The 144,179-nt window shown below is 39.9% G+C and overlaps 3 protein-coding genes across 5 annotated transcripts in view; 1 reads left to right on the top strand and 2 right to left on the bottom strand.

The window, feature by feature from the left end:
- Positions 1–43,640, top strand: part of FBN1 (fibrillin 1) — a 157,504-nt gene extending 113,864 nt beyond the window's left edge. The window contains exons 32-65 of the mRNA XM_059823839.1: positions 1,994–2,116; positions 2,685–2,807; positions 4,623–4,748; positions 6,305–6,427; positions 7,025–7,147; positions 8,027–8,191; positions 8,586–8,654; positions 8,766–8,891; positions 10,237–10,359; positions 11,004–11,162; positions 12,068–12,139; positions 14,385–14,510; positions 15,586–15,708; positions 18,754–18,879; positions 19,674–19,790; positions 20,195–20,323; positions 20,595–20,714; positions 21,168–21,293; positions 23,291–23,440; positions 25,881–25,946; positions 26,684–26,800; positions 27,170–27,289; positions 28,936–29,058; positions 29,481–29,612; positions 30,230–30,355; positions 30,905–31,111; positions 31,696–31,821; positions 32,045–32,167; positions 33,121–33,237; positions 34,037–34,165; positions 35,016–35,135; positions 38,452–38,683; positions 39,713–39,887; positions 42,363–43,640. Coding sequence (XP_059679822.1) covers positions 1,994–2,116; positions 2,685–2,807; positions 4,623–4,748; positions 6,305–6,427; positions 7,025–7,147; positions 8,027–8,191; positions 8,586–8,654; positions 8,766–8,891; positions 10,237–10,359; positions 11,004–11,162; positions 12,068–12,139; positions 14,385–14,510; positions 15,586–15,708; positions 18,754–18,879; positions 19,674–19,790; positions 20,195–20,323; positions 20,595–20,714; positions 21,168–21,293; positions 23,291–23,440; positions 25,881–25,946; positions 26,684–26,800; positions 27,170–27,289; positions 28,936–29,058; positions 29,481–29,612; positions 30,230–30,355; positions 30,905–31,111; positions 31,696–31,821; positions 32,045–32,167; positions 33,121–33,237; positions 34,037–34,165; positions 35,016–35,135; positions 38,452–38,683; positions 39,713–39,887; positions 42,363–42,752 — 4,652 coding nt within the window. The 3' untranslated portion in view covers positions 42,753–43,640. The remainder of the gene's footprint in view (positions 1–1,993; positions 2,117–2,684; positions 2,808–4,622; positions 4,749–6,304; positions 6,428–7,024; positions 7,148–8,026; positions 8,192–8,585; positions 8,655–8,765; positions 8,892–10,236; positions 10,360–11,003; positions 11,163–12,067; positions 12,140–14,384; positions 14,511–15,585; positions 15,709–18,753; positions 18,880–19,673; positions 19,791–20,194; positions 20,324–20,594; positions 20,715–21,167; positions 21,294–23,290; positions 23,441–25,880; positions 25,947–26,683; positions 26,801–27,169; positions 27,290–28,935; positions 29,059–29,480; positions 29,613–30,229; positions 30,356–30,904; positions 31,112–31,695; positions 31,822–32,044; positions 32,168–33,120; positions 33,238–34,036; positions 34,166–35,015; positions 35,136–38,451; positions 38,684–39,712; positions 39,888–42,362) is intronic.
- Positions 43,641–69,879: 26,239 nt separating this feature from the next.
- Positions 69,880–82,897, bottom strand: DUT (deoxyuridine triphosphatase). Of its 2 annotated transcripts, none has more exons than XM_059824017.1 (7): positions 82,861–82,897; positions 82,178–82,340; positions 80,542–80,633; positions 79,375–79,419; positions 71,733–71,807; positions 70,683–70,753; positions 69,880–70,235 (listed from the first exon to the last, which is right to left on the bottom strand). In XM_059824017.1, exons 2-7 carry the CDS (start codon positions 82,336–82,338, stop codon positions 70,179–70,181), a joined length of 501 nt encoding a protein of 166 aa, XP_059680000.1. In that variant the 5' UTR covers positions 82,339–82,340; positions 82,861–82,897; the 3' UTR covers positions 69,880–70,178. The 2 variants fall into 2 exon arrangements, with proteins under 2 accessions (XP_059680000.1, XP_059680001.1); XM_059824018.1 differs by lacking the exon at positions 82,861–82,897 and adding an exon at positions 82,682–82,709.
- A 6,069-nt stretch (positions 82,898–88,966) lies between these two features.
- Positions 88,967–139,623, bottom strand: SLC12A1 (solute carrier family 12 member 1). 2 transcript variants are annotated; one of them, XM_059824190.1, is made up of 26 exons: positions 139,213–139,623; positions 133,634–133,768; positions 133,341–133,416; positions 128,691–128,786; positions 127,140–127,279; positions 126,576–126,686; positions 125,516–125,627; positions 124,901–125,028; positions 122,023–122,107; positions 120,150–120,301; positions 118,444–118,551; positions 117,531–117,654; positions 116,482–116,583; positions 114,474–114,629; positions 112,665–112,764; positions 112,467–112,578; positions 108,402–108,542; positions 106,434–106,540; positions 105,469–105,551; positions 102,691–102,834; positions 100,609–100,740; positions 100,265–100,376; positions 97,793–97,879; positions 93,147–93,282; positions 90,779–90,846; positions 88,967–89,102 (listed from the first exon to the last, which is right to left on the bottom strand). In XM_059824190.1, exons 1-26 carry the CDS (start codon positions 139,621–139,623, stop codon positions 88,967–88,969), a joined length of 3,294 nt encoding a protein of 1,097 aa, XP_059680173.1. The 2 variants fall into 2 exon arrangements, with proteins under 2 accessions (XP_059680173.1, XP_059680174.1); XM_059824191.1 differs by lacking the exon at positions 128,691–128,786 and adding an exon at positions 127,956–128,051.
- Positions 139,624–144,179: the final 4,556 nt, after the last annotated feature.

Raw genomic sequence — 144,179 nt, 5'->3', positions numbered from 1 at the left:
ATACTCATGTCTGGGGTTTTGGTTCAGAGCAATGCCTCATTTAGAAGGAAACCCAGAAAAGAAAGATTGGATGCAATTTCACTATACAGACTTAAAAAAAAAAAAAAAAAACACAACAAAAAAACAAACACAAAACCAACCAAACAAAAAACCCCAAACCAACAGTGGGTTTGGGTAATTTCCGGAATTGAATATTTAATTGTAGGATGACAGATGTGTGTTGTTTGCTTCTCAGAGTCACGTGAGGCCTTTGTGAAAAGACAAAATATGTGTACAGGGCATAGAGAAATGACACAGAGGCTTTTGTCTAAAGAAGGGTGGGCAGAAAAACCTAAGAAAGGGTTATGAAAGAAATGGTTAAGATGATACCTGGACACTTTCCCCAATGGCTTCACTCTCTTGCCCTCTTTAAAGAGCTAGTTGTTTTTAGGTACAATGGTAGGGAAACTGAAGTCTGTGGTCTTGGGGCTGAGAACCCCAAGGGTTGTTACATGGTTGATGGGTGATGCCTTTTCTTAATCATCTTCTTGAGAGGGGTCTGAGCTGGGATTTTGTGTGTGGAATCATGCAGAGTCTGTGAGCTTGTTTTCCCTTTCCATCAGCTATTGTACAGAATGAGATGATTCGGCTTACTGCAACAGCAAAGGCACCTGGGAGGGCTGAAAAATTTGATATAAATATTAAGTGGTTTGATGTGAATTCTAGATAATTTACATCCTGCATGGAAGTAAAGCACAGTTAGAGAGAGCTCAGTTACAGAAAACACTGTACAATCCGTAGCTCAGATGTGTAAGAAAATTCCTGCCAGTTTTGTTTTAGTTACCAGTAGTAATTTCTGAAAACTTTGCCTTTGAGTTTATACATTCTCCAAGTACTTATATGGGGTATTAATACTGTTTTGTGACAAGGAGGAATGGAGTTCAGTTTGGTTTTTTCTGTCTATACATTTTGACATTGCCAGAGAATGCCCAAGAATGAAAATAAGGTGAAAATAGCAAGTACTAAAATAGAATGTGCTGGCATGAATGCATATGTTGAAGATTGGATGACTTGCTGCCTGATGTCTCCAAGGATGCTGACTTTTTTCCACTGTGTTAGGTTTCCTGGGTTCTTAATAAACTGCATGCCTGATGAGCTTTGTGTCCATCAGCTGTCACGTTAAATACAGCCTGTCCTCCACCTTCCACACAGTCTCTGGCAAAGTAGAGCCTGGCTTCATTAACTGCCTAGGGATAATCCTAGGAGGAGTTTGCAGGTGGTGCCCAGCTGGTGTTCATCAGCATCCTTGCTTCATTCCAGGAGTTCTTGGGTAGCAGAGTTGCCTCTGAGACCTTTTAGCAAACTGTGCAATGTAGGGCCACCCAAGTCCCTCTCTGTGGACTTCAGGATGGGCAGTTGGGAAAGCTGTCGTCTTTCACTCAATCATGTTAAGGTATGGTCAAGATGCAAGCCAGTACATTGTAGTGGTATCTTTCTATTGTCAGGGGAGCACAGGTTTTCACACCAGCTTTTAGTCATCAAATTTGACCCACAACCTATTGCAAAGCTGCTTGACAAACATACATCCCGGAAAGCTGAACACCTGCAGTGGTAATTTTTATGGATGCTAGTCCTCTTCTTCCTGAAGGTTGTGGCCTTACATTCTTTCTGAGTGCACCAGTTAGAAAAAGAAGGAAAACCTGAGTTACTGTTTTCCTTCTTGAATATAAAAGTTACCAGGCTTTGGAGTGAACTGCAGAAATACTGCTTTATATGCCTATCAGAAAAATAGATAGTGTAGGCCAGCACATGTTTGAAATATGCTATGTGCTTCTTTGCTTTTCTTTGTTGTGATTTTATTTCTCTTCTGCTTCATTTTTAAATGTCATGTTGTAAAGAAATGCAGGCTTGCTTTCCTGTTCATATTGTCTTTCTTGAGAAATTTCAGTATCGGTTATCTGGAGATGAGAAAGTTTGATCCATGAGCTCTTCAAACATCTCTGTGTTTTTACAGATATCAATGAGTGTGAAATTGGAGCCCATAACTGCGATAGACACGCCATATGTACAAACACAGCAGGAAGTTTCAAATGTAGCTGCAGCCCTGGCTGGATTGGAAATGGTATCAAGTGCACAGGTGAGGGTCATGTGCATTTGTATTTATTCATAAGGTCAGACCAAAACTGGGTCCTAGCAGTTCTGAAAAAAACAATACCACACCCACAAATTGAGAAGAAAAATGGTTATGAAGCTTGTTAGGTCGATTTGACATGATCTGTCGGAGGACAAATTCTCTGCCATGGTAACTGTGAAATCAGCATTATCTCATGTCTGGCTTGTGAGATGGTGAAAACAGACTGGACCATGGAGAGAGACGCTGTGTCCTTCAGAGCAGCTGATGGGAGGCAGTGAGAGGTCTCCTGGTGCTCCCTGTGAAAACAAGATACAGGTCTCAGTTTTGAGAGTGCCCTGCAGTTTCCTCATTCGCAGTTACCTTGTCAGACTTCTTCGTTGGGCTGCAAATAAGCTGTGCCTGCTTTTCCACTCTGATGACCCCACATATGTGTGGGTTTTATTATGAAAAATTATTTAAAGTAGAGCTTCTGTGTGCCATACGCTATTTAAAATTTGAATTAATGGTGTGGTTTTTTAACTAATGTTGCTTTTTTCTTTTTTTTTTTTTTTCCTTTTTTGTTATTTTAAAGATCTGGATGAGTGCTCCAATGGAACCCACATGTGCAGCCCACATGCTGACTGCAAGAATACAATGGGCTCTTACCGCTGCCTGTGTAAAGAAGGTTATACTGGGGATGGCTTCACTTGTACAGGTGAGCTTTCTTAGGAAAGCACTGGATGACCCTCAGTGGTCCCTTGCAACCTAAGTTAGTCTATGATTCAATACACAAAAATAGCCTTGAAATATTGGAAATTATTCTCTAGTATGTCATCTTCCGTTGTCTTCTACTTCACCTAAGTTGCCGTAACTTGAAACAAATACTGTGTATTACACCTAGTCTAAAGCAGTCACTTTTTTCACTTGATAAAATGCAAGTTTTCATTGACCTTTTCTTGTTAGTTGCAGTGGGTGGAAAAATTATTAAAACAATGCTTGATCGTGTAATTTGGCTAGTTAGTAAACCAGTCCATTGGCTACCCCTCTTCATATTTAAATAATAGGGCACATGCATTAAAATTACTTCATATAATTGCCTAAAAATGTTTGTTCTTTCCACAAGTGAGTCTGTGCTGTCTGCCCTCTTTAGTGCATCATCCTGAGAGATGGTGTCAGGATGCAGTGCTGACATGTAGAATGATGGAAGTAGCTGCTTCTGAAACCTCATTTTATAAACTCTAAATGTGATTATAAAACGTTGCTAGAGAGATGTTTCCCACCCACACTTCAGTCTTCTGCTTTGAAGAACAGATTAGCTCATGTAAGCTTAGTCATCAGGAGCCTTGCTATTACACTAAGGATATTAGCGTTGCTGGTGATGCTATGTGCAGGGTGACCCTGTTTGGAATAAAGCCATGCAACTGAGTGCTGGTGGGCCAGGTTTTCAGCTGGTGCAAATCAGCAGCACTCTATCAACTACAGCAGGTTTTTATGGCATCTGAGAATCTGGCTCAACAGGTTTAAGGCTGAATTTGAATAATTCCAAATAATAAATGGACCCTGGGATTCTGTTTCATTTTCTCCATATAATTTACTCTTGAATCTGATTCAGTTACCTTAGTGGCCTTCATAACCCAGTACTTTTTGTTAATTTCCCATATGATGATTTCCAGGAGTCTCTAAACTACCTCTTTCAAATGGAGTGCTTACAGAGTTTCTGCATACAGTAGAATTTTTTTCTTTTTTTTTTAAATTGTATACTTTGTTATTCATGGATTCAAGAGGTGGCTGGGACTCAAACTAGGGCACGCAAGTGTTCTGTAAGCCCTCTGCCAAAGCATGCAGCATTCACCCTGGTAGGTACTACCTTTGATTTGCCAGCCATGGACTTCTACAAGCTCACACTGCTAGCCAGACTCTGTTGCAACAAGTAGGGTGTTTTTGTGATGTATAAAATTTCAGCTAGAGAGTAAGGGTCACAATCTATCTGAAGGGCAAGCGTAGTCCAGTAGCAAGGCTGGTTTTCTCATCAGCTGTTAACCTGCAGTTTAATTTTGATCAAGTTATTTTCACCTCAGTGCCACTTTTTGTCAGTGTTTTGTATGTTTGGCATGGAGACCGCCTAATGCCATATGTTTGCTCATTGCACGATAAACCTCTTTTTTCAATTGCTGCCTCTAGGCTTTGCTGTAATAGAAACAATAACTATAATAAAATTCACGTGCTCATTCTGAGTCTAAATTTGACCCTGTGTACTGCCTCCAATTGTTATTAACTGTAGCTACTTTAGGAGTCTGTGCCTCTCTCTGATTTTCCTTTTGATTAGAAGCTGTATTTTCAACATGTCAGAAATATACCAAAATGTTACATGTGATAGCCTCTGCACCTAACTAGATTGCAGTTTCTTCTGCAGGTGTTCATAGCTAATAGAATAATTAAAATCCTTGGAACACTGCATGCTTCAGCTGAAACAAATGTTGGTGAAAAAACCATGTTTACTGTAAACCTGCAATTTCTCTTCCTTTTACAGACCTCGATGAATGCTCAGAAAACTTGAATCTCTGTGAGAACGGGCAGTGCCTCAATGCCCCTGGAGGATATCGCTGTGAATGTGATATGGGATTTTTGCCAAGTCCAGATGGGAAAGCATGTGAAGGTAATGCTCTGTAAGCTTTAAACAACACTCAACAAATTCTGCCTTAATAATATTGTATGTTTGAAACATTTTACAATTGGTTGCAGTTGTGGTTGTATTGAGAACTGCATGAAAATTGTCAATAATAGTGACTTTTTTTTGGTTTATACATTTACTATCGGTGTTCATCTACCTATTGTATATAGAGAGAACAGCTTTTTGGAGCCTATCTTACAACATATTGTTTGTGAGTCCGATTGGTGATCCAAATGGTGCTGTCAGCTGCCATTTCATCTTGGTCATTTGTATGCAGTTCTTCATTTTATTCGTAACAGTTAAACAGAAAAAGTTGTTACTTTGCCTTGGTGTATATGAAGCTGAAAAACACTGATTTGGTAGCTGATACAGTGAACATGCTGTGACAGCTTCTGTGAGGTGCAGAATCAGAGTTTGAAGCCTTGAATAAAGTTTATATGACCACCAAAAAAAAAAAAAATCCCATGAGTATTTGTTCAGTTTTGAAAGTGAGTTGTCAGTTAACTTTGCAACTCGTTCGTAAGAGCTTTGCATATGCAAAAATTCACAAAAATCAAATAATAAACATGTTAACAACATGATTAAGGTCATATATTTGATTGTAACTTTTGAAATCCTCAGCTGATATACAGCTAATCAGTTAAGTCAGTCAAGAAGCAGCAGCCAAGTCATCTGACACAGTCGTAACTCATAGTAACTGGTATTTGATGGAGTTCATAAGGACATCACTATAAATAGGATTTTTTTCCCCTGAAGTGTTCTGTGTATTTTTTTTTAGTAATCTACCAAGAGAAATAATTTATGAGAATGTATTTTTGTGTAAACTAAAACAATATTAGGTTTCATAATATTTCATGAAACAATTTACTTTCAAACCTTTTAGCTAAATTTAAATTGCTTATATAGAGCCTAGCTCCTGTTGCTAAAACAGATTTTCCTTGATGTCTCAGATGTGTTACACTAAAGGCAGTATTTTAAGGTCCTTTGTAAATACGCACTTTTTTATTGTATCAAATTGGTTGTTCTTTTTGCAGTGCATACAGCATTCAGTAAATACTGAATCAGATGCAATGATTTGGACAAAAGGCACAAAAGTGATCTCTGCTTGCCAAACTTGAAATCTGTCAAATGCAGAAACCTGCACATGAGTGTCAAGTTCACCTTTGGGCACAAGCTTTTCCTTTGCTGATGTGCAGCTTTCTGCAGATGACTGCTGATTTAGAACAAATTTCATTTTTTAAAGTGTATCTCCTGCCATGTTTAATTTTGCTACTTGTCAGATTAGCCTACTAATAAGCTCAGATTGTTTCCAGTGTGGCTTCCAGAGACACTGGAAAGAGCCTTTTGCCCAAGAAAAGGTTATGGATTACGTTCCTTAGGCTCCAAACATAAATCTTGCATGTTATTTTTTCTGGTCTTACACAGTGTGTAGGAGCAGTTGGCTTCCAGATCCATGTTTTCTGAATCTTTTTGCAGTTCTCTGTCTATATCTCAAAAAGATAAGGAAACCTCATATTTTTCATCTCCTATTCCTCTATCAGATATTGATGAGTGCTCACTTCCTAACATCTGTGTCTACGGTACTTGTCATAACCTCCCTGGACTTTTCCGATGCGAGTGTGAAGTGGGCTACGAGTTGGACAGAAGTGGTGGTAACTGCACAGGTAAAGATAATTTTGAACAACATGCTTTTTAATTTTCTGTTAGTGTCATGGTCAGCACCTTAGGAAATTATTTTTAAAAACTGTACAAATCAGACTGGATATAGGAAAATATGGACTCCCCTATTGTGTAACACAGGATTCTCCTTCTCGCCTTTTCTACACTCCTGTTTCTCCTTCTTTGTCAACCTCTGATATCCCATTGGCTTAAGAGAAGAAGGGGGAAAACAGAGCAGAGATAACACCTCTGCCTGTCCACAGCTCCTAGGCAGAGATGTGTTGTGCCTTGTAGTTTCCATTCACAGTGTTGGATGGTAAGCTATGACCTTGTCGTGTATTTTTCCCTTAAGTATTTTTTAGTACTTTATGTAAATTTTAGTTCATAGATTGGTTTTCCGGGAAAACTTTTTTCCCCCCATGAAATGATGAATTCATCTCAGACTACTGTTCTTCTAAAATGTGCATGTATTTTTTAGAGGTTTCTGGAGATGAGTATCTCATAACTAATGGATTTGTGGTGGTCAGCATATGATACCTGATATATTCATGATTTGCACTGTCCTGGAGTATTTGCTTACCACGTGCTGTTTTTTCTTGCAGATGTTAATGAATGTGCAGATCCCACAACCTGCATTAGTGGCACATGTGTCAATACTGCTGGTAGTTACACCTGTGAGTGCCCTCCTGATTTTGAGCTGAATCCCACCCGAGTTGGATGTGTTGGTAAGGGACCACTCCTTATGTTATTTACAAATGAAGATGCACAGAGGGGCTGCAAGGCTAACTGCTTAGGAATAAAGTCCCAGGTCATTGAAAAGGGCTGGATCAGGCTCTCCAACGCTGACCCTGCTGCCCCTGGCTTAGAAGTTGTAATAGTACAGCAGGAGTATGTCCAGAGTGATGTAGCATGCCAGCAGTGCCCGGCTGCCAGAACCAACCCCTTGGGGCTTGTTATAGCTGTCCACGATTTACAGCAGGCATGAGATAATTTTAAATTTCAGTAAGCTTAAACCAACATCCAGCTGGCCCCAAGATGGCAGCTGAATGAAGTTGCGGCATAAAGCCACCCATGTTCTTGGAGCATTGAGTGCAGCTTGGCTAAGTGCAGCTTCATGACCGATGGAAATGCTCTTGTATTAGGCTCCAACTGCTTAGTAGTCCTCTGATATTTTTTGGCTTTTGTTTGTTTAAGAGGGTGTAGGGATGCTCCTCAAATTCAAATGTATTGGAAATTCCTGACATTTAGTAGATGCTTTCATGTTTCTTAACCTCAAGGAGAGGAGAAAGCAGTGAGTTTCTGGAACTGAAAGGACGTATACATGCGGATGAAAATGTGACTCAAAATGAGAAAAGGCCTGGCTGAACTGTCTTTGGTCATGCTGAATAAATTCTGTACTTTGTGGGAAGTCCAGCAAAGCCAAAGGATGGGGCACCACCGTCCTATCTAAGTGGGAAAAGCTGGGCCCTCCTCAACAACACAAGTTACTTACTTTGGCTGTCCTACAAAAAATGAGAGTCATCTGAAGGTATCCCTCATCCTGAGATGATGTGTTGTTTTCCTCTCTCATAAGACGTGTTTGTCGTTATGTGCATTCTGCATAGATACACGATCTGGTAACTGTTACCTGGACATTAAAACTCGTGGAGATAACGGTGGCACCTTCTGCAGCAATGAGATTGGAGTGGGTGTTTCCAAGGCCTCCTGTTGCTGCTCCCTGGGCAAAGCTTGGGGAGTTCCCTGTGAGCATTGCCCGCTTGTGAACACAAGTAAGTTAGCTTTCCTGGGTTAAACACAACAATGCAATGTGTTTGTTGGGTTTTTTTCTAATTTAGCCATGTAACTCAAATATCGGTGTAATCATTTATTGTGTACATGCAGAGGACAGGTTTCCACTGGTCTTAACCAAAAACTTTACTAGTTTTTCAAAAAAGGTTATTTAGTCAGAATATCATTATCCTTTCTGAGCAAGTTTGCTCTTACACAGAAAACTACATTATGAAATGGAATGGCAGTTGACGTTAGAGTAAAACCTAATGTTTATATACGGTTACTTTGTTACTTTACATTTAAATTATCTGTTATAATCTGATTAATTTTCAAAAATAATTGTGCTGAAAATATTTCTACTATTTTAAGTTCATAAATCTCTTTTGTTTTCAGCTGAATACAAGGTTCTTTGCCCTGGAGGGGAAGGATTTCGACCAAACCCTATTACAGTTATATTAGAGGGTAATGTTTACATTTTCCTATATTTACACGTCTAAAATTATGAAACTCTTCAGTGAGTGTTGTTTTTCATGGGAGAGCATGAATGAAATGTTTGTGGTTTTGTTTGAACAGATATTGATGAATGTCAAGAACTGCCTGGACTTTGCCAAGGAGGAAAATGTATTAATACATTTGGTAGCTTCCAGTGTCAGTGTCCATCAGGGTACTATTTGAATGAAGAGACTCGAGTGTGTGATGGTACGTAGCCTTCACCTAACTAGTCTTCTGCTTTTATTCTTAGAAAATGATCAATATACAGAAGAATTGATCTGTCCTTGAAAAGGAACATAACCAGACCAAGCAGTGTAAAGCTTAAGGGTGGGAAAATTGGAACAACTGGAAGTCTTGCAGTGAGAGAGAGAAAATTCCTTCTTGACCATGTTGAAATATATGCAAATTTTTGTTTAAAATGATCACATTTTCCTCAAAACTAGAAAACCCAACAATGTTTCTTTAAGTAAAACATAATTTACTAACCAGCTATAAAAACAGCTGTTTGGTAATGGATAATGAATAGGCAGTCAGATAAAGAGCAGACTTGCCCCACGAGTTGGCTGGGTTGGTTACAGTTTGTCCATGCCTTTTTTCCACTGCTTATTTTCTCTCCTGCTGATCTCAATATCCAATTGAAAATATTGGTTGTACTGCAAAACATTTTCCTACCCCTAGCACAGTCAGTAGTATATATTGATCACATTACATGCAACTGTCAGGTTACACTGGATACAAAACTTTAAGCAATCCATCAAGTCCTTAAATTTCCCATTGCCCAGGCTGTCTTGGATCTTCCAGACTGTTAATAATGTTAATATAGTGCCTATGATGTGCCAAGCATTGCAGAAATACAAAGGATTCAGGTCCTAAATTAAGGCTGAACCAAAGTGCTTCATCCATATTGTGCTTATGTAGCTCAGCAAATGTTAAAGAGGGAATCCACCTCTGTTTTCCCTCAGTGGTGTGCCAAGGATACTTTAAAATGGTAAGGCTATTGGAATACTTTTAAACCTTCAGGAGCTGTGGTGTTTTGGAGGAGGTGTTGTGTTTGGGTTTGGTTGGGTTTATTAAACAAAGGTTAAAGTCTCTTGATGAAGTAAACATGACCTTTTGTGCTGGGAAAGTTGCTCACTTTCCCCAGTCAGACCGACCTGAACCATCCATTCAGTCTGTTTTAGCATCATTACTTATTGAGATGGGCACTCCACAGGGAACAGCTTTGGTTCTTGTCCAGATCTGGGAATCCAGAATGGATGAGATCCTCAAATACTATTTTTGTGCAACAGGTGCAAAAAAAAAATTGCTGTCTCTGAGCTGCCTAGACATATCAGAGTTCCCATCTTCGCATCATAGACAGGCTTTCCACGGCCACCTGTGACACCGCTTCCTTCTCTGTGTGGGCTTTGCTACACCATGACCTTGCTCAGACCCCCTTCAGCTCTCCTTCACCAGTACCTTCCTACCTCAGGAGTTACTGAGACATTTTCATTCTCAGAAGCACAATGATAAAGCTTCTGTGGCCACTCACTGCCTTTTTGTTCTCTTCTAGATGTGAATGAGTGTGATACACCTGGCATTTGTGGACCTGGCACATGTTACAATACTGTCGGGAACTACACCTGCATCTGTCCTCCTGATTACATGCAAGTCAATGGAGGAAACAATTGCATGGGTATGGGTTCTGGGTTTTTTTAAAGCTTTATCTTAGTGCTTTAAGCCAAGGCTTTACCAGGCACAAATCAGAACTATTTCTCTGAATTTAGTTACACAAGAATTAACTAAATGAAAGATTCAGCTTCTTTCATTAATTTTATTAAATAAATCAAGGCAGATCACTTTTAATACAGATCTTTCAGTACCTCATCAGAATTTCTCCTTTAATTTGATATTTTCTATGTTCATCCCTTCCAAGTTTCACTTCAGCTTTAAAAGCTTCTACATGTGAAACACTACGAAAATTACTCCGACTTCACAGAATGGAGTCACAAGCTGTGTACAGTTCTTAAGGGGAACCATAAACAAACCGATGTTTTTCCGTGTTGGGCAAAAGGCCAATATTAAATCCTTTGATGAATCTGATCAGTGTTACAGCCGTGTTGGTTTCTCTTGAATATTTGTATTGCAAACACTTTTTCATACTTTTAGAGTAATCTTCTAGGGACAAGCTGTTCTGTAGTATTCTACAGTGCTTCAGCATCTACTTGACAGGGGTTTAAAAAGTACGTATTTGAAGGAGGTATCTCGTAAACCTTCAGGTACATATTCTTCCATAAGAGTTGCTAATGCATTGGCCTGGGTTTTTCTTCATTTTCACAGATATGAGAAGAAGTCTGTGTTACAGAAATTACTACGCTGACAATCAAACCTGTGATGGTGAGCTGCTCTTTAATATGACCAAGAAAATGTGTTGCTGTTCCTACAACATCGGACGTGCGTGGAATAAGCCTTGTGAACAGTGTCCTATCCCGAGTACTGGTATGTTTTTGCATTGCAAAGCTATTTGAAAGCCTTGTTAACATCATAGTTCCTATTAGTGGGTGTAACATTGTTAGAGATGCTATGTCTTTGTCTGCTTTTGTGTATCTAAAATGAAGGGATTAATTACTTTTTTGGCCTGGAGGTGATCAGCCCTAGTCACAATGAAGGCATATGTGGAGTGGTTTGTGTTCATGCTGCTGGGCCATGTCTCCTTTGTGACAGTTTCCCTGTCTGGGAGACTTCATGCTCTATATTCATTAATCTGTTTCTTTGCAAATGCTTGTTGATCCAGTGTTGAGGCACTGACCAAGGTTTTATTGGCATTGCTCCAACCAATATGGTGTCTGCTGTGCTGTGCCTTGATTGCTGATTGCCACAAAGGGCCTTTGTGGTAGCCATGGGTTTACAGAGGTACCTTGGTCTCCTCTGAGAATGATCTGTGTCAAGCAGCTAAATGTAAGATGTAGGAGTTTCTGGGCTAATTGTATGGACATACAAGACACCTCCACATTGGATAAGACTCTTCAGAGTTGATTGAGCCCAGGACATCCCACTCTGGTTCGAGGTGGTTTGCTTCAAGAACAAACTTCCTAGCTCAGGTTTTTAAAAGTCAGATCTGGACTGTAATGCACAGGCATGAGCATATGCAAAGCAAAATCAGCATGTGATCCTAAGCCCTCTACATCTTTTTATTTGCTAATTTCAATGGCCTTTGAATGAGAAACCAAGTGCATGCTAAGCACATCACATGGGGAGCCTCAGGGAAGGGTCTGCATACCTCTGTGTGTCCTGCAGGTGCTGAAAGAGTAGAAGAATAATTTTCTTGGGCAAAGGGTGTAATGAATTTTTGACTGTTGATTAATTCCAAATACTATAATCGCCGCTTTGTTTTCCTGTTGCAGATGAATTCTCCACACTCTGTGGAAGTCAAAGGCCTGGCTTCTTCATTGACATTTATACAGGATTACCAGTTGGTGAGTTGTAATTTCTGTTTTGAACTAAATTCCATGCTGCCTCTGCCCAGGGAAGAGGGGAGGTTTGTTTTCCCTATTAATTTTTTCATGGGAGGAATAACGACTAAACAGTGTAAAGGAATTCAACCCTCCATTTAAGTCTGAGCCTGCAAACTTTCTGCCTAGCTCCTCCTAGCTGGCAGCAATGATAATTGCTGCTTGTAATCAAGGCAACATAAAGCTCCAAAGAAACTGTAATTAGGCCTACATGAGCAGGGCACAGATACGGAGAATAAGAGGTCTGGGAGTAAGGCCAACCAGCATTTGGTCTGAGGAATTAGGAGTCTTTCCTTCAGACTAAAACAGAGATTTAATCTGACATTTCACATCAGTCCCCCTGTGTATTGGTTTGACACAAAAATCCTTTTTTCTGCTCAGCTGGAATATTTTTCACATGTGTTATTGTGTGTAACATTTGAAACGTGAGTAACAAATTGCAAAACAAGAAGAGGGAGAGAATGAGGAATTCTAAGACAAGGAGTTGAGTGAATCCCTAGTGGAACTCCCTTTTGTTTTTATTCACACAAAAATGCAAATAAGCAGCAGATAATGTGCCCTGTAACAAACAGAGGCAGCATATAGGCAGTAATCAGATGGTTTAGCATTAAGCTGTTGCTGTGATGCAGTGTGCAGCTAGTTAGATGGAAATATTTCTAGTAAAGTGGGGAATTAATTTTTAAAGAAGTTACAGAAATGTACAGTATTTATTATTTACCAGGTCGTTTGTTAGAAGCAAAGTTCCCCCTTCTAGCTATGAGCATTAGCCCAAATTGTTACCGAGTCTACTCAAGCTAATTGGGCCATTTGTCAGCATCAGCAAGGAGACCTTGAATCATGCTAACATGCATAGGTAAAAGCTGCATCTGTAGCAGTTGACGTGTGTGCCAGGAGTGTTGCAGTCTGCTCTGCCGCATCATAGAGCAATGCATGTTCAGGAGCCAACTGAAACAGAAGGGCTGTCCCACAGAGGCCACCAGTACATCCCAGTGCTTGCAGCACTGTGGTGAGACTGATGCACACACAGCTTTACACTGTGATTATCACAGGCTCTCCCTGCTGCTTTGGGATCTTGGCAGGTCTCACTAGGTTGTAGCACTCAACCTGCTGCTTTTGCACAGCAACTGCTCATGTCCTTTACATCTGTAGGTGCAAGGCATGGGAACAAGGTAGTGCCCACTCTGCAGTGGAGTGCTCTGTGTATCCTGTAATATTTGGTTACAGTCTTTACATGATGTTGCTCTTCTGTTTGGAATAAAGTTCTATATATTAACTCTAGGTAGTTGTTTCAGAGGCAGAAGTAGTTCTACTTTTACTCATCCCTTATATAATCAGAGGACTCAAAATTACAGAATCTAATATAGGAAATAAAGAGTTTGATCCAGCAGCAAAATAAAAAACCAAAACCATTATGTAATGGGAACTCAACATTTCAATGATAATTTCCCACCATATTCTTTGTCTTATGTACATCAGTGCATGCGGCAATTTTTGCTGAAGGGAGAGGCTTTGGGGGAATCTCTGAACTCTTTCATGTTGTCAGAGTATTAAAGATGTGTAACTTAAGGACCTAATAGACAAGACACATACAATTGTAATAGCAGCTGGGATTTTTTCTGCCAAAATCGGTTACTTAACCCAGGTCTATATAGAACATTGGCAAACCCTGGCTGCCTGGCTTAATCAATCTAATTAATAGCATGTTGGCAGCCAGATGTTACCTGGCATTGGCACTTTCAAACTCTTACATAAAACCATGAAAGTCTTTTGAGATTAACAAGGGTAAAACAGTGCAAAACTAATTCTGACAAGTGCTTGCCTTCAGTCATGCTCTCCTGTATTAAACCAAAGACAGTTACGTTCTCTCCGTTTGGCTCTTCCCAGTAACTCCACTGTAACACTCAAGAAGATGAGGAGGCTCACCAGGGCCGTGGGTGGGAGGCATGAGGATGGACCTGTGCTACCCTCTGCATTCCCCTGTGGCAGGATATATCTTGGCTACAGGGAAGAGTCAGAACCTGAGGAAATAGGAAATATCTACATTTGCACAGTTTGGAATGGCTCACTGTCTATTGGCGTTGGGAACATTGTGATACTCGCATTATATGTTTTATAATTCTCTTAAGGATAAATACATAAGGACATATTATGTAGCAGAAGATTTCATGAAGTGCTGTTTACAAGTATTTAAAAAAAATAATTCTTGCAGATATTGATGAATGCAGAGAGATTCCTGGAGTGTGTGAAAACGGGATCTGTATCAACATGGTTGGCAGCTTCCGATGCGAGTGTCCTGTGGGTTTCTTCTACAATGACAAGCTACTGATCTGTGAAGGTAGAGTGCTGATCTCATTCAGAGAAATGGGATTTCACCAGCTGGCAATTCAGACACTGGCAAATCTGATACACTTGCAAGTCATCCTTAATAAGGGGAAAATACTGGTATCAGTGTAGTAAGTCTATGTTAATTAAGACATTTTTAATTCTTTTGCATAGAAAATACCAGATTTTCCATCAGACATAAGGCCTTGAAGGAGTATGAGTCAGCAGTCATGGGAAGAAACATTGTTTTTCACATTTGACAGTAAAGCCAAGAAAAGAGTTGTAGTCTTGAGTCAGATCATGAGCACAAATTTCCAGATATTTTTTCTAATGGAACAAAGATTTCTGTAAATAATAATACACACAGTAATTTTTTTCCAATTTAAACATTTCCTAACATTGTATTAGTCAGTTTAGTGGAGAAACTGAAGACAGCAGTATGAGTTGCTGTCATTCTCTGGTGTGGTTTATGAGTGCTGACAATATGGGTACTCCAAGTAAGGCATAGAGAGCTTCAAGTAAAAGCATCTTCTGTATGCTGCTTCTAACTGAAACACAGTTACATTTCTAAGGAAATAAAGTTCTCTTTTTGCAGCAGCTTAAGTAAGGAAAACTGGTCAAAATTTTTTACCTAAAATTTTGTGTTGTTGTTTACATTGAAAGCTACTAATATCCATCAGGGATCTCGATGCTGTGTTATGATCAAGGGAGATCCTCATAGTCTCCAGTGGAGATCTGTGCAGACATAGCAACTTATTCTGATCACAGTCTTAAGACTGAAAACCACCCAAGTGAAGTGTTGCAAAAGGCCTTTCATGTGCCCTCCGACACCTTCAGAAAAATGTTATATAAATTCTTCAAATAGGAATAAATTTTACAAATGGAACATGTGGGTTTGGGATCATGTCAGGGAGATACCTAAATGTGACCAAATAATTACTTTCATCGAGAGATTTATTTTTTCAGGATTAGAAAGAAATTCCTATATTTAGGTAAGGTAATACTCTTTACACTAAAAACAAAGTGGTTTTGACATCTTTCTAGTGCCAGCTTACCATAACAATCAAATTCTTTTTTTGTATTGACAGATATTGATGAATGCCAAAACGGACCAGTGTGTCAGCAAAATGCAGAATGTGTCAACACAGCTGGTAGCTACCGTTGTGACTGTAAACCTGGCTACAGGTTCACATCAACTGGCCGCTGTACTGGTGAGTACTTCTGGCTTGTTTGTGAGGGTCTGCAAAAAGTAGTAGATTTTAAAAAAAGTCTAAAAAAGTGTATCTCCTCTTCAGAAAGACGGTATACCAGGAGATGATGTGAGCTCCAAGAACCCTACTCTTAAAGCCTTTTAGGGCATTGCATGAACATTCTGATAATTCCCAGAAGACTAATGGGCCCATTCCACAGAGGCATAAATGAGAGCTAATCACCTGAGTAGGCATTTGTTTTCCACTTTTTCCCACCAACCGCAAGGATTTTTCTTCAGCCCATGTCATGTCTAGGGAGGGAAGACCATTTGATTCAGTGCCTTTTGACTAACTATTTTCTGACACTAAAAATTCAGTTGCTGTCCTGACAGGGACCTTCCTCTGCATAAATTCTTTGATTTTCATTACAATTTGCTACATGCGTTTTAGTAATTTATTTGCTGCTTGTATTTTTACAAATAAATCACTGCTTGCTGGGGTCTCTGCTGATAAGGTGGACTTATCTGCTAGGCCATATGCAATAACTAACATAAAAAGATTATTGTTAAACTTCCTACCTTTTCTGTGGATTTAAACAGGCCCCTGAATGTTATTTTTAAATACTCACTGAGTAGGACTGCAGTTCTCTAATCTTTTTGCTCTTTCTTCTAATATTGTTAGTCCAGAGAGGCATTCGTGTTATCTTGATTACTTGAAGAATTGCAGAGATTTTAAAGACTGCTGTGAGTCAAGCAGCTGTAAATATTATATACATTTCTGAATAAAATAATAATTACAACGGAAACTGGTAACATTTTCCTTGGGTTTTTGCTTCTGAGTACCTGAGTTTTAGGAAGTGTACTTTTCCCTGCAGTGCAGTTTTTCATTGTTTCATGTGACCCTTAAGGGAAAAGGGTGTAGGAGCAACCAGAACACTACTATGAGAACTAAAACCTTGTTTTGTTAAGCTATACAGTGGTACATGTAAATATTCAATATGTTCCTAATGTAATTGTTGTTGTTACGGGTTTGTTACAGCAGTACAGGAAGAGCCAGGGAAGGTTCTGATATGGGTTACAATACCCAACATGAATTGGCACAAACAGTAATACTTCCCTGTATTTTACTCTTATATTATATTTAGTGAGAATAAAGTTACACAATTAGATTCAAAATAAAAGTGGTTGATAAAGTACTTGATCCAGCAAAGGAAGGAAATTCCCAACTGCTCTGCTGAGAGCAAAGAGTGCTAAACACCTTGCGGTATTGGATCAGTCATGCTGCTGCATGGAAAATGATCACATCCCAGTCGTTTATATGCTATTGAATCAAAACTCAGGTGCAACGGCCACTGGTACTGTAAGTACTGCATTTATCTTGCTATCAAAATAGCATTCTTCTCGTGCTACCTATTGTGGTATAATAAGTATTTTTTCATATAAACTCATTTTTGGCACTTAAGACGATTCTGCCTCCCAATTTTTTAAAAAGTTACAATGTTCTCTGTTTATCCCAAAAGAAGTGGCTTTTCCCTGGGACTTCAGTTCACTATTCATTTGCCCATAGAGCACCAAAGAGAGTCGCAGTTTTTCTTTTGTCTCTACTCTCCTGAGCTGAGAAAATGAGGAGTTCTTGAGGCAGAATGTTACCCAGCATTGGTTCCCTTTCTACCTCCTTAGACTCTGATTAGCAGCAGTGCCATTAATAGCAATGGTCCTCAGTGACCACCCATCCAAAGTTACTAATGGCCCCAGTTGATGTACGGTAATCCTGGGAACGGGGACTATTGGGATTGTCCATGTGCTAGGTAGAGTGTAGAGAAGAGGCAGTAGAGGCAGGAAAACAAGATTTAGTACATGAAGTTCCTTGCAATTAGGAACAACTTGACTCTTAGTTTTGCAATGAACTAGGGATGGTTTGGTAAGAAACGACATCTGCTTTGCTTAGATTGCACATAAAAGAAAATTATTCAACACTAAAATCTAATCGATGCTAATACAAACTTATGGGAGCACCTCAGATCTTGTATTTTGGAGCTGCAGCAGATAAAACACCAGGAAGCATATTGAATCAAACCAGCTCTTGTTAGTGATGAGGTCAACAGAGAGACCTCATTTGATTCATGTTTCTGATTTGTTATGGAAAAAAATGTGCTGGACAGCAAACACTTTGTTCTTTGACATTTTGTTTCACTTACTATTGATAAAATCCTGGATTCTGCCTGAAAGCATTCGTAACAAGAGTAGCAGGAAGCAGTCAGCCATTGAACTAGTGTAATAGGTGCCCTGCTATTGTAAGGCAGCGTACCACATGCTGTCAGGATAGCTTTCCTCATCTCTCTCTGCAGAATTATGCAGTTGAATGTTTGCTGCTGTTGGCAAAATATTTTCTGACTCCATACAGCAGTAACTCTTCTTGCTGTTTGAGCTTTGTCCTGTTTACAGGATTGTCACATTGCATGAGGCATGGATGCTACGACGTATATGTATACATGCACCCATTTTATCTCTGCACAATGAGTAGATAAATCTACAATGCATTTTATCTCTCTTTAAGCGTAGTGCGAAAAGTATGGGATTCATCTCCCTTTCTTTTTTCTATGATTTCTGTGAGTTAACCAGGCAATTTGTGCTATAATCAAATGTAGCTAAAAGCAAGTAGTTTCTTTCATGAGAAGGATACAAACTGTGATTTATATGTGGCTTTCATATCTGCTGCATAGTCAATGTAGAGCACTCAAAAATCTCCCCATAATATGTCATGTCATTAATTCTGCTTTTCGAAGCCACAGCGATATGCTTTCCCTCCAGCAACAATTTGTGTTGGGTAAATAAAATTTTTATGTTAAATTTTTTTCAGTTCCACAAATGTTGGAAAAGCTAATTTACAAGCAAATAGCCCCTTTTTTGAGATTTACTTAGTAATGCTTTTGTCATTAATAAACTAAAAATACTATTTTAAATTAGGGCTGCGCACTGGATTCTACCGATCATGGTTGCTGCTAATGCATCTTTCCAGCCCAGTAGTTTAGAGGCCTTAACTTTCACTGTGCCTCTTTGTTTTCAGATCGGAATGAATGTCAAGAAATTCCCAATATCTGCAGCCATGGGCAGTGTATTGACACTGTTGGAAGTTTCTACTGCATTTGTCACAACGGATTCAAGACCAATGATGACAGAACAATGTGTATAGGCAAGTATATAAAACAAAGCTGTACTTAGGCTTCCATTAAGATCGTTATTAACTCCATCCTCTCTGTCATAGGGAGTTGCATTATAAGAATTGAGATTGTGAGCCATTTACCACCAGGCAAAGGTGTAAAAACACCACAGCTGGCAATTAAGAAGCTGATAATGAATGAAGAACATCTCATTACAGTAGAGTGAACCTTTAAAAATACATATCCTGTCTAATGAACTGCTAATGCTTTCACTTTTCAGGAAAATGTTCCGTTCTTAGAATTTTATGAAGCATTTTGTCTCATTTGTTCCTTTAGGCAAGAAATTTAATAGATGAATATTGCAGTGCAGCAATTGTATACAGTCTACTTGTTAACAGAGTAAGTGAAGGGTAGATTTCTTGCCAGAAAAGTGCCCTTTTCAGAAACAGAGTCATCTTCATAAAGAAGGAAATTCTGTATTTAACCTGTTCACAGCTGTTAGTGTAGTGTCTGTTGTCTGAGCAAGATGAGGCCATTTCAGAATGCTTATGATTAAAGATAGCTTAGAATTCCTTTGGGAAGGGTGAGATAGGAGCCACAGTAAGATAAATAAATGATTGTTGGACCCTTGAGTATTTTTGTAGATGTTAGTATCAAGTGTAAAAAAACCTCTGTAAAATCTTCTTTTTGGGAGATATGACAATCTTTTTCCCTTCTATTCACTCTGTTGGCAGTGGATTATTTCTCTTGCCTGTGGTATAGCTACAGGCTTTCCTTTCCCCATCAGTGATTAAAATTCTTGCTGCTTGTTTCTTCTCCTTTGTAGATATTAACGAGTGTGAGAGAGACGCCTGCGGCAATGGAACCTGCAGAAACACCATTGGCTCTTTCAACTGTCGTTGCAATTTGGGGTTCATCCTCTCACACAACAATGACTGCATAGGTAAGGAGTGCTGAGACCAGTTACATGTTTCCAAGGCTTTCTACTTCTAATGAAAGTACCATTAGTACTATTGAGTTAGGATAGCACCTTGCATGGTCTGTGTGATTAAAGACAAAACCTGATTTCTTCAGTCTGAAAAGGCCTCTTTGATTATGTACGCCTCACTTTTCTATAGCCACTTAAATGTTTGCATGTGATATATGCCATTCCTTTTTTTTACTCTTGCTTTGACAATTTTACAACATAGACCAATATTGGTATTTTCCCCTCACTTGCTTTTGAAACAGGGGATTATTTATGTATTATCAGTTACTGTGATGATATAGTGGAAACAGAAATCTCATCTACCCAATTTCACTTGTTGCAGGTGTTTGTTATATATCTTTCAATGTTATTTTTCTTAGATGTGGACGAGTGTGCCAGCGGAAATGGAATGCTCTGCAGGAACGGACAGTGTGTGAATACGATCGGGTCCTTCCAGTGTCTTTGCAATGAAGGCTATGAGGTGGCTCTGGATGGAAGGACTTGTGTTGGTGAGTGCTTTCTTTTATGGTAGAAAAAAAGTGCAGCAATCCTTGGGGAGATATTCTTAGCAAAAGAGTAGAAGAGGTCAGAGAGAACTGTCACACTGTCATCATTGTACCTAGCAGAAGAAAACAATGACAAGAGGACAAGAAGAGGATTCTTCTGCTCCTGGGAAGCTCCGCCATCAGTTTCATGGAATCAAAATTAAAGCAGCCTCAGCCACGGATTTATTGAGATAACAGCAATTATCTCAAATAAATTGTCTTTCTTTTCTTTTAGATATCAATGAGTGTGCACTGGAGCCTGGAAAATGCTCACCAGGCACATGTCAGAACTTGGATGGGTCGTTCAGATGTATCTGTCCCCCTGGATATGTCCTGCAGAATGACAAATGTGAAGGTATGTATGGAACAATCCTTCTCCTGTCCTGTTTCCTAGCTACTCACAGTTGTTACCACTTCCTCTGCATCTCAACATGAGTAATGTTTAGTCTTTTGTGGCAGCGTACAGTTCTGAACTGTAGCCACTAGTAAGTCACTCGCTTCCCAGAAAAAGTTTAACCAACTTTTGTTTGAACCAGAACTACCTGATCAGATCCCAAGAAAAATCTAATCCCAGGCTGTTTGGTTGATGGTACATTGCTGAGGTTTGCCCACACATGAGGATTTGAAAACTAACCCTAGATTTTGCACCTGGATTTCTTGTTCCTCTTTCTGTCTGTTCCTTTTTATTTGACCTTTTTGTTTTTCAAATCTGTTAGATACCAGTGATGATGTAAGGTTACATTTTATGTAGTACAGCTGCCAGTGTAGACATTCTTGTTTCTCATCTCTTTAATTACTTTTTCTACAGACATTGATGAGTGTGTGGAACAGCCAGAAATTTGTGCCCTGGGCACATGCAGCAACACTCCAGGCAGTTTCAAATGTCTGTGTCCTGAAGGCTTTGTGTTGTCTTCCACAGGAAGGCGATGCCAAGGTAAGTTCATTCCTGTTTTCTGGCATTTCAGAATTTGTTTGCTGTTTTATAAAAGCCTTATTAGCTGCCTGTTTCTAATATAATGAGGAGGCTCTGGACTCAAACAGTGTTTTTCACAAGGAAAACATGATAATTCTGTAGTTGGGGCCAGGTTCTGTCTTGCCCTAACATCTGTTTGTCATTAAAGAGAACATTGCAATAAAAGGGGTGAAGATAATGTTAAATGCACCAGGTTAAGTGAGGAAATTATGTTGCCCTGCAGCCCTTTCTTGCACCTCTAGAAGAAATGTTGAGGCTACCTGGACTCTGTATAGACTGTGACATGTCTGACATGGAGATGGAGCATGAACACAGGCAGGAGACTACTGCAATGCACTGCTAAAAGCAGCATTTCCAGGCATAAGGCTGTTCTTAGCACTTATCAAATTCTCCGTAACACTTGTTATATGCTATTCCTCTCCACAGATGCATGGGTTGAAAAAAGTTTGATGGAAAAAAATTGCAAATAGTGTTGTGTGGACAATAAGTACCTATCTGCTTAGAAAAGTCTGAAGCATCTTTTGGCTTCTAGATTACTGCGTACACTGTTCAGAGCCTAAACAGGGACACTAAGACAGAGATCATATGCTAAAAGCTGAACATCTAGTAATGAGAAGCCACAGGTTAGTTTATTTTGTGGATAAAGAGCAAGCACAGCAAATTATGGAGTGAGTTATTTTAAAGACTTTGGAAATTATTAAATAGATACATCACTAAATGTCCTATACACAGTGTGCACAGTGGGAACCACTGACGAGTAAGACCTTTATAAGGACCTCTGTAGTTATGCTTGGCACAGAACGGTGATGCTTGTTGACACCATAGTGAGTTCTTCACTTCACAGTGGGCTAAACGAAACTGTGGTTTTGGTAAAAATGAATCCAACCTGCAGTAAACATTCATCCAAGTCTCCAAACCACCATGCAGTTTGGCACAGTTACTTCAGTCAACTTCAAGAAAGCAGCACGTCTGTTTTAGCTGTGCTTTTGTAGCTTATATAAATCAGGTTTCTTCAGTCTGAGGGTATTGTTCTCTTCAGGTAAGGAAAAAAAAAATCACAAAACCCCCCAAGCAAAATCATAAAAAAGAATGCGGCCTAATCTCCTTTACGAAAACAGACCACTGTTTCACACATAGTGTCAGAGGAAAATGCACGCTTGTGTGTGTGAACTTTGTGTGCTTCTCCCCATCCCCTGAAGAAGACTGGTTTTTTCCAAGTATCTCAGGCCAAACAAAGTTTTGTTTAAAACTTCCCATTACCTAGGACTTCTGTGAAATCTGGAAATTGCCCAACATTGATGCTGCAGCCGGAAAACTGGATGAGCAGCTGCTTCCACAACTGCCCTGTTGCTGTTCCCCTGCCAATGCAGGGAGCTGCCAGCTCTCTGCCTGCTGGATGCTTGTGGTCTGTGATCTCAGTTCTGCTCCAGCATCCCGGTTACCCAGCTTAAGGGAGTAAAATGTAGTGCCACTGGGCCAGTTTTCTTTGTGTGTACCTCAGGGAAGAATGACGAAGGAAAGCGCTATTGAAAATTGCCTCTCATTTTAACACTACACAGTATTATCATTGCAAGTTGATTAAAATCTCTTGACTCAAGTGATTCTTACTAATAATGGAATATAAATAAATTAAGCCAATATTCAGTTTTGACAAAGAGGAGTGAGGATAAGAGGGGAGTACAGCCCTTCCATCACTGCTGGACAAAAGAGAAAAAGCCCTCCTTTTCCGTGACTGAAGTAGGACACTATCCCGTAGCTTTCCTTTACTGGGGTAGAGAGCTCCCTTCCCTCTTCAGATCTTCCCCGGTCAGAGACAATAATGGCCCTTCTTGATAGACTCAGATGGAAGTTGGGTGTTTTGTTGGGGGGGGCGTCCTGTAATTTTGCAATTAACACCTCTAAGTGAAAACTGTGCCAAAGTAACCCTACCTGCTCATAACAAGTTTTTCTCTGTGCAGATCTGAGAGTAAGTTACTGCTTTACCAAATTTGAAGATGGAAAATGTTCTGTGCCAAAGTCCAGAAACCACTCCAAACAAGAGTGCTGCTGTGCCTTGAAGGGACAAGGATGGGGAGATCCCTGTGAACTCTGCCCAGAGGAAGCAGATGGTGCGTATTGACTAGGTTACCTTACTGTCATGATAGCCTCTCAGAACTGAAAGAAGATTGGGATTCTTATAGGAAGGAATTAGGAAAAATAATTTTCCAGAAGTGTTTAACCCTAACAGTTGTCATTGCTCTCTGTAAAGTAGATGCCATTGCACTCTCAAAAAACATATTCCTTGCATAGTCCAGTCTCAAGCATATTCCTTGTTTGCTTACACATTTGTTAGTATGATTAGGTGCTGAGTATTTTGCTCTGGAGGTGTCACATACTGAAAGCAGAGAGTAGTACGTCCTTGATAGGCTCTGAAGTGGAAATACTTGCAAGATACAAATGGGATTAATCTAATTGTAAATAAGTATAAGAAGGGGCGCCATAAATATGAAATCTAATTTTAAAAAAATCCCAAAACAGTCAAACTAGATCCACATCTGAATCACCCTGTTACTTTTTGTGACTACATTTTGTTATTAAAAAAATCTAAATCTGCAATCTTATCAATACGAATTACTTGCAAAAATAGCAGGGAATGACAAAACACAGGCCTTGATGAAAGAAAGCCTCCCTGGACTGTTGCTAAAGAAACACTTTCCTTTGTTAATATCTTTTGTAAGACTGAGTAACTAGGCATCAAGCAAGGCAACAGGCCTTTGTGCCATCATGGTGCAATTTGCTGAACGGCCTTTAATTCATGCTGACAAATGTGGTTAACAGAATTACTGGTTTCAGCAATACATTAATACAGTTCATTTCATTAATAAGTCATGTAGAAGTTTTGCAGACAATCCCCACAAAAGCCAAGGGAAGAAGAGAGAATCAGATGTGCCAGTTGCAGTATTCCTCTTAGGCTTATTGCCTGTACATGTTTCATTCCATTGCCCCGGAGCATTTGAATAAAAGTCAGTTGGAAAAGCATGGTATACTTCGCAGGATTTCCTTGAAGTGTCAGTGCATATATTTTTCACAGTCCAAACTGTTCTCAAAGGATGATATTAAGGCCATTTTTCTCATATTTTAAAAAAGAAATAGCTTAAGATATCTGAGTCTGGGAAATTTGTATCTTGTCGGACTTGATGATCTTACAGGTCTTTTTCAACCTTAGTGATTCTGTGATTCTGTCATGTCATGGACACTTTTTTAAAAAAAAATACTCGGTTGTCATCTCATGCATGTTCTCCATCATCTGCTATCTGAATGCAGGCTAGTAAGCTCAAGCACATCTGCCACCTGAGTCTCCTTCTGAAGGCTTGAGCAACAGGCAGGCTTTGTGCTGCCCAGCTGCACATGGCTGAGTTTCCAACTCAGAGCCTAGCAGTGTGCCAGACACTTCGTTGCTTCCAGTGCAGATGTGCATCTACATTTAGTTCTATTTTGTTCAACCTCAGCAAAGATCAGCTAATGTATTTCAACTAAGGAAAGCGTAACATTTGTTATGTCTGTGATTGTATTGTACTGCTGCACTGTAAACCTCTTTGCAGCGTACTGAATTTGCAAAAGAAAAAGTGAAATCTTGTCAAGGGTTCTGTGATGTTCTGAGCATGATTAGTAGAGAATATGCCCAGCAGCATCTTGAGATGGTTTGAATTACAGTACTGTGTCCATCCATCTGCTCAAGATACGGTTTAGGGGGGAGAGGTGGAAGCTTATTTTCAGTTCCAAGAGTTGTATTTTTTTGTGTGTGTGTCAGACCCAAAACTAGAGGAGTTTCTGAAGCTAGAGGGCCTTTATGATTACATGCATCCTCATTGCATTTTAGTCTACCAGAGTGGAAATTTATGATTTCTTGTTTATTCTAATGCCAAGAATATACCAGGTGGTTTGCACAGGTAAGGAAGTACATGCTTTCTGCAACAGAAAATAGGTAATACTTTTTCTCAAAAGACTTACATCATATTCAAATCTTCAAAAACCACACAGAAAACCTTGTGAATTTGAAAACTGAGTGGTGACTTCACTCTAAGCTGAAGCCAGAAATTTTACTCTCAGCCTACCTATAATAAAATTATTACTTACTCTAGAACTAGAGATTGGCATGCTTTAAGGAGCTACTAGCTGGTGACTACAGATTAAATTGTGTCTTCTTCAGAAAATGTAAGAAATCTTTCATTTACAACAGAAAAGAATGCGGTCACTAGTATTGATACTTTTAAAATGGAAATATTGCATTGGTTTGCTCCTTAAAGGAAGTTAAATAATGCTAATTATTCACAGGATTTTACATATATACATACAGGAGATCAGATGAAATGTAAAATGAGCATACAGTTTTTACATGAATGTAAGTTTAAATTGTAAGTTTGTACATTTACATACTATATTTCTGGATCTGAACATGAGGAGGATGAATTGGTATCAGTGGTTACTTGTGTAGCTCATTGGTAATGCTGATCACCAAGACAGAATTTAACATATGATTTGATTTTTTTTTTCTTCCCCCCCCCCCAGAGGCTTTCAGACAGATTTGTCCGTTTGGAATTGGCATCCTTGTTGGACCTGGTGACGCAAGACTGGGTAAGTGCCTGAACTGCATGATGCCATTGTTGCATCGGTATGCCATTTTCTACCCATAAGCCATTCTCCCTTTCAATTGAGAGTAACACCTCTGCAACTATTTCCAAAAGCCATGAATTGTGGAAACTTCTATACATTTTTTTTCACTTATTTATATCAATTTTAAATTCAAGCTTGAATATCTCATGTATCAGAAATTAAACTTCTTTTAGAGCAGCGTATTTGGCTTTTTAATTCATGCTGAGCAGACTTGCTAGGAAACTTATGTAGGATCTAGAGAATGGATCACATGACATACCTGTCTTTTCTTACACAATATATGTAGCCTGTTTACAGTAAATGTTTTTCGTCCTCCAGAAGCGCAAACCACAGTTTCCCAGATTCCTTCAGTACATTCTGTTCTCTCCCAAGACAAACAGGACTTCAGCCTTATTGGCAAAAGTTTTCATTTAAGGAGCGCTGGATGACTACTGCTTTTCATATCTACTCCTCTCCCTGTAGTCCCAGTTGGAGAGGGTTTTTATCTGACATTTAGAATCAGTTTCTTTTCTGCATTCTAAAAGCTGGCCTTCAAGACAAATTCTGTGCCCTCATCCTAATATATCAAAATTCAAATATGAGGGTTTTTTTGTGACCCCAGGAATATTTCTCAGCAGAACAACACTTGTTCTTTGAGAGAAGTCAAAAAGCAGATGAAGTCAATTGCACTTACTGTGTTATTTGTATTTCTGGTTAAGATGTGGATGAGTGCCTTGATCCAGATAACTGTAAATTTGGGCAGTGTATCAACACAGATGGGTCTTTCCGCTGTGAATGTCCATATGGTTACATCCTACAAGGAGCTCAATGTGTGGGTAAGTATAGCTGTTTCATCTTCCATTTTAAAGTATCTCCTGAATTGCTAAGTATGGCATTAAGGAGTAGTGAGGTTGTATTATTCTAGTGTTGTGGAGTCTCCATCCTCACTGGTGCTTAAAACCTGCCAGGGAAGGGCCTGAACAATCTGCTCCAAGTTGGGCCTGCTCTGGCTGAGTGTTTGACCCAGCTAACCTCTAGCGATCCCAAGTTATGCTAGAACTCTGTGACTCTAATTCAATAATTTAATTGAGTTCTTGGATCTTGTATTTTTGTATTTTTTTTGTCGTACATCAAACAATGTGGATTTTGTACCTTTTTTGGTTGAATATAACCATGTATTCTTGCCTTGATTTAACTGCTTGCAGATACTGATGAATGTGCTGTTGGAAACCCGTGTGGAAATGGAACTTGCAGGAATGTGGTGGGAGGTTTTGAATGCACCTGTGTTGAGGGATTTGAGCCTGGACCGATGATGACCTGTGAAGGTGAGACTCCCATGTGTTAAGGACTGTCATTGTAGTTGTGTGCCAAAACAGTTTCCTGGTTTTGGAAGCAGTTGAGGAGAGTAAAGCAGCTTAAAAAGAAAAATATGGACATTTGGAACAATGCATCTTTATCTGAAACAGAAAAATAAGTTCCTCCTTCCTGTATCCACCTTGAACTGTGGTACCTTTTCGTAACTGGAGGTTGGGCGAACAGGCTTTCAGGTAGTATCTGCTAAGGGACTATGCAGAGAGGAGCATATTGGGGTGCAGGCTCTCCAGAACGGTCCCCAGAAATGCTGCTTATTGTGTGCGTGGTTTTTACTTACCTCCTAGACAACCCTTGAGTGAAGACAGTTACTGTGGATGATGAAAATAGAAAATGGGCTGCTTGGGTTTGTTAGGGAAGAAACAGGGAACAAAACAGAAATACAAATACAGTACTAGACAATTACCATAGTACTCCTATGTTGAATATTTTTCATGCTTTGGTCTGTCATTTCAAAAACAAAAATTTGAAAATGCACAAAGAAGGGAGGAGTAAGGAAGATCAGAGTTATAGAAGGGACATGCAGAAAATTAATTAGACTAGAATTTTTCAGTGTGGAAAACGTGTTTGAAGAGATACATTATTTAAATTTACAAAGCCACAAGTGATAAAGGTACCAAAAATAGAGGGAGCATGTTAGACAAACCAAAGCAAACATTTTTATATGCATAGCACTTACTTAAGTTGTGGGACTCTTTGTTGCCGAATATTAGTGAGGCCACAAGTATAAATTGACCCAGAAAGGGATTGTACAAATTTATGTGGGAATCCATCAGTGGAAATTAAGCTTGCTAGTTTGGTTGTGGCTTTTGGCTGTGGAAGTTCTTAAACTGAGGGGCTATATCAGGGGAAAGATCTCTGCATACATGCTATGGGTTTTTTTAATACTCTCCTCCTCCTGTTACAACCAGAGAGAGGAGAATGTCCTAGGACATTCTGACACTCTCTTCTGACCTGACACAGCTGTTCTTAAATTATCTGCCACAGTCTATTTGTTTGCAAGCCCATACAAAAGAATGCTCCTATTGCATTGGGTTTATATACAGTCAGAGCTTCATTCGCTTCTCTGTGGAATTTTGGTGAAAGCTCAAATTGCAGAGGAGGAGTTAGCAGAGTGCATAAACATCATTATATAGCAGTAATTACTCAAGTAGGCCAGAGCGTATGTAAATGCACTTCAAAATAATGTTTCTAGTAAGGATATTGTTTTATGGAATTCAGTGTACAAAGAAGCTGAATTAGTGCATCTAGAATGTAAAAATAACCACTCATAAAAAGTAAGCTTAGATGTGGAAAAGATACAGTTTTAACTCAGACAGTATTTTGGCAGCGTGGATCTGGAAATTATTTCCATTGGCTGCTTGCCGTTGAAGATATTGAAACTTCAGGTAGCTGTGCAAACATCCTGGCAAGTCTGATGCCTGCTCCTGTACAAAAATCCATAATGAGTAGAACCATGGGTCCCCAACTAGTAAAATTTAGCCCTCAGTAAACTGGGATCTGTGGTATTGCCCGTATCTAAAACCTGTGCACTCAAGTCTGCCGAGTTTTACAAAAGCATGTTTCACTTCCCCCATGGTCTTTGTCGCTCCAAATCCAGATGTCAACGAGTGCATTCAGAACCCTCTGCTCTGTGCTTTCCGCTGCGTGAACACTTTTGGATCCTACGAATGCAAGTGCCCCACAGGGTATGTTCTGCGAGAGGACCGGAGAATGTGCAGAGGTAAAGCTCCTACCAGACTCTCACAGTTACGAGATAATGATTTCAAGTTCCTGCAGGGGTAGGGCTCTGACTCACTGCACTATTGGACCAGAGTTTTAATCCTGGGAAGTTACTGAGTCAGAATTTGGGATGAAATTCTATGGTTTGCATTACGCAGTTGATTGTATTAGCCCTGTCCTGCCCATAAACTTATACATCTGCACAAAGTGAGGTCATATCAGATGATACGGTTTTCTCTTGCCCTGAAAATGGGCATTTGGGAGAAATCAATTTGCTCTAGGCTAGTATATCTTACGGTTAGTTTAGCACAATAGAAGTATGTGTAGAGTTTGTTTGTGATTGAAATTTCAAAGTCAGATTTTACTGTTATGAATTTCCAGGATCATCTCTGTATATAACGACATCTAAACCTTGTGTTTTAGATCAGAATGAGTGTGAAGAGGGAATTCACGACTGTGACTCAAAACAGATGGAGTGCAAAAACCTAATTGGCACCTATATGTGTATCTGTGGACCAGGTTATCAGCGCAGACCGGATGGGGAAGGCTGTATAGGTAAGTGACGCTGAAGTGTTGAAGCTCTTGAAACACACAGTTCCTCAGCAGAGCTGAAAATTTTGGCTTTAATTAAGTGTTAAGGAACTCGGAGGAAGAATTACACAACTACCTGTGTAATAGATCTACCGGTGCTATACACACTTTGCTTCGCTGTTCAGGTATGCACACATGCGGGCAGCAAGTAGAAAATCTGGATGTGGCTGTCTTTGCAATCAGCTTGTACTGCTGCTGATGAATTGCTCTGAGTGAAGAAAGCGGAGAATTGGGCCCATTGCTGTAAGCTTTTTTATCTCTGTTAGCATGAATGAGAGTCGATCTACATTGTTTTTAAACTTTGGATGTCATTCGGAAGTGCAGCTGTAACTATGAAAAATTTTGAAAACCAGTGAGGTTTTATTGCAGAGAAAAGGTAGTAACAAAATATATAATACTGTGAGCTAGATGGTCACCTTTCCTCTGAAAATGGAATAAAAGAGACTTTTTATTAAAAAAAAAATAAGAATTCAAGTTTTACCAGGCAGAACGCACAGCTTAAGAACTCCATACAAACTTCTGTAACCTGTGTTAATCCACTTAATGGACTTGATCTTTGTCATACCATTTCAAAAACACAGATGAGAATGAATGTCAGACCAAACCTGGGATCTGTGAGAATGGCCGTTGTGTAAACACAGTGGGAAGTTACAGATGTGAATGCAACGAGGGATTCACTGTCAGCGATGCCCAGAATGAATGCCTTGGTAAGTCGCACATTAACACCCTAATGAACTATCACTTTGATAGCAGAAACTGTGGTTGAACTTAAACTTAGAAATCTATAGTGAGTAAACATGATCTTGAATTTACATGCCTTTGGGAAGGAGCCTTTGTAAGTAGGTGCCTTCCTGCAAGTTCATTCTTCCCATGCTAACCGTATGCCTGCTTCAGTCAGTTGGGTTGACTTGCTATGAAAGCTGACTCTTTGGTGGTTTCAGTCAGCTGGGAATTACTCTGCCTTTTCTTTGGTCCTGATTTTCATCCAGACCTTTTTCTCTGGGTTCAAACAGAAACATATATTTTTATAAGCATAATGTAACTTGTCTTCCACCTTTTGCTAAATTTCCTGTTGTCTTTGTTTCCCTTCGACATCATGCTCCCTTTCTAACTGCTGGTAGTCTTTCACTCTCAGTTCCACGTTCCCAGGGTGAAGTATGCCCTTTCTTGTATATTTCTGACTAAATTCCTAATATCTCATGACCCTCTGGAGGTCATCACCATTAGTATTCTCTGATGCATAATTTGTCTTCCAGACAACAGGGAGGGCTACTGCTTCACTGAAGTCTTACAAAGTATGTGTCAAATTGGATCAAGCAACAGGAACTCTGTCACGAAGTCTGAATGCTGCTGTGATGGTGGCCGAGGCTGGGGGCAAAACTGTGAGGTCTGCCCCTTCCCAGGTACCGTGGCCTTCAAGAAGCTTTGCCCTCATGGCCGAGGATACATGTCTAACGGAGCAGGTACTGACTTTTCTATTAAAGGCCCTCTTATAAAATTCAGTGCTAAATTATAAACTCTTTCTTTTTGCATATTTGAACACTGTGAGGCCCTAAATATTTTGGGTATCAGTCTAAATTTTCTGAGAGCTTTCATGTTGAGAGAGTACAGTCCTTTGGGAAGGAGGGTGCATAGCCAAAGGCATCCATCCCAACTTGGCACATGCTTATTTTGCGTGCTGGTTGACTGACATGCACTCAAATGGGAATTTGCACTCTCACATTTGAATGTGTTGTAGGTACAGATTAAGAGCTATTTGTGTACATGAAAGCAAAGTGATGTTTGATTATGGAGGCTAATATATGATCAGTTCCAGTTGTTCACTTCCACTTAAGGCTTGTTCATTGGATTTGAAAGTTAGATTAATGCTCCATTCTGTATTTTTCCACTTAGTATTTCTCCTTAATCTGTGTGATATTTCATTACTTTATGTAATTTTTTTATTTTATGTAGGGTGTGGGTTTTTTATGTCAAATCGCAAGACTCTGTTGACGCTGTATAAAATCAGTTCTTGTTCCATTGTGAACTAATCCTCATTTAATTGCAGATATTGATGAGTGCAAGGTTATTCATGATGTCTGCCGTAATGGGGAATGCATCAATGAGAGGGGATCTTATCGTTGTCATTGCAACCTTGGCTATACTACAGATATAACTGGCACTCTTTGCATAGGTAGGTCTTTCATTATGGTGTATGCATATAAAGTTTATTACTTTACTAAGAGATGACTTGAAGAAGGAAATACAAAGATTTTTGAAAAATGAGAAATTAAAATGTCATTCGTTAGAATGCTTTGGAGATTTTGAGTTCTTTCTGATGTCTCCTGAGCATTTTGAAAAACATTATCACAAATCTTGGTTATCAGCACTGAGGTGTCTCATTTTGCTTCTTTTAGATTTGAATGAATGTAATGAGTCCCCAAAACCTTGCAATTTCATCTGCAAAAACACAGAGGGGAGCTTCCAGTGTTCATGTCCGAAAGGGTACATCCTGCAAGAAGATGGGAGAAGCTGCAAAGGTAAAAATCAAGAAAAGAATTCACGGCAGAAACTCTGTGTTTCACAGGCAAATACCAGTCCAAGGACATTTAAATGATGTAAATCTGTCTCCTTGATTCATGTGAGTATTTCCACTGGAAATGGACAGTGGAAGTGGCCCGCACAGGGTGGACCTGGTGTTCCAGTTAGTTGTTTGATAAACTGGATGAACAGTAGATCCACAGGAATTTTTGCAGGCTGACAGCAGCTGATCTTAAAAGACTTTCTAACCAATAGTATATAGGATTGGTCTTATTTTGGTAAGCATGTCGGTTTAAGCCGTATTTTTCAGTGATAAATGTATCTTAGCGGATGCAAAGATGAGCATGGTTTGCAGCGCGTTGTCCAGCATCAACAGAGTTTTGACCCATGACCTCTGCAGCATGCTGAATAAGGAACAGCAGTGCAGGAGAGATTTTGAAATGTTCATTATAATTAATTTATTTATGTGTTTTAGTAGCAAAGATCTGGCTGAAACCGCACAAGTTAGAGCAGCAATTCTAAACTTGGCATGGGAAATGACAGTGTGCTTTGTCATTAGCATTTAAATATTTCTTTTGGAAAAGAAACTGCACCCTGCTTCAGTGCAATACTGTTTTGCAGTCTGCCACTGCTTCTCATGAAGATGGTGACTTCCCGTTTATTGACTGCAGCGAGAGCAGACATTTCTTATGTAAAACATCATTCTGACAGATGAGAGTGGTGTCTGTAATCCACCGTTAGCACGGGCACTAGTGTAGCTCCAAAGTCCCATTTGTTACATGTTGGGGCTTCATGGGAGGGGAACTGGAAGCCAGCGTGGAAAGTGAGATGTAGTTTCAAAAGGCTTTATTTGGTACATTATTTATTTGCAATCGGTTCTCTCTCAGTCCAGCTGAACTGTCAGATCCTCCACAGGGAATATAAGTGAAAGATGTTTTCTTGGTTTTTTTAGATCTTGATGAATGTGCAACAAAGCAGCACAACTGCCAGTTCCTTTGTGTCAACACTATTGGGGGTTTCACTTGTAAATGTCCTCCTGGATTCACTCAGCACCATACAGCTTGCATTGGTAAGTGACATAGGAATGTAGACACAGATTTGGAATTTATTACTGACTCTTATTCCAGAAGCAAAGTAGCAAGGAAGTGAAATCTGCTTCCTGAGAAACCAAATGGAAACATAGGCCAGGTTCTGATCCCAGTCCCACCAGAGCAGAAGATGCAAAGAGGTCCTCCCTGCTACCTTCCCTTGTTTTCATAATCTATGTCTTTGAATTTTGCACTTGCAAGAATCAGACAGTAAAACCACCAATTTGTAATTCTTGCCTTACTCTTTCTTACCCATTGAGCAAAAAAATAGTTGTATTTCTGTTCTTGTAGTTCATTGCAGGACTCACATTAGAGATCATGTCAAGGCTTCTTTAAACAATAAGCATGAAACATACATTTCTGCAGTTGTCCTTTAAGCGCATACCCATTATGTCTGTGGAAATGTTAAACAAAACTACTTCCTGCAAAACAGTCTTTCTGCTCTGCGAGTTGGATCCTGCCTGTGGCACTCTGATGATCCTGTGGTATTGGTGTGAGTTCGGGGATGTTTGAAGGCTAGAACATCAAACTCCGTATTCTTGGTGAAGAAAAAGAATGTTTCCCTTCCCATAGCTCTTGTTAGTGTTTTCAAATGAAAAAGAAGGTAATGTAGACTCTCCTTCTGTAGTGCAAAGTGAAAAAAATGGAGAGGCTAGTATGACTGCTACATTACTGATATTGCATTGCCTCTTGTCACAAACTGTTCATTGTCAGCATTGCTAAATGATCATCTTCACAACGAGGAATAAAAAGTAACACTCAGGCTTTGGTTTCCTTCAGATAATAATGAGTGTGCTACTGAAATCAATTTATGTGGGGCGAAGGGCATTTGCCAGAATACACCAGGAAGTTTTGTTTGTGAGTGTCAACGTGGCTTCTCACTTGATCAAACTGGGCTTAGCTGTGAAGGTAGGTACAACACACAGTGCATTTAACTTGGCCTTCTCTTGCTTTCCTTTGTCTTCTATCAGCCATAGTGTCATCCAAGGAGGGATCTATGGAGTAAGTACCAAAACCTATGGAGTAAGCCTGTGTAGACTGAAGGGGGGTGGGGTATGGAAATTTAGCAACAAGGCAGTATTTCTCTCTGTGGGCCTGAATAGATATATTGCAGGATGCTAAAGAGCTGGACAGATGTTTTCTGAGGAGACTTCAATTTAGCCTGGAATGTTTTAGTTTAAGCATCATGAGTTCAGCGAACTTCTGTTGAATCCTGTGTAGATTTCTGAGGGACTCACCAAGGACAGAAAGTCTTGCGTCTCCAAGGCGACCTGCTAAAGGAGAGTTCATGGGCTGCAGACTTTATTCCTCTGGGTCCCTAGAGCCTCTAGAGCCTTCTCCTGGGACAGAGTTTGGTTTGCTTTGAAAAGAGATATCCTGGGCTTCCTGGGTTGGATGCTTGGCTAAAAGCAAGGGACTGTCTACTGTGGAACTAGGACCCTTAGGAAAGCCTTGGGGGTCCCATATACAATTGGCTTTCTGCTCTCTGCTCCATAGCAGAATGCAAAAACTCTGAAAATTGTGGCTGAATTTGAGCTTTCAGTGGTTTTCAGCCCTAAGTTACTTGCTGTGGAGCCAGAAATCCAAACCTGAAAGGCCCAAAGTGGTCTCCCAGCACTGGTCAGGTTTTTGGAAGATACTGAAATATACCTCTCTATATATGATATATGAATATATATTATTATTTGTAACATACTTTTCAAATATAGCATAACTTGAGCTTCTCTCCTAAAACTCAGAATGTATCTCACCTTTTTAGATGTTGATGAATGTGATGGAAACCACCGGTGTCAGCATGGCTGCCAAAATATAATTGGAGGATACAGGTGTAGCTGCCCACAAGGATATCTCCAGCATTACCAATGGAACCAATGTGTTGGCAAGTCACTTTTTTAAATTCATACATTAAAATGCATGTTACCTTTGTTAGCAGCAAGAAGTGACGGGCAGTGCTGCAGTTTGCCATGTTTTCTTTTTCTGGTTATAATTTAATAAGTTCAGCAGAGTTTCATTACAAATGTGCACTCCTGTGAAAGGCGGAGTGGATATGAAGCATGCGGTAGCCTATGTCCTGATCTGACAAGAGTTTAAATGTAAAATTATCCTTAAGGGTGATAGAAGTTGTACTGACTTTGAGGGAACTTGTGTTACTCGTGAGTTTTGTGGTTTGAACAAAGGAAGTCTTACTCAGCTGTGCAACAGTGTCTGCTCAGACACAGGTCCTGTCTGAGAGCTGGTGGTGGGTTGAACCTGGCAGATTCAGGACCACAAGTTTGGATTGTTAAATTGTAAAATGAAACTTCTGGCCCAAAGCATCTGAAATTCTGTTAAAATCCTACTTGATCTGTGCTTTTATCATTCTTACAACACCTACAGGAAGGCTGCTGTGTTTAAGCCTCTTCTCTGTACAGAACTAACCATTTGTCATATTTGAGCAAAGCTGCTGCTATCTGTCTAAAGAGGTTTCCTTGCAGCTCTGGGATACAGTTTATAACAAGTGCTTACAGGACAATTCTGGTTATAAATAACAAATGCTACTGTTCTTTATTTATGTTAAGAAGTAAATACACTGGTGAATTAAAATGCTTATTTCTTCCTTGTCTAAACTTTGGTTCTATCCCAAGTCTCTGAGCCCTTGTAGATGGGGCTGCATTGAGCAGACAAAATATGACTTGAGCAGACAAAACTGGGTCCTCTGCAGAAGTCATGGGAAAAGTCCCAAATCTGTACGTTTCAGCAGTGTAACATGTAGCATATTCAAACAAGAGAAACATGAATCATTTTTCCTCTAGTGACAGTTATGTGTGTTTTTAGCTTGTATGAAGCCCATTAAATGTGACTAGTCTGGTGTGGATACCCAGAGATATGTTTGATGACCTCTTTGAGAACAAAGAGCTTCATAACTCTTTGTTTGGCTTTCTTTGCTTTCAGAAACATAAAAATGCCTTTGCTTGTTATCACGGTGGTGCTCTAGGGAAGTCTCTGCTTTTAATTATGCTTACCAACCTCCTGACGTTTTATGCAGTCCTTGCTGTGACGTTTGCTTGTGCTCCAGTACTCTATGCCTGTAACACACAAGAGAACAAGGAGGGAGCACAAACATGGTGGTTTTGAGTATTAATTAAACTAGCAGAGCTTAAGGTTAAATTAGAATTTAATCTGCAAGAGGGTAAAAAAACCCCAAAACCCAGCACTGCCACGTCTGGCTGCTGGAGGACGTTATAGAATCTGAAAAAGTGCAGCTCTTAGTTTTGCGAAAAGTCTTGGCTGTTTCCAAGTCTTCCTGGGTGATAGCATTTAACTAAGTGTATTTCAAAACCAGATGTACACTGTTATTCCAGCTTTTGAGCCCATTGACTACTGTTTAGGTTCGGTACAAGGAATATCAGTTTCAAAATGCATAAGCACTGGTATTTCCCTGCTGAAAGAAAGGCTTCAACCTTGGCACCACAAATACTGGTCACCAGGAACTTCACCAGGGAAAATGGCACTGAGAGCCACAACTGGGTAAAGACTCAGCTAACACTTCCACCTTCTTGGACATGGGGCAGTCCAGGCAGAAACCCAAAACTGCAGGGAAGGAGGCTTGGTTTCCTCCATCCTCATGGCATCTCTCTTTCCTGCTGAAGCTGAGCACGAGCACGAGGTCGTGTGGAGTCCGCGGCTCCGTAACTGATTTATTCACTTTTCTTCATATTTTTTCCTCCAACAATCACCCAAAATATGGGAACTAACCTCATTAGTGTCCACACTTTTGCTACTGTGGAGTGAGGCAAAGTAAGCCTATCTCCTCTTGGTGCAGCAACTTTCTGTGGCCCAGACGTGCATTTATGATGTTGACATAATTGCTGTGTTAGGTATGACAAATATTGAAACATCACTCTAAGTTAATGGCAAAACTCCTACAGGCTTCAGTGACACAGAATTCGGCCCCAGGTTTTAATACCTTGTGGTCTCCACATGTTCACATTCTAACATCTGTAACTGTATATGCTTAAGATACTTATCTACATCTCCTGGGTGTACCACAGGGGAAGAATCCATGTAATAGGTTTTTCTGTGACAATTCCTTCATATTCCTTGGCAATCCCAACTCTGCAAACAGTTTGTGTCTTTTTTAGCTTATTTAATGAAGTGTACAGGGACTTTTGATGTTGCTGCAACACATATTTAAATAATCACTAAAGAATGCTTTCGTTCCTCCCTTGTCTTGTGCTGTGTGTGTGTGTGTGTCCCCTGCCCAGGCAATTCCGTAGTGCACCATGCCATAAATCAGGCTGCAAGAAGCAAAGGCACTGCTTTTAAACAAAGAACAAACAGCCACATTTTTTGGAGTAAGACAATAATGCTCTGAATTAGTACTTATTCTCCTGTAACCTGGATGCTTAGGTCAGAGATGGTGCTCTGTGCTTCACATTTTATCCATCGGTGTCCAGATGACATTTATTATGCGTGTGCACATACACACAATACGCATGTGCAGTTGCTTTATCACAGAAAACGGGGAACAATAGCATTCAGAACGTTTCAAAGCAATTTGCAACATCGGACAAAAAAATTCAAACCAGCTACATGTGAAAAACCAGCCTTTTACAGTAAATAAGCCTGAACTGACCTCGAATTCCTACAGTGCAACACTTGGGAAGTTTGGAAAAGGGCTGGCTCAAAATGTGGCAGTCTTTTGTATCTACAGCTGCTTTTATTTTTACTTCACTGCTTGTTCCTGTACCCTACCTGTACCTCATATTTAAATGTGAGTGTGTAGGGAGGGATTTTCAGTGCCTGGAAAAGGTGTCAGAGCTTGATTCCTTACTCTTTTTCCTTTAATGTTTAATAGCATTATGAACATGGGATTACTGGACCAGATTGTTGGCTGTACAAAGTTTTATTCTTCTCAGTTGTTTCTGGAACAAAAAAAAAGTTGCCTCCTCTGCTTCTCTGCTCTCAAGAGCATGAGCTGACGTGGCATGAAACATCTTCTGTAGAGTAGCCCAAATGTTGCTCTGTTGTATGGTTGTAGTCATCTCCTAGCGACCGCTGCCCTAGCCAAGGGTGAGGCCAAGCCCTGTTCTCCATTTCTGTCTGTCTGATGTGGCAGCATGTTTAGCAACAGTCAAGCACGACCTTTCTGAAGGGGTAGGTTGGACTAGATCTGAGGGTAAAAGTTAACATGGTATGTTCTGCTTCTTTTCCAGATGAAAATGAATGTCTCAGTGCACACATTTGTGGAGGAGCATCTTGCCACAATACTTTGGGAAGCTATAAATGTATGTGCCCTACCGGATTTCAGTATGAACAGTTTAGTGGAGGTTGCCAAGATATCAATGAATGCGGTTCTGCACAAGCCCCATGCAGTTATGGTTGTTCAAATACTGAAGGTGGCTATGTCTGTGGATGTCCACCTGGTTACTTCAGAATAGGACAAGGGTAAGGGATTCTCATTTTAAACTAACAGACATAAAGGGGACATAATCCACTCCCTTCTCTGTAGTGTGGAGCAGCAGAACCAGGGGGATTGTCACCAATGAAAGAGGAATAGGATTGAGGAGGTGCTCAAGAGTTGGATGCACCTGATGATTTTGGAGATGAGGGAAGGGAAAGGTAATCAAGGGAAGGAAGCAGCATGGCTTTAACACTTAATGAAATTTGGCCAGGGCTACCAGGTTCAATCATCTCTTTTAAGCTACTGCTTTCATCTCTCTCCTGCACACCCCAGCAGCTAGCCAAGTTCTCTTAGCTTGCCACTTGGGAGCTCACACCCCTCACTGTGATTTGTGGTGTATCACTTGTCTCCTTTAAAAAAAAAATAACAACACCCCCTGCCAGCTCCAAAGACAAATGATATTATATAAGCGGCTTCACCCACTGGTTAGAATAACATTTCTGTATGCTCTTATGTTCTTCTATGTTCCATATTCTTCTGTTTTCCAAATGAATCATTTTTGAATAAATGTCTGCTTTATCAAGAAAAACAATTTTCACTTGCCCCAGTAGGAGTGTTAGGGCTGTGCCTCATGTAGGACCAAGCAACTCAAATGGAAAGCAGAAAGACTGTGGCTTAAATTTTAGAAGTGACTAAAAGCTTTGGGATACATTATGAAAGACCTTACTTTCCAGATTTTTCAGCAGTTTCTGAAAATTGGTCTCTTTTAATGTGTTCTAGGTTGGATGACAGAAATTACTAACAACTTCTCAGGGCTTAAGCCTGTGTTTTTAAAACTGTTAAATATTGGCAGGTCTCTCTTAGGCAAAGCCTCATGGAGCCAGGTTCTTGAAATCAGAGGTAGCTGCATTGTGATTCAGTGAGAATTTTGCCTGTTGACTTCAGCAGAAATTTTTCCTAGGAAATGAGTGCAACAAAGTTGCCTTATTATTTGTATTCACAGTCCCCCAAATACAGCTTTTGGTAAGATCTGTGTCTCACTGGAATTAATTTTTAATTTCTTCCTTCCTCAGACACTGTGTTTCTGGAGTGGGGCTAGGCAAAGGTCAAGGACAAGAGCTTTCACTCAGTGGAGAAGTAGATGATAACTCCCTCTCTCCAGAAGCTTGTTATGAATGTAAAATCAATGGCTATCCCAAGAGAGGAAGGAAGCGCAGAAGCACTAATGAAACTGCAAATGAAGCAGAGGTAATTGACTCTTTTTGGGTTAAAGGGTTTGTGGTTGTCTTGTGAAAGCCAGTCTCAGAAGGAGGTGTGCCAAGAGACAATCCCACAGGAAAAATGTACACCCCAAACAAAGTAGACCAAAGAGCTGGTTTTGGATGTCAAGTACTCTGTGTGGGGGCTTTCTGAAGTTGTTCACTGTCATTAGGCAAAGGTCATCCTCTGAAGTCCCTGCATACCTAACATCTATGTCGCATCAAACACTAAAATAAATGCCCATCCAGCTGTCTAGAGGGCAGTCCACTCACCAGCAAAGCAGGCTCTTGATGCCAGAGGGTGGTGGATATGTAAAATTTGTGTGGCCTTGTGGCCAGGAAGGCAGGACACATTGGTCAGGGTGGATGTGGACCCTGCCAAGCAGTGCCGTATTGTATGTCTGGGGCTGGAGCCGTCTCCAAAGCAAACACAGAGCTCTGGACACAAACACCTCACCCAGGGCTGCAGCCCTTCCTGCGGCTTGTCCAGACCCTTGCAGTCAGTCACCCAGGTTGCTGTCCTGGGGCCGAGGCTGCCAGCAAGGCTGCATATAGTGCTCACCACTGGCCCAGGCAGCAGAACAGGAGGCAGAGCTTCATTTGTCATTGCTAGAAGGTTGCTGGGGACAGAGGCAGGTTTCCATTTGCCTCTGAGTGGGCTAATTGTGTCAGTGAAATGCTTATCATCTATTGCGATGGTCACACAATTCCACTTCTTCCTAGCTGTTGTCATTGGCTTTTTTTAATTAACCAAATATTGATAAGTGGTTTCAGCACTTATATTTACATTAAAACTAGTCTACTGTGTGACAAGTTTTGCCTTTATGCAAAGGATAGACATCCCTTTTCACTCATCCTTGGGGGAGGTATTTTTCTTTAGTTCTTAGCAAACCTTTCTCAAAAAAGCATTAAAGTAAATCCTTCATCAAACTCCCCTTGCTGGGGTTTGTTCTGAATTGATCACAACAGTGAGACACAATGCGATGGAGGTGGTTGTAATTCTGTTTGTTGGTCAGCTGGGCTTCCAGCACCACACCTCCCGGTATGAGTGCAGAAGTCATGATAGAAGCATGATTTTGTAATGTGTAATGTTACTGTAGTCCCTCTTGTGCAAAATTCAAACTCCTTGCATTACTCGGAGAGTCCCACATTGGCTTATTTCAACTGCTTGTAATATAAAGTCAGAATTGCCCAGTTTGGTCATCCAATCCAATGTCCAGCACGTCACCAGTCCAATGTTAAGCACAAGTGGATTTGAACCTTATTGTTCACGTTAATTATATGCAGACTTCAGCAAACTGTGTACACCTTGTAGGAGAAGTGTCACCAAGTCCACAGTCATTTGAATTTTCACTTCTTCATCCAGTCTAAGATGACAGTGATGTTACAGCTGAAGGGATCTGCCCTGACCTGGCCAGAGAAGCAGCAGGTCATGGCAGGTCTCTAGACTGTGAAGGTGTTTCTTTTTCAGCTGAAAGTATGTATCTGGGTATGCAAATGTGCGTGTTGCATTCTAAATATAACCAAGAGACCCTGAATACTCTCGTAGAATGTTGCCACACCATCACTACCCTGAGCTAAATGCCACCTGTTCTCTCTGCTCATGTATATGTGCTGAAGAGCTTGCTTTTCCACACACAAATACAGGGCATTCGGGAGCCTGTTAGCTGTTTCTGTTAGGAGCTCAGTGTGTGGCACTCTGCTAATATGGGAAGACAGGAGAGTGCTTTTGCACAGAAGAGTGTGGACATTCGATTTTGGGCAGAGTGGGGTCGTAAACTGTGTTTCTTCAGTATGTTTTAGTACTCTGTGATTAGTGCTGGATTTGTCTCAGAGATGATGCAGAGCTTCCCTTGCTTTCCAAATGAAAATGTTACGGCTGATGTGCTGTCTGAAATGTTATCATTCTGTGCTGCAGTGTGACTCATGCACAGGGGACTCAGCAGAAGCCCAGTTACCATCACTCAGAGGTGAGGGGCAATGCTGCTTTTCCAGCACCACGCTGCACCCGTGGGCCACCGCGGCTCCACACCTAAACAAGGCGAATCTTGCAAAGCAGAAACCCCCCCACCTAAATGATGTGCCTCCCCCACAGACCCTGCTCTCTTCTGCACATCATTGTTCACATCAGCTTGTGGTTCCCCTGACAGAGAGGAGGAGTGTGCCTTTGCTGCTCTCTTTGTAGGAGACTGGTCGCGGTCTCCAAGCACAGAGAGGCTGTGTTTGTCAGGCAGCGGCACCCACACACAGAAACTTTCAGTGTCTGTCTCGGGCTTCGGTTACCCACGCAGGGACAGTGACAAGTCCTAGGACCATAATAGTGGATTTGACAGATGATATTACAGAACCTCCTTTTAAAAATTATTTAATTAATAATGAATGAGCTGGGTAAGAAATACACACACATAGGCACATGTGAAATGCTCTCTGGCAAACCCGACTGACATCGTTTGTTCTTGTGCAGGATCAGCAAGAGCTGGAGCCGCCAATCAGTCTCGCCAGCTGGGATGTTGAGAAAGCAGCAGTCTTCTCCATCAACATCTCAGATCTCAGTAACAAAGATCGCATCCTGGAACTGCTTCCTGCCCTCACAACACTGACAAACCATAACCGATATTTAATTGACTCCGGAAATGAAGATGGTTTCTTTAGAATCAATAAGAAGGACGGGATAAGTTACCTTCATTTCACAAAGAAGAAGCCAGTGCCTGGAAACTATTCATTACAAATCAGTAGTATTCCACTCTATAAAAAGAAGGAACTTAACCAGCTTGAAGAGAAACATGACAAAGACTACCTCAGTGGTGAGCTGGGAGATAACCTGAAAATGAAAATTCAGATATTGCTTCATTAATTCATCAACCAAAGACCAAATAATTAAACCAAAGATAGATAGGTAGGACTGAATATTCCTCCCAATCAGATTCTCCATATCATAGGTACAATCTTACATGAGTACATCTGTATGAACGAGCACTATTATATTATTACATAAACAAGGTACAGGATGAATACCCTAGCTCAAAACAACCACTTTCTCAGGCTTTTAAGTGTAGCTGAGCTACCTTGATATGTTGAATCTTGAAAACTGGGACTTTTCTCATTGGAAGTTGGCCACTGATGCTGAGACACGTCATCATTTCAGCAGAGGTACAAGAATGTGCTTTCAACTGATGGACAGCTCTATTTTTGTAATTCTTAAACTTCGCTTCTCCAACTACAACTTACTAGGTCAGCCATTTATGATATCCATTTGGTGCTAGTGAATTTTCAACCTAGATTTATAAATGCACTGTAATATTTACACAACTTAGAAGCCAAAATTGCCATTATTCAGTCTAAATACTTCAATCAACCAAAGTTAGCTCAGTAGTTTATCTCAGTTATGCCTATAATACATTACATGTAAATTAAGTGTGTGTATACTGTAATCATGCTATTTTTATCAATGAAGCATTTGTAAACTAGATTAATAATACCCTTAATGTGAGGGTTTGTAATGGTGCTTATAAGACCAACTACTTGTTAACTGTATACACAAACCTGATGATAAAGTTTCTGTGACTTGCCAAAATGCACTGAGGTCAGTAGGGACCATTAAACATTCTCAAAAGTCAGATGACAATCAGTGCCATCCTACACCATGACATTATGTAATGTGTCAAGAGTACCCATAGTCATTCATATCAACAAGGGTTCAATGTCATAAATGTCACAATAAAACAGTTTTTTTTTTAGTTTATTCTGTGGCCTTGTGTTCTTGCTAAAAGTGTGATAAACTGCATTCTTACATTTCAGGCATTGTCGGTAGGGTTGACTGTGTATCTGTGTGCACAGGTGATTTCTTCTTGAAGGTGTGCTGCTGCCATTTGTTCATTCTTCATGCAAAGGAAGAACGGAAGAAATACAGAAACCTTCACAAATCTAAACAGCAGTGGACCTCTGTCAAATTATTGTATGGCTCCAGAAAGCAAGTTAGAACATTTCCAATGACTTGACCTGAATAATCCTGTCAATAAGTAACTTTGATAGCCAAAACATGCAGAAGTGGATGTTAAAACATTATACAGAAAACACATTTAATTAATTTGAAAAGTCTTGTTTGCTAAAACTGCCTTAAGATATTCCATTCTTTTACCCCGAACAGCTATTGTCAAATAATCTAAGACTGATAACAAAGGGATAATCCAATACCAAAAGCCATTACGAGTTGTAGCTGTGTTTTAATATCAAATTAATTATTCAACGATGCGGGTGTTCTTGTATACGCAACTGCCGTGGTGTATTTTTTAGCAGCAGCAGAACATTTTACTGAGACTTGATGCTATAAAATCTGGAAGGAAAAATGAAGCAAGTGGTGTCGCTGAAACTGCTGATTGGACAGCACTGTAGTTGATAGAGGGAATGTATATTGAGCTATAATAGCTTTGGAAGGGAAATGTACTGTAATAATTCACCCCAAATTGTATTATTATCTGTAATTAGATTTCAACTCTCTTTGATTTCTTCTACATAACAAATATAACTCTATAAAAAGGAGTTGTGCACAGGGTTACTTTGATATTTTTAATAGACCATGTCTGGATTTCATTTATCAGTGTGCCAAAACGTTGAACAGTGTATTTTTTCCACGTGTTGCGTAACTATGGCGAAATATAATCAGAGCTTTACAGTTGTAAACAGCACTCTTATTTCAGCAGGTTGGGAGTGATTTTTAATGCCAGTGGCAGTGTGCAAGATCGTATGATTTATAGTTAAGTGTACAGTTTATTTTCTCTGTGGCCCTTAAACACTGAGAGGAACTGAGAAGAATGGTTTTAGAAAGAGCTGTCAGGACTGTCAGTAGAGCTGGTTTAGCATTTAAGCTGCTGTATAACACCTTATCATGCCAAAGGTTCCTTGATTGTTTTCCAGCAGCCCCAGTGTTGCCTGCAGAGTTCTGCAAATCACCTTTGTTATGCTGCAGAAACAAGAAATCTTGACAGCATCTCTTTTAGTGATTTAAAAATGGAAAGCCCAGTCTTGCTGTACTGATCTGCACATAAAACTCCATTTTCTTGTGCAATTACTCATCTGTCTCTTTGCAGCAGTGCCCTTTAACTGGTATGTCATTTTTGCCTGTCAGTTTTAGTTGCTGTATGTGTACAATTACTTACATTAGTTTGAATTTCTGCAGTTTCCTTAGAGTCTCAGTGAAGCACAAAGGTTGCATAAAAACATTGCGTGAGACCTGCAATTAAAAAGTGGTTTGTAACCTACAGTGTGATTTAAAATAATTTCCTGTGTTCGATTTGATGGTGGAATCCCAGATTGACTCTAAGCACTAGACAGACTGAAGAAGAGGTCTTTCTGAATGTGTATCCTTTTGCAATTAAAGGATATTTTTCAAATGCAAGGAAATGGTGAAATCTTTAATTATTTGAAATAACAGCGTGGCTTCCCTCCGTTGCGATTGTGCATGATTCTGCATAGATGCATGCATGGATAATAAATACAATTTTTGGTTAACAGAGTTTAACAAAGATGGCTTGTTAGTGTACATACCCAATCATTCTCGTGTTGTGTGTTGTAACAGCATCTTGTAAACTTGACAGCTGATGTGTATTTTGGCAGAACATGACTGTTTCCACAGTCTCCCTTTTAAGCTGACTTTCAAAGGACCCGAAGTGTTTGCTTTCTTATGGCAGGTCCCAAAGGGTCACACTCAGGTTTTCTCTAAGATAAATATTCTACTCTGTGATTCAAGTTCAGCTTTGTGCTTTGGAAAAGCTAATCTGGTCAAGGCTTCTCAGCACAGACAGGCCTGAGCTGTTTGGAGAGCAAGACGCCATGGCTGTTGCCTAACAGCTGCCTACGCCTTCCTGGGACCAAGTTTGGGCACCACCAGTCTCTGCCGACAGCACCATGACAGGTAAGTGCAGTGCAAGGCAGCCTGCATCAAACCCACTGCTCTAGGCCAAGCTGCGTTGCTGGCGTTACAAAAGCCTTCTCATCGCTTTTGAAAATTGACATCTGCTGTGAAGGAATTTTTTTAGGATTTTTTAGGATTCCCGCTTTAAACTGATGCCTTACTTGAACCATTAAAGCCTCACAGTACTCTTGTGGATCTGATGGCTTCTGCCAAAATGAGCAAGGTTAACAAAGTTAACAAGGTTAACAAGGTTAAAGTCTGTTGCACTGCAGTGCTGCTGCTTTCTGAGTAGGCACCAGATGAGGAGGAGACAGCTGCTCTTCTTTCAGCTTCGTTGCTGTGACAAGAAAATCCTGTATTTTGAGTTACAGAGGGGAAGCCAGGGTTCAGCAGCTGACAAGGCCAGGGCTGCCTGTGGAGCTGCAGAAGCTGCGTACCCCTCTCAGTGCCCCCCAGCTGCCCCACACCAGGTGGGACAGGAGCTAACGGGACCCACCAGCTTCCCAAAGCTGGGACATTTGGGCTCAGGATCCTGCCTACTTCAAGTCTTTAAGCTTTTCTGCTTTTGTTGGCTTTGCACTTGCAGGAGTGGCCAGCAGTTAAGGCCAAGATATGATGTACAGCAGGTTAATCCAGTAAATCCAGGTTGGCAGTGTCCTACCAGAGTATTCGCCCAGAGTAAGCCCTCATGTTATCACAATCTTGGCCGAATAACACTCAGCTAAAACTCTTGTGTTCAGAAAACCCCAGAGCTTCTAGTTGTTGCCTGTGGCTCGAGCGTGCTGGAAGCCTGCAGAAACCTGTGCAGCCCCTGTGTGAGCTCCTGTGGTTACACATCTGCACGGAGGGGCTCTATGTGCAAACTGTGCATCAGCAGCGCAGCTCCGGGGCGTCACATTAACCTGCGGGATCATGCTGGTTCTGGATGCTGCGAAAACTTAAGACAGGAGGAGCAGGCAGCTGTAATTTGGGGCAAAATATGCCATAGTTTACACTAATGAAAATGTAAATGATTGCAGAGGCTGCAGTAGTAGCAAGAGGGAAAGAAAAGGGGAGGGGGAAGAATGCTGCAGTCGTTCAGTGGCCCAAAACACCCCAACACACATGGTTTCTGCTTCACTCGCAGATAGCGGTCCTGCACCAGCCCTGGTGCCTTGCACTCCTCCTGGGCTGTCACTCGCAGGTCCCCATGCAGTTGCTGCAGCAGCCAGCAGCCCTCCCTGCAGAGGGATGCACCACCGCTGCTTTCAGAGCAGGCAGAGGCACTGCTGGTGCCGGCAAGGTGGAGGTGGTCAGCGGCAGGATTCTGTGGTGCTGCCGCATTCAGTGCGCACTTTGCCAAGGTCCTTGGCGCCCTCGGAGAGACTTTGAGGGCAACGCCTGGTCCCTTTGGAGTGGGCCATGTGCTTTGGTTCACCTGAAGATAAGACCATCTTTCTGTGCAGCAAAATCCTTGAAGATGCCAATGACTTCAGCTCTGACAAATTCCAACAATTTACTTCTGCTGTCCTTAAAACTTGCCAAATATTTCACACCCTCCTAACAAATGCTTTTGAGGAATATCATGCCCAAGCCAACTCCTCAGTTATGAGCATCCCACTGAGTTCAGGGGAGGAACCTTGAGGTCAGAGAGGTCACCAGTGTGTTTGGTTTTGTATTTCAGGCTCTCCTTTCTATTCCTACCACGCCCCTGCGTGGCGCAGCAATGGCAGGAAGCGGCCGTGGAGGCCCCGGGCTGCCTGGACAGCAGGAGCACTCTGGCAAAGCCGGGCTGCAGCCCCGTGCTGGTGCCGGCCAGTCCAGTGTGTGCCATTGCTGCTTGTTAGCGTACAGCTGAGTGCTCAACCTGCTTAGACAGACGCTCCTATGTGTATGTAGAAATGTATGTATTTTTTTCTGAAGCGTCTAGACAGATAACTATATCTCAGTGCTTCCAGGCTAAAGCCACACTGTGCTAAACCTTTGCTAAGTACCCAGGAAGGGCTTTTTCTCCTTCCCTTTCTTGGGCGGGACCCTTCCCTCGCATGCAGCGGCAGTGTGGGCCCAGCCCTTGCCCCAGCTCGGGTCTCACATCTGCAGGTTTGTTTGTTTGTTTATGAGCTTCTCTATGGTTCCCAGGGCTGTAGGATGTGAGCGCCTTGCAGACATGCGTGTTGAGCCTCACTACACCCTTGTGAGGTCGGGATGTGTTTGTCATCCTCCTTTTACAGGGCAGGAACTGAGAACCAGATGTTTTGGTTTGGGAGAGCCCATAGGCAATGGCCGTTCTGCCAGGAGCAGCCCCGAAGTACTGAGGTGTCCCTGGAGAGGAGGACAAGGAGCCACAAAGGCTCATCAGCTGTGACAGCCCTGGCAGGCACAAAGCCATGGAACTGCTCCTTTGCACTAAAATGTGTCCCAGACGGAGCCTGGTGGAGCCCCAGCCCTTCCCTACACTCTTCAGAAAGCTGGGGGCATGGCCCCATGCTCCAGCACGTGGCCCTTGGGGTGGCCATCCCCGTAGGTAACCCACACAGGATGCTGCCACTGCAGATGCAGCACCACCAGTTAAAAAAAAATAAAATAGAGTGACGGTGCCCAGTAGTTTTCTCCTGGCAAAAAGATTTGGGGTAAGTATCCAGGTCAGCAGGCTGCTTGCAGATAATCAAAAGCGACACTCCTGGTGAGCAGGACCTGGGCTCTGCCAGCTTCCCCGGCTCGTCTCTGAGGCTGTTGGATGAACCAGCCAGGAAAACAGGGCTACTGCTTAGTTTTCTTTGGAGGTTGACTCTTTATTCCTATCATTCCTATGTGAGGTGCTTCAGGGTGATGGTTTTTTTTTTTGTCTGTGACAATCCAGGAGAAATTTTTTTTTTTTTAAGCAGCCCATGTGGGACTGAGTTTGACTGTAGCTGTAGTGCAGTACATTATTCATCCGGTAAGCTTGGGCAGGTAGGAAACTTGTCTGGACTTTTTCACTTTGCAATGTTGCGTGTATGCTTGCAGCTCTGTATAAATGTGTTGTTATTGTAATCATAATAAATACTAGAGCTGTGAGAAATGTCTATAACCAAACCCAAACCAGGTGAAACTCCCCTGGTTTTGGGCTTCATTACAAACAAACTCAAGGCTCAGGCCAGGTTTGTTGAGGTTCGTGAACCTCTCTCTGAAGCTGGGCTCAGTTTCAAGCAATCCTGGGCCAAGTTTCAGGCAAATCTGGGCCAAGTTTTGAGTAAATTTGGAACAAATTTTAGGTAAATAAGAGATGATTTATGATTTTAGGTTGAAACCATACAAACCATGGACTCTTTGCTTGGTTTCAACCTGTAACCAGGAAATCTTGGCACTTTGGCTGAGTTTCACTTTGATTTTGAATTTTGACTGTAAAAATGAAACAACCAGAGCAAAGAGGTGAGTCCCGAGACCAAACCACGCAGGAACTGGTTCACAGGGTAGGAGCCCAAAGCCCTGCACTGCACTGAGAACACACCTGTGATGCTGCACCAGCAGCAGGGTGTGTTCCCCCCCACCGCAGGTGACACTGTGCATGTCCAGCTGGTAGTCTGACATGGCTTGTGCTGCCCCAGTAAATCCTCCAAATAATTAAGCCTTCCCCAGACTCTTAATTTGAAGTTGCATGTGCAATTTCCAAGCCTGGAGTGCACTTACTTTAGCTTCGGCTTATGCAACAAAATCCAGTCCATACTGCGTGTTTGCATTTCGAGGGGTAAATTCAGCTAAGGAAGCTATACAGGGGAACAAGGCCCGTGGTCCTTATCCCCATATTGCATTTAAATATGGCTCACACCCAACCACACAGTGGGGAGATGGACTTTTTACCTGAATTGCTGAGATGCAGAGTGATGTGGTGTCAGTTCTCCAGCCTAGCGGTGCCCAACAGGGTTACGGGTCTTGGCTTGCCGGTGCTGCCAGTTCTGCCATGGCACAGACACCTTAAAGATGGAAAAAAAGCTGAAAACACTTCTCATGCAGATTTCTTTAGATTCATTCAGGCACTTTAAAGGGATCTCCAGACATAAACTTGTCTTTTTAAAGAAAAAAATATATATCATCATTAAATCCCTTGATCATGAGATTCTTTTTGTGCCAAACATAAACTGGAGATGGAAAATATTTGAGCAGGAGCTGGTTTCAACTATCAGGCAAAATATGAACAGCTGAACTGGGAATATAAGTGCTGAGTCCAGAGAAAAAGGTGATAGCACAAGTTGCTGCTGCTTTGAGAAACAGGAGGGATAGGAGGGATGGGCAGGAAAAGAGGAGGATGGTGCCAGCGCAGAGCAGACGAGGAATATGACGGGAACCACGCTGTCGGTCTGTATTCACATCAGTGGAAAGCTGAAACAACAGGAAACTGGGAGAGAGGAGAAAGGGAATGAGCGACTCGGCAGCACTGGCTCTGCAGGGCGTCTGCTCGAAAGACTTTCTGATGTCAATCAACAGCCACCTGCCCTCACGGTAGCCAGCTCCACAGGGCTACCAGCCTTAATGCAAAGCCTTCCCCATCAGCTGACACTCCTGAGCCAACCAGCACTTTAAGAACCACTGTAAAGCTGTCCACAGGACTTTGGCTGGTAAGAAGTTACCAAATAAACCAAACAGAAAAAAACCCAAGGCCTGTTGGGACCGGATCATTATCAGACCTTAGCAAGTATTGAGTGTAGATTAATAAGCCCTTAAAGACAATTCCTAATTTACTGAATTTGGAAATAAGGTAACTGACCAAGAAAGAATTTAACATTTAACAAAGAATTTCCCATTCCATGTGCTTAAATTGTACTTGCCAATGCCATAAATCCCCTTCACTGAAAGCTTTTCGCTATCAGGTTTTTGCCTCCAATTTTCAAATCCATGCCTGTAAAAGATGTCCCAGTACTTTTTCAAGATCTCAGAGTCCTCACAGCCACGACAAAGGATGTAAAGCTTCGAGATGATCTTACAGGTCTTTTCCAACCTTAGTGATTCTGTGAGATCCTCTATCTTTTAGTAGAGCTCTTACATCAAAGCACCACAGAGACATGGAGCCACGTGTTAGACCAGCAACGGTTTCTACCCTTGGGGTACAACTGTGGTGTGATAAACCATGAGGCCAGAGCTGGAGAATCCCAAGTGGAGACCTGGGCCGTGAGAGCTGCTGTATGGCACAGCAAAGCTTGGGTGAGAGACGGGCAGAGGCCCCGAGGAGATCTGGTCTTTATTTTTAAAACATGTATCATGTCTGTGTTGTGTGGATTAAGACTGAAAGCAACACCCAGCAATGAAAGGAAAGGGAGAAAAAAAGGCTGAAAAATATCCGCTACACGTGTTCTCAGAGCAAAGACAAGATGCTGCATACCAGGAAGCAGAACTGTATTTCAAAGATTCAGTCTTCAACTAAGCCAGCTCTGCGTGAACTTGCCTGTTATGCATTTGCCCTGTAATTTGACTATGTCATTTAGGAGACTGAATTTATTAAAGATCATGTTATCACCCATACATATGCCTACTACACGCTCCTATATCCCAAAACATGCTGGGAACAAGAGTGTTTTCTGCTCCACAGTGACAACACAGATACAACCATGGGAGGAAATTGTGGGTCCCAAGGTGACGACCAGGCCCAGGTTGAAGGCCAAGTCTGGCAGATGTTGCACAACCCTCTGGTGAAAAAGACCAATTATTTGTGCTGGGGTCATTTGTGCTAACAAACAGCACAGTCTTGAGTTCGCCACAGACCAGCCTAGAATTCATTTAAAAACAGAGAATTAGTAAAGGATTTATGTAGGGGGACCTCTCCACCAGCCCCTTAAGCATTAAATACCTCATGTCCTGCATGAGTGCTAACCAGGAGTAGTCCTACCAGAGAAGCAGCTGAACATTGCACTTTGAGCACCAGATGGGGAGGCAGGGCAAAAGAGAAATAAATGCTGGCATCGATGTCAGCTGAACCTCCATCCCTGCGAGGTCTGCAAGTAACCAAACTCCATTCGCTGTGAGTCTCAGCAGTTCCACCAGCCCATCCCAACCAGGCAATAGCACGCTCTTCAAATCCACTGCAACAACAAAGTCCTGAAATAATAACTAGTTATTCTGCCACGTCCGAGCTGCTGTGTTCTATGCTAAAGCTGCTGCTTTATAGCAAACACTGGTTCAGCACAGTCACATGTGGATGGTACTTGCCTGGTACTTGTGTGGAAGGAGGCTTTCGTACATCTGCTCCAGAGACAGAGCTTACATGCAGAGAGGTCAGGTAGGGGCTTGGAGCCAGTCGTTAGATTAATGCAGAAATGGCATTTTCAAGGCAATGGTAGTGTAAAGGCAAATGAAGTACCTCCACCTGCCAGAAAGAAGACGCATATTAATGCATAGAATTATGTTCTATGTGGGCGTAGATCCTGATATTAGTTGTTGCCCCTTTTTCTTTCCTTGGAAATGAGAACAAAAGTGAAAGCCAACAGTTATTTTGTGCCCTATTAGTCTAGATTTGTCCAGGTCTGCCCTTCTGGGGTAGATACCTTTAGTTGTAAGTAGGTTTGGTAGAGGGTCACTCTGTGTATGCTTCTCTGCTCAAAAAATATGTCAGCAAACTGATCTCTCGTGACCCAGGGTCCTGCTCAGAATGGTTGGATTATGTTTATAAAGTGAAATAAGAAAGATGATCGTTGATCAGAGTAATATAAACTATGGCATGGAAAATGAATTTTGAAAGAAAAGCACAGATAAACCACTTATCCTCACCAATACCCTCTCTATGTTTCTTATCCCAGTAATTGAGACCATGTGTTGTGCTGCAAACAATAACTATGGGAAATTACTCATGATTCTTCCTTCATAAACTTGGGAAATGAAAGTGATGGGAAGTATGATCATCTTAATTTTTTTTTTATGTTAACAGCTCTAAATTATTAGGGTGGGAAGAAAATGTCAATAGAACATAAAAGTGCTTTGTATAGTGTTCACATTTGCTCATACTTTCAAATCCACTGTGGCTTATTAGTTCATGGGAAAAATGACAAAAAGGAATAAAACCCAGAAAATGAATCCAGTATCAACATCTTGCCTCTATAGTAACAGAGAAATTGTAACTTGTGGGTAAAAAGTGACAATATTAGGAAATGTTTGTTGGGCAATTGTGGTGATTAACCCCCTCCTTCCCCCAGTACCTCCAGCTTCCCATCAGCCTGACACATTCCTACAGATTAAAGAGTGCCCGTTGCTCTGTGCTGCTCCTTGTATTAGAAGCCTGGAGCTAGCGAGGCCCTTAACCTCTGTTTCAAGAGTTTATTGCTCAGCTGTAAAAATTCTCCCAGGGCTGAAACTTGACAGAAAAATGTCTCTGCCTGGGAGGAGTTTCTGTTCTGAGTTTGGTTTGAATTAGTTCAGCCCTTTTCCACTTTCAGTAGGACAATGGAACAGGATTCCCTCGCTCTTCTTTTTTTCTTTTTAAATAAAGTGAACATCCCGCCAGGGCAGTACACATGGCAGGCAGCACTCAGACCACAGCCCTTTCTGCAGCTGTAGCACAGGGTCAGTGCTGGCCACTGCAGCAATTTCCCTGCCCTATAACGGGCCAGACTTCGTCCATTTGCTTGCACAGATGCTGGCTCAAATGCTGTCTTGTGCGGTGGCTGTGCCGAGGCTGCTGAGGGCCAGCTTGGCCATGGTGCAAGCCGGGGAAGTCCATCCTTGCTGCTATTGCTCGAGGGACCAGCTCACTGCAATGCAGAACCACCCAGGCCACACCTCCATGGGGCTTTTGGCTTTTCCCAGAGCTGGATGGCATGCCAGCACGAACCTGTCCTCCCGTGGTGGAGGCACAAGTCGGCCCCACTTGGCCCCAGGCTTGCAGTGGAGTACCGGCTGGTAGGTTTCCCAGATAAAGGGCTTGGCCCAGGGAAGCTGCTCTCTGCAGACCTCAGCCTGAGCCAGGGGATTCATTTCTAGAAGTAAGAGTGCTAGATCTATTACACTTCTGCATGGGCTGCCTGCGGGGCTGGTAAATCTATTATAATAGTCAACGCTTTGTGAATGAAGTCCAACCCCACAAAAGTCAATGGCAAAACTCCCACTGATTTCACTAGAACAAGATTTTACCCCGAATCCTCAAAGTGCCCCTGGGATCTCACCCGTGCTCAGCACAGCCATCCACAGGTCCAGTGGGGGAAAGGAAAGCAGAGAGCAGAGAAGGGCCCTGGTGCTCCTTCAGCTGAGCCTGGGTCCTGCTCAGACAGATGTGCTGAGAATATCACTTCGGCAATACCGACAGGCCTGGGTGTGAGATAGGTGTTGTGCAGCTGAAGTGGCTGACAGAGATACTCTGGCACAGAAGCAGAACTTTATAGGTCAGTGGAGTTTTGCCCTGAGCTCTCAGAGAGCCAGAGCATAAGTAACAAACAAACAAAAATTTCTATGAATGGAGAGATGTCCCACCTGCCCAGAAGTGCCTTGACTCTGTGCAGGTAATCCGGCCTTCATAGCCACTTCTCTGTGTGCATTTAATTGACTGAACAGCTACTTGATATCATCCAGAACCACTTATAAAATTAAATGTTATTAAACATAAGGGCAGACTCATAATAATTGCCAACACTTATTTCAATAATGATGCTATGCTTGCCACTCCACAGATCTGACCTGTCACTTGAGAACTCAAATGACCCATAACTTAATATGTTTTATCCACCTATAAATTCAGGCAGGTTCATTAGCTGGACCTGGTGCATTACGTCATATTCTGTCCAACTCTTTTACAACCATTTAATTGCTTCCTGCTCATACACCTTCCCATCACCCCAGGACATATGGCCCCTGGTGACAATATTTTCCCATCTGAACAAGTAAGATCAGCATCTTATTCCAGAAAACAGAGCTAAGGAAGTTAATTGCTGTTATTTAACAGCTATTGCACCGGTTTCTTCCTGTTTTGTCACTCTCCCATACCTTACTATTTGCTAAGCTAATCAAAAGGTTTGCTCCATTTTTGGATTTAAGCAACTTCTTTTCTTTGACAGCTGCTTTAGAGTTACCCTCCCACCAATCAGAGGTGAGGTCATCTCTAAACTGCGCTGTGGGATTTCTGATATACAGAGCTTTCAACACTGATATTGGGGTGGGAGTTCAAATCTGAAATAAGAGCAGTCTGTCACCCTGAAGGCATGGCTTGTCCATGGATTTTTTTGATGTCTAGCAAGAGCCAAGGTTCAGTCAGGTTTAGTCCCCACACAGACAGAGCATTGGTAGCGGCTCCTTCCCATTTGCTGCAGTCTAATACAGGTGAAGCTCAGGCTGCATCCTTTCATTTGGATGGCAACTAATCCAGCCTCTCCTTCACTGCTTGCTTTCCTGAAAGGCATATATGAGCTCAGCAGCTGTTAAGACATTTACTGCTTGGTTCAGTTTGGCTGAAGCTGACCAGTGGCTTTGCACTTTTACTAGAAGACATTTAGGCACACATACAGAGAAAGCAACTGTGAGTACTGAAGTTAGCTCATGGCTTATAGTCACTGTGAAAAAGTTCAAGTTGTACAGCACTTGACACAATTTCAATCGATGCTGTATGAAGGGTTCCTTTCCACTCCTCCCTCTCATTATAGAAGCTAATTAGGAAAGTGTTTCTTACTTTTTTTTTTAAACTAAAGTGCTGTCAAGGTCTCTTTAAAAAGAAAAAAAAAAGAGTAATTTGACCACCTTGTGCTGTGATACCACAGAGGTTTTTACTTAAAGTCAAATACATATCAGGTTGGACTCTGAAAATCAATCCATTATTTTTATTTCCCTTTGTGCTCCTTTGAATGCACAGAGTTTCTTTCTGCTTTTTAAAGTCATTTCACAGATTGCTTCTGGCAATCAGATGCTTACATGGCATCAGAATCATTGCTCTAGGGAGTGAAATGGTGCCCAAAAGTATGCCACCTATCCTAGCATGTGAACTCCTTCACCCTTTTCCATAGTACCTGGTCATTTCAGGTCAGAAGAAGCAGGTAGCATAAAGCCAAACTTCTTTTCAGGAAGGACAGACATAAAAACTGATCTATTAACTCTCAGTACTGCATGGTCTAGTATAAGCACCAAACAAAAGGCACTCGCTTCTTCTCCTTTGCAGAGATGGCAGGAATAGACCCTGTGTCTGCATTCTGCTCTGGGACCTGATTTGACTTTTCAGTCTCGCCCGACCTTCAGGCTATTAAGACAAAAAACAGTTAACATCTATGGATGCTACATGGGTGGGAAAGGGTGAGCTGTGCTTATGGCACTTGGAGCTTGAGGAGCTCAAATAACTAAATGGTTTATTTTGAGCAGCTGTATGGAATAGACCTTGCTGGTAGGTCTGAAGTCTAGAGGTAATTGCAAAGAGGGAGAGAGTGAGGGGTTAAATAGAAAGAAACATATTCTACGAAGTCCATAGTAAGTCCATGCAACCCTTGTGGTCCTATCATCTCTGCCTGATTTGGGAAGTTGAATGTATTTGCTCATCTCAAGCAACAAAAATCTCTTTGTCCCACAGAGTGGCAGTCCAGTGGTGTTAAAAAATTACCTCTTCCAAAATGAATTCAATTTTTTACAGAGGCCACTAAGATGAGTTGTGGTTGTAGACTGAATAAAGTCATTCTAGATGGAAGTATGATAACCATTTTCAGACGAATGAGAGAAAATAATGTAGTGAATACAACAGCTAGCTGGAGATATAACAGTGCTATGATTACTTTCTTCACTGATTACTATGCAAATCAAATACTAAGAAAGATTGCTGGTATTGCAATATCCAGAGAAGGATAATCTACTGTAAAATAACTTCCTAGCTTAGACTTTATGCTTTAACATTTAGAAACCTCTTTCAGAAAGCAGATTGCTACAGAGAGGATTAGCAGTCCTAGCAGAAGCTGGGCAGACTTTCAATGAAATTCACCTGCAAGTTTCCAATCAATTAATTTAGACTGTCTTTTATTTTGCAGTCATTTGTCTGGTATATTCAGCATGACACCTAAGGGGTGTTTTTAAATTTGTAGTGCAAATCTCCCCTGCTTGGTAAAAAAAAAATCTTTGTATAACCTTGGGAAATTGTATAAGCAAGAAATGGCTGTTAACAACTGCAAATGTTTATGTGGCTCTCCTGTGCTGGAAGACGCTGTCAATTAAAGGTAGTTAGCGGGAGACTGGCTGGTGTAAACATCTGCATCCAATAATTACAGGCTGTTCTCATCCCCCTACCTTCTGAGCATTTGTAGTATTGCTGAGCTGCTCTGGTGAAGAAAACATGATTAGTGTGTTCAGGATTTTGAGCTACTGAAGAAGATGTAAGTAGGTCCTGTTTTCTTCTAGACTAAGCTGTTGTTATAGCTAGAGCAAAGTCTCTCTTTGCAGGTTATGAACCAGTTTGGTTGCTAAAGGACTAGGAGAAATAAGCGGTAAGTGATGTGAAGCCTAAGTTCGAGGAGCAATTCCAAAGACTTTTCTAGCTTAGAAAAAGACTAATCTGTTTTTTTAACACTGAGGTTATTTCTCAGGAAAAACTTCGTTTTATCAGTGAGGCATGGGGGGAAAGGAATTGCTCTTGATCACTGCTGCTGTTTGGTTTATGGGTTGAAAACACCAGGTGAGAGGGCATGATATCCAACCTGAGAATGATGTTCCTTAGTCACACTAAGGCAAGCAATGCTCTGCAGTGCCGAGACCCAGCTGCTCTCCTGTCCTGGCCTGTTCCCCACAGCTTGGGAAGCACCAGTGGTATGAATCTCACTGACAGATTTCAGAGGGCCCTAATGTCTAGGTACATCACTGCAAGTTAAAGGTTGTAGATTCCCTTTTCTTCTTGTACTGTGCATGGCTGCCAGATGGGGATTTAGTACTTATTTGTGTGTTGATAATTAAAGTGTTTGTGATACTAAAGAACACATCACCCTCCCCTGGAAATTAAACACTCATGCTACAACCTCCTGATCCTCAGTGAGTGTTACATTCGTCAATTTGTGGCTAGCCCAGTAACTCGATAGCAGCGAATTATGTAGTTATGTGGGAATTCTGGTTTTTGGAATAGACTGATGTTCCCAAGCTCAGGCCCAGCATTGCTAGGGTGTGTCATCTGTGTGAGGCACTTAGCGGAAAGAAAAAGCTGCAATGGCACAGTTTCTAGTGCTTTCTGGAGGACAAAATATAGCAGCAATATTACATTAAGGTAAGAAGGAAAAAAACCAGAACTATTTCTCCACCAAGAACTTTTCTCTGTAGTGAGAGACTGATTAGTTAAACAGGCTTTCAGTTGACACTGTGTTCAATTACCTGTTTTACTAATGACTGTTTTGGGTTGAGACATGAAAAGTCTGAGAGTGGATTTGTGCTGTCCTGTCTATACCTTCAACTCCATGCTTAAAAGTTTTACAGGACCCGGTATGGGTCACTGGAAAAGGTTATTTCCTTGTTGTGGGATAATGAGTGAAATAAACTAATCCTGACTTGTAGCAGAAGCAAGTCTTAGTCCTGGTGGCCACTTACACTTGTGCTGGATTTAGCCTACTGCTGCATTAAGGGTAACTACCAGAATCTTAGCCCAACATCTCCGTGCCAGTCCAGACTGAAGGAAGGAGACGGATGACATCTGAGGGCCTAAGACTCAGAATGTTTCTCTCCATTCATTCATTCTAAAAATAGTTTTGTTGTTAAATTCCAGTCTGAATGCCACTGATTTTAGCAGTCAGTCTCCCACTGGAGCACAAGTCTTATGAGGAGCGGCTGAGGGAACTGGGGTTGTTCAGTCTGGTGAAGAGGAGGCTGAGGGGAGACCTTATCGCTCTCTACAATTACCTGAAAGGGGGTTGCAGAGAGGTGGGTGTTGGTCTCTTCTCCCAAGTGACTAGCAACAGGACAAAAGGAAATGGCCTCAAGTTGCACCAGGGGAGGTTTAGGCTGGATATTAGGAAAAATTTCTTTACTGAGAGAGTGGTGAGACACAGGAATAAGCTGCCCAGGCAGGTGGTGGAGTCACCATCACTGGAGGCGTTCAAAAAAACGTGTGGACGCGGCATTGTGGGACATGGTTTAATGGGCATGGTGGTGTTGGGTTGATGGTTGGACTTGATGATCTTACAGGTCTTTTTCAACCTTAATGATTCTGCAATTCTGTGAAAATCGCAGCTACCTTCAGTATTCACATAACAGCCTAGTGCTTCTTCATGCTTTCTAATGCATTCAGACTTCAAATTTACTCTCGAAATTAGAGAGAAAACTGGATTGTGATAGTGCCAAGTAATCTGCTGAAGTCATAAGAAACATTCAAAATGATACCAACATGGCTTTTGAAAATAGCAACCTAGTTGTTACTAAGTGCCAGATTCTGCTCTGCCTCACATACCTGTGCAGTTTGATTCACTAAATATCAGAGATGCTGGCCTGTGTGGACCCCTTACAGTCAGCTTTCAGCTCCAGAGAAGGTTTCTCTACAGGGCCATTCTGCAGCAGATGGAAAGGTCTGGAATCTAAGATACCTTCCTAACCACATAGCGGGGTGCGTTTGTGCGTGTGGGTCCCCCTGAATTCCAAGAGATATAATGGTGTTGGGCTTTTTTTATTTTATACAGTAGCAAAAGAGATGGCTTTAATTTTATGTTTATTGATGTAAGTAAACACATACACTTTGTAAGAAGTGTTTGAATTATCGTATGGTTGTGTCCAAGGCTATCATACCAAACATGTCTTTCAGAGCCAAGATTCTTGTCCAAGAACCCACCCAAGAATTTACTGTATGAGGTATGAAGCAATAATGGGACCCACTGATTCATCATTTGATGAAACCAGGAGTGCCCAGTATTGCCCAACAGAAGGTTACATAGGGCCCTAATGAAGTGTTTCTCTTGCATAAAAGGGAACAGATGTAGCCAACCTCATGAGAAACAGAGCTGTGACCTGCTGTGAGTTCCCATTGGGCAAAGTTTCTTTCAGATCTGAGAAGCTGCTCCAGCTGAGTCAGAATATTCCTCTGGTACCACCATGCCTCCACAGGCTTGATTTCTAGATTCAGATCTGCATTGCCATAGGCTGCATTCTACCATGTTTCATTTAGTTATAGTATTGGCAAAATATTTTTAGACTTTGCAAACTGTTGGAAACCTGACTGCTAGCTGAGGAGCTCTGCTCTATGGACCAACAGAAACTGTTCACAAACAGGTTCTGCCTTAGAGGCTAGTGGTGTATCTCACATGGAGAATCAAGCCTTGTCACTTTGCCCAAGTTTTGGATGACGAGAGATTGTGAATCTTCCTGCTGTACTTTGAGGTATAACTGTAATCGTGTTTGCCCCAGAAGTAACTCCAGCGGCAACAGGGTAAAGTAGAAAGTCTGATCTTTTGACTGAAGAATAAATATGATGAAGTGGCTCTTGTGACCTTGTACCAGTCTTAACATAAGGATATGCTGTAGCAAAGAGGAAGTAGGCTTCTGATAGTAACAGACTAGGTGAAGAATAGAGAAGAAACACTGACACGTTTGTTGCTGACCGAGGATTTCTAGGTGAATTCCTGCATCTGCTAATGAACTAAAGTCACCAGGCCAGACATGGGAGCTTATAAATCCAAACAGTATCTTGGGTAAACGGTACAGTAAGTGCTTATGCACTGTATTTCTTCTGCATTGAAGTAAGCAGCACGCTGACATCCATTGCAGTTACTATATATTGATGCAAGTGTTTCAGGGAATCCTGATGTTAAGAGCCAGAATAAACGTAACTAGCGTGATGGGGCATGTTCCCATTGGCATTCTTGTTGCCTGTCACCCTATACTAGAGTTATTTGCTCAGTGGTGTTAGTTACTCTGAGTTCCAAACCAGATCTTTATTAAAGCTTCCAGGAAAGCAGCAGCACTGTGGATGTCAACAGGGCCTTCAGTATCAAAGCCACAGAATAAAATTATAGATGGAAAAGACCCGTTAGGTCATCTACTCAACCCATCAGCCAGTGCTGGATTGTTCTCTGTGGTGTGCTTTTTCCCTTCTTTGTCTGCATCAAGCCAAAGGGGTTTCCACAGCTTCCCTGGGGAGACTATGACATAGCTGACTAGTTCTTGCCCTTAGGAATAACTTTGACTCTGTGAAATAACAGAAGCATTCTAAGTTTCATTTTGATGGAGAAAAGGAAGGCTGAGAAGCACCCTGAGTCTTATGACTATACTGTATCTCAGATGTAATTCTATATTAATCACTTCTTGTATACAGATCATATGAGGCTAACAGTGTGTCCCACCCCACAGCTGCCTCTTTCAGTAATTACTCCTTAGACAGATTTTGTCATCTTTCAATAGTAAGTAGTGCACAAACCCTGAACAATTGCATTTCACTCGGCAAACATTCAGAATTTGCCCTAACTAGTGTTTGAAGTGTTCTGTCTGACTCTCGCTCCTTTTAATTGTGCCAAAGTTCTTTGGCAATTAGTGATCTGATGTCCCAGAAACCCAAAAAAATTAATTCCAACATATTTTCTTTAGGTGAATTAAAAACACTCAACAGATGTTTACTAAACCCAACTGCATTTATAGATAGAGGACTCTTGACAGCTATTGATTTAAGATTTCCAAATGTTTTCATTCAAATCCCTTGGGCACCTAGTTGATCAATCATAACTTTCTGACATCTTGATCTCTTGCAAGGAAATGCTTCTGGCCAAATATATGAACGTGCTTTTTGACCTTGCATATTGGGCATTAACAAACATGAATCCAATTATTTTTTTCAGAGGGAATAAAATACTTCCATAGCTATTAAAACATGCAATCCTCTGACTTTTGTTGAAGATCTCTGTGCATATAAACTGTTGAAGCTGACTATGGAGATAGTTTTAAAGTCATGCCAGTACCCTTAGCATTCTGATGAGGGCTGTATTGGTTTCACAGTTCTCAGCCACTGAAAATTATATTTAGCATGCAGAATAACTTTAAAAATATTAGTTGTAGAGCTACGGAAGGCCATGATCAGTACCATTCTGTGATTGTTTGAGTTGTGCTTCACAGAATGAGCAAGGATTCAGAAGAAGCCTTTGTTTGACTGCCACTTTGACTATGGGGAAAGGGGGCAAATCTGAATACCCAACATTTCTTTGTTAGCAGTTGGATGTCTTTTTCTTTTGTTTAGCATTTGCACAGTGCTCTGTGTAATGCAGGAATATAACAAAGCTTTGCCAGCAACAGCACCAGACTTCAGTAACATGCACAGGCCAGTGAGACTATGTAATGTACTTTATCATAAGGCAGCAGTAGAAAAGGCAACTTAATAGGCTTATGATGGAGTTGCAACAGAAAGGGTTTTCCCTGTGCTATCTGTATATGCTTTAGAGTACTAAACAGGAGTTTTGCTCTTAGGTCTAATTTTGATTCTAATGCCTAATTTGCAAGCACTTTTCCTTTGCACCAGTTAAATAGTGTCTAAATTATTTCTCTACTGTTCTTTCAACTATCTATTTAAACACTCCTACCATTGCCTGCTAGCTGATGGCACACCTGGAAAATGAAAGTTTGACAAACCAGAAGGTAGAGATCAATGAGCAAAGGCATGAGGGGAAAAGGTGCTAGCCAGGGAGACCCCAAGGGATACTAAGATATGAGTTAAGGCTTAACTTTCTCCACATCTGCTCTATTTGCACAGTCACAGTATTTGTAATAAACCCCAGTATCATTCCTAACCTGGGTTAGTACCAACAAGGTAGTGTCATGATTAACAATCCTACCACTGTCCAACAGCCCTGGTTTCAATGTCTCATTGTTTTTGCTGATCTGTGGCTCTATGGGCACTAGGTGTTCTCCAACAGCTCAAACATAATGGAAGCCGGAGGAGTAACCCGTTTGCTGGGCAGATGTTGCTAGCACGCTGCTTTATCAGTGCATGTTTTTGCACACCAGCGCAACACTGGGATAAAGTTGACTCTTCCAGACAACCGTGGCTGTGGCTTTGCATGAATTTTTTTTAGCCCGAGTGCCAGTGTAAACAGACCCTATCCCTCTCCTCATCTAGCTGTTCTATTATTTTGGCGGCTACTCAAAATTTCTTGGAATAATTGCAATTGAGTAATTTTTCATTTAGCTTGTAAGCAATCCTGGCATCGGTGATCATTTGCATGCTTTAATACATACATAGCCATGCCTTCAACACATGTTCTGAACATATGAATAGCAGTCTTCAGGAGTAGGGGGACAGAGTGGAGTCCAATTTGTTGTTTTTGTTGTTAATGTAGGTTCTCATAGTTTTAAAATGAACTTTATTAGCAGAAAATAGTGATGTAAAAATAAATAGGCAGGTCCTGTTGGCAAGCAGGTGCCCAGGAGCAGACAGGACTGAAAAATCCAGAATCCTGTTGTAGGAACCAAACTACTCAAAAATGCCTGAGCTGCATTTTCCTGCTCAGACTAGGCTGTCCCATAAACGCTAAGCATCTCGAAGGTCATCCAAATAAAAATTAAATGCAAAGAGAGGCTACTTCCCCCACACAGCAGACTTGCAGCCTGCTCAAGATACAATGGTGAAGGCTTGCCTGTTTTGACTATTAGTCAGTCTTACTCAGCTGGCGTTTGGGAAAGTTATGAACAGCAGTGTGGAGGCTCTCTGCAGGTGACCTGAGATGGGACACAACATATGTCATGCATCCAGAAATATTAAGCCCTCTTTTAAGCTGCTTTTAAAGCCTCTCTTAGCTAGAAACTGATAACAAGATGTACAGCACTGCACTTAGGTGAGGAAAGATGTTCTGACAAAATACCAGTACCTTGCTTCCTCCCTGGAGCAGCAGTTTGGCTTTTCATTTGGTAGCAGTCTTCCAGGCAGTGAGGTTTTTCCGGTTCTTTCTGGAGAACTTTATTAGTTTAATTGATATGATTAATATTTAAAAAACCCCAAACCACCACCACCACCAAACAACAAAAACATCACCAAGATGATGAAGTGGAAGCTCTCAGTCCATTCTGACTCATCTGTCTCCTCTTCATGTCCAGGGAGGGCAATGAGTTCTCTGCTGCTGGACCCATGATTTCCTGGCATTGTCACAACTCCTTTTTCAGTTTTCTCGCATTGCTAATGCCTTAATGCAAGTTGAGAAGAAAGGTGAGAACAGGACTTGAGATATACTTTCTCCCCTAACAAAAGACTTCCTTTTCTTTGATTGCTGCCAGCCTATGTACTGCTATGATAAACTGTCATACGATAGGATACAAAAATTCTTGCAGAATTTAAATGTCTTGAATTAGCTGTAATGCTGACAGTTTGGCTCACTGCCAGCAGTAACTTCTACATGGAAGTGTAGGAAAGTGAGACTGCTGTTTTGTGTTTGCTGCTGTGAAAACGTGACAAGTGGGATTCCATGATGCTGTCCTGCACCCTAAGGAAGGGTACCTGTAATTTGGCAGTGACCAGAGTGCAAGCTAGTGCAAGCAGGAAGGTTGTGGTCAGGACTGAGGTGTGTTAGCAAGGCGGCACTGGATACTATGCGCTGCCATGCTTGCTAGACATGGCACGATCAGCTTAGCTGCAAAGGAAAGGGGAAGTTTTCTTCCAACTAGGACACACAGTTATTTTGTCTTGGACACTTGGAGACAACCTTTCGGACTAGGAATCCATAAACCACAAAATACTCATGTTAAAAGAATCTGGCCAAAGATACTACATTCATGACTGTTTTTTTTTTTTCCTTTTACAAAACAAAAACAAACAAATTCTTTTGCTGTAATAAATAGTAGTCAAAGGATAACTTCCTTCAGTTCAAGGATATCGGCTTTAAATGGTAAGGCTACAAGCAATATTAATTGATGCAAAACTCCTACTTCTGTTACAAAACTTACTATACAAATTTTTCTTAAAAAGCCAATGATTAATATTACATTTTTGTGACACAATGAAAAAACCATCAAAGTCTAAGTGGAAACAAGTAAGTATGCATATACAGCTCACATGTTTATTTAAGCATATTTTACATATTAAAATACAGTAGTTACTTTCTGGATGATGGCTTTCAAATTATAAAATTAATCTGTCAGGTTTTCAGACTTGGCAGGGTAAAAGGTTTTCTTGCTGTGTTCTAACAGAGTAGGGGAAAAGCATCACTTCAGTGGTAAAGATCTAAATAACCACACAGTTAATGGAGGGAAAGTTTAGGAAAATAATTAGATTAATTCACTTCAGACCTGATCCTGCAACCTTAATCATGCAATGACATTCTTTGCCCAGCAGCAGACCCAAATTTACACTTTGCAGAATCACATCCTTACTGAGGTAGAGATTGCCAAATAGCTGTTAGTGAGGGAAGTGCCATGTGTGCCAATTCTAGAAACCAGTAAGGCAGTACAGTCTGCCCTATATTTTCAGACTTTTGGTACCTTACATAACTAGGTGCAAAATACTTATTTTTATTTCTGATTCTTTTCTTTGGAAGTGCAGTCATGTGCAATCAGGTGAAATAAGTGTGCTGATAATTTTCCTTCAGAAATTGTAATGGTTAGTGATGTGGACACTTTTCTTTTTAGGCAGAAACCATGAGGCACTGAAGCAAGCATTCACTTTTCTTGCACTTGAGGTCACAAATTTATGCAAGTCAAAAATGTTGGGCCTGCCAAAAACATCATGCTACACTCCACCAAATAAAAGGACACTGTTATTCTTACAAGGAAAGGTTTGACAGGACAGGAAATAGGCAGGGTCATAGAAGTTTACTTAATACCGAAACTTAGTTAACCATCTTTAAGCCACAATACAATGATAGTTATTAAAAAAAAAAAAAGAAGGGGGGGAGGGAGGGAAGGCAAATACAATAGCATTGGACTGTGCTATTATAGGAGCAGCAACCAATATGGAAACTTAATAAAAATTCACATAATTCAGGTTACTATATGTCACCTGCCTCTACTGGGTTAACACGTGTTAAGTAGGTTTTAATTTATGTCCTGAACTTGCAGCAAGAGGCATCTGATTTGAAGAATCCAGTGCAGACTTTACCAAGCTATACACTACTTTCATTACAATGCAATCCTTAAGTAGACTGCATTCCACTTAAAGGAATGGAGGAAGGGGGAGTAAGACAGTGAGTATGAAAGATAGGAAAAATGTTGCTGTTCATTACAATTTTCCATTTTTGTTGAAACACAGCAGGAGAGCAAAGCCACAGGCTTCTCTACTGCTCTAGCATGCCAGGAGGGATTATGCAAACACTGCAACCACCCAAATCTTATTTAAATTATAGTCATTGTTCCCCCTTTAATGGTTATACTTTTGCCTGCTTTCACTCAAACATTGCTGCATCTTGCTTTCTGCCAACAGAGTCCCAATGGGACTCATCAACTCTTAATTATAGATGAAGAGATCTTTGAAAAATACCTCTGAAAAAAAAAAGTGGAAAAGAAACCAAACTTTAAGTGCCATCTAGTGGCTGATCTACTAAAAAACGTTAAATATATAAAAAAAATTCGTAACGTACCACAGAGTAATATAACTAGCTGAACTGAGGAAGCAGTGCTTAAATTCACAACCAGTAAAGACCAGGTTAATACTTTGGGGAACGAAGAAAAGGACTAAAGATCAATGGCATCATTACCATAATTTTTATTTTAAGACTTTTTTGTCCGTAAGTGGAGAGTTGAAATTGTAGGAATTGTCTAGTGATCACTGGTTCCTTCAAGACCCTCATTGGCTTATCAGCTTCTGCCTTGGTAAGGAAATACAAGTTGTCATACATATTTCAGTCCAAATTAGAAACTTTCAGGACTCAAAATAGAACCCAAACCATGGGTGTGAACCTGGAGCCAAGCATCTGAATTTGAAAGTTAGCATTCCCCTCCAAACTCACCTGGGGTTGAAGGACTGATTTTTCTCTATCTCTGTTTGTAACAAGTCAAATCCATTTCTAAAAGAAAGGAGGAAGATTGTTAGTCAGTAATGTCCTTTTCCTTTCCCTGCAGTAAAAAGCAATTTTCTGCTATAGATGACAATTCCCAGCAAATTATTTTCCATTATAAAAGCTCCACGTTCCATTTACACAGAGCACGTTTCACAAGTTCATTCCCCAACCTTTAGGTAACTCCTCTTGGAGATAACTTGTCCCTTCTACAACAGTAGTTGACAGTCTAAACTTAAATAGCTTTGTCTGAACCTGTTCAGTGATAATGGAGAGCAGCCCAACATAATTTTTATTTAATGCAATTTTAATTTCATTATTTTTGCAAATAGCATTATACTTTGGACTTGCTTTGGAGCTTTAAATATCTTCAGTTTCGTACCTATAGTGAGCCCTGGGGATCACACCTCAGTGACAGGTTCTGGAGACATGAATCTCTCTAGAGAGAAGTAAGACTTATGCATGTTAGTGTCTGGCTTCTGATGAGGTTACTTGCTCAAGCATGTTCAATCAATGACACACTTAGCCAGTTTTTCATTGAATTACAAAACTAATTTACAGCTAGTTAATTTAGGCAGAAGGATAGGTCTCAGATAAAGTAATGGATGAGATCAACGTGTTTCCCAGTCCTCTCTTCCTTTTGCAAATACAAAAATTCTTAAACGTTCTGATTTTTGTTTAAAAGATCAAATATGCTAATTAAAGCTTCACGTGTACCATTATAAAGAGCGAAATTTAAACTTTGCTGAAGAAGTGCCGATCTATCTTCTTCCCCTTGCTCACAGGGAGAGGGTAAGTTTTACGAATAAGAGCCAGGGGAAGTTAAAAACTAGCTTCTGTGACAGACACTGTTCTGTGCCTCCTGTGTATGTTTGCCAGAGAGCAAGATTAAATACTGTTGTAGCATAGGTAATATTAATGGAAAGAGGAAACACTAAAATAATTGGGAGGATATTGCTTTTCATATTTATGAAATTGTGGGACTTTCTTTAAAAAATAAAAAAAGGGAGAAGAGATGTAGGCAGCATGGTTCGAACCAAAAAGTAGCGAACACTGTTTTAAGAATTCTCCACTCACTACCAATACAAGAAGTTTCTACAGATTTCAGTGCAGGCCCTGATCTGCAGTAGCAAGTATCAACTTAAGAACTTTCAATACGTTGTTATGCAACTCTTCTTGCCTGGTTAGAAGTATTTATCTTCTATAGATTTGCTACTTGTATTGAAGCAAACCCCCAACACTATAAAAGGAATTATCAGAATTTGTTGCCCTAGTACAATGGTTTGATGTACAGGGAGGAGTTCAGTGAAGAGGCAAGCTTGAAAGCATTTCTGTTGTTTCAATAGGCAGAATTTTCCAAGGTCCTACAGGGAAGAGCCTTGCAGTAAACTTAAATTCATTACATGCTTCTCTAGGTAAGCATTGAGAAGCGATGAAAAGGAACTCAGCTATACCAATTTTCAAAAAAAAGTGAGCCCTTTTTGGTAACAACACTTAGATAACGGTCTGTATGTTGACAACTTACAGTAGGCATGGATTTGTAAATTTATGTTTCTTCCTCATGCGTCTGAGAGAGCTGCTGAGAAAGTGTGTTTTCTAGCATATACTATTCCTTCTTATCTCAGAATCTGGAGTATTAATATTACTTTCAAAAATGGAAATTAGATCAGTTTCCAACAGGTACAACAAATGATAAGTAACAACAAAACTTAAACTTTTTCCTTGTAGAAAAACAAGCTGTTCCAAGCGAGATCATCTTGTAGTATCTTTTTAAAAGGACTTGCATCAGTGTATCCCTTGCTGGTTTTTTTCTTTGGAGGGTGGGGAGGGAAGAAAAGAGGAGCAGCAAAACTTGCTCTTAACTTGCAGTCCAGCAAGAGGAAACAGCTTTACACAAAAGGATCATAGTTACTTTAAGATCTTCAAATAGCCTTTGGTAACTGAAGCTCCTTTTAGGCAGGCTATAGAATGGAAGGAACTTAGTGTCAAGATCAGCTTTTCCAATTCATTTAAAACTTCATTGGTATGATGTGCTGCTTGCTTACAATAGGCTTTTGCATGGTAAGCCTGCTTATGAAGGTCTGGGTATACAGATATAAGTAAAGTGTTGTGATAAGGGTGTAGGGTGAAAAAAAAAAAAAAGACTGATAAGCATATAATGCACATGGAGGGAAAGACTTCTACCCTAGTCAAAGGTGAATGTACTTACTGTTTCAGCACTGCCCAGTCAATGTAATGACTATTCTATGGTTGAAGGAATCTGAATGCTGTCATATCACACTCTTTTTTCCAGCTCCTTTGGGAAGGGGGGGTAAAATGTATAAAATGTACAATATTTTGGGCCTACTTCACTGGAAATGGTTAGTCCTAGACAAGGACATGAAACTAATACCAACAGGATTATTATGATCTGAGACTACCAAGGAGAAGAATGCTGTGAACATCTTTGTCTACGAAAGGGCCTACCTTTCCACTGCTGAAACACTACTTAAAGCACGGTATTTCATACCTGTGACCTTTCAGATAAGGAAATCTTAAAAGAGAATATAGACAACTGCAGGAAAAAAAATGTTTGAGAGCCTCACAGCATTTTCTAATTCTTTTCTTTAAAGTGGTAAAATACTCAAGATTCTTTCCTTTTTGTCCCTTCTCTTCTGTGCATGTTCTTTCACCTGAAAGCTTTTGAGTAATTTAAGAGATTCCCACACTTAAAGAAACAATTAGGTTTGGGACAGATTCCAAGAGAGTTCTATGTTAACTGGTCAAAATAGAACTGCAAAAAACAATTTGTGCACTGCTTCAATAATTCAGAATCTTTCTTCCATACAGTAACTTATTATTGAATTTGTCAACAAGTATTTCAACAGTATATTTCATAACATTTATTTACTATACAGAAGTTATTTCCAGAATGAGTTGCGTTATTTAGCTCAAACACTGTATTGCCTGCTTTTTTAATAGAGAGCTGAAAAATTGGCTGTTTGAGGACCAGCTAAGGATCAAAGACAGAACTTTAGCTTTGAACAAAACCACAAGTATTTTGACAGGTTGTAGAAGATGCAATATTAAATATCTTTGTCTTATTCTGATATAGGGGTCAGAATGGGAAGTCATATCTATACCTGTATTATCACTGATTCTGTATAAAATAGGCTCTCAGCATGAAATACTGAGCTACATGGAAGATAGCTTTCAGAAGATTAACACAAACTGGCAGGGGAACAATCAGCCATTTCAAATCATTAAGTTATTTTTTAATTTATTAGAGTATAATCAGCACATAAACAATGAGTTCTTATTACTGAACATCCAAAAAGAAAAAAATAACCCATCAGCTGATCAGTCAAGTCAGTCATGCACATTTCCTCATAATGCAGATGAATTCACTGCCTGTAAAAATAGACAGGAGGACAGATACAGAGAATTCTGTATAGCACTTGAAAATTTTTTTTATGTACTCCAAAATCCCACTTCTAATTCAAATGAAAATTTAGAAATAGCATAACAAAAAAACGCCATAGAAAGCATGTTCAAATAATTTTCAGTTCTTTCCAGTAGAACCAAAGCCACCTTCGCCACGTTCTGTATCATCTAGAGCCTGAAAGACATCAATTACGATTAGTTGGTTTAGTGTCTTAACTTGCCTTTTGTTTCTATGCAACAGATACTGCCTATCATAGAGGAAGATACATTTACTTGTAACAATAGCTATAATTGAGAAACTAAACCAAAAAAAATTTAAAAGACATTCTAGAATACCTTTTGTACAAGTTTAAACAAATCCCACATGGTGAGACAACTGTTTCTAGTATATACTGAAATGTTTCTCAAGTACCTGTTAACTCTGAAAACTACAGAAAAAAATCCACATAAATGCATGCAAAGCATCAAGACTTCTATTCAGGTAGCAATGCTACTATGCAGTTTTAATACTGAAAGCCGTTTCAAAGCAAAGTATTTATGCCATAAATTTCAGCTTATATACAACTATCTTACGCTATTAATTAATTGAAAATAGCAGAAATATTTTCTTTTGGCAACTTACTTGAACTTCTTCTAGCTCAGGATAGCAAATGCGTTCACAGATGAGCTGGGCAATCCTATCCCCTTTTTTAACTGCAATGAAGTTAAAATAGTATTAGTTCCTTCAAAAAAAGTGAACAATTAATACAAAGTTTGGACAATCCCCTTTCAAGGGTATCAAATGTACTAAAATGTAACCACTTATTTGAAACTTAGTTAAGCAGATGTTAATAGTCCCAGAAGAATACAGGCTAAAATAAACTTGTGCTTAGTCTTTTTAAGGCGAAGTTTCAGCAGCAGTACCAGCTCAAGGCATCTCCCCTCATTCCTGCTGCCATACTGTGGCATCTTAACTGTCATTATGCATAAATACTGCAGAGATGGAGAGACAGCTGTATGTATAATGTGGCTCCTTTTATGACCTAGACCCAGGAACTGATTTCTCTGGGGGAAAAAACTTGAACTGTTAAAAGGAAAACAAAATTTCTGATTAGTACCCAATCTGGTTCACAGAACTTCCGTAAAAAGCTTGTGCTGTCAAGTTGCAGAAAAGGCTGCAAAAACCCTGGCAATATTGTAACTGGGCCCTGAGGCTTAAAACTGACTGACTGCAGAGAGGCAGCATGATTAAGGGAAAAATCTGTATTATTTGTTTCCCAGAATCCTGGAGAAGTTTTTATCTCAAATACTATTCAGCTAAATCCTTTTTTTTTTTTTTTTGAGGAGCAAGAAAGAAACTTAATACGAAGTTGTACTTCAGTACAGCTCATGAATCTAAAGCTTAGCTAAGCAGGTTTTTTTGTTTTGATTTTTGTGGTGGTGGTATGGTTTTGGTTTGTTTTGGTGTTTTTGGTTTTTGTTTGGTTTTTTTTTGCATGCTGCCTGATTTGCTAGGAGTGGAATCTTTCTGTGTTTCCTTCAGAGGATATTGTTAAGTTTCCATGTTTTTGTCAACTGTAAGAACAACCGTGTTCTCAGCTAATTCTAACTCTTCATGGACTTTTAAAGAAAAATTAGTTTCTCATTTACAGTCAGATGGCTGAAAACAGGCTCTGCCAAGGTTAACACTTACCTTCAAAAGTCTCCTTGCCAAAGTTGAAGAGTACCACACCAACATTTCCCCTGTAATCCTCATCAATAACACCAGCTGTCATAAGAAAGAATTAAGAGGGATATCCAGTTAATAAATGTCAGTGTATTAGATAATGCTGGCTTAGATTAGTAGATGATTGCAGTATCTCATATTGACATCCTTTATACTACTCATGCACAATTAAACACTATATATGAAAATACTGTAATATCTAAAAATGCTAATCGATCTTGCAAAAAGAATGGAAAACCACCATCACATATCAAGAAGTGTTTTACCACTGTATTACTAATTTTAGTTGTAATACCCTATCTGAAATCAAGACAGCTGTACCAAATTCAGGCTCCATTTGTTCCGTTAACTTCAGCTCTTTGAGTGTCAAGCAGAAATCTGTTCTTAACTCTAACATCTTATTTGAGAGCTATGGATTTGCACAGATCCAAAGCCTGTATCTCGGGCAGGGTAACAGAACTAAAGCTTTATGGAATTGATGATTGTCATTCAGCTACGTTCAAGCGTAAGTACTGTAAAACAAGCTTGCACTTATATTTTATATAACTATATTAACTACATAGTTCAGGAGATTACCTACCAATACACATTAAAATGATCATATTCTGCTTCTTTAGGGTTTTTCTCTCAGATACAGGAAGCATATTTCCTGTAGAAAAACTGGAGTTTGGGCTTCCTTGTGGACCAAAGTATATATTTTGAAGTCTACTTGCAGAAATAATTCAAATACTAAAATTACACATCATTCCAAGACATTCCCAGACTCATACACACAAAGTACTGCCTTTAGAGTTTATAAACACCAGATGAAATTGTAGTATGACTATACCTTGAAGTTTTAATGTTGAACCACAACATACATGCTTAAGAATAGAAAACTGAGGGTTTTTTCTTAGTTTCTTCAGTTGTGTGAAAATAGTGCAGTACATATGGTACATAGTTACTGTACAATCTCTGCACTGGTTCTAGTGTGAAAAAGGTATTTATTCAGCTCTCTTCCCTTGTAATATTATGGGTTAATCCAATCACATTTCTGAACAGCTGCCTAATTAAGGTGCTAGTAACACTGGGAGTATCCCCTGAGTTCTGAATACAGAAAAACATGCAGTTCTCAAGTCAATTCACTGGTATTTAACTGTATGCAATTGTGTAAAGGGACCCTAATGACAAAACACTGTCAAAAGTAACAGTGAACAAAATGTAGGGGTTGCTGTGCATGAACGTTTTCCAGAATAAAAAAAATTATTAAAAAGGTTCGCAAATGGAGCATTTGGTTCAGTTGATTCAGAGAGCTTGATGCACCAAAGCTACATGTACAGGTCCTGTACTGTTTATTTGGTTTAGGTTACACCAGCTTCCAGAAAGTCAACTACACATCAGTTAAATTGAGAATCACAGTATATCACTTACATTGGTGATCACAGAGCTTTCTTGCACAATTTCTACCACAGTTCAGTGTTGCAATTCAATACTTAAAATATTAAAAATCAAATCGTAGGCACACGTGTCAAGTGTATAAGCAAAAAAGGCTGAATTATAAAACAATAAGACAAGAAGAATAATAAGGTATGTCAGCCAGAAAAGGAAGGTCAAAGGAAGCGTACCCACCCTGATGAACACGACTGGCAAACTGGTAACAACGGACAAGGAGAAGGCTGAGGTACTCAACAACTTTTTTGCCTCAGTCTTCACTGGCAACCTTTCTTCCTACACATCTTGAGTGGGGACTGGGGGAGCAAAGTACCTCCCACTGTAAGAGAAGATCAGGTTCGTGATCACCTGAGGAACCTGGACATATATAAGTCTATGGGACCTGACGAGATGCATCCCAGAGTCCTGAGGGAATTGGCTGATGTAGTTGCTAAGCCACTCCCCATGATATCTGAAAAGTCATGGCAGTCAGCTGAAGTCCCTGGTGACTGGAAAAAGGGAAACATTGCACCCATTTTTAAAAAGGGTAGAAAGGAGGACCCTGGGAACTACCCACCTAGCAGCCTCACCTCTGTGCCTGGGAAGATTGTAGAATAGATCCTCCTAGAAGCTATGCACATGGAGGACAGGGAGATGATTTGACACAGCCAGTATGGTTTCACCAAGGGCAAATCCTGCCTGACCAACCTAGTGGCCTTCTATGATGGAGTGACTACATCAGTGGACAAGGGAAGAGCTACGGATGTCATGTATCTGGACTTCTGTAAGGCCTTTGACACGGTCCCCCGCAACATCTTTCTAAATTGGAGAGAGATGGATTTGATGGGTGGACTGTTTGATCGATGAGGAATTGGTTGGATGGTCACATCCAGAGGGCAGTGGTCAAAGGCTCAATGTCCAGATGGAGATCGGTGACAAGTGGTATCCCTCAGGGGCACCTGTACTGGGACCAGTACTGTTTAATATCATCATCAATAACATAGACAGTGGGATCGAGAGCACCCTCAGTAAGTTTGCAGATGATGCCAAGCTGAGTGGTGCAGTTGACACACCTGAGGAATGGGATGCCATCCAGAGGGATGTAGACAAGCTCTAGAAGTGGGCCCATGTGAACCTCATGAGGTTCAACAAGGCCAAGTGCAAGGTCCTGCACCTGGGTCGGGGCAACCCCCAGTATCAATACACACTGGGGGATGAAGGGATTGAGAGCAGATCTGCAGAGAAGGACTTGAGGGTACTGGTGGATGAAAAGCTGGACATGAGCCAGCAATGAGTGTTCACAGCCCAGAAAGCCAACCGTATCCTGGGCTGCATCAAAAGAAGCGTGGCCAGCAGTTCAAGGGAGGTGATTCTGCCCCTCTACTCTGCTCTGGTGAGACCCCAGCTGGAGTACAGTGTTCAGCTTTGGAGTCCTCAGCACAGGAAAGACATGGACCTGGTGGAGCGGGCCCAGAGGAGGGCCACAAAAATGATTAGAGAGCTGGAACACCTCTTCTATGAGGATAGGTTGAGAGGGTTGGTCTTATTCAGCCTGGAGAAGAGAAGGCTCTGGGGACACCTTACTGCAGCCTTGCAGTACTTAAAGGGGGCTTATAAGAAAGATGGGGACAGGCTTTTTAGCAGGGCCTGTGGCAACAGGACAGGGACTAATGGTTTTAAACTAAAAAAGGGTAGATTCAGACTAGATATAACAAAGACATTTTTTTACTACAAGGGTGATGAAACACTGGAACAGGTTGCCCAGAGAGGTGGTAGATGCCCCATCGCTGGCAACATTCAAGGTCAGGTTGCACGGGGCTCTGAGCAACCTGATCTAGTTGAAAATGTCCCTGCTCATTGCAGGGGGGTTGGACTAGATGACGTTTAAAAGGTCCCTTCCAACCCAAACTATTCTATGAAATAATTTGCTTTGTTTTATACAGTATTGGACACTGAGCCCATGCTACATAAGATGCATTACAAAGAGATATTCAACAAACTTGTAATGGCAGCACAAATAATTTTAAGCATCATTCAAGTTCTGCAGCCAGTTGCCCATTAACTTGGTGTACTTGTTCACATGTGTCAATCAGCTGGAGAGCTGAAAGACAGAATTCATATTTGGCACATAAAATTATGTATATGTGCTCATAAATGCATATAAAAAGATCATTAGCTGTTTGGATAAATTCTTAATTTGACAAATCATTCCTAAGTGTTTCTGTACAGCTAAGACAACATTTTTCTAGACCGTATGCTGGGACTGATATTGCTAGGCATTAGAGATTGAAAATGGAATTAGCAAATTTAACATAACGAGGGCTAGTTTTATTTCTGTTATAATACCGTATTCTGCTCTGATATAACACAATACTAAAAACTGATTACTACGGATTACTAATTCTATTTAAGTGGAGATTATGCTTTTATATGTATAAAATATACCAATTAAAATGGTATGGTTAGATTTATACATGCAAGAAACTCTTGCATGTCACATTTTTGCTGGAATTATCTGAAGAAAATTTATAGAACAGAACAACTGGAGCTACTTAAAGTCATTCTAAATTAACTTTTCTGCCTTCATGTCTCTGACAGAAAGCAAGTTTATTTCTACATAATGACAAAAATTATACTTGATGTATTAGTTAGTGCTTAACCACTAATGAAGCTTTTTGATCTACCAGACATTGCTGCTATTTTCTGGGAGAGAAAAAAAAGAGTATCTAAAACTTAGCTTGTATTGGAGTAACTGGAGCTTAGTGGCACGTTAGTACTTCTACCCCTTTTTTTAAACCCCAATGCCTTTTCTTTTTTTCTGAAGAGGAGTGCTATAATGAATCTATACTGATTTACAATTAATCTAGTCAGATGGCTTCCCCGACCTTTAAACAATGGCATTAGCACAATCTCAGCTTTATAGACACTAAAATTTATCTTACGAGCATTTGCTGAAAAGGCTGTCATCTAAAAAGATACTTCTAGTTAGTATTAGACACCAAATTCTTCTGACCACCTATTTAACTACTGCTAGAGACTGGCTGTCTAGGATTTCAAAACTGTCTGATAGCTAAAGATGGAAAAGACTGATGAGTATTTCTGTGGTTGAACTGAAGTCAGCAACACTGAAAACTTAAAAGTCACTTTTATTATTCACTAGCAGGGGAAAAAAAACCCTCTTACTAAAACACACTAATTTTCTAAGCTTAGCTATAAAGTAAACACCTTGTAATGGTTCTATAGATTGTATCAGCTGTATTTTCTAGCAGGCAAGAACTGCACTTCCTGCACAATTTTGAGGATGAAAGCTTTCCAGAGGACGCAGAAAGGAAGAGCATGCTTCTTCCTTAAAAGCATACCCAATACCAACAGAACTTGCAATTAGAGTTGAAGTTATGTATTAAGAAAATGACATTTTAAAAGTATGTTTTGTGGCCAAAATGATTAGTCTAGTGCTGTGCTGAGTGACTGAAACACTGTCAAAGCCATGAAATTTCAAATTCCATTAAAGGCACAGTGGGATAAAGATTTTGTGAAATGAATTCCCTACCAATCATTTTCTCTTTAAATGTATTGTACCTCCACTGACATAGTCTTACTGAGTTTAACCACTGTGTGGATTTTTAGTTCTAACTACACTACTTGTATCAAAGAATACATGATCCTTGGAAGATACAGGAAAACATGATCCAGAAAGACCTGATCAGTATTCCTTCTGTACAGGGTCACAAACTCACTCTATGTAACTGGGCGTACTGGCAAAACACGTTAAAATCCTTGGCATTCTGTTATTCCAGAACAGGAAGTTGCAATAATTATACACATTGCTGAGCACTAAGGCACTTTTCTAAATTATGTGTATTGGGTGCAAATCATCTAAGTAATTTTTGGAAAAATCATGCATTGGAATTGGCAGCCTGACATTCTGTCTTACTCTGTCAGAAGTCTGGCATGTCACTTGTCGGGAAAGCATCCACACCTAGCAGATGTGAATTCTGAACATATTCTTGCATGATCCCATTTTTTCTCCCTGACCCTTAGGACTTTTGGCAAAGTATTTTTACTTAAATGGATAATGTCCTCATTGTGACAAAAGCATTCCTACAAGACAAGTTAAAATTATGTAATAATTGTTTTGGTTTTGTTCTCTTTTTTTTGATAAGAAGTCCTCTACTAACTGTCAGTAATATTTTTTACTCATGGTTTGCCAACTGTCAGCTTTTTTAAAGTCTGAACATAGGTTATCCTGCTAAGCACTTCTGGTTGCCTTCTGGTATTTCCTACTTTAACTTTCAGACTGAAAAGACTGTTACAGAGCATATGTATTTTTTCATATAAACAAAAATATTGTTTTAGGAGTGTCACTTTAAAGAACCATACTATAGTAGGCCATGTATACTACAGAGAGTCATAGGCGTGTAGAGAATCTTTGATTCCCATCTTGGTGCTCTTTTGTGCGTTACCCAGCAACACTTAAAAAACCTTAGTGTCACAGATATGCAAGAATCAGTTCTTATTTAAGACAAAGCCTGAATGACACAAAGCTGGCACAGATGGTCCCCTTTAAGCTCTGGTATCAGAGCTGTATCACAGGCACAGCCAGACTTTGATATGCCATAAAGCAGACAGAATAAAGTAGTTCTGCAGCAGCTCTAAATTATATTGGGAATTGCTTTGCTTTTTGGCTGGCTTGGCATCAGAAAGAGAAGGATGCCTAGAGTCACCCTTGCTCACATCTAGAGCCAAGCCTATAAGCAAGTAAACGCCGAGTACCACTGTTCTAAGTAGTCTCTTTTGTTTAATGCTGGGGAAAAAAAAAACCCCAACCAAACAACAACCAAACAAAAGCACCCAAAAACCTGGCAAAAATGAAAAAGTCTCAACTTTTCAGCACACTTTTCTTGTGAACCTCCATTATGACTCAAATTATGTGCTTGCAAAAAATGCGCTCTCTCGGCCACCCAGCACTTTTGAAGATATCCATTAGACACATCTTCTTTATGTCATTACATCAGAAATGTAGGTTTTGGTTCTTTTACTACAATCTATTGCCAGAAAAAACAATTGCTTAGGAATTTAGGAGACAGGAAACATTTTATTTAACTTAGAACTGTATTGTAATTCTTGTACAATTCTTGTACAATTCTTGTACAATTAGAACAACGTAATACACATTTAGTGCTAGTTAAATTGCCGTGGTTACAGCTGTGCTCAGAATAACTCCACAATAATCTTAGCAGTAAGAACTGTGCAATGTAGATGCCATTTTATAATACAATACTTAGAGAATCTGCCTGTGCTCTGATCAGCCCTGCTGCAAAACTGGAATTGAACTTTCAACATCATTTACTTCTGTTGCAGTTATAGGGATAGGGCAAAAGGACAGTGAGGCTTTCATGAAGGCTTCTGATTATAGATAATGCCTATAATAATTGTTTTTGAAGGGATATCTATGAATTTCTAATCAAGATTAAAGAAAAGCTCAAAATATTTTAAAAAACCACCCTGTTGTTCAAAACAAATCTGTTGCTAGTACTGAACAAAAAAAAACAAAAAAACAAAACAGTAAAGACTTGTAGAAAGTGGGATTTTAGTTTTATTTCTGTTTCAAGAGACTTCCAATTTTTAAGTCAATTAAGGTACAAAGTCATAAGTTTAAATTTCATTTGCTTTACATAATTTGTCACATTTTCATCAGTAAGAGTAAACTAAAGCTCTTTTCATCCTAATAATCAATTCTACCCACAGTAATGGTGTATTCTAATGCCTTCTATAATTTCTTTTGAATATCATTACTATATATTCTCTGCGTAAAAGAGTATCTGTACGTTATTGACTTAATTCATTCAGATCTTACACTAGACTGAAAAGAATCACACATAGATGTTTAGTCAAAATGGAGAAAGCAGAATGTAAAAAGTCATCTTTAAAGCCTAAACTAAAAAATAACTTCTATGCCAGGCATTGCCTGCAAAAGTATGATACGGTTATTATTTTAAAAAATTGGTAATATTTTTATAATTCAGCAGGTTTTAAAATAATTATGAAGCACTGGCTCTCTGAGGTATTATCCAGTTATCTCCTTTTGCCAGACTACCAATGAAGCTAGCATTATTTATTTACACATATTACAGTGTGCAATTAAGGCACTTCTGCAATCAAGATTTACAAAGTCTTAGTAAAAGAACAAAAATCTTACCACCGACATCTATGAAGTGCTTTGCAGCTAAACCAGAACGCGGTGCTAGAAAACAAGAATTTTTTTGTAAGTATAATAATTTATTTCTTTTAAAACCCTTACACAATATTTATAGGTTAGATAGTGTGTTTGCACAGAGTCGTGGCAGCAAGAACTGTTTCCACAGTCTTTCTAAAATAAACATGATTTTACAGGAACTACTGTAAGTGTTAATGTATATATTAAACAAAATAACAGCTGCTACAGGCTACAATAAAATTGCAATCTTTAAGTGATATAAGCGTATCTTTTTTTAGACCATCAACTGCGGAGTAGGTTTCTCCAAGAAAGGCAGCTGGACCAGACAACGACTATCTAATCTTGGTTTATTTTTGGCGGCTACCACTGGTTTGGAATAATCTCAAAAGACCTAATAAGGTCAATTCATTCAAGTTATGATGGAAAACTGTATGTGGCAAGCAATTTACTAAGAAATATTATACACAGATAAATTAAATGATGTGCAGGGTTTTGTTTTTTTTTTTTTTACTTACCTTAGCCTACTTTGACGAGGTGCTAAAATGTTCATCTCTTCAAAATTTTCTTTGTCTGGGATAAGAGAAATGCACACGCATTCTCCTTTTAGATGAAAGGACATGGCAAATTCTGATCACACTCTTCCACTGGAGTGGCTATTGATTTTTTTACTTTAAAGATTTTATACATAATTCAGAAAAAGAATGTGCAAAACATAACAAAATATCTTGTACAGGTTCTCTCAAGTATTCTGTGACAAAAAGTAGTTAAATTCTCCTACGCTAGTACTCTTACTTCAGGGTTAATTTTTAAACATCCATGGGTGTATTTTCTGTATGTCCATTACCCATTGGTCTTTGTGATTCAAATTCTGAAACTGCAGAGAAATAATGGACTATTGCATAGCCTATAAAGTTGTATGTAGATTATGAAAACTTTTGCTAATCATCTTTTTGTCATTTGACATACACCAAACCTCAAATGTATTTGACAAGAAACATCTATTACAAGGCTTAATAAATCACACAGCCACGTGACACCTCTTTTTTGTGTAGACTAATTCTGAAAGCTTTAGGCAGAATCCAAATGTGAAGACTGCGTCAAACCTGTTCTACAATGAGTCTGCAGCCTTTTTATAGCCCGTTTACTCACCTACTCGACCATAGCAGCCAGAAGGAAGTGCAATTTGAATGTCTGTTTTCACTACAGCCTTTTCCATGGGTGGTATCACACAGTCATAGGCACTATGTTAAAGAAAGAAACACTAGTTTATACAGAATATTTTGAAAATTTTCTTCTCTGTAACTTAAGTCACAAAATTACCCGGAATTATTCTTGCTGGGAATTTACAACACGGAATTTATGCAAGAAATATTTAGAGATTTGCAAAATCTAATGCAGATCCTGAAACACAAGATATTCCCATTTTGATGGTGCTAGCTTAAGATTTCAGTAGTGTCATTTGAACAGCATAGTCTTAAGATTGCTAGTTTAAAATGTTTTTTAACTGGTAAGATAGACAAAAATACAAGTTTAACTTTAAATTAACCATTAGGTGAATGGGGTTGTGCAATTTTTGCGCAAAAGCAGAAACTTTAAGGATAATAAACTCTTTTGATTAAGCTTTCTACAGTAGATGAACCAGTTGTAATCAAAAATAATCATCTATTAAGCTGAATTTCAGGCAACAATGTTTTTTTTCTGAGCAGGTCAGAAGTTCATGATTCACGCAATCCTGGTGGAAACTGCAAACTAGAAGGATTTTAAGAACTTTCTGAAGCTACCCAACTGGAGGCTTAATGAAAGGCAGTGGTGACAATACCACAGTGAGGCTGTTCTACTTGTTTAAGGCAAGCATATCTTGGCTTTGACAAAGAACTGATTTTTAAACACTGGGAAGTACTGAAAGGTTTTTTATGGAACTGACTTTTTCCAGGTGTACAGTGCCCCACTGGAACAAGAACAAAACCAAACCTGGTACAACAAAAGGAATACAAAGGAAAAGTGTCAAGTGTGGTGAAACAAAGCTTCAGGAAGGAAGGTAGACAGGTGAAGGAAGAAAAAGACAGGCTGATTATTCTAAGTCATACTAAAAAAGGGAAGCTAGAGGAGGTCAGAGTAGAGTTCAGATGTAACTAATGATGGTGTTTGATCACAGAAGCACTATGCAACCAACCACAAGCCTAGCTACAGACATTCCTGAACATAGTGAAAACCTGTGAACAATAGTTATTATCGGTTCAAGAAAACCAAAACCCAAGTCTGTACAGCAACCCACATGGTTTCCAGCTAGGAGCATTATCAAACTGCCACAACTTCCTTTGGCAGGCAGCACCCAACAGCTAAGAGGAAAGCAGAAAAGCATCAGTGCTGGTAGGCAACGCCCACATGCACTATCGTTCTTTTGTTTCAATAGGAAGGCACCTAGTCAATGCTGGTGCCAACAGCAACTCAGGCTGATGTGTCAAGCCTGACTTTTGGCCAACCGCTGCCTGATGAAATTGGTGCCGCAGCATGACTGGGCCGCAGACCTGGAAATGAAGGGAGAGGGATGGAGGAGCAAGGGAGCTAACGAACAGGCCAGCTCTGGCCTTCTCTTCTGCAGGGCCGGCGGGCCGCTCCGGGGGGGCTCTGCTCAGCAAGAGGACCTGCCTCACGAGGGCCCTCTCAGACACCAGAGCCCCGAGCCAAGGGGCTCGCTGAGTGGGGCGGCAGCCCCTCTCCCTGAGAGGAAACGGGCCGGACCGGGGCGTGTCATGGGCTCCTCCCCTGGGTGGGGTACCCTCACCTGTATAGATCGTAGCCCGCAGCCCGAGCAGAGCCCTTGGAGGGGGCGGAGGCGTTCTCGGACAGCTTAGTGAAGCGGAGCCGTGCGGTGGGCTCTCCGGGTACCGAGCCCTTCTGCCTCTTGCTGGGGGATGGCTGCAGGACGGCCTCAGAGGCGGGCATCGCTGAGCGGGGACGGGAAGGCGAGAGAGACTCGCTGTGAGGGGAGAAGGAAAAGCCCGCGAAAACCGGCACGGCCCACTGAAGGCGGAAACAGAGGGGGAAATCGCTCCATCCCCGGCCGCCCTCTGGGCGGTGCACCCTCGCCACCCCTCGCCGGTGAGAATGGCCTCGCCCGGCTCCTCCTCAGCGCCCAACTGCTTGGGCCCTCACTGAGGGGCCCCTCGCGGCCCTGGTTCCCGCCCCATGGCGTCGGGCGGGACTCGTCGGTCGCGGTGCCCCGTAGCCCCTCCTGGTCGCGGCTGGGCATTGTATGCTCCCCCCAATCCGCCCGCTGCCCCCTTACTGCGCCCGCGGGGATGCAGGAGCTGTCTGAGGCGCGGGGCCAGCATAACGCCGTTGCCCTGTGGGGAGCGTGCCGCCGTCAGGCCGCCCGGCGCTCCCTGCCGCTGTCCGGCGGTAAACGGGCTCATGGGGCGCAGGCGGGAGGCGGCGGCGCCCCCTTCTCCCCCTGCCCGGGTCTACCTGCTATGCGGCGCGGCGCAGCCCCTATGCCAGCGGCCCGGCGCCGCGGGCCTCCGCGGCACACGGCAGCGGCGGTGCTGGGGAGCGGCGGGCGGACCCCGCGGGGCGCGCAGCGTTGCCGGGGAACGTCATTGCAGCTGCACGGCCGGCGGCGGGCGGAGCCTGGGCCCGCAGCGGGGAGCGCGGCCCGGGCGCTGGGCCGCGCGGGCGAGCTGGGGCAGGAGTGGGGAGGCGCCGCGCAGTGGGGGCCTCAGCTGTTAGAGCTCCCTCAGAGGGGCCGCGGGGCCGCTCCCCCGTTTCCAAGTCGCATTGCATGCGTGGCCGTTAATCGTGTGGCGTACCGGCCGTCCTGCCCTGCGTCCTTCTGCAAATAACCTGTATCCTCTTTCAGAAATTGTCAGGCAATGGCAGTGTTTGCCTTATGAAAGGAGAACAACTGCTTCCCTTCATTGTCGAGGCTGTAGATAGGAAATCCTACCAATGCTCCGCCTGTCTTGTTCTTCAGAGCAGAATACTTACATGATTTCACCGTCTTTTATTTTGATACTAGCTGTCCTCTTTTGCCATCCCATCTATGAAAGACTTCCCTAAATTCCCTCGTAGTTCTCTGTGCTGTGGGCTGACAAGAGTACCCATTGAATTCGTGGTTGCAAAACGTGTGCTTGACCACTGGGATGGATGTATTTTTCTGTGCAAAATAGCTACAGACTGTTGGAGTTCTGTTGATAGTTTAAATTTTGTCAAACAACCGTTCTTTGTGACTTTTTTTTTTCCCGAAGATCAAAGCATATGCGATTGTCTCCTTGCTATGTTACATTTTTTAAATGCAGCCAGATGGCAGTGAAACCATTGCTACATGTTGCAGTCCAATTGTGAAAAATATTTTAAAGAATGTCCCAACTTGAGTTTTCTTTTATTGCTGTTCAGCACTTTCAGTCTTAATAGTATGCACTGTTTGAATGAGAATGTGTACGCATCATAGACCAATGTGAAAAAGCTACTTAGAATATTTTATGACTTCTGATGTAAGACATCCACAAATTGACATTTATAAGAATTCAAGTTGTATCAAATTAATATCTAATTATAAATGGTTATTTTTACATGCAGAACCTTATATAGGCTACAACTACGTCCTGCATTATAGTGTAGAAAAGGACTAATTTTATGAATGGCCTGGCTTGGTGAGGCAGGTTGGGTTCTATACTATGTCTAAGGTAGCCTGAAAGTCCATGAATAATAGATAGGAGGACTCATCCAAACATATTATCAAGGAGAAAGGTCTCAACTGAGTAACACATTTTTCTCCAGATCTTTACAAGGAAAAAAAAACCTATGCTTGAAGTCTGGGCAAGTTTGCCCTGGTCCTGAGAACGTCCTGTTTGCTCTGTAGATAAATAGTCACTTGGTCAACATTCCTGCATTCTTGATTGCTGATTAGTGCTGCGCTCCATCGGGTTTTTCCTCCTGACTTCGAGAAACAATAGTGAGATAAACTGAAATTATCTGCCTTTTAACTAGATTGAGAGTAGGAGTGGAGGCTGCTTTGTTGTACACAGAAAGAAACATAGAGCTTCTTTCAGGGTAATAATCCGTAAAATTCTCCCCACTGAAGTTGTGGTGTTAGAATGAGCATTTTTATTAGAAGAAAACTCTGGCTTTAAAAAAAGAGATTCCCCACCCCAGTCTCACTTAGAACAGCTGTCTCTCTCACAGTGATTAAGGTTTGTAATTTAAAAGGCTGCTGTGAGGGTGTTAGCTTATAATTAAGCTCTATTTTTGATCGTGTGTTTTGTTGTACAGCGTGGGGGGCTGTGGAATTTTGCCATTGCTTTTTACTCTATTCCAGAACAACCTTAGTGCTTTATTTTGTTTGAAACTGATTTTTCTCTGATGAAATTCCAGCAATGGTGTGACTGTGGGTTATAGCTCTTGTTATTTGTGGAGGATGTGAGCTAAAATTTGCTATATTTGTTTGTTGTTGCACTGGCACAGCTATGTTTTCCATTTTTTTTCTAGCAGAGTCAAGGCCAGTGTGAGGTGTTCCTTTAGCAGTGCTGGCCACACAGCCACACACCTCCCAAGAGGCCATGCCAACCAGGTACCAGAATGAATAGATGTTTAAACAGGCGTCTGATGTATGCTGAACTGCACTGTTACAAACCCTTGATTTTCCTCTCCTGTAACTGGAGGACTGACTCACTAATTTGGCAAACACCTGGAGCACTTTAAGTGTTTATTGCCCTGCTGACAAAAGATACAATCAGGCAGGAGGGGAGAGAAAGCAGGACCTCGGCGTGATCCTCAGTCACTTCACCGAAGTCCAATGACAGTCAAACGACCTGAGGCAGCAGCTTGAGGGAGATCACTGAACTTCAAGTTGAAAAAGCTGTGGGTTACTCAAATTCTGTTCTCCCAGCTTTGCTGATAAGTCAGGGACCTCTGCCAGAGGGGCGGTGACAAACAGGTATGGGGAGTTAAATGAGGCAGTAATAGCTGAAACTCTAGCTGTTTGCCCCTATCTACAACTTCAGTGCTAATTCATGTTACCTGTTGCCATGTCTCTTACTTGTAAATTACTAATCGGTTGCTGAAACTGCTTTTGCCTTAAAGAAGATTTTGAAATACCATGTGGAATCGTAGAAAAAGAGGGAAAAGATGAGGAATGTCCGGGTTTTGTGAGAATGAAGAGCAACTTGTCATATTTTGCCTAGCCAGGAAGACTTTTGGTAGGACTTTTCAAAGACGTAATGAAAACTGCAGAGGTTTAAGTCTGGCAAAGTTTACTATGCAAGTGGCTGAAGCTTTGTACTTTGTGATTATGATAATTAAGTGGAGAACTTCTTTGGGTGTGAAGTATGATAGTGGCCTGCTTTTTGTGCAATGTGGTTCAAGCAGTTGCAGCTGTTTATCTTCAGCATGTGATGCCTTTTTGGTTAGGTAGCTTTTCTACTTACGCTATTGGGTTGCTGATTTAAAAACAAAATTAACAAACAAATAAAATCCCCCAAAACTAATCTCTGTTGGGGACTGAAAATCTAGTGAAAGGCACGTTGGAAGAATGCTGTTCTGGAGTGCTAGATGGGGGCACCTGTTACCGTTCCTAAGCACTGTGCCCTAGGGGTACGGGATCAAGATCTGCAACTTGCCAGTGGTTGTAAAAAGATTTAAGGGAAGTGTATTCTCTGAACTATGATGGAATGCCTTCTGTGGTACCTGTTGGAGCTCCACTAACATTAGGAGGGAAAGGTAAGGTTCACTGAGAAGAGTGGTAGTGGATCATTTTAACAGGCCCTTAGGCACAAGCTTAGCTGTGCAGGATGCCTGGACTTTTGAAGAAGACTCAAAATAGTCTTTGTTCTTGCTTCATAGCAACGGTATTTCACACTTTAATGTCCTTGGTCACCTTATCTATGCTTGCTTTTGTCGTGGCTGATCAAATCAACCCTGGATTATATAAACCTGCAGAGTTCGTAGTGTAATATAAGCTCAAAATGTGCTAGACAGCTTTAAAGCTGTGGTTTTTTTTTAGAGATGTCAAACTTGTAATTAGAATTCAATCACTAACATGGTGATTAAAATTCAGCAGTTGTTTTACGCATAATGTATGTAAAAGAGGAAGTGTCTGTTACAGAGTGGGAAAAGAGGTAGGTGGCCTACAAAATTTTGCAGTCAAAGTTGCAATTTAAGAGTCCATAATTAGTATGCTCTCCAAACTGGTCGTACACACACTTCAGAAATCATGGTGAGGAACAAGAAATAGAAGGTCCTAGGAAAATGCTGTGTTAAAATTATTTGTGAATTTGTGTAAATAACACTTTTGGGTAGTTAAGCACTGTTGCGTCTAGAGTTTGTGCTGCTCATTATGAATCCCACAACATTGTTGTGTGAATACGTCTTCTAATTAATCACTGTAGTCTAAGCAAGGAGTTTTACAGTGACGTGTATGTTAGTACTTTGTTTTTGATGCCTGTTCATTTAGATACGTACCTCTTGGGATTTATTGTTGCAATGCCCACAGCAACGTGTTTGTGAGAGGGAAGTGTGAATAGTATTGAAAGTGCCGTTGCTGGTTCATTTTGTGCTCCTTCTCTTTTTGGATCTGCTTAGGTCCTCCAAATCATTCTGGGTTGATGTTCCCTGTAGATTGAGAATTCCAGTACTTGATAATATTTAGGAAACAATCCCCAGTCATGTACGTAATTGAAGGGATTAATGCAGGTGTGTAATTCCCCCAGGTCCTTCCATGGATTGTGATAAGAAATACACTTACAGAAGGCCTAAGTGGAGCCTCCCTAAAAGCTCTTTTTCTTCCTGTTGACTATCTGGGTACCACATGCAGATTACACCTGTTTGGTGTCTGAAGTGAGGTGGAAAGGGTGGTGGCCATTGTTATTCTACAAAAGTGGAAGGATCTGACAGCATGTAACAAGCTCCCGTATCACTGCTAACATGACTGCGAAGGATAATAATAACCTCCCCTTTTTGCAGGTGCAGAATGTGAGGTTTGGTTTGCTCAGAGCTGTGCAGGAAGCCTAGTATATCTAGGAAATTCGTGTATCTGTGTCATGCAGTTAAACTGCAAAATGATCCTTCAACCTGGTTGTAAATGTGTAAGAAGGCACGAAGGAAGAACATTATGAGAAAATATCAGTATTTCATATCCTGCCTTTAACAGATGGGGAAAATAAAACATGGGTTATTTGGCTACATTACCATGTTCTGCTGAATTGCTGCTGTTGAACTTGGAAAACTACAAATATCAAATATTCATCATATTTGGAGATGGAGTGCTAGATCCTCCACAAGTTAAATTCTAATAATTCAAGCAAAGATGGAACCTGAGGCCTGCTTTAAAATAAATATTTAGTGAAATTCAGGGTCCCCTGGCTTTCCTGGGACTTAGATGTCAGTTGATCTCTGCAAAGGAGTTGCAGAACTACAGTAATTAAATTAGCTGTGCTCTTTAATGGTCTTTAATTTAAATAATGCTTACACATAGGATATAGCTTTCCCCATTAAAAAGAGAAGCTGCTTTTATTGATAACTGAGATGATAGAGTATTAAAATGTTGCAGAACAGAAAATAGAAAAATTACACAACTTAATGGATTTCCTTTATTTCAAGTTAGTGTATAATTACTACTATTTAGAAAGTCTAAAAATAAGATAAATATCTTATATAAATCAAAAAATAAGGCATTCAGCTCAGCTAATGGAGTTTATTTTGTTGTCTAATCACATAAATCACTGCACATATTATCCCAAAGTATAATGTCAGATTGTATTAACCCGTAACATTCATAGCAAAAGTTGTCAGAATATTTAGTATTTCACTAATTTCTTTGTCAAATTTACTTGCCACTTTTAATTATTGCAATCATACATTCCATTCCATGTCAGAGCTTGAAAATTCATTATCAAGTCTTGTCATACAGGGTCTATATTTTTATACATGTAAATTTTTTGTTTGTCAGTTAATTAGAAGCATTTGCATTAATATAAATTAGCAGAACAATTTAGGTAAAAGCATCTGCTGTAGGCATAGATCTTAATTTGGCAATATTGTAATTAAGCAGCATCACAGGTATTCTACTTGCATTATATCAGTTTATGACTTTGACCTCATGGTTACTGTACAGGGTTTTTTTCTATCTCCCAAGTTGGTGCATTTCATTGTAATCCTTCTGTGTGTCTATTAGCAGCTATGACAGTTCAATTTGAAAGAAGTATTTATTTATAGATTTAATGCTTTTTGTATTGTAGCAGTTATTTTGTCTTTCTAGGATAAATATCAAAAACATTTTTGATACCTTATAAAATTAGTGGAATTTCTTCTTTGTGTGTTCAAAATATTTGCTGTCTCATCTGATATGTAGATAGATAGATTTTCCTTCTTTTGCCTGTACTGGAGTGTAACACCAGCAGGGACCATTTAAATTTTTTTGTCTAATTCTTCACTATATTGCTTTGGATTTTTGAAAAACTTTCTGTCAATTAGTGAAGTTTTAGATCTGTATTAGATAAGTGTGTCTTTAATAAATCACTGCCATTAAAAATGTAGGTGTTGAAATCAAGCAAGGGATATTCTAGGCACTGACGTTTTTCTAAGAATAGAAAGTCAGTACGTTTTTGTGGTTGCCCCTGACCATTAAGATTGGAGGAAGGTTCTTGGAGAGAATTTCTAGCCAAGCCATATACAGGTAATCAGACACTACTCCTTTTCTTGCCACTGGGAGGCTCCTGTTTAGACAGAGAGAGAAATAAAATTAACATTATGAAGGCAGGGGTAGCCCTGATAACATGCATCTCACTAAATATTAAGTAGAAAACATCAACTGTTCATACAGAACTCTGGTTGTTCATAATTAGACTACATGATTGTTTTAATCTTAAAGCACAAAGCTACCATTAGGCCTTAATCTTGCGAACTCTTGCTCACCTGGTTAATGCCATTAACATGGCTAGTTGTACTGGACATGGACTGCTTCTGATTGTAACCTTAAACTGGTAAAGAAGCATTTTTTGGGTCATAAAACCCACAATAATATGATTTTTAAAAAGGATAAAAATACAGTACATGCACAGTTTTGCAGTCCATAAGCCTATTTTCTGATTTGTAATTACTGTGAGATAGGAGTTTTAAAGTATGAGTTAATTTATGGTAAATATTACCCGATGACACCTTTTTTTTTTTTTTGAAACTGAATTAATAGTGCTAAAGAGGTTTATTTAACTAAAAATTGATTCTGAAAATGGCTTTTTCTTTTTGTACTTTTATTGGTAGCCTCTTTTTCTTTATGCAGTTGCATCATCCTTACTCAGTTTCACAGAATCACTAAGGTTTGAAAAGACCTGTAAGATCATCGAGTCCAACCATCAACCCAACACTACCATGCCCACTAAACCATGTCCCGAAGTGCCATGTCTACACGTTTTTTGAACACCTCCAGTGATGGTGACTCCACCACCTCCCTGGGCAGCCTGTTCCAATGTTTGACCACTCTCTCAGTAAAGACATTTTTCCTAATATCCAGTCTAAACCTCCCCTGGTGCAACTTGAGGCCATTTCCTCTTGTCCTGTTGCTAGTCACTTGGGAGAAGAGACCAACACCCACCTCTCTGCAGCCCCCTTTCAGGTAATTGTAGAGAGCGAGAAGGTCTCCCCTCAGCCTCCTCTTCTCCAGACAGAACAACCCCAGCTCCCTCAGCTGCTCCTCATAAGACTTGTGCTCCAGACCCCTCACCAGCTTCATCGCCCTTCTCTGGACACGCTCCAGCACCTCAATGTCCTTCTTGTAGTGAGGGACCCAAAACCGAACACAGTATTCGAGGCGTGGCCTCACCAGTGCCGAGTACAGGGGCACGATCACCTCCCTAGCCCTGCTGGCCACACTATTTCTGATACAGGCCAGGATGCCATTGGCCTTCTTGGCCACCTGGGCACACTGCTGGCTCATATTCAGCCAGCTGTCGATCAATACCCCCAGGTCCTTTTCCACTGGGCAGCTTTCCAGCCACTCGTCCCCATAGTTCTAAGTAGATCTTGGCTAACAACTCCATTTATTGCATGCAAACCAAAAGAATCTTTTCTCTAACTTTGAGTTGTTAATACTTGGGGGAAAAGAAAGGAAAATGTGTATTTTCTGCAGGTGAGTAATCAGGTGTAACTCTTAACATGTAGAGTTGTATGTGAAGATTACATTTTTGACACATTTTCATGAGTAGAGCTTTGTTTTAAGATTCGTATTCAGCGTAGTCCCAGAGAACCATCAGTCCAGATGCAAGTCCTTCAAAAGGTGCTTAAAAGGTTATTTTTGCCCTCAGTGAATTAACACGAGTGTTTCTGTTGCTGTAGTCCAGAATCCCTTTACACATTAGATTATTCTCTAAGTTAGAACCAAAATCTTGCAACTCACAGGACAATGAGGTTAGCTGCCCTCGAATGCTCTTGTAAGAGTTCATTCAGACGGACTTGGCGGTAACTCTGATTAAAACAAAATGGGGAAAATAAAAAAAAAATCAGTTAGGTCAGTGATCCTCAGTTCTGGTGCCTCATGGACTTCTACACTACGCATTGCCCACAAGATTTTCTGCTGTTGCTTTGGCAGCACTGAAAGCCAGAGCTGCTCTGTGGTCTAGAGTGACAGAGATGGCAAAATACGAGGCTGAGCCATGTTTCTTGATTAGTAGAGTTACCTGGGGCCAGAGTTGTTCACTGTGTAAGACTTCCTGGGGATGGGGATTATTTTTGTACTGACACAGTACCAGAGCTGGCTCAGACGTAGTTTTTAAGTATTTCTTTGGCTATGGTGTATAGCTGTTTGGGAACTGTGCAGAGACTCTTTTGTGCTATTGTTTGATGGCAGTTAATATATTAATTCATCTGTTTTGTAAGTGTCCAGCTGCCATGCTGGTAGGGCTGAACATCAGTGTGTAAATGAGCACCTTGCCAGAAATTCACCTCTTAAGCTCCAGGTGTCTGGAGTAAGACTTAGCTGCTTTATGTATTGTGTATTTGTATGGACTTTTACGAATTGCATAAATGGCTGTTACTTTGACATTCAGCCAAGATTACTTTATGGTCAGGCTCAGGCCCTCAAAGTTTTTATAACTTAACACAGGTCATAGGGAACAAAAAACCAGGGCAGGCTTGTGTACAGGGAGATTGCAGCATGGGAGATACATCTATCTTAACCAGTCTTATAAATTATTCTCTCTTTCCCTGGAGAAGGTAAAAAGCTGGTTTTTCTCCATTCAGACCTTAAATTTTCCTTCTCTACAGAGATTCTGCTGTTCTTTTACACATGTTATATAAGTAAGAATCCTCATAATTTAGCCAGTTGTTATCTCATGAGAATCATCCTATAACATTGCCCTTTATCTGTGCTGCCAGGTTTTTCTCTCTTGAATTTTAAATGTGTTCTAATGTCCCCCATAAAATTTCCAGAACTGCCTTCTGAAGATAAGGGGCATGTCTTTCCAGGTGTGTAAGCTAAACTTTTTGTTGCTGTTCTTATTGTATAGAGAGATTTGTCACTTTCATATTGCTGACTGCTTTCAACCTATGGGTTTTTTTCCTGGTTCTTTAGTTAGTGATCTAGACAAGACCAAGCTTAATCATGTGGTTTTTTTCTTGTTGTATCTTCACTGGTTCTGTCGCAGTTGTGTATATCTGGGATTATACTCCATTGTCTTTTATATTGAGACGTTCCAAGGGCTCTGACTCACAAGTTCTGAGGATTTATGCCGAGAGCACTTCAAAAGTTTTCTGCCCACAGCTGACTACCATAACTTTATGCTGGTTATCAAATCTATGAAAAGGGTTATACAGTGAGCAGTCAGTCTGCTTCCCAGCTGCTGCAGTTGGTAGTATGGTGTGCTATCTTAAATCACCATCGATTTCAGCTTATGTTAATATGTCAGGCTGTGACCTCTAGTGGCTCTGAGCTCAGACTCACAATCCTTGCTCCACTGAGGAAGTTACCAGCACCATGAAGTGGATATAACTAAACTCTCAGTGCACTCGGGTTAATCCAACAGGAACCATAAATAAAATTGCTGGATTAATTCTCCGTGAGTTACAGGAGAACTTGTCTCTTAAGGGTGGAAGAGTCTGCAGTATCCTTTCAGCACTGGCCTGATGAAGCCTGGCAGTTCATCGCTAAAAAGGTATGTTCCAACAAAATTAAAGAGCAGCCCAGGCTCTAATTCACCCAGTGGATCAGCCAACATCAGCTTAGAGTGCCTCTGAACTGTGGGAGAGTTCCTGTGTTGTAGGCAGGTTTAGACTTTGCTCTGCCATTGAGGTAAGAATCCGTGTTAAATCTTGCCTTTGGAAAAATTCCTAGAGCCAGTTGTAGGGTCTGGATTCAGTTCTAAATTTCCCAAAGTGGTGAATGTTTGGAACTACACTCTTTAAGAGGTTCAAGCTCTAAAACAGTGGAGCCATTTAATAAACCTCTCAGCTTAAGCTCGGCACAGTACTGTGTGGCTTCTGGTTCGGAGGTGGTTTTCATCTGGCTGGCTCTGATGTGGGCAGAGCTTCTCGTCAGCCTGCAAAACACTGTGTAAACATGCCAAGGTCTTACAGAGTGCTGAATAATGCAATCATAACACACCTCTTCAGTGTTTACAGTATAAATGCAATTTGTAAATATCAAATACAGGTTTGTACATGTCATGTTTCTAATTCCGTATCTGGTATTTCACATTCTCTTACCAATCACTTAAAAAATCTGGAGTGTAAGAAAAGCTACAGATGTAAAAAGGTAGGCAAGGCTTTACCTTCTCCTTGAATGCTTCCAGCTCTGCATCTGTAATTTTCCATGGAGTCTCTCGCTTTAATTTCTCAGCAGTTGTTATATCTTTGCAGCTTTCATGGAGGCGATATGGTTCAATCATCTCTTCAAAGAATTTCCAGCTGAAACAGGAGTTATGAAAGAGACCTTGCTGCAGGGTATGAACTCACTAACTATTTCATAGACACTGTGTATTGCAGGCCCCACTGACTATAATTGTAGCTGAAAAACATGCAAAATCTTTATACCTATTCTTTGCTACATTGTGTCTCAAGTTATATCTGTTCTACTTCAATATGTTGGGATTATTTGAGGATAATTAAAAGGTTATTTGAGGATCATTAAACACTGCATTTGGCCTATTATAGTTGCAGAGAATTTTCTGCATTTTCCTGGTTGTAGCAAAAATACTGAAATGAGTTCTACAGTAACTCCAAACTGCAGTATATTGGTTACTAATGTTAACAATGAATATGGGTCTCCTCATAAATGCTGAGCCTTTATTAATGTTTTAGCATTAACAGGAACAGTCACCTGACTAATACAGTTCTAATGAAATGGAGAAACAGGTGATATAAATCTCCTGTAGCAAGGGGCTGAAGGAAATGCTGTAGGTTTTTTGATATATGGTGGCTCCACAGATTTTCCCTCTAAATTTCAGTTTGTTTCTTGAAGCTTATCATAGAATCATTTAGGTTGAAAAAGACCTTTAAGATAATCAAGTCCAACTGTTAACCTAACACTGCTTAGTCCACCACTAAACCATGTCCCTAAGTGCCTCATCCATATGTCTTTAAAAAACCTCCAGGGATGGTGACTCCACCACCTCCCTGGGCAGCCTGTTCCAATGTCTGTTAACCCTTTCAGTGAAGGAGTTTTTCCTAATAGCCAGTCTAAACCTCCCCTGGCGCAGCTTGTGGCCATGTCCTCTTGTCACGTGGGAGAAGAGACGAACACCCACCTCTCTACAACCTCCTTTCAGGTAGTTGTAGAGAGCGATAAGGTCTCCCCTCAGCCTCCTCTCCTCCAGACTGAACAACCCCAGTTCCCTCAGCTGCTCCTCACAAGACTTGTGCTCCAGACCCCTCACCAGCTTCGTTGCCCTTCTCTGGACACGCTCCAGCACCTCAATGTCCTCCTTGTAGTGAGGGGCCCAAAACTGAACACAGTATTCGAGGTGCGGCCTCACCAGTGCCGAGTACAGGGGCATGATCACCTCCCTGCTCTTGCTGGCCACGCTATTTCTGATACAGGCCAGGATGCCATTGGCCTTCTTGGCCACCTGGGCACACTGCTGGCTCATATTCAGCCAGCTGTCGATCAATACCCCCAGGTCTTTTTCTACCGGGCAGCTTTGCAGCCACTCGTCCCCAGGCCTGTAGCGTTGCATAGGGTTGTTGCAACCAAAGTGCAGGACTCAGCACTTGGCCTTGTTGAACCTCATACAATTGGCCTCAGCCCATCGATCCAGCCTGTCCAGATCCCTCTGCAGAGCCTTCTTACCCTTGAGCAGATCAATATACCTACCCAACTTGGTGTCATCTGCAAACTTATTGAGGGAGCACTCGATCCTCTCATCCAGATCATTGATAAATATAGTAAACAAGACCGGTCCCAGTACCGAGCCCTGGGGAACACCGCTCGTGACTGGCCACCAACTGGATTTAACTCCATTCAGCACAACTCTTTGGGCCTGGCCGTCCACCCAGTTTTTTACTCAGCGAAGAGTGTGCCTGTCCAAGCCATGAGCAATCAGTTTCTCCAGCAGAATGCTGTGGGAAACAGTGTCAAAGGCTTTACTAAAGTCCAGGTAGACACCATCCACAGCCTTTCCCTCATCCACTAAGTGCGTCACTTTGTCATAGAGGGAGGTCAGGTTAGTCAGGCAGGACCTGCCTTTCATAAACCCATGCTGACTGGGCCTGATTGCTTGGTTGTCCTGTACATGCTGCATGATGGCACTCAAGATGAACATCTCCATAATCTTTCCCAGCACCGAGGTCAGGCTGACAGGCCTGTAGTTCCCTGGATCCTCCTTCTGGCCCTTCTTGTAGATGGACATCACATTTGCTAACCTCCAGTCCACTGGGACTCCCCGTTTAGCCAGGACTGCTGGTAAATGATGGGAAGTGGCTTGGTGAGCACTTCTACCAGCTCCCCCAGTACCCTTGGGTGGATCCCATCTGATCCTATAGACTTGTGTGTGTCTAAGCAGTGTAGCAGGTTGCTAACCATTTCCCCTTGGATTATGGGTGCTTCATTCTGCTCCCTGTCTTCCAGCTCAGGGGGCTGGGTACTGGAGGAACAACTGGTCTCACTATTAAAGACTGAGGCAAAAAAGGCATTAAGTACCTCAGCCTTTTCCTCATCCTTCATCACTGTTTCTCCCTGGGTTCAGCAAAGGATGAAGATTCTCCTTAGCCCTCCTTTTGTTGCTGATGTATTTATAGAAACATTTTTGACTGTCATCATCTGGAGAAGCTTTTCATCCTTCTGTACCTCCTGCTTGCCCCTTTGTTGAAAGTTTCTATCATTCCACAGAGACCTCAGGGAGTTTCTTTTATATTGATGTATGTTTTTATGAGCACATTATGCTGACAAGCCTCACTGTGAAGTGAAATGGGAGGTCAGGCACAGGTTGGACTTTACTATATGGCCAGGAAGTCAAGAGATGGGTTAAAGTCTGTGACATGCAGCATTTAATGTTGCTGTTGCTAAGTTGCCAGGGAGTTTGTCAACATCCTTAGTGTCTCTTTCAGTATGTAAAATAGTGATAATCCTCTTATTATTAGTGAAATAAATGGGATGCCAGCTGGGAGAGAGCTGCAGAGGTCTAGCAAATGTCTGGCATGATATTCACTTGTTCTCTTCAGATTGTGCTGGTGCACCAAATGAGTTTGGTTTTTATGTTAATGGCAGGTGTTAATTATTTTTGATAGCTTTTATTTATGTGAAATCACTAAATAATACTGGAAAAAAGAGAAGAATTCTGCACAGTTCTTCATATAATTACAAAATATTAACTGAGAGATCAAGAGGGCACTAATAAGTGACTTTAGGTATCTAGTAATAAACTCTTTATATTCTTTAACTGCATTTCCTAAGTCAAAATCTCCAATGCACTGTAAAAACACTGGTGAATCTAATATTGGTTTAGCAAAGTTATGTTTTTGTGGAGAAACGGGACACAAGAATTAGGAGACTAACCTGAGGTTGCACTTGAACTCAGAGGAAAGGCTTTGGATGGAGAAGAGGAGCCCTTTGACTATGAAGTAGCTATGGAACTATCAAAAGGGGAGTAAGGGATGGGATGGAAGAGAGCATAGCAAGGTGAGAACATTTTCAGAGGGTCTTTAAGACCAAGAGCAGTATTGTGAATTCAGGTAGGATTCAGTTACTCTCTGAGCAACCTGCTATTTACTTTTGTCTACATAAAGCAGAAGAAATAGGTGATTTCTGTAGAGGTATGTTTTAGAAAGCAAGGACTTGAAGATTTTTTTTTTTTTTAGCTAATACAGTTGGAGGTGGATCTTCCTGAGCACTGTTTTGCCAACTTCCTAACCTCTGCCTAAGAACATTAATTCTGTAGATAAGTTAATTTTTAAAAACATTGAACCTTCATTATATTTGAGTGATAGGGGAGTATTATTGTCCTCATGGGAAAGGAGAAGTATGCTTATATTTGGCCGTAAAAATGTTAAGTTTAGGAATTCATGGTAAAACCCGGAAGGCTGAGTTGGCAGAGATGCTGAGTTCACAAGAGAACTGTGACTGACTGAATAATATGAAGTGGAGTCTATTGCAACCTAAATAGACATGAAAAGCCATCATAAAATGCCTGTTAAACTTAGTGGTTTGTAAGTATGGTGTCTAATTAGTCTTTATTAAAATTAAGACTTATCATTACAACATAAAGAAAAAAGTTGCCTATAGTTTTGACCCTTTGAGTTGTGATTGTTAAAAGGTTCTTTTCTTTTTCCTGCTCTAGGTACTTGGAAAATGATTGTAATACACTGAATGGTGCTCAGCTCTGGGGCCCCCAACATAAGAAGGACATGGATCTGTTGGAGTGAGTCCAGAGGAGGGCCATGAAGATGATCAGAGGGCTGGAGCACCTCTCCTATGAAGACAGGCTGAGAGAGTTGGGGTTGTTCAGCCTGGAGAAGAGAAGGCTCCAGGGAGACTTAGAGCAGCCTTTCAGTACCTGATGGGGGCCTACAAGAAAGCTGGAGAGGGACTTTCTACAAGGGCACGTGGTGATGGGACAAGGGGTCATGGCTTTAAGTTGAAAGAAGGTGGATTTAGATTAGATATTAGGAAGAAATTCTTCACCATAAGGGTGGTGAGGCACTGGAACAGGTTGCCCAGAGAAGTTGTGGATGCCCCAACCCTGGAAGTGTTTGAGGCCAGGTTGGATGGGGCTTTGAGCAACCTGGTCTAGTGGAAGGTGTTCCTGTCCACAGCAGGGGGCTTGGAACTAGATGATCTTTAAGGTCCCTTCCAACCCAAACTGTTCTATGATAAAGTGACATTGTGGTGTGTTTTGGGGTTTTTTAATGCTCAGCATATAAAAGAAACAAGCTCCTGATAAAGGCCTGCTGCTAAATAATGGATTTTGGTAATGTTTCTTACCTCTCTTTGTTGGGCTTTATATTGATATCACAAATGATATTAATATCAGCGAATTTTATTCTGAATTTGCTTAGAAGTGAAGCCATCCTGAAAACAAAACAGAGAACACTTTATCACTATATTTCTGAGTGCCTCGCATCAAAGAGCGCTCATAAATGAGTTAAGATATTAAACACAGTTGTCTCATTATCTTTAACTGTATGACAAATTACTTTAAATGCTTTAGTGTTTCAGTTTCCAATTACAGAACTGGATTGATGTGATTGTAGTATATTTCATTTAACTGATGATCAATGAAAATCACAAAAAGTGGAAATGAATAGCAGACGGAGGGAAGGGTGTTTGTTTTGGGAAAAAAATCATACTTTAAGTATTTGCAAAGGCTTGAATTATGAAGGAAAAATATTCAAAATAGAGTGGGACAGAATTCTCCAATACTTAAAGAAGGCTTCTGTTATTCTATTATCAGAGTTCTATGCATGGAGTATGTACAACACTGGTAGTGTATGTGTTGGTGAAAATTTGATCCGGAAGCTTGTTGTGCAATACTTAATCTTTTTCATTTATGAATTTATATTGGTCTACTCACATGTTGTCTTTACATATTTTCATAAAAGAAAATACTTTGCTTTTCTGCCCCAGTTGGCAGGAGGAATAGTTTATAGCTTCATGTGTGTGTTTGTGCTGAGGTTGGAGAGGTTTAGTTAGGTCATTTTTGCGTTTGGTTGAAGCATGGTTGGGAACCTGTATGGTGTGGGTTTTTTCTTCCCCTCCCTTTTCCCCCCACTTTTGTGTGTGTGTGTGTGTAAGCTTTGGAATTTGAAAAGGTCAGAAAGTTCCTAGGAGCAAACCATGATAGAAATACATATTTGTTTATGACCTGAGAATTTACTTGTTCTTTTCTTATATAAGAACATACTGCTTATATAAATCTTGATGTCCCTTGGGGCAATCCTTGTTTTGAACACCAAAAAGAGCGAAGTCTCAACTTCTATGGAAAGGTTTTAATATTTGGGGAATTACATGTTAGCAAAAGTCCAGATAAATTTAATTTCTGAATTGCAAATACAATAGATGAAATTGTACTTGCATGTTTTTGCATTAGATCTACCTAGAGAATGGAATAGCCACCTGGCCTCTGGATTTGTCTCTTTGAAGTGTAGTGGGTGGAATATGCTGTTGAGGAAAGCTAGTGTTTAGGTAGAAATACGTACACATTATTTTCTTGGAGACAAACTAGGTCATTGTCAACTGTACTGACCATGCTGTTCACCCTGGCTTTTGTAGGATAAGCAGGGTATACAGGTGCCAGAACTGCCTCTGTGAAGATCTGTCATGTTTTGACAAATCCCATTTGATGTCAAAACCTCCTACTTCCTCTCAACGAAATTTGGTGACTTGAGTGCCTAGATCCAGGAGCTGGTTGCAGAGCTGAACAGCCTAGCTTGGGCAGACTCTGGACAGGGAGCCCAGAACACTTCCCTGCAGGTCCTTGAGCAGCTGTAAGGCTTTTTGTACAAACTATTCTTATCATTGGGTAAAAACAATTGTGAATCTCTTCTACAAAAGTATGTTAACTTTAGGGTAATCCTTACAACTCACAGAACCACAGTGTCGTAAAGTTTGCTTTATATGAAAGCAAAAGCTTAAGGGAGCATCCCTGGGGGAGCTGTTTTTCCGAGGCACTGTATTGTAATCCTAGTGATGCTGGCCAAATTCTAACTCCTCTCCTTGCATCCATCTCACTTGTTTTCCACTGGAGTTTTGGTTGAATATGTTGTTTTTAACTCGCTTCATGGTGCTGCTGCTCTTTGTTAAGCAGTTACTGACTTCCATCCCAAATTGGCCTGCTTCCACCGGTGGTGAAACAGCTGTGCTTCTAGTGTGTAAAGTGCTTTGAAAGGAAAGGTCCTATATACAGTGATGATGAAAATAAGTTTATATTAGCACCTTTCATTTGTGTGAAGGTGAGTGATGATTATGTAATCTAGACTTTCTTAAAAAAGCTAAGTCAAATCAACTTGGTCTTAAAGTTGATTAACTTGCTATCTAACTTCTTTACATTTTGCCGTGTTTAATCACATTTATGAGCTATCTATGGTATTTGCATTTAAGAAGCTTCATGTTCAATTTCACTTTCTGTTAACTGGACAATCTCATGTAAATACCATAAAACTAATTATATTCTCATTACAGAGTGCAGACTGCTCTTCTTTGAGAAGGGGATATGAGCTATTAATGGGAAAAATTGCTGAATGTGAGTTTCCGTTGGTAATCACCATTTATACTGAGCCTTGAGGGCTATGCCATAAGCTCAACACCTTTCTATCAAGTATAGAATTTCTTTTTCATGCTGCCCACAGTACAACAAACCAGTTATGCTGAGAAATTCTCAGCTTCCTGATGTATATGCATTATAGTCAGCATCAATTCAAACTCTTTGAATAGTGAGACAAATATAGTTATATTTACACTAGTTTTTCTTCTTCAATCCTATTGACTTTTCCGCCAGTGAAGATCCTCAATTTGCAATTTTTCCACTTCTTTCTGATAGTTAGAATGTAAGGAATTAGGATTGTTAGACCTGGAAGAACATACAAAATTGCAGGAAGATCAAATTAGTGCATTGTGTGGTAAAAATTCCATCCTTCGCTTCAGCAGTGTTGGACGCAAGTTAATCTTAAAACATTTAAGCCAGACAGAGAATTGACTATGTAATCTTATAGGAAAACAGTTTTATGCAAGTACCCAAGTCTGCTTTTATATTTGGTAACACAGAAATCTCTATCCCTGCAGTTCTTACTCAAATTCCTTACCTCCATCATCAAACAGCCACCAAATGTCAATTGTGCCTTTTCCTTGCTTCTTTTTAAATTGAGTGCTGGCTTCTAGCAGCTTCTGATTGAATTCACCCACATGCATTGACTGTATTGTGTTAATGGTGCTTTCTATAATGAGAAAGGAAAAAAATGTGGAAGTGTTTCTGACCAGTGAGGCAACAAGTAGTTTTAGGGAGCCAAGTGGAGATAAAGCGTCAGGAAAATGAACTGTTTCTGACGTAATTTCTATACCTGAAATCTGAAAACATTTACAGCGCAGATGCTATGGACTTTTAATATACCAATACGCACAGAAACCAAAGCTTGTGTAATACTTTGTCACTAGATTATAACATCTTGAAAAGGGTTATCTGATTATTTGTTCTCTGGATCTTTTTTAGTTAACCTAAAATTCGCTGGGGCCTTAAAAAACAATTGGGAACTATCTGATAGATTTTTAAAAGTAAATGGCATAATTTTGCATCGCTTACAAGCTCAGCTGTCAGTTGTAAAATACAGAGCTCCCTGAAATGCACAGTAATGGTGGACGAAGAGAGCTAACAGGGTACAGCGAGAGCACAGATGAAGCTAAGACTGGAAGGCAGAAAATGTAAGCATATATGGCAACTTCCCTAGGCTTGAGAGGGTCATTGTTAATTGAAAATAAACTTTGATTCTTGCTGTGTTTACTTGGATGGCTTATAAAGGTACAGTCTTGCCTATGTACTAACAATATCTTCTCTCATTCAATCTTTTGAAGCCTGTGGCTTTATTACTGCTTCTCTTTCAATGGTTTCAAAGAGACTGTGTCAGAGCAGTATTTTAAATGGAGCAAACAGGCTTCCTTAGAGGTTTTACTTTGATCTCCTAGGTTCTGAAAATGCTTTGTTTGGTTTTTCCTGTATTTCTAGAGTGTGGACAGGGTAGTTCTAAAGCAGTTATTGACTTTCCTCTACAGTTCTAGCATCTATGCTGGAAGATGCAACAACTCTGGGGAGGATGAATGTATAAGCAAAATGGAGAGGCAGGGATATTTATTAACATCATTTATCTCATACATAGAGTCAAAGTGTATAATGTGTATTTCCGTTTTGCCTTTCTGAACTAAACCGAAAAGGGTAGTTGAAACAGGGGTGCATGTTCTTGTGGTATTTGTTATAAAAATATATTCTACTGAAGCCTGCAAAATGAACTGAAGTCTGCCAAGTAAAGAATAATGACATTTTATGTTTTCAGTCTGTAGATCTTCTTGATACCTGTGGGAGTTGCATGCACAGCCAGATGTAATGGTCTCTGCAGGTGAAAATTCTGAAAATACTTGTCTGCGTACAAGCATGGCTTCAGGTGGGTCATTATCATTACAGCCTAGCAATTGTGAAATGAGACCTTTAATTCTGTTTGTATTTCTGTATCATTTTACTGTATCTGAAATGTAATTTTCATTTCATCACCTATACGTTTAAGTTATGTGTTAATTAGTTATTTGACAGCATGCTGTATATGTACTTTCAGTACTTCTACCACCTTCATTTGTGCATTTTTATGAAATTATGCTTAGAATATAGATCAGTAATGCTATTTTTACCTGTTTTTCAGCTGGGCACTGGGTTTGTGTGTGTTTATGTTGAGTAAAGTGAGATTGCTTGTTCCTGGAATATTGTGCATATGTTCCTGTTTTCTTTATAAAGAGCAGAAAAAAAGGCCTCTGTTTAAAAACTGAAAACACTCCATTAAAAAAACCCAACAAAACAAAACCCAACTTGTTCTGTGTTCCTCAAACTTTAATAACCATGTGCTATTTTTGACAAATAGAATTCAACAAAAGCTGGGCTAGCAAATGAGGGGGAAAAAAATTAGTTGTGTTGCACGAGGTAGGGTGTCCTACCAGCAGAGTACTCTCACTCTACTCTGCATTACATGATTGTGGCCACCAAGACAGGTTTGCACAGGGTAGGTCCTGTTCCAGGGGTTTCTGCGTGGCTCAGGAGTTTTCGCCTTGGGAGTCAAAGTCCATTTTGCATATTGGTGAAAATGTGATGCATTGAAGGATCTGGGAGGAGCTGTCATTTTGGAACTTACCTTTTTTTGTTTCATGTTTTGAGATATTGAGTGTGCTGGCTTTTCTGAAGAATCCACAGATGCCACTTTTTCCTTCTTCAAAATCATTTTCTTTAATAGTAGCTTCCAGTGCCAATCTCTCCTGCTCCAGCTTCTCTAATTCCTCTGTACATTGGGAAAAGTAAGGGAACTGGTAACACATCACTTTATATTTTAAATTAAATTACTTACTGAAATAATGGTGGTGATGTGATTGCTGTTGTGGTACTTTGTACACAAGGTAAAGCTGCTGGGAGGAAAACCCCTTTTAAAATGCTTTTTCCTTGCAAATTAATAGGGAGGAGGAAGCTGAATTCATCTCTGGAAGACCTAACTTAGTGTGTACTAAAGTGCTGCTCAGCTACTCTCAGATTTTCTCTTCCAGATCAAGTTCAGAATTACTGTATTTTAGACTTATATGAGATACTATTTATGTTTGTGGATTTGTTTGGTTGATTTCTTTCCCCCAAAATTTGAAAACACATTAGGAAAGCTGTTTTCCTAAAGTGAGAAAGCTGAGGTATTGAGTTCTAGCCCTTGGGTCCCTATTCCAAGAACAAAGTCACATGGCTTTGGACTTTGAGATTCTCAGAAATATGTAAGGATCCTGAATATGCGATCAGTTTTTATGCTGAAATATTTTTAGTGTTTTAATTTTTTTCAGCATTTTCTGCAAAGATGTAAGATTTAGCTAACCAATTCTGTAAATTCAGTAATATAAAAGAATAATTTCATCTTAGCAATATTAGACTTTTGCTGAGAAAAAGGTACCACATGTTATTGGTGGTATATATTATTTTATATTTATTGGTGGAATATATTATAGTGATGCACTAATTAATATGAACTAGGCATTTGCTTGCAGAAAGCTTTTTTCATAAGGAAAATTTCTATTTGACTAATACATGAACTAAGAGTGAGGTAAATTTTTTGAAGACATTGTGTTTAAAAAAAAAAAAAACAAAACAAAAACCAAACCCTCATTAGCCAGACATTATGAGCTCTGCTAGCACTCTCAATTGCCAAGAGAAAAGAATATAACTTCTTTTACTTTAGAATCCATGACAGCCATGCACTTCTGATTATTAGACATGATGACAGTCACTAACTTAATGGTTACTCAAAGCTAAAATTTCAGTTTCTCTGTTAAACAGAATGCTGTAGCAAGTATAATAGAATACAATGATCTTTTTTTTTCCCCACTACAGAGGCTTTATATCTGCCTCAAAACATTTCTGCATATTTGAGGGGTTTCCTCCCCCCACCCACCCCCCCATGTTTCTAATTCTTTCTGATTCCTTGTGTCTTCACACTTGGAGAACATTTGCTAGTTTTTAAGAATGCAAAGTTGGTATTTGCTGTAATTTCACTGGTGTTCTAATGACTGTATCTTCTGAGCAGTCAGTTTCTGACTTACATCAAGCAGAGTCAGGCAGATCTTGTTCAGGTATCAACAGGGGGAAGGAAAAAAGCATGATTAGTTTGGAATTTTCTCTTAAGTCCCTGTAGTTCTGCCCTGTAGCTCTCCATGTACATCAAGGTGCTAGTCTGCCAGGTGAATATTCATCTCCCCTTGTTTCTTAAACGAGCCTCTGTCGCCTTTTAATTCTGAGAGGTGATTTGCTTTTGAGTGTTGCCTCATCCTAGAATCCGTCCTCTTGAATGGGGAGTTAATTTGGTTTTAATTAGCTAAGGTACTTACGTCCTGTCTGGGTGTTCTCCCCAGGAGTTCTGAGCGCGGTCTTTGTGTCTCTGGGAAACTGGGGGGAAGCTGGAGGCAGATTTACAGCAGGCGGCAGCAAAGAGTCGCCGTTCTTTTTATGCCTGCCTGTGTTCCTTCTCTATAGATTTTATCTAATTCATTTAGAGCACAAAACACTTACCTGGTGGGGAGGACAAGGGACTCTAGGAACAATGTCCAGGTTTAGGCTGTATCTGTCTGCTCAAGTGGACAAACTTACGAAAAGTGGGAAAATTATCGTACTGAAAATCTAGAGAATTGTTCTGATGGGGGTTTTTATATGGAGTCGTACCCTCCCCAGGGTACGTGAGGAACCAGTAAGACCTCTGTGTCCTAAAGAGAAAAAGGAAAAACCAAGGCCACCATTGTATGTGGCTCTTGGAAGCCCTTCGTTTAGGTGCAGCTGCCTGCATGCTCTGTCTCCTTCTACCTTGTCCACCCAGATGGCATGTCTCCCTGAATGGTTGTGGTATGGTGGAAGGTTTTCCCTTTCCCCCTGAGATATGCACCACTAACCTAAGGAAGAATGAACAAAAAGGTGAAAAAGAGAAGTGATGTTTCATGTTTTTGTGTGGGCGGGAACTTTCTGGGCCCCAGCATTCCACAGAGGTGGTACCAAAAGTGCAGCTTCCTAATTCCACCAGTCCCAGAGATCTCAGGTAGGCAGAGAGGGGAAGATGTGCCAAGAGCAGGAAGGAAACATGCATCAGAGTGACTGATTACTGTGGCACAAGATGATTTCACTGCTTTAGTCTGTGCCTGTGCTGGAAGTGCTTTGGGAGTTATCTGGTGTGCAGAGCCCCTTAATGTGTGAGGCTTGGCCTCCTTCTGTCACTGCCAGTGCTTCAGCAAGGATTTTGGGCGGGATTGAAACTGCAGAAGCAAGGAAGAACTGTAGAAGTTACAGGTGTAGGAACTATTCTAGAAACCAGACTGTGACTCTAAGAGTATCGGTCAGGTACCTTCTTGTGCTGAGTATGTCACCAGCATAGATATTCAGCTATTGAGTCACCACATACCTTGAACCTGGAGGACCTGAGATATATCAAATCCTTGGCTAATTCTGACAATAATCATGCCAAGCTCAAAATCAAAGGTATCACTGAAAAGAAAGAAAAATAATAAATACCCTTTTGCATCATGTGTGTCAATGAGGAAAGCTACTTTGAGCAGATCAGTAGAAGTGTTAGTGCTCGCAGGGAGTTGTTACTGCCATGTACTAGGCTGCTCTAGGTAAAATTGCAGAAGGAATTGCCCAAGATGAAGTAAAGTACTTATCAACTTTCTTCCCTCATTTAAAAAAGGGTATCACAGGGCATTGGAACAGATAGGCTATTCCTGAAATGCGTCTTTCTGACAACACTTTTTAGGAACTAGGTTGCCATTGGGTAATTTTTTTCTCCCTTCTCTGAGGAAATAACAAAGCTGGGGTTGGTTTTGTTGTTCTTTAACTTACTTCAGCTTTACAGGCAAATTTTGAGCAAGGATCTATGAGAAACCTGTTTCTAAATGACTGTTTCCTAGCTAAATCCCAACCCGCAGAGCTGCTGAGCCTTAGGTGCACATGAGACTTGAAGCAAGGCTCTTTCTCTGTCTCCTAGGCTTAAAAGAAGAATTCCATGATGTTCTCTTATTCACTAAGTATGTATATTAGGGTTGTTTTTGTGTGGGCTGCTGCCCACTAAAAATGGGAAAATACAGTTCTGTAAAAGCACTGCTAACAGCAGTACAGCTTCTTTATGTAGCACTGTCAAGCCACATCAGCTCTGACAGTGCCAGATATTTGCTAAGCAGACCTTACTAGGTATGTGAAGCCATGGAGCCTTTTTTAATGGGCAGAAACTTCTGTTACAGAGCTAGTATGTGTGAACCCAGATTTGTAGGTATTTTCTTACATTGTTTCTACATGTCAAGTTCTGTATGGAAATGCTATATTAATCTAGTCTAAGAGGAGTAAAAAAGGAGATGTTGAACTGTGACTTACTGTATAACACCCACATAGTTTTCAACTTGCGTGGCAGTGGCATTTCTCCAGTCCTTCTTAAATCCAATCACCAAGGTATTTGGTTTCATTCTACCCAAGCCTGAGGCCTAACAATATTAAAACACTGCTTAGAAGGTACACACACATGCTTTTACTGTAAATGAAAAGTAATGGCAAAAGATAACTGAAGTAATGTTCTGGAGACACTTACAACTAGATTGCATTTCATGAATGTCCTCATGCTCATACCCATGCAGAAAGATTAGCTCTAAATCATTCCAACTATAAATGATTTTAGATGACAGAAATGTAGTTTTGCTAAATTAGCATTCATTTGCGTTTCTTCTGACATGCTCTCATTAAAATGGTTCAATAATTTGGAATCAAGAGAGAGTTCAAGCACTGTTTGTATGCTCATTCTAACATAATAGCATAAAGCTTTTATCAGATTTGGAATACTGAATAGATGAACTGGGTCTGAAGTCTCTTAAAACACCTCAGATAGGCATATCCTCTTAAGAATAATTTTTTTTTTTGCCTTGAACTTACAAACTGTTGCTGTTCTGTTCACTGTATTCTTTCCAAAAGATTATCCAAAATGAGCTGAGTATGCTTTATAGATAAAATTACAGTTTATAAACAGGAAGAACAAATGGTTTGTCAAGATACTAGATTGCCTCCAAAACTGGGCCTGGATGCTAAAACCTGAACAAGTAAGGGTTGTCAGATCTAGATTCAGCTAACCTAATTTTTATAGAAATCTAAATACTCAATGTATTGGGAACCTTCAGGAGGAGACCCTCAAATACACCAGCTTGTCAAATTGTTACACTTGCCAGTTTTTACTACTAGCAAAAAGAAAGTAGATAAAAACTGTTGGAACCTTGGTGGGGTTTTTTGAGTAGCACTGATACATCTGCACTTTTTACATTGAAATGAATAATTGGTTGGCAAAGCTATGCAGATGTCCTTAGGTTACAATAATGATGATGTGGTTATCCTTCTGTTTGCTGGAAGGCAATTATTTGTGGTCCAGTAGTTGACTTTGGCAATAGTGTTTAAGTAGTAATGGAAAGGAAGAGATCATCAGACTGTAACAGTTCTCAAAAACATCAGAAGGATCTCCTACTGAGACAATGTATAAATCCAAGATGAAGTGTCCTTGTGAGTCTTTGATAGAACAAAGGGATCTTTATTAATAATATTTCATCTTGCTCAATTGTACTGTCCATTCAGCAAGTGTACAAAGAGCCCTGGTAGGCTACCAGTGGGTGACTGTTACCCAGAGTAGTTTAGCTGATTCCCTACCGTCTTAGTTTGCACTGATGTCTTTTCAGCAGTGTATTCTGTGCAAAGGATGGGAATTTTCTCTACATTTTGCCTCAGTACCTGTATGTTTAAATATTCATATATGTGAGAGAGAGAGGGAGATGGGAAATATGAAAACAGTGCCTCTGTGCCTTCATTAATGCTATTTTAAATGGACTGTTGGAAATGATCTGCTGTATTCTTAGTGTAATAGAAAAATATTGCAGACTTTTATTTAAATGGCCTTCTTTCTGTTTGCAGAAAACGTATATTACACATTTTCAGTTTTCAATGAATGAAAAAATATTCTCAAATATTTAATATGCTGTGTAATACCAAACAATAGAATTGAAGTGTATCAAGTATTAGCTGCACAGACATTCATATGTTGCCCTGTAGATGCCTCTCTTTTTTTATAATAGTGTCTTGTTCATTTAGGAGAGAACCAGTCTGCCTTGTCTCATAATTCCATAGCCCAGAACTAGATCTTTTTATGAAATAACCTGTAATATAATATACATGTATGCCCAGAATGCCCTTTCTGTTTATAACATTATCCATATATACGTAGGACTTGTTAACGAGTAAACAGTAATGCTTTACATAAAGGGATGCTTTGATGTAACACACTTCTATGTGTTCTGTAAACAAAAAGCTTACTTGAAGTAGACTTTTAACACCATCTCTGAAGCTGTCAGCTGCCACTGCTGCATAAAAGGCTTTTCTTTTGTTCTTTGTGAGCCAGGCCTGCTTTTTTGCCATGCCGCTGTTCATGTCCTTAACACACAGCTTGCGTGGTCCCTGCATGATAACAATAAAATATTATTAAGAAGGCTTTATATTATACATCACAGAGTGATTTTGAAGGAGTTACCTAGTCTGCTGTGGGAGCGAATGGAAAGAGTCAGAAAAATACATTTCCAAAAAGGGTCCACAGAGATTCAGCCCTTTGAAAAGAACTGTGCTGCTAACATAATTCACATTCTGTTCGAGAGGGCTGAGGCTGTTAATGCTACTTAAATATAGTGATTCTGACAGAAAGAAGGACTACTATGGATTGTAACATCTTAAAAAAATATCTAAGGTATGATGAAGCATCTCACAGTGAATAAAGTCCCTCCCTGACTTGACTATGTAAACAAGTCTCAGCAGATCTAAATATACATGGTTACTGTCCTATCTACTAATAATAAGAGAAAAGGGTTGTTGCCATACAATTAAAGATGCAAATGCCTTTGTCACCAGGTTCTTCCAGTGGTTATCTGGTAATTTAATGAGAAAAAATCCATGTGCATATCCAAGTCACAAGACATGATACACTGACTTGAAAGCAGAGAACGGGCTGGCAGTGGGTCGCCCAAAAGATTAAGCGCAGGGAAGACATCAAGTCTGCAAGCATGGCCTTTAGAAATATTGACCTAAGGTTGGGAAGCATGTGTCTGGAATTTAATTGATTTTAAAAATCTGTGCTCTTAAGTTTGAGTTTAAGGTTTGCTAGGCTTTGTTTATTCCCTTTCATGTTGTCTTTAGGAAGCTGAATCAGTCATCCACATCTTCTGCAGTGAAGATCAAACTCTGAGAGGGACACTCAAGAGTTTCAAATACTTGTTTTAGTGTTATCGGGCTGGACAGGTACTCTTCACTTTCCAAGGCAGAGTCGAAGAGCAGAATTGTAAACTGTGGCAGCGTGTCCAGCGATGTCAGAGACAGAAGCAGTAATCAGATGTGCCAGAAGGTTAGAGCTGGTTTGGAAGCATTTGGAATCCAGTATTTCCGTGTGCCTAACTTGGGAAGTGGTTTGTTAGAAACAGATAGTTTTGAACTTCAGTTTGCTGCAGAGTTTCACTTTGTGCAGAAGTCATTCCTTTGTGCTTTTTTAAATTTATAATATTTTTGAGGATGCTGGCAAGTTGCAATTTTGGTTTCAACAGAACAGATAACTAGAGAAATCGGTAGAAGCTTCCTATAATATAAAACTAGGAAGGTTTGGTAAACTCATGCTCAGGAGATTGTATTTCAAAATTCATATTTAAATCTTTCGCATTTAAAGTAAGTTAGTATATGGTAGCTTCTTCTGCTAAGCTGAGAAACTGGTTAAAATAAAGCTGAGGGAAATTTAAAATTTTTTTTCTCCATAGCAAATACTGTAAACTCAAAATTTATTTCCCCTTCAAGAACCAGTGTAAAACCCGAACTGAAAGAAATTCTTTCCAAAATTAAATGTATGGGAAGGATTATTTAATTCAAAATTAATTCCTAATAGGTAATTTTGAATGTAAACCCAAAATGTCCTCCTTTCAAAACTTTTCAGCCTTACTGAAACTTTTTTTTGCCTTCCTGGAAGAAAATGAGATGTACTATACATTCTATACTTTTATATAGATGTAGACATAACTGCAGTACATTTACTTTCAGTGAATTGGCTTTGGTTGCTAGAAAAGGAGGCAAGGCCTTCAAAATAAACTTTCCAGCCAGTTCCATCTAAAAAACAGAAAATAGCTTTGAGAGAGAAGCTGTGAAATGACCTGGCAGACTTCATATGTCTTGTTTTTACCTGTGCCTTTTTCGTTAGTATTATATAGATAAAAAAAGTGAGTTTTGACCTGATCAAAAGTAGGCTGGGTTGATGCTCACTCAGGTGTTGTCCCTCATGTATGTTTCTGAATTCCTTATGGCTATTTGGGAAGTACAAGGGGAAGGATGGGAGAGTCCATGTGATCTTTCTTTAATGAGATCATGCTATGTTCTTGGATGATAGCAAATTCACCAGAGTTTGTTTGGATTTAATGGGCGTAACTTAAGAATAGTTTGATCCTGGCTTTTGGAAGAGTAGTGTGAAGAGCTGGGAATAATAAGTTGAACAATAAGGTTGAAGTTCCCTTGTGGGTAAGGAGAGGAGAAAAAAGTCTTACCTTTCTTCTCAGTCTCTCTAAGGAGAGTACCTGAATATAGTTTCACAACTGGCTTGCACAATATGTTTCTGCTGGCCAAGGGGACAGTCCCACCGTTCTATCAGATGATAGCCTATCTGTGGCCTTCCCTACTCCTCCTTTATGTCAGTGTTAAAGTTTGTGCAATTGTATAAGGAGTCCAGTGAATTTGGAGACTGAAGACTAACCTTGCAAAAATATTTTACGTGAAGGCAGGGAGTAAAAGCAGAATAGCCCTTTTTACTAGAAACTCAGATTGTTCAAGCCAGCATGTAGCCATGACCTCAGAGTCAACTAACTTTTAAATCATCTTTATGTTCAGTTGCCGTATTTATTTCACCTATCTCTGAACTATCTATCACCATGTTCCTGGAAAGTTTCTTCCTGCCCTTTGGGAAAAAGGAATGGAAGATGTTCTGTCTGGCGTGGTGTCTCAAAACTTTATGCATAGCTAGCAGCATGTCAGCTTTTGAGGCAAAATATGCTGGATGTTACATTTATGGCTAAATAACCTTGCTGTATTTGTTATGATATATATTGTAGGCTGCTCTTCAAAATCGTCTCTAGGAATTTTATCATCCACTTTTTACCACAATTTTGCAAATCACAAAGGTTCATTGTGTCACACTTTTTTATTACCAACCAAAATAAATTTAGCTTAAGTTGCTGAAGAAATAATAATTTAAAAAAACAATTAAAATGCTTACACTAGCAAAATAGACTTATTTTTTTTGTATAGACAGGAATGAAATCTCAGTTCTCCATAGAAAGTATTAATATTAGAGAAACATGCCTAAGAACTCCAAAAATTTGCTGAAATGCAACTTTAGGAAGCTGCATAGTCTCAGGAACTTGTTGGGATTGATTCTATGCTACTGATAGCAGCAGGAAAGCTAACAATAATTACAGTAGAGAAGAATTAGGACCATTCACTCTTTATAGATTCATTTGATTTGGGAAGAATCACATGTAGATCTTCTGTACTCCCTTTCTGCAATGTGGCAGCATCAAATGAATTATTCCTACAGTCCTGTACAGGAATACAGGAGTAAAGGAATACATTATCTTGCCTAAACTGACTCTATTAGTTAGGTTCTGCAGCCCTGTTTGGTTCCATGAGCTGTTTTTTTTTCTCTCAAAATTAAAAGGTCATTGTAATATTTAAAATTTTCTCCTCTACACTACCAACCCATCTATTTTTGTTCTGTCCCGATGAGAGAATAGCTCTTCATCCTTTAAGATACATTATTTCTTGTGTATTTATAACTAGAAATATATTTTGCTCCTCTCTTTAGCTCTCAGAAGAGCATGTTTATCCTCAAAATTAGCATTGTTACAGTTTTGGAGAAACCACTGCAAAGAGAGCTGAATTAGTTGCCAAACCCCAACAGTGCAAATGAGTGACAAAGCTGAAAATAGAGCCTGGGTAATTTGACTCTTGCACTATAATCCTTCAAGTTTTGTGTTTTGGGTTTTTTTAAGCCTTGCTGTGTCCTTGTAAAAACAAATCTTTCCTTGTAATGCTTTATTTTTTTCAAACCATTTTTTGGTCTATCTACTATGAACTCTGAAATGCATCTCAATGAGGCATTTACCAGCAGGCTCTTTATCAGCCGATAGCTTTCTTGTCAATACTTATGACAAAATTCATTCTCAGTGCGAATCTCTTTCATGGTCTGTACAGATGCCCGTCAGCACCAATGGGAACATTGTGTACTGAGTGAGAATGGAATGTGTAATGGAGATCTGCAGCACCCACTGGTGCTGAATTTTGAGATTTATGAGTTGACCTTACCGTGTACACTTCACAACAGATGCACAGCCCGTTGTTCTTTGTGAAAGTATGTGTGATGTCTAGCAGAGCAGGCCTGATCATAGGAGCTCCTGTTAATGCTATGCACTGTGGTCTGTTAGGAGGAAGAAAGAGGTTGTATTTAATTGGGTGATGTACTTATTCAGAATAAGCCATTCTATTATTCACTGGAAATCTTACCTGAAGTTTTTCACATGGTCTTCCACTGTAGTTAATGCCAGAGCGCTGTCTAAGGCATTAATATAGCAAAGAGCCTGTGTAGAAGAGCCCCAATTTACTTCTGCATATAATAAAGATAAATAATGCGTATTAAACCATGGGCTTTTCCCTATGTGCTATTGCAAATGTCAGCAATCATGTTATCTATGAGCCAAAGCAGGGTATATTCTCTCATGCTTCATAGATACAGAAGTATTGTTCTTTGTGCTTCGTAATAGAATAGGTTTTGCCTGTGTGATGCCAAAACAAGCATGCAAATAAATCATCTCATTTTTATATAAAAATTATAGGGAATCTTCTTCCTCTGCTTAAATACTGTTTTATTCTCTGTTCCATTAATTTTGTGTCCTTCCCCCATGTATAAAATGGAGAGCCTAGAGCCATTTATTTGGTGTGAAATTTCAGGAAGTTCAAATTAAACCATTAGGAAGGAACATTGCTAGCTCCAGTTAGCTCTGTTCTACTTTATAGGACAAAAATTGTTCTCCAAAACCAGTTTTGGCATATACATCTTTTCTTGTTATTATGCAGCTGTTTGGTGGATGGAGACAGACAAGAAACAGCTTTCCACACTTCAAGATCTACATGAATGCAGATCAAGTCCCGTTATGCCAAGATACAAAGCTGATACTTAGTGCAACTAAATGGAGGTTTGTGTAGAGGTCGTCTTTTCTAAGGAATATTAGCCTTTTCTGAACCCTTCAGTTGCTGGTAGGTAAGTGCTGAACGAAAGTCACTCTCTTAGAGAGCAGGAGATAGATAGCTTTTGTACAGTGTCTTCAGAGAATTTTAACCAAGCTTTAAGTTGCTACTTTGCAGCAAGGACACTTGGCAATATTCTAGGAAAGGGTAGAAAACCTGAAATGTTTTTGACAACTGTCTTGTGACAGGTGTGTTCTTCTACAGCTGATGATATTTACAGGAAGAGAACCACAGACCATTTGAGCGGGTATGAGAGCAGAGATAAGGAGGGCATACAACAGTGCAGCAACATAGACGGAAAAGAATAACGCAGGCTCAGACCAGGTGTTGCTATCCCAAGCTAGCTGCAATGAAAGTACATCTTCTGCTGGGAAACTTGCCTCTTTTTTCCTACTGCAGAAGTAATTCAGATGGTTAGCACTGAAATCTACACCTGGGTTAGTTTTGTTCTGGATGTGAATAACCAGACCATGCAGTCTCATACTGGTTCTGTATTGTATTAGCACACAGATTTCCAAGGACAGCTCCTGTGACTTGCTGAGCTACTAAGCAGTTTTTTCCAGCAGTAAAGTGTGCCCATTTTTCCTTCTTTACTGAGGAATTGTAGGGAGGTGCTGGAGGATGATCAGTTCATGAGTGATTCAGCTTGCGTTTTTGTTGTATAATGGGCAGCAGGTTTACATTTTGAGTGAGGACCCCAGATGAGTCAGCTAAGAGCACAGCAAAATTCAGGTGAGGTTTTGTGTGTGGATGGAAAAAAATTATGAGTGATACTCAAGTAAAAGCCCAAATGTAGTAAAGACATGGTGGGAATAAACTGGTGTGCTGGAATGTTTACACAAAGCTCTGAACCATACTTGAAGTGTTTGTTAAACAGGCAAAAATTCACCAGACTATCATCTTAATCTATATTATATAAAGTGGGATTTAATGGGATGCTCCAGACTTCCCTTTAAATAAAGGTGTCAGAGAAAAAAGTAATGTTTAATTCTGTAAGCAGAATCGATTCCTGTAAAATCCAGTCTGGCTGCATAACATATACACAAAATAAGTGTTTTGTGGCCTTACCTGGTTTCTTGTATGTTACATAAATATACAGAAAGAGCTCAATGGCATAAGTGATGAGAGCTGCCCACCAGTTGATGACAAACATGACACCACAGCACAACAGGGCTCCGAAAAGTGACACCCACATGTTATAATATCTGAATGCTGGTCTCCAACCTGTTTAAAGAGAATTGAGGAAATTGGAAGAGCATAAAATATATTGATCAAATAGTGACTGACTGATTTTGCTTGTACAAACCCATGTGCCATTTCTTTCAGGCTCTGTCAGAAGGGGTGGGAGTGATATGTGTAAATTCTCAGTTATTATAAGTATCAACAGATACTTTCAGGTGTTGGCTGATGTAGATTTCTGTATGTATAGAGTACTGAGTTTTACAAGCCTTTTACTGCAAACCCTTTCCTACTGCTTTGTCCAGCCTGGCTTTGAGTAGCCATTCTGTTTATATGTATTTTTGCCGAATTAAAGCCCACTAGTTCAGAACTGAAAATAGATTTTCCTGTAACTCCAGGTAATTGGCTACTGTGTCCTTTTGAAGCATATACATAAACTTATTAATGGGAGCTAAACACTTGTGAGAGGAGAGTTTACCCCAATACTGTAAGTGCATCTGTCTTAAACTTGGAAATTGCCTGGCCTCACCACAGAAAAATAAAATAATTTGCAATTGACTTTAAAAAGATATTATTCCTGCTGCTCTTCAGCTGCAGTACTGAATCCATCCCCTGCTAGCAATTAAAATGATGAGGCAAACAGTGAGCCTCAATGGTTTGCAGGCCTCTGCCAGGTGTTCTACAGAGCAGACTCTTTGGAGAGGGGAAAAAACACAGAAGATACAAGGAGAGTCTGAGCAACCCTGTCTTGGATCATCTCTGTAATGAGGGAATGGGAAGGTCCTGCTGTGAAGAAATTTGCTGTCCTGCAGCCTTGCAATTATTATAGTCTATCACTGTGAACTGGCAGAAATTAACTGGAGGAAATGAAAAAGAAAAATGGCTGCAGTTTTTTCTGAAATGTTAAGTAGTGGCAGAGTAGAGTCAGATGCAGGCACATGAAGGCTATAGAGCTAATTTTTACTCAGTTCCAAGGCCATGTAGAGCAGATCCGCATTTGTTCAGCTGTGCAGGTAATTAGCAGAAGTGCTCATCTTTTCTGCCCTCTGAACAAATGGCACCATGCAGATCTATAGGAAGGAAGTTGATGTAGGCATTTATGTCACTACTGCGGTTTCTTCACACTGGAAATCAAAAATGTATTCCTCGCTCCTTGAATTGAATAATTGATTCACAGCAGCAGGGAATTGTCTTTCCTGTGTGCCAAAACCAGCTGATTGACTTTAGTCCTTAAGGTGTCACCCCTTCATTCATGAAGATGATAATTACTCTGCTGTGGTGATGCACAAGCCTGAAAGCTAGTGTGTTCCTTTGCTGCACAAATGTAGAAAGGGGCTCTCAAGTTACCCTTGAACAGGACCTCATTGCACTTCACCCTACAATTCTGCTACTAGCCACTGCAGAGCTGTGCTGATGCTGTTTGGTGGACCTGTTTTTGTTCTACATGTTCCCTTTCAGGCAGTATCACTTCTAGCGCAATTACTGTTCTTATGAACTTTCCTGTAAATTTTACTGTAGATTTGCAGAAGGGCATAATGGCTCCCCACTATAATTTGCTTGCTTTATGTAGCTAGAGGTGGTATAGGTTTTAATCCACCCCTGTTGTGTGGTGCTGAGGGGGAAAAAAAGACCCTGAGGAGGAGCTGTTCTGCTCCAGTGGGATCCACTGAAGTCTTTTTCATTCTGTACAACTGTAGGGGATGTAAGGACTAGAGCCATTATTTTCATCTTTTGGAGATAAATAAAATGTCATCATATTCAATGAGAGCAGTAAAACCTCAGGTCACATAGATTAGATATTTTACAGGTACTGCAGCTTTCTCTGACATACAGTCAAAAACTTGCAGAGATCAGGCTATGAAGCCCACACTTAAACCACTGGTGAATGCAGACTCACCTGGAGATTTTGCATATGAGGCATGAAAGCAGGAGAAATTAATCAAAGCGTATGAAGCCAGGAAGAAATTGGAGATGATGGGAGCAATGGTATTCAGTTCAGCTGCAAGACACACACACACACAAGTCAGACATAGACACCAGTTTCCTAGATTGTTGGGTAGCTTTTTCCTGACAATGCATTAAATCCAGACACTATCTGAATTTGTCGACAAGGGAGAGTTTGGGTATTTTCCTGTGGTACTAATTTAAGCCCACCTTGATATACTAATAATAATTCATATTAAGTAGTGTCTGCTGATGCTGATTTTAATAACATTATGTGCTATGCAAGGTTACAGTTGATACTGTCATTCTACAGACTGGCTCTTAATGATGTGGACCTGGTGTAAACTTCAGAATTTTAAATACATAATTGAGAGGACAGATGTGTTTCACGAAAGATTTATAGTTAAAACTTATTGTTTTACTTTTTAGATGGCAATCTGAATTCTCTCTGCTAAACTTCCCATTTACATTTCCCATACAGTTTGAATTTAAAATCTTGGAAAAACTAATTTAAAAATTCCCACACCCCTAAATATGGTAGCTGGGATTTTCTACCACCAATGCTGGCACACTGGGATTTGCTTTGGAGCTGACTGCAAGGAAGGCTTGGCAAAGTAGGCTTCCTAACTATCTCAATTACCTCAGAGCTATGTGCAATATAAACTGGAAAACTATTTCCAAAGTTAGTGGGTTTGCCTTGTTCGGTATAGTTCTAAGCACTACCGTCTTCCAGCAGAGTGAATAGGAATTGCACCTACTCAGCATCTTTTAAAAATGAGGCTGTGGTGGCGCTGAGCTATTTGTTACTAGACTACCTGTTGGTTTCTTTTTGCCACCTTTAAGAATAATGGAATTGCTACCAGGGTTTTGAGTGTGCTTGGGCTTATGCAAGAGCTTACCTGACTGGAAATTTTTCTAACCATAGGTAAACATTGTATTAAAATATCAGTTTATATAATGTCAAAACATGAGATTATAGCAGTTGTGTAATGATATACAAACCAATCAAAATGAATGCTATAGCAATCACGAAAGTGAGAACGTATCCCCTGATGGGCTCGTTGTTTTTTCCATATCCTTTGGCAAAGAAGTGGAGCCCTTTGTAGACGTTGTCCTTGCAAAGAGCCTGGTAGACAAATCAGAACTTAATTCTGTTAGGCAGTGCTTTCTTGCATCAGAAGTAGTTCACTGTCTGTGAGTGACAGCTTGCTAGGCTTTTGCTAAACAAAAAATAAATCTTAGTACTTCAAGTACATCTACTGCTATGGCGCATAAACATTCAAATAGATAAGCCAATATTCTGCTATATTATTATATAGCAGGAAAACATAATCACAGGCATTTAATAGTTATTCAGTGCTTTAAAAAAAAAGATAAACTGAATAGCTAAATAGAGTCTAAATTGGAGGAAACTGAAGCACAAATCAGTGGCTTGGTGTAAGTTGTACAAGTTGTCTTTCTGTCCCATGCCCTCTGTTCCCATTCTGTCCACATTGCTGCTGCCCAGACAGCCTGTCTGAGCACACCTGCCAGCACCTGAATCTTATGGTCCTGAGGGCTTCTGCATATTCCTGGCACTCCTGTGCTTACAGGCTGGCTTTCTGTAAGGAGATAGAAGTGGTCCTGAAAGTGGCCTGGAAGCTATCTGTAACAAGCACATGTGTACCGCCTGCTCCTGTAGCAAAGCTGAGCTCTGACTAAAGGAATGTTATGATGCTAAATGCTCACCCCTGTATTAGGGTGATAAGACCTGCCTATTTCTGTTGAAAAACATTCTACATACTGTTTTCCCTGCCTCTTCCTCCCACATGTCAGTGTTGTTTAAATATATATCACATTTGGCACACAGAGTTCAACTAAACTGTATGTCTTTGAAGTAAGATAGAGTATAAGGAAATGGATAGGTTAATGTTACCTGGAAAACTTTGGGTGCACTGACAAGAGATGCTAGAGCTGATGACAGAGTAGCAGAAAAGATGCCAGCTGTGATGAGAGGACCAAAGCCAGACACCATGCTCATCACCTTTAGGGGGAAAAAAGAATATTGTCTTGCATTTGGATACACTTTTTGATCACAGACCCATTTAAGTACTCTGTTTCTACATGTCTCTGCTTTTCAATATACTACAAACCAACTGTGAAGTAGGGACATACTATTATTCTTGTTTTAGTAAAAAGCAATGGAGGTATAGCCAAATTTTTATACAAGTATGCAGCTGTCTGCTGAGGCACATGAGTACTCTATGAGATTTTCTCATCTCCTTTGCTAACTGGTTGCTGTAAGTAACAGCCTCTACTTGATGGGTTAATAGTCAGCTTGTAGCAAGAAGAGAAAATGGAAATGGCAGGAAAAAGCACCAAAGTATGAAGTGTGGTTGGAGGTACTTTCTTTGGTTTGGTTTGGGGTATTTTTTCTTGATTATTTAATATGGGTAAAAAAGAGGAAATGCCTGATTGAGCTGGCATAACAGCAGTGCTGCAAACAGTAATGATGGTTACTCTCAGGCGTCCCTCAGCCCTCCCAGAAGGGCTGTGCTGGCCTCTGTGACCCTTGAAGCAAAAGGGTTGTTGAGAAGCACCAGACAAGGAAGCTAAAGGATGAAGTGGACAGATGTGATTGCCAGATGGTGTGTAGGAAGCACACCAGGAAAGAAACCAGTTAATTCTTGAGATTTGTCAGATGAAGACATATGTTTTTTCTGACTTTGATCTGGCAAAGATAAATGCAAGAAGTGGAAGTCTCTTTATGGCTGTAGGGAGGTCACTGATTTTAAGGGTTGTCCTGAGTGTGGGCAGCTGAACTGAAGTGGGAGCAAGGATGGCAAATGATCAAGGAAGGAAGGAGAAGTAGGCTGTGACAGGGACAGCATATCCCTTTCAAGGTGGTTACCCAGCCCTATCATTTAGCAGAGCCAGCTGGGAAAAAAGCAAGTGACTTTAAAAGCTGCAAATGGCTAGCTGAAAAGCAAGTGCAGGTGGGTGGTGAGCTCCTCTCACAGGCCATGAAGCACTGGGGCTGAACAGACATCTGGGAGCCGTGGTTGTCAGACTGCAGAAGAACTGCTTTACTTTGATGCTTTGCCTAAGCTTTATCTTGAAGAATAAAAATGGCAGACAGTCTCTCTCTGGCCTAGGAGAAAGACCCCATTACTTCTCACTTGATTTTTCACTCGACTATTTTTGGATACTTTTTTTTTAAGAAGTCAGAACTCTGTTTTTTGTACTGTGGCACAAACCTTTTACAGTGACCACAGCACCCCTGAGGTAAAATCACATCCGTGTGTAAAGAGCAATGAGATGAGTTGCTCATCTGACAGGAGTTCCTGAGGTCTCTGTTAAGTCTAGATTTTGAGTTTGAAGCTGTTACAGCATATACTGCTGCATGGGACTTGTTGAAAGAGAAGGTAAAGACCTTACAGAGTGCTGGGAAGGCTAGTGATGGGCAGTATGAAGGTAATGTGGAATGCAGGGGACTTTTCCCTTTGATTATTCCTATAGCTTTTTATTTTGGATAAAATTGGATGTCCTGTTGCAGTTAGTTGTCAGCAAATAATGGTTTTGCATGTTTGTAATTATGTATTCATATATTGCTTATGATTATACATATTATCTCATTAAAACCTGAAAATTATTCATCAGCCCATAATCACATGGCTGACTTGCACATCTGGAAAAATCATAGCCTAGGCTGCAGGCAGATGATCCATTGCAGCTCATTCCAGGTACAACTGTATCATTGATGTTCCCAGTAGCATCTCGTACAACACAGGAGGCTGTGGAAACAATGATATATTATTATTGTCCTGCCATGTGACATTGGAAGAATGTTCTTGCCGCACTTTGACTCTCAGTCTGCACACATTTTGTACAACTGCTGCCTTGGTCTCATCCCAAAGAGCAACGTTTCATGTTGAGCAGAGATTACTTCCCTGTATTGTGGCTTAGTTTCTCATGTTGTCTGTAAGCAAATATTTACCTCTGTTACTTTTAAAATAATCAGCCAATTGACTAATAAGGACTAGCATATTTCTAAGAGTAGAGAACCAGAGAGAGATCAACAATAAATTAACTAACTCAAAAGTATATTGTCCGCCTGTGACCACTTTTACAAGTGCCAGTATTCAAAGGAAACAGGTCAGTGAGGGTCTTAGGTCTAGGCATACACTTTTTGTTTAACAAGAACACACAATTGCCTTAGAGACCCAGATCCTTAGCTGTTCAAATTGTCGTAGCCCTACTGATACCAATATGGTGAGAAAAACTTTAAACAGGAGATGTTACCTATATTCTTTTTGCTTTTATTGATATTTATGCTGTCTTTTTTTTGTTTGCCACCAGAAATGAGAAGAAACATATGGAGTTAACTTAGAGTGCTGATCTCAACATCTTTAGCAGCCAAAATGTAAGTTCATATGGTATCTTCAAATATGTCAAAACCATTGTTATTGAGAGTCCCAAAGTAACCATTATCTATTTAGCAAACCAGTATGCAAACAGAAAGAAAAACAAAAAGTATTGCACTGAAAAGTAGACAGCTCTGAAGTTGAAATACGGCTATTGCTTGTGAGAACAGAAGAATGCATTAACACAGATTTATAATAGGAAGTGAAGAATGACTACTTCAACTTTAATTGCAGGGGAAATTTAGATCCAAATAATGCAATAACCTGAGCTGCAGCTTGAATGGAGTATTCTGCCTTTTGCATAAAGTACAAGAACCACAAAAGTCAAGAAGACTTGAGATTAATCTCCCAGAAAAAGGAGTACCCTGCAGGGCTTTCATGGTGTATTGAGGTATTTGCTTGTAAGGAAGTGTGTCATTTACAACACTCTTTCTTACAGCACTATTAAAATAGAAAAAGAAAAAACTTTTTCTTGAACAGAGATTTATTGTACCCTTGTAATGAGAATTTAATTGCATATTCCTCCAATACAGTTCATGGCTTCAGTACAGGTCTCCTTTTTACTCTTGTGTCTGTTTTGTTACCTCACATTCCAGTACTGTAGAGCACCTAGTCACATAGTGCATCTTCTTTAAGATAGGCAATTGATTTCTGTTTTTGACATATAACATACAAAATGCGTGTGTTATGCTGTTACTCATGAGTGCTCAGTAAGACTAGTAAAAGCAAGTAGAAGCCATGCGAAAATTGTGAATGAGGAACAAAAGATCAGCAGATTGATCGGAGGTTCCTTAATCTTTACTATGCTCATGGATACTATATGCTAGTGGTCTTTGTCACTGAATCAAATGCAAAAGTAACCATACAAGTTATACAAAAATCCAGCTGCCAAACAGGGACCTTTGTTTCTTCTGATCGCTGCTTTTTTTTCCCCGCTGTTTTTACATACAGTAAAATCAAAACAACTATCTCTCTACATAATAAATCCACAGGATGAAAAAGCAGTGATGTTAATCATTCATTTGCATACCAGGCTTTCAAACTTCTTTAACTGTATAAATTAAGACATGAAGCAGAGGTTCTGTACTTACCTGCACATATTGCAACGGCAATGTAAGCAACTGTTGTAATCAGAATGGCCAGCATTGTTCCTTTGGGTATCGCACTTTGTGGATCCTTAAAACAAAGCAGTGACCCAAAAAACACTGTGAGTTCGTGTGCTGCACTCTGATTGCATTTGCATGCTAGTGAGTCCCATCACACTGTGATATGAAGTAGGAGAATCCTGAGCTCTGCATTTCTGGGAGCCCCAAACTCTCTTTACATTCAATGGGCTTTATTTTAATGTTTAATGATATAATGGGTAAACAGTTACATCAAACTTCTGTGGATGACAAGACTGGACCATTTTTGGTTAATTGGTAAGATAGATTCAGATAGTCACCCTGTACAGAATACAGTACTTTTGTGATTAGCAACTAGTAATTGTTAGTTGTGTCTTGACAACAGCCTACTTCCTTTCACTGTTTGGAGTTTTAATTTAGATAATTTAATACGGCAGGGTTATAATGCTTACAGACTGGCTCACAACAATATCAGCTTCAATCATGCAACTGTAAGTAAGAATCCAAAGATCTGCATTGTACATTGTAATTTTAAAGGGCATTTCAATACTAGCCAACCTTACAATTTAGTGTGTGTTTGTTTATGCTAGGAAGCACTCTTTATGAATTGTCTTCTTAAGTTGCTTTAGTGAGGTTTTTTAAGTCAAAGATGCATGGAATGCATTTTAAGCCACAGACTTTTGTACTTTTCTAACTATGCTCATTGCATGGGAAAAAACCCAAAATACAAATTTGGAGTGTCATGTGAAACATGGATGAATGACTCAACTGTGTTAATAATTTACATAATTTTTAAATGAGGTAAGGATTTATTGAGCTGAAAAATAATTGCAAAGTCACTTCAGCTGCATAAGACCTTTTGCCTTCAGATCATGGTAACTTTAATTTATACAGTTCTAATGTGCATGTCTTAGGTCACTGTTTTTGTGGAGTCTCATGCTGCAATCTTAAACACTGTAACCTTAACTCTTAGGATTAAAGCTTCTTACAGCTTTACAACTTTTAAATTTTATCAATAATTAAACACATATTTAATACGATGTTAGCACTTCAGGGCCTGCTCCAAAACCCACTGAAGTCACTAGGAAAGACTAGCTGTTTCTGTAAGTAGGCTTTGGACTAGGCCACTACTTGAGTGTGTAGCACCTACAGAAGCATGTACGTAGGTGTTTGCAACAAATTCTAAAGAAAGTTGATTGGTCAATTTTATACTTTTAAATACTTCTTAGCTTGTCTTTTAGATTTCTGGAGAGGCTGGTTAATTTAATTAGACCTGTCTAATGATATCTAAACACACTCAGTGGGGAACCTGCAGCCTGGAGGACTTGGTTATAGAAATCCACTTATTGCCAGTCTGAAACAACCACAGAGAGCCAATGGGAGAACCGCTTCCCTCGGTCTGCTCAGAGTCTTTCAAATAGCTTATGAAAGAAGTGCTGCTGCTTTGGGTGCTTGCCATGTATAGAGAGTGCCATATATGGCAAAAGAATTATTTTTGTTTGATAAAAGGATGGAGATTGTGTGAGGCTGATTCAGTCTCAGCGGACAGAAGTACAATGATTTTGTTTTTTTTAATTAAAATTGGAATCTCATAGATGCTATTAGTGGCTCGGTTTCTACATATTTCTCTCTGTGCTTGGCTTCAAAATCAGTCCTCTGAAAACAAAGGAGATGAGGCCTGTGCCAATATAGAAATGACAGACCTTTGGTTGAATCCTTAAGGTATACAAGACAATGGGTCTATATGATAAAGCCAAATAACTTCATTTGACATTCTGGAGTTATGAAGGTGTGGGCCACATCTTTTTGGTGATTTTTTTTTTTTATTTTATTTTTTGGTTTGTTTTTTGGGTGGTTTCTTTGGGTTTTGTTTGGATTTTGTTGTTGCTGGGGTTTTTTTGTTTTGGGTTTTTGTTTTTTTTTAGTATTAGATTGCAGGATTTAAGTTATGGATACCCCTGGTGCATTTCTGAATTTCTTGTAATGTTACGAATTATTGCATTGCTCCACATTTACTAGAGATGTTTTACCAAATGCTTTGCTGAGCTTTGAATTACTTCATCTTTACATTTAGCTTTAAACACTTTGCACTAAATACACTGTGCAGAGTCATGAAAACTAGAGGGCACTCAAAGTTAAAACTAAATTCCTGTCTCTAGATCACCAGTATGTTTAGATACTGGAAATACCATCTCGTACAACTGCTATACTGCAAGAGGAGAGTGGGGACCTGACAGAATGGCCACAGCAAGACAATTGGGCACCCTTGGACCTCCTTTCCCTTTCTCTTCAAACTCCTTTCTTTTGTCACAGCTGCAAACCTGCAGCTTTTCCTTTGAGGAGAAGTAGTGACATGGGATTGGGACATACTTGCTTTCATTTAAAAGCTCTGTTTGCTCTGCCCTTGCTATGACCCTGAATAGAAAAAGCCGGTCTCCACTGATTCTTGTTTGTACAAACATGAGCCTTACAGGTAGGCTTTTTGGGATGATGTTTTAGGAGATTTTGCAAAAGACGACCATCAAAAGAGACACATGTAATTTTTCTTATGTCATGTGCTGCTAATGGAACATTAATAATATGTTATCATAGGTTATTGAAACATGCTTTTAAATGATATAGCAACCCAAATCTAAATGCAGTAATTTGTGTAAATAGCCATAATGCATTATGAGAGAAAATGTGAATTGATGTTTTTAAATAATAAAGCAGGTACTTAAAAGTGAGAGTTTTACTTCCCAAAATAAGAGATGATTTAAAACTGAATACAGTGTTGATTCATAATTCATTTTCTTGTACTTTTTTCAGCTTACAGCTAGTATTATGAAGTTAATGAAATACGTACTTTCAGATCTCCTGAGATATTGGCTCCTGCAAGAATGCCAGTGGCAGCTGGGAAAAAAATGGCAAACACCGAGAAAAATCCTTCTCCACTTCTGAAATCTGGTCCAAAGTTTTCTGCAAATATTGATGCTGCAAATATAGGTGAAAATGAAACATACCACCAGGATTTGATTCCAAAGTTACCTAATGAAGGAGGTGAATAAGCTAATCTTTCATGTCTGGACGACTGGGTTTGAATCTGTCTCATATCATAAGGAAAATTAATTTGATTTCCTTAGTCTGTTCCCAGTAGGATGTGCTTGTCTGCATCTCAGAGCTACAGATCCATATTGAAGTGACAGGAGTGTCACTGTAGCACTTGCACTTAGCTCTTTGTAAAAGTTTGTCTGTGCTCTGCTGATATATAAATGACTCAAGCTGCAGCTAACTGTGCTATCAACTTCAGCAGCAGAGAGCCAGACTCAAAGATGAAATAAATTCCCTTGGTTTGCAAGCTTACTTAAACGTGGGCAGAAGATCCTGATCTTGTGACCTTTTTCAGTGGAATCCTTAACTCAGTATGAAGCCAAAAAGAATGCAAACTTATTATTTTATGATAGATAGCAAGGTTACTTGCCTTGGTAATTAAAAAAGCCTCTTGCCTTCTTTTCATTGTTGGTAGGAATGACTGTCCCAATAAAGAAGTTTGCAATGGCAACAAGGAGAACAACTAGAAGAATAACTTGAGCCTATTAATAGAAACAAAAAGATTTTCCTGATTATTTTAATTTGTATTGACTGTGGGGATGGCTATGTAGTAAGTTATCTGTGTGTGTTCCCTATGACAGATTACTAATTTCTGTAGTTTTCAAAAATACCAGGAATCAAGACAGCTGAATCAGCTAATGACAACAACAGATAGTTTTTACTAAGGGGTTATGAAATATATAGTTATAATTTAATTTTATGTGAGTTTCTTTACAAGAAAAGGCAAAACAAAACAGTTAATGCATTGATATAAAGTATAAGACATTTTTATATTGTTATAAAATTTGTTTAGTTGCAGTGGGTTGTCATTCCAAGGGTTATAATATCTAATTGTTTTTCTGATCTCTTTTACAAGTAGTTCTAGTCTCCATCATAGCAGAATGTAAAAATAAGGGTGCTATTCTGGACCAAATTTTGATAGCTGTATTCCACCCTCTAAAGTATTTCCATTTGAATTTCCATTTTGAACTTTTTTTTACAGGTGAAGGAATAGCAGAAGTCATTAGAGATTAAGGAAAGGATAGCAAATAGAGCTCTTCAGCTGAGTAGGGCTTGAGAGAGTACAGTGATAAAACCATATATTGGTTTAACTACTGTTTATTCTGTCAAGCTGCATCAAAAATAAGGGCAAAAGGGGCACTTACCCAAGGCTCTAAATGATGCCATGAATTATAAAAATCAATATAATTAAGCTGTCTGCAGAACACAAACTTCCTCTTCCCTTTTAAATCTATGTTCAAGGAAGAGCATGGAGTAATTGTGCTTTCATTGAATGTAATGATTAAACTGCTATTGCTTTTAGAAAGATTAAGTATAAACTGAAACTGAGTGCTTTTGAAAATTCCACCTGTTGTATAGCATTCCTCACACACAAATGCTGTACAGTAGCCTAATATACTGCTTGCTTTTATGTTCTTTTAAAGGTTTACCTTTGCTTCCCATTCCATGCCAGCAACAGAGATGCCAAGAAGACATACAACAGTTATGGTACCTATTATTCTGATGTCATTGGACTCATCTACCATCAATGTATCACTCTCCTGAAAGCAGTAAGAAATGTTATTAGAAGCAGTCTTTCTCTGCCCAACTGGTGGGATCAGGTAACAAGGTGAAATAGAAAGCAGTGAGCTGTCAAAGTTTCAGAGGTTTGTGAGACCAAGTGTTTGTATTTCATGTTCCAGCTGGCTCTTTGTAGTTAGGGTTATTTAGCTGTCCAATTAGATATCTGTTCCTTTTCTGATTTTGAGAAACGTATGAAATATATTCATAAGGTAGAAATAATGGAGAAGCGCTCTATGGCATCTTTAGACAGACCAGCTTCTTCTCTACTAAAGATGTCCCTCAAGCCTCAGCTAAAAAGTATCACCACTTAAACAAATACATTATATAAAAACAAACAAACAAACCCCAAAACAAAACAAAAAAAACCCCCACAAAACAAAACAAAAAAACCCCGAACAATTTAATCATATGCATGAAACATCTACATTTACCTTAAGAAGTTCTACAACTGTTTCGGCAAATCCAACTACATACATAGCAACTGCCACTGCATTCGCAAAAGCAAAGATAAGTCCTATGGATCCACCAAACTCTGGGCCTAGACTTCTTGAGATAAGATAGTATGCTCCACCTGCAGACAGAAATGATTATTATTTCAGCATAACTAAATGCTCAGGTTTTGCTCATTTTTCTCACATAAATGATACTGCAGGAATCTCTACTTTTAGCCTAACAAACGTGATCAATATTTGCCCTATATTAATAGAGCACACTGATGAAAAAAAAAGAATGTACTGTGTACTGGTTCTGCCTTGAGACTTTTCCGTATACCTTTCTATTGCAGAAACCTTTTTCGTGCATATTAGCATGCAAAACTGGACCTTCAAATAATTTTTCATGATACATAATACAGTAACACAGAGCAGAGAGAACCTCACTTCCAGACAGGTTCTAACTTACTTGGATCTATCCCAATGTTAGCATGAAAGATCATATTCTGTGGTACATTGATAAAGCTCCTGCATAGTGATGCAGTGAATCTTTAATCTTTTTTGCGTATCACCATAAATGGAGCATATTACTTTGTCAGTTATTTATTTCCTCTCATCACACTGGCACTTAATATTTATTGTCAGGAAGTGCTTAAGATTATATACATTTTAATTTACTGTTGATCCATTGAGAGAGATTGCTCAAATATATTTATTTATTATTGCTTTGCTTATAACACAGTTATCTCAATTCCATTTTTTTTCTAATACAAATCTGCAGATTTTTGTATTTTTCATGAGATTATATTCACTTACCTCCTCTTACTACTCCATTAGTGCAAATGGCAGACATGGAGATACCTGTTAATGTTGTTACTACTACACTCAGACCAATAACTATGATTCCAAGACCTGAAAGATCCGAAAAAGAAAGTATATTCAAGTGTATTTAAATACCTGTTCTGCTTAAATGACGTAGTAAGAACTTGCCATTTTCCACAGAGGTTAGAGCAGACCAGTTATAACTTTAAGGCTCTGAAATGCACTAAAACTTTGTTTCATAAAATACCTGACGTGCACTTTTCCAGCAAAATTATTTACTCATCTTCCAAGGAGCAGCTGAAATGTAAGGAATTTTATAAGGGAGGTATTCAATTGAAGATATCCACTGATCTGCATCAGCCTTTAAAATGAGAGGAAGAGATGCCTCATGCACAGTTTGTCGAAGGATGTCCAACCTGGAATGCCCTGAATAAGAAAGACCTGCTGAAAGGTAACAGAAGAACTCCATGAAAAGCCAGAAGCCATCCCTTGCTCAGCATCAGGCAGGAACATCTGAAATGTACTTCACAGACTGAACTGAAATCTGGGATTTATTAAAAGTGACAACTCAACATGCCATAAATTGTGATTACAGGTGGCTAGAATTGTTACCTTCCAGTTCCTCTAGATGTACCATTTGGTTTATTGTCCCTCTTGTTTGCCACATATGAAAATAATACATAAAGACCTTTTTGGTCTTGAAAGCATTAGTAACCCTAAGATTTTTACCTCCACGGACAAACCCATTAGTTGCTATTGCAGAAGTTGACAACCCAGTAATTGAGGTTACCATCGTGGCGAGAAGAATTATGATTACTCCAAGACCTGTCAGTAATAAGAAGATAAAATATTTTACTCATGTTCCGTGATTCCTACAAATCATTCTCTTTTCAAATTGAATTTTCAGGCCAGAATCAGAGCAATAAACTGAAAAGATGGTTTGTTGACCAGTTGGAGTTTGCAGAACATTTCCAAGGAGTCCATGTCATGGTAGTAAATTATTCACACCAGTTTTCAAGCAGTGATTCTTTCTGTTAGGAATACCCTAGCCAGAAGCTCTCATGATTTTCAAAGGCTGGAGGAAATGAGCAAACAAGTGTCCCTTGGCATGGTTGCTTATATCTGCCTGTAATATACATCCTGGCTGTTTAAGTGAAGAGATCAACACATTAACCAGAACTCTTGTAAGAGTGCTGCTGTCTTTCATCAGTTAATTAAATATTGAATCAGAGAAAGACTGGCTGTATAGTTTCATAGTGCACCAGGGCAAAGACTCTATCAGATAGAGAGACAAGACCTGAGTGCAAGCCTTACTTGCCAAGCTATCAAGTTCTGTGCTTCCTCACTCTCTTGTCAACTCCCTCTTTCCCTGCAAAAAGTAGTGTTACTCTAACACAAGACAAACATTTGAAAATGGAAATATTGCTTTTGAGATGCCATTTACTTTAACAGGTGACCTTGTAATGTGTAATCTTAGAGAACTTAGAATCTTTTTTTTAGCTGATATCAAAAAATTGTATCAGTAAACAGAAATAATCAAACACCTGAAGATCAGTGATAGGTGAACTGGGTTTCAGTTTGAGAAAGACTCTGAAGTCTGAGTGTGTTACCAATCTTTGGCTATATGGTCAGGTTTCTGTTAACTTTGTGGAACTGTACTAGAAACAAGAAACTATATGAGTAGGAGGTGCCTAGTACGATTTAGAATCATAGAAACATTGGTTGGAAGTGACTTCTGAAGGTCTGTAGCTCAGCCTACCAGTCATAGCAGAACTATTGCCAACACAGGATTAAATCAGTAATGGGTCTTGAAAACCTCCAGGGACAAAGATCCCACAGCCTCTTTGGATATGTTCCAGGGCTAGACTACCTGCCCACCAAAGAAGTTTTTCTCTGTGTACAAACCAGACCTCCCAAGCTACAGCTGTGGCCATTGTTTCTGTTATATTTTCTGGCACTACCGAGAGAGTTTGGCTCTGTAGTTCCAGAACACTTTCTTGTTTCAAGTCAGGTGAAGAAATAATATGACATTTTTTCTCTCAAATTTATTTCTATTCCCGTTTGTATCTATGAGTGGATGGGAAAAACACTGGGAAAAAAAAAAGAACAATTACAGTTTGGTGCCAAACATGGAATCAGTTCTTAAGTTTTATCTGAACTTGCTAAGGCTTATGCAATAGCTCTCTTGTTTCCATAAGGTACATAGGTCTTCAGTGTGGAACTGAAGATTATACATTGCTTGTAGCAATATTTATTGACCAGGGCTTGTCCAAATTGAAGCTTGGATCCTACAACTGACATCCAGCTGGAAGCACTACAAACATATTTATTTATCTGCTGTATTTCTACCTTCTGGCTTCCAGATCAGATTCCTGACTTCAGTTCATACTGGATGGTTTTAGGCATCCAGTCCCTGAATGAATGTTCTTTGCTGCTTAAATTATAGCCGTGTTATCAGAATCCTTTAAGACAGAGAAATGTTATGTGTGAGATATAAACGATATATAATATAGTGTAGGATATTTAAAGTGATTTGAGTCTCTAATAAGTCATGTTTATCCTATTGATTTCTGAACTCTTACTATAACTAGTCATGCACCTATTTTGTATGCAGGTCTGTATAAAAAAAATCCAAATGGTCATTCCTGTTGGTCAGCTACCGTTACATAGAAGGATATTGTTAAACCTTGCAAATTTTGTGCCTAAGAAGTGGCTGAATATGACTTTTAATCAGCGGTTAACTCTTAAATTGAGTAAGTTAGATGCATTAGTCTTAAACTAGTTTTAAAATTATTTGGTAAGTGCATGTGTATCCTAAGGAGTATTGTTCCAGGATTTTCTATTGCATTTCACAATGTTGTTAACATGTATATGATAAATAGGGTATTCAATGAGTAATGTCTGCTTGGGAAGGCTTTAATGTTAATTTAAAAAAATATTTTAACATTTAAGAAGAAAAGTGCATAAAATAAAGTAACTCAACCAAAACATCATTGTAATGTAACGTAGTGTAAGATAATTTAAATATTTGGGGCCAGATTTTCAGTCAACATAAACTTGGTGTTTTTCCCTGCCTTTGGCAAACTTTTCCATGTATAGGTACAAATACAGACTTCAGAGAGTCCCCAAATGTAAGGTGGAAATACCAGACTAGTTTTGGACCTGGACCCTTGTCAGGACCGTACTGTCCCTTTTTTTCCAGCTGATGATAAACAAAGAACCTTGTTGGAATATTGTTTTTTTTCCCCTGTAAGAGCTTTTGCCCCAGACAGCCTATCAGGATATGGAAATTATTGGGTTTTCTCTTTTTGGCCCTCTAATGATGGGGATATAAATGGTGCCCAGATGGTGGTTTAACTGACTCATTTAATTTCCACGTTAGTAGCAATACCCAGTGAAATCCCCAAGCCTTGGTGATGATGAGCTTCCATCACTGTTCTCCTTAAGCAGCTTGGCTAGGGACTTAAAGTTCATTGCTTATAAGACATTCAGACAATGCATTGAGAAATTATTCAAATGGAATTTGATATCTCGTTTTCAGAAGTAAAACTAACCTCCTTACATAAGGCATGCAATTTTAAAAAGCAACAGCAGAGCAATAAACCATAAGAAAGGAGGGTCTGCTTATCAGTGAATTAAAATGGTAAAATTAAATGTGAAAGCAGAAAGGCTGTAACTGATGTTGGTGCGAATTAATGTTAAAATCTGATTAAAGTTTAGATTGAAACCCAGGCATATGGCTGCTAAGTAAGTTGTTCTAAAATGAATTACTCTTGCCTATGGCTATTCTCACACCTCAAAACAAAGTAATGCTTCTTGATGATCTCAATAAGTTACTAAACTGCCCTTAAAAACTAATTTTGCATGAAACCCCAGAGCAAAGTCTTGGCAATATTAAGATGCAGAATTTTCATGGCAAGGCATATACTTATGAGTGCCTTGGGCTGTATGCTCTCATTTGGTATGCATCATAAAATCAGCAAGCACCCCTTTGTCAGGCACAGTGCTAGAGCCATGCATGGAGCACTGCAAAAGTAGGTAAAGTTCTTCCGCTTAGTTCTGAAACTTTTATTGTGGGTTTTTTTTATTTGTGTCTCTGTAAGTTTTTAGCTGGATTTTTTTTCTTAATAAGCATTTCGTTTGTTTCTCTTTTTTTAAAAGCTCAGTCTTGCTCAAGTGAAACTTCTGTGAAGTTACTGTATTTTGTTGGAAATGAGACTTCAACCATGCAAAATTTTGGAGATGTTTCGATTCAGTGTTTCATTTCACTTCCAATAACAAGGAAGTGAATGATACTTATATTCAATCTGAATTCAAGCACTGCGTTTTATCCAAGATCAGGAGAGTTGATGCCCCGAGGCCAGAGTTTGGACTCTTTGTTTGGGTCTACTTCATATTTCCATTCTGTGAGAATCCAAACTGGAATACTTGCTATCCACCCTTCAGCTTGCTGTTTTTTATGACCTCCGAGTGCCAGTCAGAGATTAGGGCCCCATTATTCTAGACTGTATGAGCATGTAACATGGAGTGACGCTGCCATTGCTGTTCACATTTCTGTGCTTCCCCAAAGCAGCAGCTCTAAAAGGGAGGTTGTACCACACAACAACTAATGATATATTGCATCTTACTGAGCTGCTCTTCTAGTTAGTGGAGATTCTTGCAGTGTTCTGAGCGCTCTCCTCTCACTGGATTCAGTGAACACTCAACAACATGCTGGACAGAGGCCTTGGAGCCCAGTCTCCTGGGGACTGGGATCTGGATTAACTCAATTGCACGATGAAGAAGCAAAGATACAGCAAGCAATGAAGTGTACTTAGTTAATTTATATGAAAGCAGGAGCAAAGTTTTTAAAACTTAGTGTTTCATAGTACACTAGTATCTAGTGCTGTGCTATAGTTAGAAATAACAAAATCCTGATGAGATGAGACCTCCTTCCAGTTCTGTTTTCATCTTTGCAGAGAAGTGTGAAGAAGCGTTGTTTTTAATATGTAGATGACAAGGTTTGGGATTCACAGATAAGCAAAGTGTGAACTCTTAAAGGTTAACTCTGTACACACATATTAGAAATTGGCCCGAGTCATGAAGTTTACATCTGTTACAGGATCTAAATACAAATTTCAGTAAAGCTTAGAAATATTCAAATGTGATGATCATATGCATAGTTAACAGATCTATGCCTCTAAGCGGTAATTTGGCTGCGAGTCTGGAAAATTCCAATAGTTTGGAGGATTAACATCTTTTACCCTGGCAAGCATTTGAAAACATTATTTAGTTCAACATGCAAATGCACATCTCAGATTATATATTAATCATGATCATGTATAGTTTATCCTCCTTATCCCTTTCACTGTTGAAAATGATATTAAGTAAGATACATACCAATTCCTGCTTGACCTACAATCCAGGAAAGTCGAATAAAAAGCATCACACCCCAAATATTAAGCATACATCTTACCTAGGTTTTAAACAAAAAATACTGTGTTAGTGCAACATTGAAAGTAGTGTTAACAACCAGAAGGGTGATAGTGTGCATTGCAGGCTTTTAAAAAGCACCGCAAACATCCCTCAAGTCCACCTCCCTCTTTTACTTCTTAAAAGACCTTAGTGTTGCAGAACTAATCTTCAAGTTTATTTTCTTTTAAATTTTTTAGAAATGCAGGTAAGTTTCTCACCAGCACACCCTTCACCCATCCGAACTTGACAAATCCTGTTTTGTTTTCTTCTTCCTTGCTGACTGCTGTCTCATCTCCAGTGGTGCTTTCTCCATTAGCCACTCTCTCAACTGAGCCGGTGGTCACGGCTATGTTCTGAAGAATCACACAGAAAAGAAACAAATTTTTGTGCCAAGCAGAGGACACCTGGCTGCATAAGAAAGACATGGAATAAAGGAATTCCAAAGATCAGGTTTTACTGTCTCCGGAGTAGAGTGCAATATTCTGCTCACACCAGGCATCAGCAGGTGGGCTTGCTAACTGTGAGAAAAGATTAAAGAATCACTTAAGAGTAAATACATTATTATCTGATACTAAATTGTTTTAACTGTAAACTGTATTCACCATATATGTTGTGTTGGTATGTTAGTAGAGCACCTAACATAATGAGGGTCTCGTGGTTGGCCTCTACATGCTGCTGCAACAATTTATGAATAATGCTAAGTGTAGCAACAGGTATAATTTCTCACTAGTGAAAAGAGACCTAGCTGAGTGCTGCATGGCAAAGTTCTGTGATGAACTCTGTTTTCTGTTGAGTAAAGTACAAACATAATTGCAGCAGCAAATGGGTAACACATTCTTGAAAACAGTCAGAGAAATGCCAGTGAAATGTTGTAAATAATGCAGTAAATGAATAATCTTTTCTGTGGTTTAGCCACCTCTGGTATAACCATACTAGATAGTATTAGGAACTGCCATATTTGTGGTGTAACCAGAATAAATAGCCCAGAATTTTAGGTTGTTCACATCCAGCTACAGACATAAATCTGTATTTTTATCTCTTCAGCTCTTCTGCCCCAGACTCTTTGAGGCAATTTAGCATCACGATAAGTTTCTTGTGGCTTGAATAGGAATTAGTCATGGTACTGAGGTTTATACTCATTGTCATTGCTGCTTTGTTTCTTTTAATTTTTATTTTTTTTTATACAAAGTTCCGGCTGGTTTTGCAAGGAGTTGCCAATAGGTTAACTATTGTCAGGTACTGTCTGGTCCTCTGCAAAGACCTTCAGGAAGGACCATATACCTTGCCATAGCCTGGCAAAGGGTCAGGAGCATGTGTCACTTCTGGAGAGGAATCAGGATGCTTTTAGGGTTTGGAGGGGGATGAAGATATTTCCAGATTAACTAAACAGGTCAAGGAGGGGAAACATCTGTGATTCTGTGAAACATATGAGGTTTTTTTAATCTTGCTTAAGCTTCAGGGCTGTTTCTGTAATTTGTCCGTGGACTTAAAAAAAAAACAACAAAAACAAAACAGACATAAAGATCAGCTGTATATGACGCTTATGCTAATGTTTGGACTCCCCCCGTCATGTATGGGGGCTCTAGCCACTATGAAGCAAGGTTGTAGAATGCCTTTGACACAGTAAATCCAGGATTGTGCTCACAAATGAGAAATAAGTGAGTGGATAATACATTTTGACATGGATTAAACTTGGTGCCTATGGCCCTTTTGGCCCTAAGTGAAATGGGAATACAAGATCTCTTGAAAGCCTGTGACTTTGAGCTCCTGAGTTACTCAGATAATTTTGACAATTCTTACCCTAAAATAATAATGGCTGTGTTTGCTCAAAATACAGTGAATGATTAAAGTGTGAGTTAAGGAAGATGAGCAGAATAATACAAGGCTTTTTTGCTATAGTGGTTAGAATTTCAAAGACAAAAAAATAAAAGGGTTTGGTCTTTGTACTTGAAACAAGTTGTTTCCTATGTACTTTGAATTAATTTGTGCTCTCTGTGCCATTATCATAAATTATGGCCTTAAACCTTCCATAAATGCATTTTAAATTGGTGTGCTTTAGTGAATGATTGGTTATTTACCAAGCAGCTGTACCTGTGCTACTCATGCATTAAGGATGTGGAATAAAAGTGACAGACATTTTGAAAAGCTACCAAAATAAAAAGTTAACTGCTTTTTTTTAAAATAACAAAAAATCCGTTCGTTGTTTCAGAACAATTTAGTCTCATCTCTCCTGGGGCTAAGGATGATGAGCTCATCAAGTCTCTGTAACAAGTGTGGTGAATAGCCAAGATGAAGAAAGGTTAGATGATTTCTTATGTAGGGTAAATATTAAGCCCAAGTAATTATCACCAGCCATCAGCTGTGAAATAGTACTTAGACTATTTTTTAGGGATTTAATTGGCGTTTTGTGGCTTAATGTGTGCAAAAACTGACATGTCTTGCTGAAAGATGACACACATTTGACTCCAGCGGTGTGGGAATTGGATATTTTGAAGTTCCTTTCAGCCTGCCTTACATTCTGACATTTGAAAAATTATGTATTAAAAAAGTGTATTAAATATTAATATTTATCTTCTGATATTAAGCCCAGCATCAAAGCACAATGGGAATGCTTATGTGATGTTTAGAAATCTGAAGTCATACATCACTTCTTATCAGAATCTGGCAATGGGCTTTGACAGGACAGTTGTCTTCAACAATTTGAGTTTCAAAAAAGCTGGGAGTGAGGGGGGTGGGATTGCCCTGGGGTATGGTGTGCTAAGCCCAGATTTTAGTGTTAAAGTAAAAAGGGATAAAGCATCTTGGGCTATTAGTCTAACCCCTGTACACAGTCAATGTGGCATATCATCCCCTCATTAGTTGGTGGCTAGAGAGCCTGCTGCACGCTGGGGCTGGTGGATAGGCACGCCATCCAGCTGCACATACTGCTTTTGCCTCCTGATAGGAGCTCAGTCTTTTCATACCATCTTAATTCCCTTCCCTACTAATCTACTATTTGGTGACCTTGTGTTTGTTTATTCTTCAGAATAAGCTCTGTAGACCGAAGTGATTTGTCCAAGGTCACAAAGTGTGTGCATGGGACAGCCAGGAATAGACTCCAGCCATGCTAATGGTGGGTCGTTTGTTCCAGTGCTGTGGTTAGTGGCTCCCAGACCAGGGCTACAACTCACGTAAGGGCACAGTGGGTTGCCAATGTAACAAAAACCCCATTACCTCTGACATTCACCTTCCTGTTTTGAGAGGCATAAGACTATCTTTCTGTAAGCTGGATACTGGAAAAAGTCTGGGAATGACCAAGCTAGATGATGCTCTTTTTCTCTTCCTTAACAGTCCCAACCTGTGAAGCAATTTTCCCTTCATTTTATTCTGGGCTGTAATCTGCCTTCTTTTTAATCTTCTCTAAGTGAAAGCCTTAAAAAAACCCTAAACAAATTTATCTAAGTTTGTTTAAAATAAACAAACCATTTGCAACAGCAAAAAAACCTGAATTTTCTGGTAATGGTCAAAACTGAAAATCCCTTGATGTGCTAATGTTCAGTACACGTTCATTCAGCATCACGTTCAAAGCCAATACACTATTTTTCTCCTCTCTGGCCACTACCAAAGTAAATTATTTCTGTAAGAGGAAGTTTCTTCTGGGCATGGAAATGTGTTTAGTCTCTTGAATAGGAGCTTACACATCTGCAAATGAGTAGGGATACCAAATTCATATTCTTCTCTTTTCACATCCATCTTGCATTCATTTTTGGAAATAAATTATGACCTAGGTAACCTGTTTCTCCTTTCTATCTAAGCCATTTTATGCAGGTCTGTGGAGACCTTAATTTAAGTAAGTCAGGCCAAAACTAGGAAGCTGTCCTAATAAGATCCTAAAGAATCAGGTCCTAATTTCCTAATGGCTATTCTTTTACTTGATTTCATTACTTTATAGTAATCCTCCTTAGGACAGGTGAATATCCAGAGAACTGGCATTTGAACAAGATCTGGACCAGCAGCCAAAAAATCAGATGCTTGTCCAAATTATTCAGACCTCAAAAGTATGTAAAGCTGAGTGGAATGGTTATGAGAGCATGTTTTCTCTGGAGATTTCTCATTTTACTATTGCCCAACATGAAAAAGAATAGGGGTTTTTGTTGCATATTGACACTTTTAGTCTGAGTTTGACTATAGAGGTGATCTCTCTTTTTCCAGCCCTGTACTGAGAAGTGCACAATTAAGAACCTCAGAAAAGGTTTTATTTTAATTCTGTAAGTAGGTGTATCCTGTCTCTCCTCTGCTTTTTACAGAGAACTTGGTATTATGGCTTAACGGGGAAGAGCCTAATTTTGCCAAAGTCAGTAGAGCATCATGTTATTCCACTGTTTTGCAGTAATTTTTTTGAGTTTAACTGTTTCAAAGTGCTTAATCTAGTTGTTCTTGTACCCAAAAGTTCTCATTACAGCTTTCCACACTATTTATTTTGCATGGAGGTGATTCTTCCACATAGGGAAATCAAGCCTTAAAAGATCTAGATAGGTGAATAGACAGCAAAATTCACCTATCTACCTATCTGAGGCAGTAATGAAGTTAGTGAAAATCTGGTATTTGAGACTTAATATTACCAACCTCTCAAATTCTTTCCTGTGAAAGTTTTGAATATGCAAACCCCAAAAGATTATATGTGACCTATGTATATTCTTCTGGCAAGTAGCCAAAGAGGGTGACAAAAGTGAGTATTATCATGATAAAGGGCATGTTTTGGTATTTCATTATTCATTTACTATAGTGCCTATGTGGGGGAAAAAAAAAAAAAAAAAGGAGCAAACAGGAAGAGTCTGCTAAGGGGAAGTTTTTTCCGTAAAATCCATTGGTCATATGTATCAATAGTAAACTCCTATTGTGTTAACCAAAAATAGGCCCACTCAGAAGGGGAGAGGAGAAACAGCCCTAGAAAATCTTTCAAAGGCAGGTTAGCCAGTTGTATCCTGTTCGGTAATTCTCTCTGTAAGTGTATTTTACATGGATGTAGTCCCATCTATTACATGAGCAAAGTCTAAACAGCCCTTCTATGTGATAGATTAGGAAGAATTTAGCCAAATTATTCCTCCATAAATGCTTTCTATGTAGTCATTCAAGAGGCTCCTCCAATTCTCTCCAAATTCATTGGTATAATGAGCATGGAGGCCTAAATTCATTCACTGAATCAGTACCTGAAAACTGTTGTCTGCTCTCCCTCTTCTGAGCAAACGCTTTCAACCTCAGCACTCTTGTTCTGAATTCTTTCTTGCTGTTTGAATGGTGTGTTACAGCAATAGACAGTAGTGCTTTAGATTTCCGATTAGCTGAAATTGCATTTGTTGCACATAACATTTTTTGTAATACTTATAGATATGTATATATTAATGAATACAACAAAGGAATCTGTGAAACTTAGTTATGCATTGACGTTAAATTCAAGTTTAGAATAAGTGTGAATTGTGTAGCTTGGTTAAATTATGAATTGATATTTATCATCTGCCATCCTAACTCTTAATTGAAACAGAAAAGATTCAGTAGTTTTATACTTTTAGACAAGATTAAGCTATGTTTTTCTGCTAATCAAGTACATTACTATCAGCTTTTAATAAAAATCTTTGCTTTGAGCAGGGTACAGGGCAGAAAACATACTGCAGCTACCAAAGGAAATACGGTAAGTGATTACTTGTACTTTTTTCTCTTGGGCAAGGTCCATGAATTTAAGGACTTTTTCATATTAATAAACAGAATTAATAGCCTGGAAATGGAATAGAGACAATTTCTATCTTTCCTTTCCACTTACCTTTGCCAGTTGTTCATGAATTTCTAATAAGCTTGGTCTGCTGAGTTTATTCCCACTGACGCTGCCAGTGTTTCTATAATAATCAATTTTGGGAACTGGGTCCACTGTGTTATGGCCGAAAGTTTGTAGATAATACATTTTAGTGTGAGTATCATAGGGATGTAAACTAGCTTCTGTTTTCTCCCCATTTTGAAGGAAATTGTCATATAATTCTCTTTTTCCTGGTCTGTAACTGATTCTCAGTCTGTTATGTGCTTCCTCAGTAAAAGAGGTTTCTTCATAATGTGGTGGGTCAGAGCCCACATCCTCTTGGGATGTTTCATTGTTGTCATGGCTTTCATTAATTATGTTAACTTGAAACCGATTTGCATTTGGATCCAAGAATACATTTGGCGAATTATTCATTGACATCTTCAGGGATGCCAAGACGTAGGTCACTGCTCCGTTTACTCTTCTGTGGCTGCAGCTAGTTAGTTGCAGCTACAGCAAAGGGTGTAGTGCTGTTGCATATGAAATCTGCTCTTAGAGTAAAGAAGTTCTGAGAAATTTTTCTTGAAATCTTTAAGCAGTCTTCCTAATGTTTTCCGCTGTGTTTCTGCCATAAAAAATATAAAGAAATTTCTGTTAACTTGCACGGTCAGATAAATTTTCCACTGTAAGCTCTCCCCCGCCTCACCCAATATCCATGAGACTGTCATCCTATGACTCGTTGAGTAAAAAAATAGTTGAGTCAAAGACTGAGTTTATGGGGATTTTTCCATTTGTGACGGATGCACTCAACTCCTTAACAAAACTAGCGGTAGTTTGGTACAGGCTCCAAAGGAGGTCAAGGCCTGAGCCATAGCCGGGCCATGAACTCCTCTAGTTTCAATCTGTTCTCTGAAAACCCCCAAAGGAGCAGAGTGACACAGTGAGCATCGATGCATATGAGCTTGGAACACCAATCATGCAATTAACACATGAATAGCAGGTGGCTTTTCCAAGACTCATTTATCAAGGAACAAAGAAAGTTGTGGGTACGAGGAGTCTCATGCATACCTTTCCCATCTCATGTAGTTTGACTAAAAGCCAACCACTTTATTCCATAAATATGACAGCCTAAGTGAGCCTTCTTTGAGCTCTCCCTGCTAGCCAGCCTGGCTGCATGGCGGTGATAACCCCCTGAGCTGGGATGCCTCTCAAGCTTGCTCCTCGAGGCAAAGAGACCTTTTACCAACAGCGGATCTTTGGTAAGCGACCGATATCGCGCATAACCTTGTACGGTAACTTTGATTTGTGCCTTGGTGGTTTTGAGTCATTGTTCAAATGATTGTGCCATACAGTAATAGAGTGAACCTTGCCATTGAACGTTGTTAAGTCGCACTTTTACAACATCGCATTAAAACCACTTTTGCTAAATAGCTTTGATGGTGATTCTTTAAGCGATCTAAATCAGCCATTCATGACAAATTGGCGTAGTCGGCAGATTCCTAAATTAGGATTTGCAACAAATTGGCACAGTCAGCAGGATCCTAAATCAGGATTCGCAACATCATCTATATAAAATGGGCTTTGGATCAGATTCTAAGTACCTAAAATCGATTCTCAAATATGGTATTTCTTTTAATAATGTAATGTTTAATTGAAGACAGTGAAAGGGTAGGCAGTACAAGGGATGTGACACAAGATTCCATGAAGTCCATTTACTGTTTATGTTCCACTTAAGTATTATGATACCATGTATACTTCTCTCATAGTCTAGAATTAAATTTGCATGAAAAGCTTGAATAAAATAATTTTTTTAAAATTAACTACAAAAGCTAGGCTTTAAGTTTTCAGTAGTTCCGGGATGGTAGCAATTTATGAGCAGGTAATTAAGATATAGCAAATTGTTCATTTTTATGTAAATAAAATTAATGTAGTATGAAGGAATAAATAGACAACTGAAACAGATCCAAAAATAGCACTGGGCTTCCTAAATTATAATGGAGGAAATAAATGGCTATGGTAAAGTAGTAATTACTGAGAAACATTAACAATAGTCCTAGGCATTGGAAGGTTCATAGAATTTTACACTCAATTTTACATTTCTACACTCAAAACACCCTTTAAGATGATTTGAAAGAAATTGTAGCAAGACATAGAGTCATGCAGGTTGGAGGGGACCTTGGGAGCTTATCTAGTCCAACCTCCCACTCAAAGCAGAGGGAACACTGAATGTAAATCAGGTTGCTTAGGGCTTTCACCAGTCAGCTCTTGACATCCTCCAAGGACAGATTCCACAACCTGGCTTGTCAGCCTATTCTAATACTTAATTGTCTTCATAGTGTGTTTTTTTTCCCCGTATGTCCAGTTGGAACCTTCCATGTGTCACTCTATGACCGTCGTCTCACTCTCCTGCTCTGCACTTCAGTAAAAAGCATGGCTCTGCCTTGTCAGTAACCTCCTCGTAAGTACTGGGGGGGCTGCTTAGGTTCCCCTAATGCCTTTTCTTCTTCTGGTTAAACAAGTCCCATTTCCTTACAGGGCAGATCCTCCTACCCCTGACCATCCTGGTGGCCCTCCAACAGACACACAAGTTTATCAACATCTTTCTTACATGGGCAGGTGGGATGGACAGGTAGACAAACTTAAAAACTGGGCTCCAGGTGCAGTCTGATGAGTGCTGAATAGAGGGGAATGATCACTTTTCTTGACCTACTGGCTATGGTCCTGTTAACACAGCCCAGGACACTGTTCACCTTCATTGCTCCCAGGGCGTGGTGCTGACTCCTCTGTAGCCTGCTGCTCACCTGGTCTCTTACAGGAGAGTTGCTCCCTGCCAGTGAGGCCCCAGCCTGTATGGTGCAGGGATTTAGTCTGTCCAAGGTGCAGGATTTGCATTTGTTCTTGTTGAATGTCATGAGATGAACATATGATAGCTGCTTCCCACCTCCACTTTCCCACACAGACCCCCCTCAAAAAAACCAAAAAAGCAAACAAAAACCCCAAGAGCAAAAGGGGTACTTATATTTAAGGCCTTTAGTGGGTTAAGTACCTTTGCAGCAACTTACAGGATGGCATCGATGGCCCTGAAATGAGCTATTGAAACAACGGCAATCCATATGTCTTGAAACATACTTCTAAGGAGATAAGGGAGTGTGATTGTGTAGACCTGTATAATTCAGTAGGAGTCCAGGTCTGTTCAAACTGATTAAAACAGACCATGCTTAGACATGGAAACTCTGCAAGTGTATGTAAAAGCAGAAAGTTTTCGAAACAAAATATATCTATATAAAGGAATATATGAATGGAAAATGTGGGTAAATAAGCCTAATAGATACTTTTTTTAAGTTTTGTGCTTTCATAAGAAGTTGGACTAGAGGACCTCCAGAGATTTTTTCCACTTTAAATTTCTCAGTGATTTTATGAAATGCATTTGGCCCTTTGGCACTGAAAGATAAAATATTGCATCAGTATTTATACCTCGGCAATTTAAATTTTCTCTAAAATCACATATCAAAATTACAATTTGAAGAGCTGATAATCAAATGTGCTTCATTTTCAGCATGAGATATAGCTAAAGTATATTTTCTCACTTCTTCCATCAGCTATAGATAATATTCTGCTGTCACCTCTCTGCTATGATACCACTTTATAACCCCCTCATATTTATGTTGGGTTTCCTGCTTAATGTTCTGTAAGCATCACAGCAACATGTTGCATTTATTTAGTTTATTTTACTTGTACTGGGTTTAGATGATCAATATTATTATTATTACTACTACTACACATTTCGATCATAGATAGTATTCTGTTTCCTTCAGCCTTTTAAAGTTGTAAGGCAGTGTTTCATCTTCAGGCATGAAGGAGCAAAAACAAATCTTCTGTCATTAAAGTCAGTGAAACTAGGTTTGTTTCCATCTCCATGACTGAATGAAATCCTGATTCTTTGATGACAATGAGACTTTTGCTACCAAGTAAAATGATTCTATAATTCCACTGTCTTATTTCCATAATATTACTATTTTGCTAGGAAAAGAAAAGTCTCTTACCTTTCTGCTGTTCTTGAAAATAATAATTTGATTTTCACAGTGCATTTCCAGAGGTCTCTTAACTGTTATTTGCCATTAATTTTGTGTTTAGTATTCTAGCATTACGCATAAATAATCCAGTTTACCTTATTCAGGATAATTTAACTTACCATTCAGTCCTGTGTTTTTAGGGAAGGACAGTCTGCCTCTTTGTCATGCAGAGTCTGTCCCTCTCTTTGAGGCATTACAGACTCTGCCTTATTGGCCAGATTTTTCTCCTGCTTAATATACTGGATAGACCATCCAATCCCTCTCTTTCAAAACATTTCTAGATGGTGATTTAGAACATGCATTCTAACTTGTTAACTATTAACCAGCAAATGTACCTATCCATTATAATTACTGGGTTTATGGTATTGCAAAATTTCTAAGGGGGCCTGAAAATACTTTTGTTATCTCCATTTCCCTCCCAGCTATGCCTGATTCTGTGCACTGATCATGATCTCTCTATTTTTCAGTTCTGCATATATAGTAATGAAGATAACAAGATTTCAGGCTTCTGCTCAGCGCATTTTATGCAGAAGAGATTCCAATGAAGTCAGCGAGATCAGTCATTGGTGGGTCCCTTTGACCTACATATGTTTTTGAACCATTTTGAACTATAACCCCATTCAAAGTTTTACTCTGTATATTTAAGGAAAACCTTTGAAAAATTATATTCTGTGTATTCTTTCTGGGAAGGCTGACTCCCTTGTCTTTTAGGGGTGCAGAGAAGGGTGGGCAGGAAATGATGAAGCTTTGTAATCATAAGGGGATTTGATAATTGCTTCCAGCAATAGATTGGGTCAAGAACAAAAGCAGTAAGACAGTATCAGGGTTCTTTGGGTATGTTTGCTGTGTAGTTTAGAGATAACTGAACTATATTTAACCCAGATAATTAAGTACCTTCAGCACTCTAACCTGACAGCACAGAGC

Source organism: Gavia stellata, chromosome 13 (assembly GCF_030936135.1).
Source record: "Gavia stellata isolate bGavSte3 chromosome 13, bGavSte3.hap2, whole genome shotgun sequence".
NCBI classification, from domain to species: domain Eukaryota; kingdom Metazoa; phylum Chordata; class Aves; order Gaviiformes; family Gaviidae; genus Gavia; species Gavia stellata.
The sequence above is the reverse complement of the archived record's forward strand: the minus strand, read 5'-3'. Positions and strand labels throughout refer to the sequence as shown.

Coding starts and splice junctions, on each gene's coding strand:
- DUT (XM_059824017.1), bottom strand. CDS start 82,338: ATGCCCGCCTCTGAGGCCGTCCTGCAGCCATCCCCCAGCAAGAGGCAG. Junction 80,634..82,177: donor GCGGGCTACGATCTATACAG/GTGAGGGTACCC, acceptor TCTTTAACATAG/TGCCTATGACTGTGTGATAC. Junction 70,754..71,732: donor TGGCAAGGAGACTTTTGAAG/GTAAGTGTTAAC, acceptor ACTTCATTGCAG/TTAAAAAAGGGGATAGGATT.
- SLC12A1 (XM_059824190.1), bottom strand. CDS start 139,623: ATGTCAATGAATAATTCGCCAAATGTATTCTTGGATCCAAATGCAAAT. Junction 122,108..124,900: donor ATATCTCAGGAGATCTGAAA/GTACGTATTTCA, acceptor CTTTGTTTTAAG/GATCCACAAAGTGCGATACC. Junction 108,543..112,466: donor TCTGTTGTGAAGTGTACACG/GTAAGGTCAACT, acceptor GTTATCATGCAG/GGACCACGCAAGCTGTGTGT.